The following is a 144,179-nucleotide window of genomic DNA, read 5'->3' as shown; positions in this document are numbered from 1 at the left end:
AGGAGATACCGGCTAAGTGGAGTGAGAAGATAGCCAGGTCTACTGAAGCTCCGGCGTGGGCAAGGTCACCTGCTAGGGGAGGGTAGACAGTTCAGCCTGTGCCGGCGCCAGCTTCTACAGTGGATGAGGCTAGTAGGAGGAGGAATGATGGGGGGAGGAGTCAAAAGCTTATGTTGTTTATTCGCGGGAATGCTATGTCGGGGGCACCGATTATGAGGGGGACTAATCAGTTGCCGAATCCTCCGATCATGATGGGTATGACTATAAAGAAGATTATTACAAAGGCGTGAGCGGTAACGATTACATTGTAAATTTGGTCGTCGCCTAGGAGAGTTCCTGGTTGTCCTAGTTCTGCGCGGATTAATAGGCTGAGTGCGGTGCCGACTATTCCTGCTCATGCCCCGAAGATGAGGTACAGGGTGCCAATATCCTTATGGTTAGTGGAAAATAGTCATCGGTTGATGAAGGTGACGGGTAAGATGGCTGAGTGTTGAAGCGTTAGGCTGTAGTCCTTTTTACAGAGGTTTAATTCCTCTTCTTATCGGCTCTGTAGTGAAATTCATGTTGAGTTGCAAGCTCATCGATGCGCACTAGGGTGCGTCAGGGTCTTTGTAGGCAGAAGCCAATTGGTTTAGGCATTTAGCTGTTAACTAGAGTTTTGTGGGATCGAAGCCCATCTGTCTAGGGAGGCTTTAGCTTAATTAAAGCGTCTGACTTGCATTCAGAAGATACAGGTTAATATTCTGTAAGTCTTAATGTGCAGAAACTAAGAGGGTTTAACTCTTATTTAAGGCTTTGAAGGCCTTCGGTTTGGGGTGTTATCCTAAGTTTCTAGACAATGGCATGTATTATTGGGGACAGGGGAAGTAAGAGGATTGATAGTGAGGCAAGGACCGCAGTAGGTGTGCTTGGGGCTTTGCTAGTGTATCATTGTTTTATGTGGTTAGAGGAGTTGGGGGGAAGGGTAATTGTTGAGTGGTATGCGAGGCGTAGGTAGAAGAAGAGGCTGAGCAGTGATAGCATGGCAATTGCCATGGCTGCTGGTGTTATTTCCTGTTTAGTTAGTTCTTGGATGATAAGTCACTTTGGTATAAAGCCTGTTAATGGGGGGAGGCCTGCTAGGGATAAAAGTACTAGTATTAGGGTGGCGTTTAGCACTGGGGTTTTTGTTCATGAGGTTGTGATCATGGATAGGTTAAGGGCTTTGATTTTGTTAAGGGCTAGGAATACGGCTGATGTTATGATTGTGTATAGGTAGAAGGTAAGTAAGGCCAATTTGGGGCTGTAAACTAGGATGATGGCGATTCAGCCTAAGTGGGAGATGGACGAGAAGGCTAGGATTTTGCGTGTTTGTGTTTGGTTCAGTCCTATTCAGCCTCCTAGTGCTGTTGAGGCTAGGGCCATGGCGGTGAGTAGAGCTGGGTCGAGGGATTTGGATGTTAGTAGGAGCAGGGTTAGTGGGGGGAATTTTATGAGGGTCGAGAGTAGCAGGGCTGTTATTAGTGGCGATCCTTGTAGTACTTCTGGGAATCAGAAGTGAAATGGCACTAGGCCCAGTTTAATAGCGATTGCTGCTGTCAGTAGTAGACAGGAGGTTGGGTGGTTTATTTGTGTGATGTCTCATTGGCCGGTGACTCAGGCATTGGTTATGCTAGAGAATAGGACCAGGGCGGAAGCAGCTGCTTGGGTTAGGAAGTATTTCGTTGCGGCTTCTACTGCTCGTGGGTGGTGGGATTTGGCAATTAGGGGAATGATGGCTACTGCGTTGATCTCCAGTCCTGTCCAGGCCAGAACTCAGTGGTTGCTGGAAATTGTGATGGTGGTGCCCAAGATGAGGCTGAAGGTTATGATTGGGGTCGCGTAAGGGTTCATTAGTAGAGGAGGGGGTTAAACCATCATTTTCGGGGTATGGGCCCGATAGCTTGATTAGCTGACTCTACTAGAAAATAATATAAGGGAAGTATGGAGAATTTTGATTTCTCTTGTGTGGGTTCAATTCCTACTTTTCTAAGGTCAACAGGAAATGAGAGGGCTGTTATACCTCTATGTTCACTTTATCATAGTGACCCTTTGTAGTTCAGGCACATTTCCTTATGTAAGGAGGTAGGCCTGCATAGCAGATAGGTATGCTGATGTGTCAGAGGCACAGAGCTAGTGTGAGGGGTAGGAAGTTTTTTCATAGTAGGTGCATTAGTTGGTCATATCGGAATCGTGGGTATGAAGCTCGGACCCATAAGAAACCAGAAGATAGTAGGAGGACTTTTGTGGCTAGGATGACGGGGAATAGTTCTGTGGGTGGCCCTAGGGCGCTTGGGTTTAGGAATATGATGGCTGTAAGTGTATTTATTAGCATAATGTTTGCATATTCAGCTAGGAAGAATAAGGCGAAGGGTCCTGCGGCGTATTCAACGTTAAACCCTGAGACTAGCTCAGATTCACCCTCTGTGCGGTCAAAAGGAGCTCGGTTTGTCTCTGCTAGGGTGGATACGTATCATATTATTGCTAGGGGTCATGAGGAGAAAATGAAGTATAGAGGCTCCTGTGCGATGGCAAAGGAGCTGAGTGTGTAGCTTCCGCTTAGTATGATTATTGATAGCAGGATTATGGCCAGTGTCACTTCGTATGAAATGGTCTGTGCTACTGCCCGTAGGGCTCCGATTAGTGCGTATTTTGAGTTCGAGGCTCAGCCTGATCATAGGACTGAGTAGACGGCTAGGCTTGACATGGCTATTAGGAAGAGAACTCCGAGGTTTAGATCTGCTAGGGGAAATGGGAGTGGTAGTGGTGCTCAAGTGGTGAGGGCTAGGACAAGGGCTAGTATTGGTATCAGAATGAATAGAAGTGGGGAAGAGGTAGAGGGTCGGATGGGCTCTTTGGTAAATAGTTTCAGTCCGTCCGCAAATGGTTGAAGTAGGCCAAAAGGCCCGACAACGTTAGGGCCTTTGCGGGATTGTATGTAGCTTAGGATTTTCCGTTCTACTAGGGTTAGGAAGGCTACGGCAATCAGGATTGGGATGATGTATAGGAGGGATATAACGAGGCAGCTTAGTGTTGTTATTTGAATCATGGGTGAAGCTAGGGAGAGGATTTGAACCTCTGGGGAAAGGGCTTAAGCCTTCTGCACTTGCCGGGCTCTGCCACTCTAGCTGGTCCTTTTCTAGGATTGAAAGTGGTGGGGGAAGGCCCTCTTCACGGTTTAGTTGGTTTCACTGCTTAGAGCGGGGGGGGGGGCGTGCTTGTGGTATTGGCCCCACTTTCTCGGTCCTTTCGTACTGGGGAGAGTGTGTCATAGATAGAAACCGACCTGGATTGCTCCGGTCTGAACTCAGATCACGTAGGACTGTTAATCGTTGAACAAACGAACCCTTAATAGCGGCTGCACCATTAGGATGTCCTGATCCAACATCGAGGTCGTAAACCCCCCTGTCGATATGGGCTCTTGAGGGGGATTGCGCTGTTATCCCTGGGGTAGCTTGGTCCATTAATCAATTATATTGGGTCTGGTCACTGTTAGCACTTTGAGGGGTAGCTCTAGGTAAAGAGGTATGGTCTTGTTTTTGGAGGATTTGTTCTCCTCCAAGGTCGCCCCAACCGAAAAATATCGACCAGGCTCTGCGATGGTAGTGGCCCCAGTGGGGTTGATTGAGGATTCGCGGTGGTCGTTGATTTTTAAGTTCCACAGGGTCTTCTCGTCTTATGTTCACATCCCCGCTTTTGCCCTGGGGATGCACTGCAGTGAGTCCAGAGAGTGCACTGGCACCACTGGGGATGAACTGCAGTGAGTCCAGAGAGTGCACTGGCACCACTCAGGGTGCAGTGCAGTAAGTCCAGAGACTTCACTGGCACCACTGGGAATGCAGTGCAGTGAGTGCAGAGAGTGCACTGGCACCACTGGGGATGCAGTGCAGTGAGTCCAGAGAGTGCTTTGGCACCACTGGGGATGCAGTGCAGTGAGTCCAGAGAGTGCACTGGCACCACCGGGGATGCAGTGCAGTGAGTCCAGAGAGTGCACTGGCACCACTGGGGATGCAGTGCAGTGAGTCCAGAGAGTGCACTGGCACCACCGGGGATGCACTGCAGTGAGTCCAGAGAGTGCACTGGCATCACTGGGGATGCACTACAGTGAGTCCAGAGATTGTACCATCACCACTGGGGATGCAGTGCAGTGAGTCCAGAGAGTGCACTGGCACCACTGGGGATGCACTGCAGTGAGTCCAGAGAGTGCACTGGCACCACTGGGGATGCACTTCAGTGAGTCCAGAGAGTGCACTGACACCACTGGGGATGCAGTGCAGTGAGTCCAGAGAGTGCACTGGCACCACTGGGGATGCAGTCCAGTGAGTCCAGTGAGTGCACTTGCACCACTGGGGATGCTGTGCAGTGAGTCCAGAGAGTGCACTGGCACCACCGGGGATTCACTGTAGTGAGTCCAGAGAGTGCTCTGGCACCACCTGTGATGCAGTACAGTGAGTCCAGTGAGTGCACTGGCACCACTGGGGATGCAGTGCTGTGACTCCGGAGAGCGCACTGGCACCACTGGGGATTCAGTGCAGTCAGTCCAGTGAGTGCACTGACACCACTGGGGATGCACTTCAGTGAGTCCAGAGAGTGCACTGGCACCACTGGCGATGCACTGCAGTGAGTCCAGAGACTGCACTGTAACCACTGGGGATGCACTGCAGTGAGTCCAGAGAGTGCACTGGCACCACTGGGGATGCAGTGCAGTGAGTCCAGAGACTGCACTGGCACCACTGGGGATGCAGTGCAGTGAGTCCAGAGAGTGCACTGGCACCACTGGGGATGCACTGCAGTGAGTCCAGAGAGTGCACTGGCACCACTGGGGATGCAGTGCAGTGAGTCCAGAGAGTGCACTGGCACCACTGGGGATGCAGTCCAGTGAGTCCAGAGAGTGCACTGGCACCACTGGGGATGCACTTCAGTGAGTTCAGAGAGTGCACTTGCACCACTGGGGATGGGTTTCAAGCCAACTGCATTAACCGCTCATGCTTCTTTCTTATGAGACGTTAGTAAACCAATTACATAGCCTTGTCAAGACTAAATCACAGGTAAAAATCCTGTACATCTCATGTGGCCAACCACTCCCAACTAGGATTCCAAGAACCAGGAGGTTCGGTGAAAATAGGGCTAGTTCTATTAGAGGGGTGATTATTAGGGTAAGCCCTAAGCTGTCTTTAATGGAGAAGTATGGGTGGAATGGGATTTTGTCGCAGTCTGATACGATTCCTAGTGGGTTATTTGAGCCTGATTCGTGTAGGAAGGTTAGGTGGACTAGGGTGATTCCTGCAATTAGGAAGGGCAGTAGGAAGTGGATGGCGAAGAATCGGGTTAAGGTTGGATTGTCTACTGAGAATCCTCCTCAGGCTCATTCTACTAGAGTTTGCCCAATGTACGGGATGGCTGAGAATAGGTTGGTGATTACGGTGGCCCCTCAGAATGACATTTGTCCTCATGGTAGGACATACCCTACGAAGGCAGTTGCTATTAGGGTGAGTAGGAGGATTACTCCTGTGTTTCAGGTTTCTTTGTATAGGTAGGAGCCGTAGTAGAGGCCTCGTCCGATGTGTAAGTAGATGCAGATAAAGAAGAGCGAAGCACCATTGGCGTGGAGGTTGCGGATGAGCCATCCGTACTGGACGTCTCGGCATGTGTGAGCTACTGAGGAGAAGGCGAGTGAAGTGTCTGCGGTGTAGTGTATGGCTAGTAGCAGGCCTGTTAGGATTTGTGTGGCTAAGCAGATGGCTAGAAGGGAGCCGAAGTTTCATCAGGCAGAGATGTTGGAGGGGGCAGGTAGGTCGATTAGGGAGTTGTTGATTATTTTTAGTAGGGGATGGGATTTGCGGATGTTAGGGGCCATTAGTGAGTCTGTGTGTTATTAGGATTATTACCAGGATGGAGAGGGCGAAGGATCCTAGGTAGGCCTTAATTAGCCCTGTGTGTATTGAGGTTGCGGCTTTGCTTGCGGCTACTTGTAGTTCAGCAAGGCCCTCTGGCCCTATTTTTTTGAGTCAGGAGAGGTCGATCAAGTGTAGGGCAATGTTTTGTCCCTTTTCTAGTAGGTTTTTGGAGAAGAATCGGTGTACTAGGGGGTTGAAGTACCCTAATGCAGAGGAGAAGTTTATGAGGGGGGTTGGTTTGGGGTGAGTGAGGGTGTGTGTTATGTTCGATAGTTCTAGGGCTAGGATGATTCCTAGGATTGTTATGAGGATGGCAGCAGTTTTGGTGATAAGGGGTATGGTTATTGGGGGGGTTTTGGTTGGTGTGATGAAAGAGGTAATGATTATTCCTGCTGTAATGCTGCCTAGGGCGAGTCGGGTTAGGGGGGCGGTGATTAGTGGGTTGTTTTCGTTTATTGATACTATTGGGGGGATTCGGGTTTGTCCAGCTTGGACTAGGATGGTTATGCGGATGCTGTAGGTTGCGGTGAATGCTGTGGCTATAAGGGTTAGGAGTAGGGCTCAAGTATTTAGGTATGATGTGTTTAAGCTTTCGATGATGAGGTCTTTTGAGTAGAATCCGGCTAGGAATGGGGTTCCTATCAGCGCCAGGTTTCCGATGGTTAGGCAGGAAGTAGTGACTGGGAGTATTTTCTGTAGGCCTCCTATCTTTCGGATATCTTGTTCTCCGTTTAGGTTGTGGATGATAGACCCTGAGCATAGGAATAGTATGGCTTTAAAGAAGGCATGGGTTGAGATGTGTAGGAAGGCTAGTTGTGGGAGGTTTAGTCCGATAGTGACTATTATTAGTCCTAGTTGGCTGGATGTTGAGAAAGCAATGATTTTTTTGATGTCATTTTGGGTTAGGGCGCATGTGGCAGCGAATAGGGTTGATAGAGCACCTAGGCATAGGCAGGCAGTTAGGGCTGTCTGGTTGGTGGCTAGCAGGGGGTGCATGCGGATGAGCAGGAAGATTCCGGCTACTACTATGGTACTGGAGTGCAGTAGGGCTGATACTGGGGTGGGGCCTTCTATTGCTGCGGGCAGTCATGGGTGGAGTCCAAATTGGGCGGATTTTCCTGCGGCTGCGAGGATTAATCCTATGAGGGGGAGGATTGGGGTTTGGTGGGGGTGTACGGCTTGTTGGATCTCTCAGGTGTTGAATGTTGAAGCTAGTCATGCTATGCTCAGGATCAGTCCGATGTCTCCGATTCGGTTGTAGATTACGGCTCGTAGGGCGGCGGTGTTGGCATCTGCTCGGCCTTGTCATCAGCCGATGAGAAGGAAGGACATGATTCGTACTCCTTCCCAGCCTACGAATAGGAGGAATATGTTGTTTGCGGTTGTTAGGAGGAGTATGGCGACTAGGAATGTCAGTAGGTAGGTGAAAAATTTTGTTACGTATGGCTCTGAGGCCATGTATCATATGGCGAATTGTAGGATTGATCATGTTACAAATAGGGCGATTGGAAGAAATGTTATTGAGTATTGGTCTATTTTTAGGCTCAGGGGGATTTTAAAGTTTATAATGAATTTTCACTCCCAGTGGCAGGTGACAGATTCTACTCCCGAGTAGATGAATGCGGTTGTAGGGGCTAGGCTAATTAGGAATGCGGTTTTAACAGCGCGGGTGGTGGCTTGTGGGGTGTTTTTAAAGTTTTTAAATAGAAATGGCAGGATGATTGGGGTTAGGAGGATTGTCAGCGTGAGTAGTGTGAGGGAGTTGATTAGTAGTGTGGGGTTCACTACTTTTACTTGGATTTGCACCAAGATGGGTGGTTCCTAAGACCAGTGGATTGCTGTTATCCTTTAAAAGTAAGGGGGCTGAGGTTTTAGGCTCAGATGTAAGAGTTAGCAGCTCTTGTTGGTTAAACCCTCCCCTCGGCAGGTAAGAAGGTTTGAACTTCTATTCTTAGAATCACAGTCTAATGTTTGGTTTAAACTATACTTGCATGAGGGGATTCCGGAGATCAGTTCGGGTTTGAGGATTAGGAGGAATATTGGGATAATGTGGAGTGTTATGAGCAGGTGTTCTCGCGTGGTTGAGTTTTGCATAGATGTGATGTGGGAGGGGATTGAGCCTCGTTGGGTCATTAGTAGTATGAATAAGGTGTAGGAGGCGGTTAGTAGGGTTGCGATTCCTGTTAGGATGATCGTGAAGGCAGATCAGTTGAATAAGGTGATTATAATGGTTAGCTCTGCTATGAGGTTTGTTGTTGGGGGTAAGGCTATGTTTGTTAGATTGGCCAGCAATCATCAGGTAGCTATGAGTGGTAGGAGAGGTTGTAGGCCTCGTGTGAGTAGTAGAATTTGGCTGTGCGTACGTTCATAGTTTGTGTTGGCTAGGCAGAATAGTATGGAGGAAGTTAGTCCATGGGAAATTATTAGGATCATTGCCCCTGAGAATGATCAGTGGGTTTGGATTATTCCTGCGGCGATAACTAGGCCTATGTGGCTAACGGATGAATAAGCGATTAGTGATTTTAGGTCTGTCTGTCGTAGGCAGATTGAGCTAGTCATTAGGGCGCCTCATAGGGCCAGGGTTAGGAAGGGGTAGTGCAGGAGGTTGGACAGTGGGCCCATAAATAGAGTGACTCGTATAATTCCGTATCCTCCTAGCTTTAGTAGTAGGGCGGCGAGGAGTATTGAGCCTGCGATGGGTGCTTCTACGTGGGCTTTTGGCAGTCAGAGGTGTAGGCCGTATAGTGGGGCTTTTACTATGAATGCTATGAGCAGTGCTAGACCTGATAGTATTCCTGTCCATGAGGTGGATAGGGTTGGGTGGGTTAGTTGTAGGGTTGGCAGGTGCAGGGTGCCAATTTTCACGTATAGGTGTATGATTGTGATTAGCAGGGGTAGAGAGCTTACTGGCGTGTAGAATAGCAGGTAGATGCCAGCGCTTAGGCGTTCTGGTTGGTTCCCCCATCGGGTGATTAAGATTAGGGTGGGAATGAGGGTTGCTTCAAATGAGATGTAAAATAGTGCTAGTTCTGTGGTGGAAAAGGCTAGTAGGATGAATGGCTGGACTGCGACTAAGGTTGAGATAAAGATTCGTTTGCGTTGTAGGGGTTCTTGTTGCAGGTGGTTTTGGCTTGCTATGATTATGAGTGGGAGTAGTCAGCAGGATAGTACTAGGAGGGGGGATGAGATTTGGTCAATTCCTGTTCAGTTGGATAAAAATTTGTAGGGGTAGTAGGTTGGGATTAATCACTGTAGGCTTAGGGCAGCGATTAGGAGGCTGTATAAGGTGGTGTTAGTCCATAGAAATTTTGGTGGAGACAGCAGGGCTGTTGGAAGAAGTATGATTGTGGGTAGGATGATTTTTAGCATTGCAGGAGGTTTAGGTTGTGTAGATGGTCGGAGCCATGTGTGCGGGTGGAGGCTACTAGGATGGCCAGGCCTGTGCCCGCCTCACACGCTGAGAAGGTTAGCATGAGAATTGGTACCATGGTGAATGAGGAGACTTGGTTTTCGATGGATCATATTGATAGGCCTACGAATATCGATAATATTATGCTTTCAAGGCATAGTAGGGCGGATACTAGGTGGGTTCGGTGGAAGGCTAGTCCTAGTCCGCTGAAAATGAAGGCTGAGTAGAAGCTTAAATGTAGGGGCGACATAAAAAAGTTACAGGGTTGGCTGTAATCTGCTGGGTCGAAACCAGCTATCTTTTTGGTTAGACTAACTTTCTGTTATTCTGCTCATTCTAGGCCCCCTTGAATTCACTCGTAGGCCAGTCCGAGTGTTAGGAGAAGGAGGATCACTACAGTTCAGGTGAGGGTCATTAGGGGGGATTGGAGTTGGACGGCTCATGGCAGGGGGAGTAGGAGGGCGATTTCTAGGTCGAATAGGACGAACAGGATGGCTACTGAGGAAGAATCGGACTGAGAATGGTAATCGAGCAGATCCAAGTGGGTCGAATCCACATTCGTACGGTGAGAGTTTCTCTGAGTCGGGGTTTATTTGGGCGAGTCAGAAGTTTAATGCGGTTAGGGCGGCGCTTAGGATTGATGATAGGGCGAATATGAACATGAGTGCGTTCATTGCTCTCCTCTGGGTTTATACCAGATTCTAGAGATTGGAAGTCAATTGTAATTAATATACTAGAAGAGCAAGATCCTCATCAGTAGATGGTTATGTAGAGGAATAGTCAGATGACGTCTACGAAGTGTCAGTATCAGGCTGCTGCCTCGAATCCGAAGTGGTGGTCTGATGTAAAGTGGAACTTGATCAGTCGGAAGAGGCAGACGGTCAGGAAGGAGGATCCGATGATTACGTGGAGTCCGTGGAATCCAGTGGCAACGAAGAAGGTAGATCCGTAGACGCTATCGGCGATTGAGAATGGGGCTTCGTGGTATTCTATTGCTTGTAGGGCTGTGAAGTAGAATCCCAGGAGGATCGTTAGGGTTAGGGCGTGGATGGCGTGTTTTCGGTTTCCTTCTGTGATGCTGTGATGGGCTCACGTTACGGTAACGCCTGAGGCTAGTAGGATGGCTGTGTTTAGTAGGGGGACTTCTATCGGGTTGAGTGGTTTAATTCCTGTTGGGGGTCATTGGCCTCCTAGTTCTGGGGTTGGGGCCAGGCTTGAGTGGAAGAACGCTCAGAAGAACCCTAAGAAGAAGAATGCTTCGGATGTGATGAAAAGGATTATGCCGTATCGTAGGCCTTTTTGGACTGTGGGAGTGTGATGGCCTTGGAAGGTGCTTTCTCGTACAATGTCTCGTCATCATTGGAGTATTACTAGGAGTATTGAGATGAGGCCTAGGGTTAGTAGTATGGATGAGTTGTAGTGGAATCACATGATTAATCCTGAGGTTGTGAGTAGGGCGGCGGCTGCCCCGAAGATTGGTCAAGGGCTTGGGTCAACTATGTGGTATGAGTGTGCTTGGTGTGCCATTAGATGTTTTCTTGTAAGTATAGGCTTAGAAGGAGCACGAAGACGTAGGCCTGGATTATGGCTACTGCTACTTCTAGGATGGTTAGGAGTAGTAGGATGATTATTGTTAGGATGGATACTGCAGGAAGGGTGGGTATTAATGCAATGGAGGCTGTAGAGATGAGTTGGATGAGTAAGTGTCCTGCTGTAAGGTTGGCTGTAAGGCGGACTCCGAGGGCTAGGGGGCGGATTAGTAGGCTAGTTGTTTCGATCAGGATTAGTGCGGGGATTAGGGGTGTAGGGGTACCTTCGGGTAATAGGTGGGCTAAAGAGGCTGATGGTTGGTTTCGTAGGCCTGTTAGTAGTGTGGCGAGCCATAGTGGGAAGGCTAGGGCTATGTTCATAGATAGTTGGGTGGTTGGGGTGAATGTATATGGAAGGAGGCCTAGAAGGTTGATTGTAAGAAGTATGATTATTAGGGATGTAAATATTATGGCTCATTTGTGGCCATTTTTGTTGAGTGGGACTATTAGTTGTTTTGTGATTAGGTGAAGGAGTCATGTTTGGATAGTAGAAAGGCGGTTGTTGATTCATCGGTTGTTTGGGGACGGGAATAGTAGGGCTGGGAAGAGTAGGGATAGTAGGATTAAGGGGATGCCAAATAGATTGGGGCTGGAAAATTGGTCAAAGAAGCTTAGGTTCATGGTCAGGATCATGGTGTGGGTTTGGTAGTGAGGGAGGTCTTATTTGATGGGGGGTTGGTTGTGGTGAAGGCTAGTAGTTTTGGTTGGATGAGGAGTGCTAGGGTTAATCAGGTTATAATTATGATTGAAAATCATGGTGCGGGGTTAAGCTGTGGCATATCATTAAGGAGGGGGAAGTCCCTCTTTGGCTAGCTTAAAAGGCTAGTGCTGTTGCATAGCTTCTTAATGATTAGGATGATGATAGAAGGGACGATCAGGCCTCGAAATGTGGGAGTGGGGTTGATTCTACTACAATGGGTATGTAGCTGTGATTAGCCCCGCAAATTTCTGAGCATTGTCCGTAAAAAATCCCAGGCCGGGTGGTAATGAATGAAGTTTGGTTTAGTCGGCCTGGGATTGCGTCTGTTTTAACTCCGAGCGTTGGGACTGCTCAGGAGTGGAGTACGTCTCCTGCAGTAATGATCACGCGGATGGGGGATTCTATTGGGATAACTACGCGGTGGTCAACTTCTAGCAGTCGGAAGTGGCCGTTGGGTAAGTCTGGGGTGGGCACTATGTAGGAGTCGAAGGATAGGTCTTTGAAGTCTGTGTATTCGTAGCTTCAGTATCATTGGTGGCCGATGGCTTTTAGGGTGAGGTCTGGTTCATCGATTTTGTCCATTATGTAGAGGATTTGTAGGGATGGGAGGGCGAGGAGTACCAGGACGATAGCAGGTAGGATTGTCCAGATCAGCTCTACTTCTTGGGCGTCTACAGCATTGGACGAGAGTTTTTCTGTTAGTATGTGGGCTAAAAGGTAGAGAACTAGGCTGCAGATAGCTAGGGCAACGATTAGGGCGTGGTCGTGGAATTCAACGAGTTCTTCTATGATGGGTGATGAGGCGTCTTGGAATCCTAGTTGGGAGTGGTTGGCCACATGAGATGTACAGGATTTTTACCTGTGATTTAGTCTTGACAAGGCTATGTAATTGGTTTACTAACGTCTCATAAGAAAGAAGCATGAGCGGTGAATGCAGTTGGCTTGAAACCAGCATGTGAGGGTTCGATTCCTTCCTTTCTTGTACTTGGACGAAGGCCGGTTCCTCGAAAGTATGGTATGGGGGAGGGCAGCCGTGGATTCATTCAACGTTTGTGGTAGTTAGTTCTGGTTGTAGGACTTTTCGTTTGGCCGAAAAGGCTTCTCAGATGATGAATATTAGTATGATTACGGCTACTATTGAGATTAGGGAGCCGATGGAGGAAATGGTGTTTCATAGTGTGTAGGCGTCGGGATAGTCCGAGTATCGTCGGGGTATTCCTGCTAGGCCTAGGAAGTGCTGGGGGAAGAACGTTAGGTTTACTCCTGTAAATATTACCCCGAAGTGGGCTTTTGCTCATGTTTGGTGTAGGGTAAACCCAGTGAGTAGTGGGAATCAGTGAGTAAATCCTGCTAGAATGGCAAAGACGGCGCCTATGGATAGGACGTAGTGGAAGTGGGCAACTACGTAGTACGTGTCGTGCAGGGCGATGTCTAGGGAAGAGTTTGCAAGAACGATTCCTGTTAATCCTCCGATGGTAAATAGGAAGATAAATCCTAGAGCTCATAGTATTGGGGGGGGTCTCATTTGATTGTTCCTCCGTGCAGGGTGGCTAGTCAGCTAAATACTTTGATTCCGGTAGGGATGGCAATGATTATAGTGGCTGATGTAAAGTAGGCTCGGGTATCAACGTCTATTCCTACTGTAAACATGTGGTGAGCTCAGACGATGAATCCTAGGAAGCCGATGGATAGTATGGCTCAGACTATTCCCATGTAGCCGAAGGGCTCCTTTTTGCCTGAGTAGTACGTGACTACGTGTGAGATGATTCCGAACCCCGGTAGGATCAGAATATAGACTTCTGGGTGTCCGAAGAATCAGAATAGGTGTTGGTACAGGATTGGGTCTCCTCCTCCAGCGGGGTCGAAGAATGTGGTGTTTAGGTTTCGATCAGTTAGTAATATTGTAATACCGGCGGCGAGTACGGGGAGTGATAGAAGGAGTAGGATGGCGGTAATTAGTACGGATCAGACAAATAGTGGGGTTTGGTATTGTGAGAGTGCGGGGGGTTTTATGTTGATGGCTGTGGTGATAAAGTTGATGGCCCCAAGGATGGAGGAGATACCGGCTAAGTGGAGTGAGAAGATAGCCAGGTCTACTGAAGCTCCGGCGTGGGCAAGGTCACCTGCTAGGGGAGGGTAGACAGTTCAGCCTGTGCCGGCGCCAGCTTCTACAGTGGATGAGGCTAGTAGGAGGAGGAATGATGGGGGGAGGAGTCAAAAGCTTATGTTGTTTATTCGCGGGAATGCTATGTCGGGGGCACCGATTATGAGGGGGACTAATCAGTTGCCGAATCCTCCGATCATGATGGGTATGACTATAAAGAAGATTATTACAAAGGCGTGAGCGGTAACGATTACATTGTAAATTTGGTCGTCGCCTAGGAGAGTTCCTGGTTGTCCTAGTTCTGCGCGGATTAATAGGCTGAGTGCGGTGCCGACTATTCCTGCTCATGCCCCGAAGATGAGGTACAGGGTGCCAATATCCTTATGGTTAGTGGAAAATAGTCATCGGTTGATGAAGGTGACGGGTAAGATGGCTGAGTGTTGAAGCGTTAGGCTGTAGTCCTTTTTACAGAGGTTTAATTCCTCTTCTTATCGGCTCTGTAGTGAAATTCATGTTGAGTTGCAAGCTCATCGATGCGCACTAGGGTGCGTCAGGGTCTTTGTAGGCAGAAGCCAATTGGTTTAGGCATTTAGCTGTTAACTAGAGTTTTGTGGGATCGAAGCCCATCTGTCTAGGGAGGCTTTAGCTTAATTAAAGCGTCTGACTTGCATTCAGAAGATACAGGTTAATATTCTGTAAGTCTTAATGTGCAGAAACTAAGAGGGTTTAACTCTTATTTAAGGCTTTGAAGGCCTTCGGTTTGGGGTGTTATCCTAAGTTTCTAGACAATGGCATGTATTATTGGGGACAGGGGAAGTAAGAGGATTGATAGTGAGGCAAGGACCGCAGTAGGTGTGCTTGGGGCTTTGCTAGTGCATCATTGTTTTATGTGGTTAGAGGAGTTGGGGGGAAGGGTAATTGTTGAGTGGTATGCGAGGCGTAGGTAGAAGAAGAGGCTGAGCAGTGATAGCATGGCAATTGCCATGGCTGCTGGTGTTATTTCCTGTTTAGTTAGTTCTTGGATGATAAGTCACTTTGGTATAAAGCCTGTTAATGGGGGGAGGCCTGCTAGGGATAAAAGTACTAGTATTAGGGTGGCGTTTAGCACTGGGGTTTTTGTTCATGAGGTTGTGATCATGGATAGGTTAAGGGCTTTGATTTTGTTAAGGGCTAGGAATACGGCTGATGTTATGATTGTGTATAGGTAGAAGGTAAGTAAGGCCAATTTGGGGCTGTAAACTAGGATGATGGCGATTCAGCCTAAGTGGGAGATGGACGAGAAGGCTAGGATTTTGCGTGTTTGTGTTTGGTTCAGTCCTATTCAGCCTCCTAGTGCTGTTGAGGCTAGGGCCATGGCGGTGAGTAGAGCTGGGTCGAGGGATTTGGATGTTAGTAGGAGCAGGGTTAGTGGGGGGAATTTTATGAGGGTCGAGAGTAGCAGGGCTGTTATTAGTGGCGATCCTTGTAGTACTTCTGGGAATCAGAAGTGAAATGGCACTAGGCCCAGTTTAATAGCGATTGCTGCTGTCAGTAGTAGACAGGAGGTTGGGTGGTTTATTTGTGTGATGTCTCATTGGCCGGTGACTCAGGCATTGGTTATGCTAGAGAATAGGACCAGGGCGGAAGCAGCTGCTTGGGTTAGGAAGTATTTCGTTGCGGCTTCTACTGCTCGTGGGTGGTGGGATTTGGCAATTAGGGGAATGATGGCTAGTGTGTTGATCTCCAGTCCTGTCCAGGCCAGAACTCAGTGGTTGCTGGAAATTGTGATTGTGGTGCCCAAGATGAGGCTGAAGGTTATGATTGGGGTCGCGTAAGGGTTCATTAGTAGAGGAGGGGGTTAAACCATCATTTTCGGGGTATGGGCCCGATAGCTTGATTAGCTGACTCTACTAGAAAATAATATAAGGGAAGTATGGAGAATTTTGATTTCTCTTGTGTGGGTTCAATTCCTACTTTTCTAAGGTCAACAGGAAATGAGAGGGCTGTTATACCTCTATGTTCACTTTATCATAGTGACCCTTTGTAGTTCAGGCACATTTCCTTATGTAAGGAGGTAGGCCTGCATAGCAGATAGGTATGCTGATGTGTCAGAGGCACAGAGCTAGTGTGAGGGGTAGGAAGTTTTTTCATAGTAGGTGCATTAGTTGGTCATATCGGAATCGTGGGTATGAAGCTCGGACCCATAAGAAACCAGAAGATAGTAGGAGGACTTTTGTGGCTAGGATGACGGGGAATAGTTCTGTGGGTGGCCCTAGGGCGCTTGGGTTTAGGAATATGATGGCTGTAAGTGTATTTATTAGCATAATGTTCGCATATTCAGCTAGGAAGAATAAGGCGAAGGGTCCTGTGGCGTATTCAACGTTAAACCCTGAGACTAGCTCAGATTCACCCTCTGTGAGATCAAAAGGAGCTCGGTTTGTCTCTGCTAGGGTGGATACGTATCATATTATTGCTAGGGGTCATGAGGAGAAAATGAAGTATAGAGGCTCCTGTGCGATGGCAAAGGAGCTGAGTGTGTAGCTTCCGCTTAGTATGATTATTGATAGCAGGATTATGGCCAGTGTCACTTCGTATGAAATGGTCTGTGCTACTGCCCGTAGGGCTCCGATTAGTGCGTATTTTGAGTTCGAGGCTCAGCCTGATCATAGGACTGAGTAGACGGCTAGGCTTGACATGGCTATTAGGAAGAGAACTCCGAGGTTTAGATCTGCTAGGGGAAATGGGAGTGGTAGTGGTGCTCAAGTGGTGAGGGCTAGGACAAGGGCTAGTATTGGTATCAGAATGAATAGAAGTGGGGAAGAGGTAGAGGGTCGGATGGGCTCTTTGGTAAATAGTTTCAGTCCGTCCGCAAATGGTTGAAGTAGGCCAAAAGGCCCGACAACGTTAGGGCCTTTGCGGGATTGTATGTAGCTTAGGATTTTCCGTTCTACTAGGGTTAGGAAGGCTACGGCAATCAGGATTGGGATGATGTATAGGAGGGATATAACGAGGCAGCTTAGTGTTGTTATTTGAATCATGGGTGAAGCTAGGGAGAGGATTTGAACCTCTGGGGAAAGGGCTTAAGCCTTCTGCACTTGCCGGGCTCTGCCACTCTAGCTGGTCCTTTTCTAGGATTGAAAGTGGTGGGGGAAGGCCCTCTTCACGGTTTAGTTGGTTTCACTGCTTAGAGGGGGGGGGCGTGCTTGTGGTATTGGCCCCACTTTCCCGGTCCTTTCGTACTGGGGAGAGTGTGTCATAGATAGAAACCGACCTGGATTGCTCCGGTCTGAACTCAGATCACGTAGGACTGTTAATCGTTGAACAAACGAACCCTTAATAGCGGCTGCACCATTAGGATGTCCTGATCCAACATCGAGGTCGTAAACCCCCCTGTCGATATGGGCTCTTGAGGGGGATTGCGCTGTTATCCCTGGGGTAGCTTGGTCCATTAATCAATTATATTGGGTCTGGTCACTGTTAGCACTTTGAGGGGTAGCTCTAGGTAAAGAGGTATGGTCTTGTTTTTGGAGGATTTGTTCTCCTCCAAGGTCGCCCCAACCGAAAAATATCGACCAGGCTCTGCGATGGTAGTGGCCCCAGTGGGGTTGATTGAGGATTCGCGGTGGTCGTTGATTTTTAAGTTCCACAGGGTCTTCTCGTCTTATGTTCACATCCCCGCTTTTGCACGGGGAGATCAATTTCACTGATTATCTGTGAGAGACAGTTAAGACCTCGTTTAGCCATTCATACAAGTCTCGATTTATGGGACAATTGATTGCGCTACCTTTGCACGGTTAGGATACCGCGGCCGTTAAACCTAAGTCACCGGGCAGGCATCACCTTCAATACTTGTTTAATTTGCTGAAGGCTATGTTTTTGGTAAACAGTCGGGCCTTATTAATTTGCCGAGTTCCTTTCACAGATTTTAATCGCTCTTATAGGCGCTCCTGAGTCGGGTTAACAGGGTTAGTTAATACGTGGTCTTGTAGGGGTTTTTGTATCTGTCTAGGTCTGTTAATAATGTTTCTATGTAAGCTTGCGCCGTTAGAGGGGTGTGGCCCTGAGTTACTTATTTTAGCATTAATTCTCCTATATTCATAGGTTGACCTGTTTGTGATAAGGGAATCATCTTATTTTGGTATTTTTAGGTGGTGGAGCTTTGACGCACTCTTTTTTGATGGCTGCTTTAGGGCCCACGGTAGGATCAGTAGTAAGAATTATCCGCTAGTCGAGGTTGTGTCCTTTTTTAATGGAGCTGTCCCTCCATTAAATAGCTCTTAATCATCTCATTAGGGTTCAGGATGTCCGGTAGGGAGGATTAAGGGGGAACTTAGATTCGTTTCACAGGTAACCAGCTATCACCCAGCTCGGTTGGCTTTTCACCTCTACTGACAAGTCATCCCACTCTTTTGCAACAGAGACGGGTTCGCTCTCTTTAACTGCTTGAAAGTAGCTCGCTTGGGTTTCGGGGGGGCAAACTTTAGTTCACTTTGCTTGGTTGTTCTCGCTAAACCATGATGCAAAAGGTACAAGGGTTGATCTTTGCTGTCTGTCGCTTTGATTGTTTCACTGCTATTTCATCTTTCCCTTACGGTACTGGGGTCTCTATCGCGTCTAAGTGTCTTTTCTATCGCCTATACTAAGACTGTAAAATGCTTTAGTTTAATTAGTTTAGTAAATTCTTTAGTTTTGGTGTACTATTTGTGTGGTTGAGCTAGAGGGGGGGCTTCAAGACGATCCGGTCTAGTAGATATCTTTCAGGTGTAAGCTGAGTGCTTTGGTGTTATAGCTACGTCTTGATATTCTAAGTACACCTTCCGGTACACTTACCTTGTTACGACTTACCTCATCTTCAGCGTATTTATGGTATTAGTTATGTGGGATGTGGCTTTTGAGGAGGGTGACGGGCGGTATGTACGTGCCCCAGGGCCGGCTTAAAGTAGGCTCTATTGTCCCACTTTACTGCTAAATCCGCCTTCCAGAAGTGGTTTCACGCTTCTTTCCGTGTGCCCTATGAATAGGGAATGTAGCCCATTTCTTCCACTCCATAGGCTATACCTTGACCTGTCTTATTAGCGGGGTGCTATTGTGTCCACTGTTGTGCTCTCATTCGAGGTGGGCTGGCGACGGCGGTATGTAGGCTGTGTTGGCAAGGGGTGGTTGGGTTAATCGGGGATTATCGATTGTAGAACAGGCTCCTCTAGGTGGGTTTGGGGCACCGCCAAGTCCTTAGAGTTTTAAGCGTTTGTGCTCGTAGTTCTCTGGCGGATACTTCGGTAAAGTAAGTATCAAGATTTAGGGCCAGGCATAGTGGGGTATCTAATCCCAGTTTGGGCCCTGGCTTTCGTGGGTTTAAATCAGTCGTTAGTTCCTAAGATCATCTTAATGGTGTGTTTAGGTGCATCTTGGGCTTATGACAGCTCAGTTGCATTTTGATCTTAGTTAGCTAGGATAGGCATTTTACCACTCTTTACGCCGTGTCAATAGGACGGTTGATTTGGGTTTCTTGTATGACCGCGGTGGCTGGCACAAGATTTACCAACCCTTGAAGTTAGGCTGTTGCTATAACTAAGTCAAGTTTGCACTCATTGCTTAATGTTAATTACTGCTGAATACCCGTGGGGGCGTGGCTTAGCGAGGCGTCTTGGGCTACTACTTGGGTGTGCCTGATACCCGCTCCTCAAGGCCTGTATGGGGGTAGGTGGTCGAGGGCGTTTACACTGGGGCGCGGATACTTGCATGTATATATTTAGCAAAAACCAACCGTAAGGTTAGGACTAAGTCTTTTGTCCGCAGGCATGTTTTATGCCATCTTGGCAACTTCAGTGCCATGCTTTGTGTTAAGCTATGTGGACGGGGGTGTGGTTAGCTGATAGTTGAGTGGTGAGTGAGAGTGAAGTATATGAAATTATTGCTTGTGTTTACTATTTTTAGTACTGGAGTTTCTCTAATAAGTTTAAGTTATTTTGTATGTGTTTGTGTGTATATGTACATCGTTCCGATGATGTCATGGAAGGGATGATTAATGGAGTTTTAGAGGTAGTTTGCTGGGATTGGGCGATGAAGGTTTATGCTACATGGTGGTTAGCGAAAGTTTACTGGTTTAGTTTGTGAAGCGCAGGGGTTGCGCTTAATGATTTGTTGTTTTGTGCTATGTCCAACGAGCATTCATCCAATAGCCCCATTTAACCCGGAGGGTGGAGGTAACATTAACTGAATGTGGTCAAAGTGCATCAGTGTCAGGATGATTCCCCATATACGCCAACCGTCTCATCGAGGGACCCTTGAAATATAGGATAGGCCGTGAGGCAGGTGTGTCCAGGCTTAGATTGTGGGACCCCCGAGATCACTGGGAATAGCCACCTGTGAGGTAACCCCGGAAAAAATAAGAGGAACCAGAGGCGCCAAAAAGCTGGAACATGCCGCGATTACGCATTGAGAAGGTGAAAGTACTCACAGATGCCACTTTGAAGGGCAAGGAGGGGTGAGTGAACCCAATGGATGGCCCTGACCGAGGAACCAGAGGCGCAAAAATGTGAGGAGGGCGAGGGGTTTAGGGGGAACGTATGGGCCTGAAGCTAGTCATACCGGACATTATGTGCAACGGGTTGCTGATTTCACGTGAGGAGTACGATTAATAAATCCGTCTGATACGAACTGCATGAGATATGTGGTGGAGAGTTGTTGTTGGAGCATGTCCTGTGAGCATTCATTAAAATGGGGTCTTGTTATGCGCTTGAGTGGAGTTGTATTGGGTGTTGTGCGGTATGGTCCTAGAACATTCATGCCGGGTGGTTTGGTAGGAGTGTGTTTAAGGGTTTAATGGCCGTGTACATGTATGGGTTTAGCACCTGCTTATAAGATAGTCCGTATATAATGTATATTACTGGTACTATAGTATGTATGTATATGGGGTATATAAATTTATGCACGAATATGCATAACCAAATACCCCCGCCTCGGGGGGGGAGGGGGGGGGGTTAAGCATAATGGCATAGATGGGGTAGAATTATTGGGGGCTTGCGGTTAGTTCCTGTAGTTGAGAACAATGGCGGCTTTTCGAGCCGCAGGCCTCGGGTAGTGTCCGGGCAGGAATAATGACTTATTTTATGTTTTTTTTAGGGATTTGCTTTGCGGTGGGTGTTTTGGGTGTGGCGTCGAATCCTTCGCCGTATTATGGGGTTGTTGGTTTGGTGTTAGCGTCTGTGGCGGGGTGCGGGTGGTTGCTGGGCCTTGGGGTTTCGTTCGTGGCTTTAGTGCTGTTTATGGTGTATTTGGGGGGTATGCTGGTGGTGTTTGTTTATTCAGTAGCTTTAGCAGCGGAGCCTTTCCCTGGGGCTTGGGGGGATTGACAGGTGATTGGATGTGCAGTAGCGTTTGTGGCAATTGTTTTTGGGGGGTTGGTGTTTGGGGGGTTTATGGGGGCTTGGAAGTTCGGGGTTTCTACTGTGAATAATGTTGGGGTGTTTGTTGTTCGGTCGGATTTTAGTGGAGTTTCCATGTTTTATTCACATGGGGCAGGGATGTTTTTAGTGGCGGGTTGGGGGCTGTTGTTGACTTTGTTTGTTGTATTGGAGCTTGTGCGGGGGTTGTCGCGGGGTGCTATTCGGGCGGTTTAGGGGTTAGGGTCAGAGAATAGTTTATTGAAAATGCCAGCTTTGGGAGCTGGAGATAAAGGTTTGAGTCCTTTTTTTCTGAGTTTGGGGTACTCTAAGAAGTGGTAAGTCTTCAATCTTTGGTTTACAAGACCAATGTTTTTATAAACTATTAGAGTATTTAGCAGTTGAGTATTTTGTTTTCTAGGGCGCTTGCGGCGGGGAGGAGAAATAGGAGGATAGTGAAGTAGGCGATTGAAGCGAGTTGGCCGATGATGATGAATGGGTGTTCGACGGGTTGGCTTCCTACTCATGTTAGGACGAGGAGGTCGGCGACTAGTACTCAGAATAGGAGCTGGGAGAGTGGTCGGAATGTTATTGCTCGTTGTTTTGATTTGTGCAGGAATGGGATTAGGAATAGGATCAGTACGGAGGCGGCCAGTGCTAATACGCCTCCTAGTTTATTTGGGATTGAACGTAGGATGGCGTAGGCGAATAGGAAGTATCATTCTGGCTTGATGTGTGGTGGGGTTACTAGTGGGTTTGCTGGGGTGAAGTTTTCTGGGTCTCCCAGGAGGTTAACCGCTCATGCTTCTTTCTTATGAGACGTTAGTAAACCAATTACATAGCCTTGTCAAGACTAAATCACAGGTAAAAATCCTGTACATCTCATGTGGCCAACCACTCCCAACTAGGATTCCAAGACGCCTCATCACCCATCATAGAAGAACTCGTTGAATTCCACGACCACGCCCTAATCGTTGCCCTAGCTATCTGCAGCCTAGTTCTCTACCTTTTAGCCCACATACTAACAGAAAAACTCTCGTCCAATGCTGTAGACGCCCAAGAAGTAGAGCTGATCTGGACAATCCTACCTGCTATCGTCCTGGTACTCCTCGCCCTCCCATCCCTACAAATCCTCTACATAATGGACGAAATCGATGAACCAGACCTCACCCTAAAAGCCATCGGCCACCAATGATACTGAAGCTACGAATACACAGACTTCAAAGACCTATCCTTCGACTCCTACATAGTGCCCACCCCAGACTTACCCAACGGCCACTTCCGACTGCTAGAAGTTGACCACCGCGTAGTTATCCCAATAGAATCCCCCATCCGCGTGATCATTACTGCAGGAGACGTACTCCACTCCTGAGCAGTCCCAACGCTCGGAGTTAAAACAGACGCAATCCCAGGCCGACTAAACCAAACTTCATTCATTACCACCCGGCCTGGGAATTTTACGGACAATGCTCAGAAATTTGCGGGGCTAATCACAGCTACATACCCATTGTAGTAGAATCAACCCCACTCCCACATTTCGAGGCCTGATCGTCCCTTCTATCATCATCCTAATCATTAAGAAGCTATGCAACAGCACTAGCCTTTTAAGCTAGCCAAAGAGGGACTTCCCCCTCCTTAATGATATGCCACAGCTTAACCCCGCACCATGATTTTCAATCATAATTATAACCTGATTAACCCTAGCACTCCTCATCCAACCAAAACTACTAGCCTTCACCACAACCAACCCCCCATCAAATAAGACCTCCCTCACTACCAAACCCACACCATGATCCTGACCATGAACCTAAGCTTCTGTGACCAATTTTCCAGCCCCAATCTATTTGGCATCCCCTTAATCCTACTATCCCTACTCTTCCCAGCCCTACTATTCCCGTCCCCAAACAACCGATGAATCAACAACCGCCTTTCTACTATCCAAACATGACTCCTTCACCTAATCACAAAACAACTAATAGTCCCACTCAACAAAAATGGCCACAAATGAGCCATAATATTTACATCCCTAATAATCATACTTCTTACAATCAACCTTCTAGGCCTCCTTCCATATACATTCACCCCAACCACCCAACTATCTATGAACATAGCCCTAGCCTTCCCACTATGGCTCGCCACACTACTAACAGGCCTACGAAACCAACCATCAGCCTCTTTAGCCCACCTATTACCCGAAGGTACCCCTACACCCCTAATCCCCACACTAATCCTGATCGAAACAACCAGCCTACTAATCCGCCCCCTAGCCCTCGGAGTCCGCCTTACAGCCAACCTTACAGCAGGACACTTACTCATCCAACTCGTCTCTACAGCCTCCATTGCATTAATACCCACCCTTCCTGCAGTATCCATCCTAACAATAATCATCCTACTACTCCTAACCATCCTAGAAGTAGCAGTAGCCATAATCCAGGCCTACGTCTTCGTGCTCCTTCTAAGCCTATACTTACAAGAAAACATCTAATGGCACACCAAGCACACTCATACCACATAGTTGACCCAAGCCCTTGACCAATCTTCGGGGCAGCCGCCGCCCTACTCACAACCTCAGGATTAATCATGTGATTCCACTACAACTCATCCATACTACTAACCCTAGGCCTCATCTCAATACTCCTAGTAATACTCCAATGATGACGAGACATTGTACGAGAAAGCACCTTCCAAGGCCATCACACTCCCACAGTCCAAAAAGGCCTACGATACGGCATAATCCTTTTCATCACATCCGAAGCATTCTTCTTCTTAGGGTTCTTCTGAGCGTTCTTCCACTCGAGCCTGGCCCCAACCCCAGAACTAGGAGGCCAATGACCCCCAACAGGAATTAAACCACTCAACCCGATAGAAGTCCCCCTACTAAACACAGCCATCCTACTAGCCTCAGGCGTTACCGTAACGTGAGCCCATCACAGCATCACAGAAGGAAACCGAAAACACGCCATCCACGCCCTAACCCTAACGATCCTCCTGGGATTCTACTTCACAGCCCTACAAGCAATAGAATACCACGAAGCCCCATTCTCAATCGCCGATAGCGTCTACGGATCTACCTTCTTCGTTGCCACTGGATTCCACGGACTCCACGTAATCATCGGATCCTCCTTCCTGACCGTCTGCCTCTTCCGACTGATCAAGTTCCACTTTACATCAGACCACCACTTCGGATTCGAGGCAGCAGCCTGATACTGACACTTCGTAGACGTCATCTGACTATTCCTCTACATAACCATCTACTGATGAGGATCTTGCTCTTCTAGTATATTAATTACAATTGACTTCCAATCTCTAGAATCTGGTATAAACCCAGAGGAGAGCAATGAACGCACTCATGTTCATATTCGCCCTATCATCAATCCTAAGCGCCGCCCTAACCGCATTAAACTTCTGACTCGCCCAAATAAACCCCGACTCAGAGAAACTCTCACCGTACGAATGTGGATTCGACCCACTTGGATCTGCTCGATTACCATTCTCAGTCCGATTCTTCCTCAGTAGCCATCCTGTTCGTCCTATTCGACCTAGAAATCGCCCTCCTACTCCCCCTGCCATGAGCCGTCCAACTCCAATCCCCCCTAATGACCCTCACCTGAACTGTAGTGATCCTCCTTCTCCTAACACTCGGACTGGCCTACGAGTGAATTCAAGGGGGCCTAGAATGAGCAGAATAACAGAAAGTTAGTCTAACCAAAAAGATAGCTGGTTTCGACCCAGCAGATTACAGCCAACCCTGTAACTTTTTTATGTCGCCCCTACATTTAAGCTTCTACTCAGCCTTCATTTTCAGCGGACTAGGACTAGCCTTCCACCGAACCCACCTAGTATCCGCCCTACTATGCCTTGAAAGCATAATATTATCGATATTCGTAGGCCTATCAATATGATCCATCGAAAACCAAGTCTCCTCATTCACCATGGTACCAATTCTCATGCTAACCTTCTCAGCGTGTGAGGCGGGCACAGGCCTGGCCATCCTAGTAGCCTCCACCCGCACACATGGCTCCGACCATCTACACAACCTAAACCTCCTGCAATGCTAAAAATCATCCTACCCACAATCATACTTCTTCCAACAGCCCTGCTGTCTCCACCAAAATTTCTATGGACTAACACCACCTTATACAGCCTCCTAATCGCTGCCCTAAGCCTACAGTGATTAATCCCAACCTACTACCCCTACAAATTTTTATCCAACTGAACAGGAATTGACCAAATCTCATCCCCCCTCCTAGTACTATCCTGCTGACTACTCCCACTCATAATCATAGCAAGCCAAAACCACCTGCAACAAGAACCCCTACAACGCAAACGAATCTTTATCTCAACCTTAGTCGCAGTCCAGCCATTCATCCTACTAGCCTTTTCCACCACAGAACTAGCACTATTTTACATCTCATTTGAAGCAACCCTCATTCCCACCCTAATCTTAATCACCCGATGGGGGAACCAACCAGAACGCCTAAGCGCTGGCATCTACCTGCTATTCTACACGCCAGTAAGCTCTCTACCCCTGCTAATCACAATCATACACCTATACGTGAAAATTGGCACCCTGCACCTGCCAACCCTACAACTAACCCACCCAACCCTATCCACCTCATGGACAGGAATACTATCAGGTCTAGCACTGCTCATAGCATTCATAGTAAAAGCCCCACTATACGGCCTACACCTCTGACTGCCAAAAGCCCACGTAGAAGCACCCATCGCAGGCTCAATACTCCTCGCCGCCCTACTACTAAAGCTAGGAGGATACGGAATTATACGAGTCACTCTATTTATGGGCCCACTGTCCAACCTCCTGCACTACCCCTTCCTAACCCTGGCCCTATGAGGCGCCCTAATGACTAGCTCAATCTGCCTACGACAGACAGACCTAAAATCACTAATCGCTTATTCATCCGTTAGCCACATAGGCCTAGTTATCGCCGCAGGAATAATCCAAACCCACTGATCATTCTCAGGGGCAATGATGCTAATAATTTCCCATGGACTAACTTCCTCCATACTATTCTGCCTAGCCAACACAAACTATGAACGTACGCACAGCCGAATTCTACTACTCACACGAGGCCTACAACCTCTCCTACCACTCATAGCTACCTGATGATTGCTGGCCAATCTAACAAACATAGCCTTACCCCCAACAACAAACCTCATAGCAGAGCTAACCATTATAATCACCTTATTCAACTGATCTGCCTTCACGATCATCCTAACAGGAATCGCAACCCTACTAACCGCCTCCTACACCTTATTCATACTACTAATGACCCAACGAGGCTCAATCCCCTCCCACATCGCATCTATGCAAAACTCAACCACGCGAGAACACCTGCTCATAACACTCCACATTATCCCAATATTCCTCCTAATCCTCAAACCCGAACTGATCTCCGGAATCCCCTCATGCAAGTATAGTTTAAACCAAACATTAGACTGTGATTCTAAGAATAGAAGTTCAAACCTTCTTACCTGCCGAGGGGAGGGTTTAACCAACAAGAGCTGCTAACTCTTACATCTGAGCCTAAAACCTCAGCCCCCTTACTTTTAAAGGATAACAGCAATCCACTGGTCTTAGGAACCACCCATCTTGGTGCAAATCCAAGTAAAAGTAGTGAACCCCACACTACTAATCAACTCCCTCACACTACTCACGCTGACAATCCTCCTAACCCCAATCATCCTGCCATTTCTATTTAAAAACTTTAAAAACACCCCACAAGCCACCACCCGCGCTGTTAAAACCGCATTCCTAATTAGCCTAGCCCCTACAACCGCATTCATCTACTCGGGAGTAGAATCTGTCACCTGCCACTGGGAGTGAAAATTCATTATAAACTTTAAAATCCCCCTGAGCCTAAAAATAGACCAATACTCAATAACATTTCTTCCAATCGCCCTATTTGTAACATGATCAATCCTACAATTCGCCATATGATACATGGCCTCAGAGCCATACGTAACAAAATTTTTCACCTACCTACTGACATTCCTAGTCGCCATACTCCTCCTAACAACCGCAAACAACATATTCCTCCTATTCGTAGGCTGGGAAGGAGTACGAATCATGTCCTTCCTTCTCATCGGCTGATGACAAGGCCGAGCAGATGCCAACACCGCCGCCCTACGAGCCGTAATCTACAACCGAATCGGAGACATCGGACTGATCCTGAGCATAGCATGACTAGCTTCAACATTCAACACCTGAGAGATCCAACAAGCCGTACACCCCCACCAAACCCCAATCCTCCCCCTCATAGGATTAATCCTCGCAGCCGCAGGAAAATCCGCCCAATTTGGACTCCACCCATGACTGCCCGCAGCAATAGAAGGCCCCACCCCAGTATCAGCCCTACTGCACTCCAGTACCATAGTAGTAGCCGGAATCTTCCTGCTCATCCGCATGCACCCCCTGCTAGCCACCAACCAGACAGCCCTAACTGCCTGCCTATGCCTAGGTGCTCTATCAACCCTATTCGCTGCCACATGCGCCCTAACCCAAAATGACATCAAAAAAATCATTGCTTTCTCAACATCCAGCCAACTAGGACTAATAATAGTCACTATCGGACTAAACCTCCCACAACTAGCCTTCCTACACATCTCAACCCATGCCTTCTTTAAAGCCATACTATTCCTATGCTCAGGGTCTATCATCCACAACCTAAACGGAGAACAAGATATCCGAAAGATAGGAGGCCTACAGAAAATACTCCCAGTCACTACTTCCTGCCTAACCATCGGAAACCTGGCGCTGATAGGAACCCCATTCCTAGCCGGATTCTACTCAAAAGACCTCATCATCGAAAGCTTAAACACATCATACCTAAATACTTGAGCCCTACTCCTAACCCTTATAGCCACAGCATTCACCGCAACCTACAGCATCCGCATAACCATCCTAGTCCAAGCTGGACAAACCCGAATCCCCCCAATAGTATCAATAAACGAAAACAACCCACTAATCACCGCCCCCCTAACCCGACTCGCCCTAGGCAGCATTACAGCAGGAATAATCATTACCTCTTTCATCACACCAACCAAAACCCCCCCAATAACCATACCCCTTATCACCAAAACTGCTGCCATCCTCATAACAATCCTAGGAATCATCCTAGCCCTAGAACTATCGAACATAACACACACCCTCACTCACCCCAAACCAACCCCCCTCATAAACTTCTCCTCTGCATTAGGGTACTTCAACCCCCTAGTACACCGATTCTTCTCCAAAAACCTACTAGAAAAGGGACAAAACATTGCCCTACACTTGATCGACCTCTCCTGACTCAAAAAAATAGGGCCAGAGGGCCTTGCTGAACTACAAGTAGCCGCAAGCAAAGCCGCAACCTCAATACACACAGGGCTAATTAAGGCCTACCTAGGATCCTTCGCCCTCTCCATCCTGGTAATAATCCTAATAACACACAGACTCACTAATGGCCCCTAACATCCGCAAATCCCATCCCCTACTAAAAATAATCAACAACTCCCTAATCGACCTACCTGCCCCCTCCAACATCTCTGCCTGATGAAACTTCGGCTCCCTTCTAGCCATCTGCTTAGCCACACAAATCCTAACAGGCCTGCTACTAGCCATACACTACACCGCAGACACTTCACTCGCCTTCTCCTCAGTAGCTCACACATGCCGAGACGTCCAGTACGGATGGCTCATCCGCAACCTCCACGCCAATGGTGCTTCGCTCTTCTTTATCTGCATCTACTTACACATCGGACGAGGCCTCTACTACGGCTCCTACCTATACAAAGAAACCTGAAACACAGGAGTAATCCTCCTACTCACCCTAATAGCAACTGCCTTCGTAGGGTATGTCCTACCATGAGGACAAATGTCATTCTGAGGGGCCACCGTAATCACCAACCTATTCTCAGCCATCCCGTACATTGGGCAAACTCTAGTAGAATGAGCCTGAGGAGGATTCTCAGTAGACAATCCAACCTTAACCCGATTCTTCGCCATCCACTTCCTACTGCCCTTCCTAATTGCAGGAATCACCCTAGTCCACCTAACCTTCCTACACGAATCAGGCTCAAATAACCCACTAGGAATCGTATCAGACTGCGACAAAATCCCATTCCACCCATACTTCTCCATTAAAGACAGCTTAGGGCTTACCCTAATAATCACCCCTCTAATAGAACTAGCCCTATTTTCACCGAACCTCCTGGTTCTTGGAATCCTAGTTGGGAGTGGTTGGCCACATGAGATGTACAGGATTTTTACCTGTGATTTAGTCTTGACAAGGCTATGTAATTGGTTTACTAACGTCTCATAAGAAAGAAGCATGAGCGGTTAATGCAGTTGGCTTGAAACCCATCCCCAGTGGTGCAAGTGCACTCTCTGAACTCACTGAAGTGCATCCCCAGTGGTGCCAGTGCACTCTCTGGACTCACTGGACTGCATCCCCAGTGGTGCCAGTGCACTCTCTGGACTCACTGCACTGCATCCCCAGTGGTGCCAGTGCACTCTCTGGACTCACTGCAGTGCATCCCCAGTGGTGCCAGTGCACTCTCTGGACTCACTGCAGTGCATTCCCAGTGGTGCCAGTGCAGTCTCTGGACTCACTGCACGGCATCCCCAGTGGTGCCAGTGCACTCTCTGGACTCACTGCAGTGCATCCCCAGTGGTTACAGTGCAGTCTCTGGACTCACTGCAGTGCATCGCCAGTGGTGCCAGTGCACTCTCTGGACTCACTGAAGTGCATCCCCAGTGGTGTCAGTGCACTCACTGGACTGACTGCACTGAATCCCCAGTGGTGCCAGTGCGCTCTCCGGAGTCACAGCACTGCATCCCCAGTGGTGCCAGTGCACTCACTGGACTCACTGTACTGCATCACAGGTGGTGCCAGAGCACTCTCTGGACTCACTACAGTGAATCCCCGGTGGTGCCAGTGCACTCTCTGGACTCACTGCACAGCATCCCCAGTGGTGCAAGTGCACTCACTGGACTCACTGGACTGCATCCCCAGTGGTGCCAGTGCACTCTCTGGACTCACTGCACTGCATCCCCAGTGGTTTCAGTGCACTCTCTGGACTCACTGAAGTGCATCCCCAGTGGTGCCAGTGCACTCTCTGGACTCACTGAAGTGCATCCCCAGTGGTGCCAGTGCACTCTCTGGACTCACTGCACTGCATCCCCAGTGGTGATGGTACAATCTCTGGACTCACTGTAGTGCATCCCCAGTGATGCCAGTGCACTCTCTGGACTCACTGCAGGGCATCCCCGGTGGTGCCAGTGCACTCTCTGGACTCACTGCACTGCATCCCCAGTGGTGCCAGTGCACTCTCTGGACTCACTGCACTGCATCCCCAGTGGTGCCAGTGCACTCTCTGGACTCACTGCACTGCATCCCCAGTGGTGCCAGTGCACTCTCTGGACTCACTGCACTGCATCCCCAGTGGTGCCAGTGCACTCTCTGCACTCACTGCACTGCATTCCCAGTGGTGCCAGTGAAGTCTCTGGACTTACTGCACTGCACCCTGAGTGGTGCCAGTGCACTCTCTGGACTCACTGCAGTTCATCCCCAGTGGTGCCAGTGCACTCTCTGGACTCACTGCAGTGCATCCCCAGGGCAAAAGCGGGGATGTGAACATAAGACGAGAAGACCCTGTGGAACTTAAAAATCAACGACCACCGCGAATCCTCAATCAACCCCACTGGGGCCACTACCATCGCAGAGCCTGGTCGATATTTTTCGGTTGGGGTGACCTTGGAGGAGAACAAATCCTCCAAAAACAAGACCATACCTCTTTACCTAGAGCTACCCCTCAAAGTGCTAACAGTGACCAGACCCAATATAATTGATTAATGGACCAAGCTACCCCAGGGATAACAGCGCAATCCCCCTCAAGAGCCCATATCGACAGGGGGGTTTACGACCTCGATGTTGGATCAGGACATCCTAATGGTGCAGCCGCTATTAAGGGTTCGTTTGTTCAACGATTAACAGTCCTACGTGATCTGAGTTCAGACCGGAGCAATCCAGGTCGGTTTCTATCTATGACAGTACGACAGTTCTATCTCCCCAGTACGAAAGGACCGGGAAAGTGGGGCCAATACCACAAGCACGCCCCCCCCCTCTAAGCAGTGAAACCAACTAAACCGTGAAGAGGGCCTTCCCCCACCACTTTCAATCCTAGAAAAGGACCAGCTAGAGTGGCAGAGCCCGGCAAGTGCAGAAGGCTTAAGCCCTTTCCCCAGAGGTTCAAATCCTCTCCCTAGCTTCACCCATGATTCAAATAACAACACTAAGCTGCCTCATTATATCCCTCCTATACATCATCCCAATCCTGATTGCCGTAGCCTTCCTAACCCTAGTAGAACGGAAAATCCTAAGCTACATACAATCCCGCAAAGGCCCTAACGTTGTCGGGCCTTTTGGCCTACTTCAACCATTTGCGGACGGACTGAAACTATTTACCAAAGAGCCCATCCGACCCTCTACCTCTTCCCCACTTCTATTCATTCTGATACCAATACTAGCCCTTGTCCTAGCCCTCACCACTTGAGCACCACTACCACTCCCATTTCCCCTAGCAGATCTAAACCTCGGAGTTCTCTTCCTAATAGCCATGTCAAGCCTAGCCGTCTACTCAGTCCTATGATCAGGCTGAGCCTCGAACTCAAAATACGCACTAATCGGAGCCCTACGGGCAGTAGCACAGACCATTTCATACGAAGTGACACTGGCCATAATCCTGCTATCAATAATCATACTAAGCGGAAGCTACACACTCAGCTCCTTTGCCATCGCACAGGAGCCTCTATACTTCATTTTCTCCTCATGACCCCTAGCAATAATATGATACGTATCCACCCTAGCAGAGACAAACCGAGCTCCTTTTGACCTCACAGAGGGTGAATCTGAGCTAGTCTCAGGGTTTAACGTTGAATACGCCGCAGGACCCTTCGCCTTATTCTTCCTAGCTGAATATGCGAACATTATGCTAATAAATACACTTACAGCCATCATATTCCTAAACCCAAGCGCCCTAGGGCCACCCACAGAACTATTCCCCGTCATCCTAGCCACAAAAGTCCTCCTACTATCTTCTGGTTTCTTATGGGTCCGAGCTTCATACCCACGATTCCGATATGACCAACTAATGCACCTACTATGAAAAAACTTCCTACCCCTCACACTAGCTCTGTGCCTCTGACACATCAGCATACCTATCTGCTATGCAGGCCTACCTCCTTACATAAGGAAATGTGCCTGAACTACAAAGGGTCACTATGATAAAGTGAACATAGAGGTATAACAGCCCTCTCATTTCCTGTTGACCTTAGAAAAGTAGGAATTGGACCCACACAAGAGAAATCAAAATTCTCCATACTTCCCTTATATTATTTTCTAGTAGAGTCAGCTAATCAAGCTATCGGGCCCATACCCCGAAAATGATGGTTTAACCCCCTCCTCTACTAATGAACCCTTACGCGACCCCAATCATAACCTTCAGCCTCATCTTGGGCACCACAATCACAATTTCCAGCAACCACTGAGTTCTGGCCTGGACAGGACTGGAGATCAACACACTAGCCATCATTCCCCTAATTGCCAAATCCCACCACCCACGAGCAGTAGAAGCCGCAACGAAATACTTCCTAACCCAAGCAGCTGCTTCCGCCCTGGTCCTATTCTCTAGCATAACCAATGCCTGAGTCACCGGCCAATGAGACATCACACAAATAAACCACCCAACCTCCTGTCTACTACTGACAGCAGCAATCGCTATTAAACTGGGCCTAGTGCCATTTCACTTCTGATTCCCAGAAGTACTACAAGGATCGCCACTAATAACAGCCCTGCTACTCTCGACCCTCATAAAATTCCCCCCACTAACCCTGCTCCTACTAACATCCAAATCCCTCGACCCAGCTCTACTCACCGCCATGGCCCTAGCCTCAACAGCACTAGGAGGCTGAATAGGACTGAACCAAACACAAACACGCAAAATCCTAGCCTTCTCGTCCATCTCCCACTTAGGCTGAATCGCCATCATCCTAGTTTACAGCCCCAAATTGGCCTTACTTACCTTCTACCTATACACAATCATAACATCAGCCGTATTCCTAGCCCTTAACAAAATCAAAGCCCTTAACCTATCCATGATCACAACCTCATGAACAAAAACCCCAGTGCTAAACGCCACCCTAATACTAGTACTTTTATCCCTAGCAGGCCTCCCCCCATTAACAGGCTTTATACCAAAGTGACTTATCATCCAAGAACTAACTAAACAGGAAATAACACCAGCAGCCATGGCAATTGCCATGCTATCACTGCTCAGCCTCTTCTTCTACCTACGCCTCGCATACCACTCAACAATTACCCTTCCCCCCAACTCCTCTAACCACATAAAACAATGATACACTAGCAAAGCCCCAAGCACGCCTACTGCGGTCCTTGCCTCACTATCAATCCTCTTACTTCCCCTGTCCCCAATAATACATGCCATTGTCTAGAAACTTAGGATAACACCCCAAACCGAAGGCCTTCAAAGCCTTAAATAAGAGTTAAACCCTCTTAGTTTCTGCACATTAAGACTTACAGAATATTAACCTGTATCTTCTGAATGCAAGTCAGACGCTTTAATTAAGCTAAAGCCTCCCTAGACAGATGGGCTTCGATCCCACAAAACTCTAGTTAACAGCTAAATGCCTAAACCAATTGGCTTCTGCCTACAAAGACCCTGACGCACCCTAGTGCGCATCGATGAGCTTGCAACTCAACATGAATTTCACTACAGAGCCGATAAGAAGAGGAATTAAACCTCTGTAAAAAGGACTACAGCCTAACGCTTCAACACTCAGCCATCTTACCCGTCACCTTCATCAACCGATGACTATTTTCCACTAACCATAAGGATATTGGCACCCTGTACCTCATCTTCGGGGCATGAGCAGGAATAGTCGGCACCGCACTCAGCCTATTAATCCGCGCAGAACTAGGACAACCAGGAACTCTCCTAGGCGACGACCAAATTTACAATGTAATCGTTACCGCTCACGCCTTTGTAATAATCTTCTTTATAGTCATACCCATCATGATCGGAGGATTCGGCAACTGATTAGTCCCCCTCATAATCGGTGCCCCCGACATAGCATTCCCGCGAATAAACAACATAAGCTTTTGACTCCTCCCCCCATCATTCCTCCTCCTACTAGCCTCATCCACTGTAGAAGCTGGCGCCGGCACAGGCTGAACTGTCTACCCTCCCCTAGCAGGTGACCTTGCCCACGCCGGAGCTTCAGTAGACCTGGCTATCTTCTCACTCCACTTAGCCGGTATCTCCTCCATCCTTGGGGCCATCAACTTTATCACCACAGCCATCAACATAAAACCCCCCGCACTCTCACAATACCAAACCCCACTATTTGTCTGATCCGTACTAATTACCGCCATCCTACTCCTTCTATCACTCCCCGTACTCGCCGCCGGTATTACAATATTACTAACTGATCGAAACCTAAACACCACATTCTTCGACCCCGCTGGAGGAGGAGACCCAATCCTGTACCAACACCTATTCTGATTCTTCGGACACCCAGAAGTCTATATTCTGATCCTACCGGGGTTCGGAATCATCTCACACGTAGTCACGTACTACTCAGGCAAAAAGGAGCCCTTCGGCTACATGGGAATAGTCTGAGCCATACTATCCATCGGCTTCCTAGGATTCATCGTCTGAGCTCACCACATGTTTACAGTAGGAATAGACGTTGATACCCGAGCCTACTTTACATCAGCCACTATAATCATTGCCATCCCTACCGGAATCAAAGTATTTAGCTGACTAGCCACCCTGCACGGAGGAACAATCAAATGAGACCCCCCCCAATACTATGAGCTCTAGGATTTATCTTCCTATTTACCATCGGAGGATTAACAGGAATCGTTCTTGCAAACTCTTCCCTAGACATCGCCCTGCACGACACGTACTACGTAGTTGCCCACTTCCACTACGTCCTATCTATAGGCGCCGTCTTTGCCATTCTAGCAGGATTTACTCACTGATTCCCACTACTCACTGGGTTTACCCTACACCAAACATGAGCAAAAGCCCACTTCGGGGTAATATTTACAGGAGTAAACCTAACGTTCTTCCCCCAGCACTTCCTAGGCCTAGCAGGAATACCCCGACGATACTCGGACTATCCCGACGCCTACACACTATGAAACACCATTTCCTCCTAGTCCTAGGACTTAGAGAAACTCCAGTACTAAAAATAGTAAACACAAGCAATAATTTCATATACTTCACTCTCACTCACCACTCAACTATCAGCTAACCACACCCCCGTCCACATAGCTTAACACAAAGCATGGCACTGAAGTTGCCAAGATGGCATAAAACATGCCTGCGGACAAAAGACTTAGTCCTAACCTTACGGTTGGTTTTTGCTAAATATATACATGCAAGTATCCGCGCCCCAGTGTAAACGCCCTCGACCACCTACCCCCATACAGGCCTTGAGGAGCGGGTATCAGGCACACCCAAGTAGTAGCCCAAGACGCCTCGCTAAGCCACGCCCCCACGGGTATTCAGCAGTAATTAACATTAAGCAATGAGTGCAAACTTGACTTAGTTATAGCAACAGCCTAACTTCAAGGGTTGGTAAATCTTGTGCCAGCCACCGCGGTCATACAAGAAACCCAAATCAACCGTCCTATTGACACGGCGTAAAGAGTGGTAAAATGCCTATCCTAGCTAACTAAGATCAAAATGCAACTAAGCTGTCATAAGCCCAAGATGCACCTAAACACACCATTAAGATGATCTTAGGAACCAACGACTGATTTAAACCCACGAAAGCCAGGGCCCAAACTGGGATTAGATACCCCACTATGCCTGGCCCTAAATCTTGATACTTACTTTACCGAAGTATCCGCCAGAGAACTACGAGCACAAACGCTTAAAACTCTAAGGACTTGGCGGTGCCCCAAACCCACCTAGAGGAGCCTGTTCTACAATCGATAATCCCCGATTAACCCAACCACCCCTTGCCAACACAGCCTACATACCGCCGTCGCCAGCCCACCTCGAATGAGAGCACAACAGTGGACACAATAGCACCCCGCTAATAAGACAGGTCAAGGTATAGCCTATGGAGTGGAAGAAATGGGCTACATTCCCTATTCATAGGGCACACGGAAAGAAGCGTGAAACCACTTCTGGAAGGCGGATTTAGCAGTAAAGTGGGACAATAGAGCCTACTTTAAGCCGGCCCTGGGGCACGTACATGGTTAAACATGCCTGTTAGTAGTGTGGCGAGCCATAGTGGGAAGGCTAGGGCTATGTTCATAGATAGTTGGGTGGTTGGGGTGAATGTATATGGAAGGAGGCCTAGAAGGTTGATTGTAAGAAGTATGATTATTAGGGATGTAAATATTATGGCTCATTTGTGGCCATTTTTGTTGAGTGGGACTATTAGTTGTTTTGTGATTAGGTGAAGGAGTCATGTTTGGATAGTAGAAAGGCGGTTGTTGATTCATCGGTTGTTTGGGGACGGGAATAGTAGGGCTGGGAAGAGTAGGGATAGTAGGATTAAGGGGATGCCGAATAGATTGGGGCTGGAAAATTGGTCAAAGAAGCTTAGGTTCATGGTCAGGATCATGGTGTGGGTTTGGTAGTGAGGGAGGTCTTATTTGATGGGGGGTTGGTTGTGGTGAAGGCTAGTAGTTTTGGTTGGATGAGGAGTGCTAGGGTTAATCAGGTTATAATTATGATTGAAAATCATGGTGCGGGGTTAAGCTGTGGCATATCATTAAGGAGGGGGAAGTCCCTCTTTGGCTAGCTTAAAAGGCTAGTGCTGTTGCATAGCTTCTTAATGATTAGGATGATGATAGAAGGGACGATCAGGCCTCGAAATGTGGGAGTGGGGTTGATTCTACTACAATGGGTATGTAGCTGTGATTAGCCCCGCAAATTTCTGAGCATTGTCCGTAAAAAATCCCAGGCCGGGTGGTAATGAATGAAGTTTGGTTTAGTCGGCCTGGGATTGCGTCTGTTTTAACTCCGAGCGTTGGGACTGCTCAGGAGTGGAGTACGTCTCCTGCAGTAATGATCACGCGGATGGGGGATTCTATTGGGATAACTACGCGGTGGTCAACTTCTAGCAGTCGGAAGTGGCCGTTGGGTAAGTCTGGGGTGGGCACTATGTAGGAGTCGAATGATAGGTCTTTGAAGTCTGTGTATTCGTAGCTTCAGTATCATTGGTGGCCGATGGCTTTTAGGGTGAGGTCTGGTTCGTCGATTTCGTCCATTATGTAGAGGATTTGTAGGGATGGGAGGGCGAGGAGTACCAGGACGATAGCAGGTAGGATTGTCCAGATCAGCTCTACTTCTTGGGCGTCTACAGCATTGGACGAGAGTTTTTCTGTTAGTATGTGGGCTAAAAGGTAGAGAACTAGGCTGCAGATAGCTAGGGCAACGATTAGGGTGTGGTCGTGGAATTCAACGAGTTCTTCTATGATGGGTGATGAGGCGTCTTGGAATCCTAGTTGGGAGTGGTTGGCCACATGAGATGTACAGGATTTTTACCTGTGATTTAGTCTTGACAAGGCTATGTAATTGGTTTACTAACATCTCATAAGAAAGAAGCATGAGCGGTGAATGCAGTTGGCTTGAAACCAGCATGTGAGGGTTCGATTCCTTCCTTTCTTGTACTTGGACGAAGGCCGGTTCCTCGAAAGTATGGTATGGGGGAGGGCAGCCGTGGATTCATTCAACGTTTGTGGTAGTTAGTTCTGGTTGTAGGACTTTTCGTTTGGCCGGAAAGGCTTCTCAGATGATGAATATTAGTATGATTACGGCTACTATTGAGATTAGGGAGCCGATGGAGGAAATGGTGTTTCATAGTGTGTAGGCGTCGGGATAGTCCGAGTATCGTCGGGGTATTCCTGCTAGGCCTAGGAAGTGCTGGGGGAAGAACGTTAGGTTTACTCCTGTAAATATTACCCCGAAGTGGGCTTTTGCTCATGTTTGGTGTAGGGTAAACCCAGTGAGTAGTGGGAATCAGTGAGTAAATCCTGCTAGAATGGCAAAGACGGCGCCTATGGATAGGACGTAGTGGAAGTGGGCAACTACGTAGTACGTGTCGTGCAGGGCGATGTCTAGGGAAGAGTTTGCAAGAACGATTCCTGTTAATCCTCCGATGGTAAATAGGAAGATAAATCCTAGAGCTCATAGTATTGGGGGGGGTCTCATTTGATTGTTCCTCCGTGCAAGGTGGCTAGTCAGCTAAATACTTTGATTCCGGTAGGGATGGCAATGATTATAGTGGCTGATGTAAAGTAGGCTCGGGTATCAACGTCTATTCCTACTGTAAACATGTGGTGAGCTCAGACGATGAATCCTAGGAAGCCGATGGATAGTATGGCTCAGACTATTCCCATGTAGCCGAAGGGCTCCTTTTTGCCTGAGTAGTACGTGACTACGTGTGAGATGATTCCGAACCCCGGTAGGATCAGAATATAGACTTCTGGGTGTCCGAAGAATCAGAATAGGTGTTGGTACAGGATTGGGTCTCCTCCTCCAGCGGGGTCGAAGAATGTGGTGTTTAGGTTTCGATCAGTTAGTAATATTGTAATACCGGCGGCGAGTACGGGGAGTGATAGAAGGAGTAGGATGGCGGTAATTAGTACGGATCAGACAAATAGTGGGGTTTGGTATTGTGAGAGTGCGGGGGGTTTTATGTTGATGGCTGTGGTGATAAAGTTGATGGCCCCAAGGATGGAGGAGATACCGGCTAAGTGGAGTGAGAAGATAGCCAGGTCTACTGAAGCTCCGGCGTGGGCAAGGTCACCTGCTAGGGGAGGGTAGACAGTTCAGCCTGTGCCGGCGCCAGCTTCTACAGTGGATGAGGCTAGTAGGAGGAGGAATGATGGGGGGAGGAGTCAAAAGCTTATGTTGTTTATTCGCGGGAATGCTATGTCGGGGGCACCGATTATGAGGGGGACTAATCAGTTGCCGAATCCTCCGATCATGATGGGTATGACTATAAAGAAGATTATTACAAAGGCGTGAGCGGTAACGATTACATTGTAAATTTGGTCGTCGCCTAGGAGAGTTCCTGGTTGTCCTAGTTCTGCGCGGATTAATAGGCTGAGTGCGGTGCCGACTATTCCTGCTCATGCCCCGAAGATGAGGTACAGGGTGCCAATATCCTTATGGTTAGTGGAAAATAGTCATCGGTTGATGAAGGTGACGGGTAAGATGGCTGAGTGTTGAAGCGTTAGGCTGTAGTCCTTTTTGCAGAGGTTTAATTCCTCTTCTTATCGGCTCTGTAGTGAAATTCATGTTGAGTTGCAAGCTCATCGATGCGCACTAGGGTGCGTCAGGGTCTTTGTAGGCAGAAGCCAATTGGTTTAGGCATTTAGCTGTTAACTAGAGTTTTGTGGGATCGAAGCCCATCTGTCTAGGGAGGCTTTAGCTTAATTAAAGCGTCTGACTTGCATTCAGAAGATACAGGTTAATATTCTGTAAGTCTTAATGTGCAGAAACTAAGAGGGTTTAACTCTTATTTAAGGCTTTGAAGGCCTTCGGTTTGGGGTGTTATCCTAAGTTTCTAGACAATGGCATGTATTATTGGGGACAGGGGAAGTAAGAGGATTGATAGTGAGGCAAGGACCGCAGTAGGTGTGCTTGGGGCTTTGCTAGTGTATCATTGTTTTATGTGGTTAGAGGAGTTGGGGGGAAGGGTAATTGTTGAGTGGTATGCGAGGCGTAGGTAGAAGAAGAGGCTGAGCAGTGATAGCATGGCAATTGCCATGGCTGCTGGTGTTATTTCCTGTTTAGTTAGTTCTTGGATGATAAGTCACTTTGGTATAAAGCCTGTTAATGGGGGGAGGCCTGCTAGGGATAAAAGTACTAGTATTAGGGTGGCGTTTAGCACTGGGGTTTTTGTTCATGAGGTTGTGATCATGGATAGGTTAAGGGCTTTGATTTTGTTAAGGGCTAGGAATACGGCTGATGTTATGATTGTGTATAGGTAGAAGGTAAGTAAGGCCAATTTGGGGCTGTAAACTAGGATGATGGCGATTCAGCCTAAGTGGGAGATGGACGAGAAGGCTAGGATTTTGCGTGTTTGTGTTTGGTTCAGTCCTATTCAGCCTCCTAGTGCTGTTGAGGCTAGGGCCATGGCGGTGAGTAGAGCTGGGTCGAGGGATTTGGATGTTAGTAGGAGCAGGGTTAGTGGGGGGAATTTTATGAGGGTCGAGAGTAGCAGGGCTGTTATTAGTGGCGATCCTTGTAGTACTTCTGGGAATCAGAAGTGAAATGGCACTAGGCCCAGTTTAATAGCGATTGCTGCTGTCAGTAGTAGACAGGAGGTTGGGTGGTTTATTTGTGTGATGTCTCATTGGCCGGTGACTCAGGCATTGGTTATGCTAGAGAATAGGACCAGGGCGGAAGCAGCTGCTTGGGTTAGGAAGTATTTCGTTGCGGCTTCTACTGCTCGTGGGTGGTGGGATTTGGCAATTAGGGGAATGATGGCTACTGCGTTGATCTCCAGTCCTGTCCAGGCCAGAACTCAGTGGTTGCTGGAAATTGTGATGGTGGTGCCCAAGATGAGGCTGAAGGTTATGATTGGGGTCGCGTAAGGGTTCATTAGTAGAGGAGGGGGTTAAACCATCATTTTCGGGGTATGGGCCCGATAGCTTGATTAGCTGACTCTACTAGAAAATAATATAAGGGAAGTATGGAGAGTTTTGATTTCTCTTGTGTGGGTCCAATTCCTACTTTTCTAAGGTCAACAGGAAATGAGAGGGCTGTTATACCTCTATGTTCACTTTATCATAGTGACCCTTTGTAGTTCAGGCACATTTCCTTATGTAAGGAGGTAGGCCTGCATAGCAGATAGGTATGCTGATGTGTCAGAGGCACAGAGCTAGTGTGAGGGGTAGGAAGTTTTTTCATAGTAGGTGCATTAGTTGGTCATATCGGAATCGTGGGTATGAAGCTCGGACCCATAAGAAACCAGAAGATAGTAGGAGGACTTTTGTGGCTAGGATGACGGGGAATAGTTCTGTGGGTGGCCCTAGGGCGCTTGGGTTTAGGAATATGATGGCTGTAAGTGTATTTATTAGCATAATGTTCGCATATTCAGCTAGGAAGAATAAGGCGAAGGGTCCTGCGGCGTATTCAACGTTAAACCCTGAGACTAGCTCAGATTCACCCTCTGTGAGGTCAAAAGGAGCTCGGTTTGTCTCTGCTAGGGTGGATACGTATCATATTATTGCTAGGGGTCATGAGGAGAAAATGAAGTATAGAGGCTCCTGTGCGACGGCAAAGGAGCTGAGTGTGTAGCTTCCGCTTAGTATGATTATTGATAGCAGGATTATGGCCAGTGTCACTTCGTATGAAATGGTCTGTGCTACTGCCCGTAGGGCTCCGATTAGTGCGTATTTTGAGTTCGAGGCTCAGCCTGATCATAGGACTGAGTAGACGGCTAGGCTTGACATGGCTATTAGGAAGAGAACTCCGAGGTTTAGATCTGCTAGGGGAAATGGGAGTGGTAGTGGTGCTCAAGTGGTGAGGGCTAGGACAAGGGCTAGTATTGGTATCAGAATGAATAGAAGTGGGGAAGAGGTAGAGGGTCGGATGGGCTCTTTGGTAAATAGTTTCAGTCCGTCCGCAAATGGTTGAAGTAGGCCAAAAGGCCCGACAACGTTAGGGCCTTTGTGGGATTGTATGTAGCTTAGGATTTTCCGTTCTACTAGGGTTAGGAAGGCTACGGCAATCAGGATTGGGATGATGTATAGGAGGGATATAACGAGGCAGCTTAGTGTTGTTATTTGAATCATGGGTGAAGCTAGGGAGAGGATTTGAACCTCTGGGGAAAGGGCTTAAGCCTTCTGCACTTGCCGGGCTCTGCCACTCTAGCTGGTCCTTTTCTAGGATTGAAAGTGGTGGGGGAAGGCCCTCTTCACGGTTTAGTTGGTTTCACTGCTTAGAGGGGGGGGGGCGTGCTTGTGGTATTGGCCCCACTTTCCCGGTCCTTTCGTACTGGGGAGAGTGTGTCATAGATAGAAACCGACCTGGATTGCTCCGGTCTGAACTCAGATCACGTAGGACTGTTAATCGTTGAACAAACGAACCCTTAATAGCGGCTGCACCATTAGGATGTCCTGATCCAACATCGAGGTCGTAAACCCCCCTGTCGATATGGGCTCTTGAGGGGGATTGCGCTGTTATCCCTGGGGTAGCTTGGTCCATTAATCAATTATATTGGGTCTGGTCACTGTTAGCACTTTGAGGGGTAGCTCTAGGTAAAGAGGTATGGTCTTGTTTTTGGAGGATTTGTTCTCCTCCAAGGTCGCCCCAACCGAAAAATATCGACCAGGCTCTGCGATGGTAGTGGCCCCAGTGGGGTTGATTGAGGATTCGCGGTGGTCGTTGATTTTTAAGTTCCACAGGGTCTTCTCGTCTTATGTTCACATCCCCGCTTTTGCACGGGGAGATCAATTTCACTGATTATCTGTGAGAGACAGTTAAGACCTCGTTTAGCCATTCATACAAGTCTCGATTTATGGGACAATTGATTGCGCTATCTTTGCACGGTTAGGATACCGCGGCCGTTAAACCTAAGTCACCGGGCAGGCATCACCTTCAATACTTGTTTAATTTGCTGAAGGCTATGTTTTTGGTAAACAGTTGGGCCTTATTAATTTGCCGAGTTCCTTTCACAGATTTTAATCGCTCTTATAGGCGCTCCTGAGTCGGGTTAACAGGGTTAGTTAATACGTGGTCTTGTAGGGGTTTTTGTATCTGTCTAGGTCTGTTAATAATGTTTCTATGTAAGCTTGCGCCGTTAGAGGGGTGTGGCCCTGTACATGAGGGGCCTAGGATGATTCCTAGGATTGTTATGAGGATGGCAGCGGTTTTGGTGATAAGGGGTATGGTTATTGGGGGGGGTTTGGTTGGTGTGATGAAAGAGGTAATGATTATTCCTGCTGTAATGCTGCCTAGGGCGAGTCGGGTTAGGGGGGCGGTGATTAGTGGGTTGTTTTCGTTTATTGATACTATTGGGGGGATTCGGGTTTGTCCAGCTTGGACTAGGATGGTTATGCGGATGCTGTAGGTTGCGGTGAATGCTGTGGCTATAAGGGTTAGGAGTAGGGCTCAAGTATTTAGGTATGATGTGTTTAAGCTTTCGATGATGAGGTCTTTTGAGTAGAATCCGGCTAGGAATGGGGTTCCTATCAGCGCCAGGTTTCCGATGGTTAGGCAGGAAGTAGTGACTGGGAGTATTTTCTGTAGGCCTCCTATCTTTCGGATATCTTGTTCTCCGTTTAGGTTGTGGATGATAGACCCTGAGCATAGGAATAGTATGGCTTTAAAGAAGGCATGGGTTGAGATGTGTAGGAAGGCTAGTTGTGGGAGGTTTAGTCCGATAGTGACTATTATTAGTCCTAGTTGGCTGGATGTTGAGAAAGCAATGATTTTTTTGATGTCATTTTGGGTTAGGGCGCATGTGGCAGCGAATAGGGTTGATAGAGCACCTAGGCATAGGCAGGCAGTTAGGGCTGTCTGGTTGGTGGCTAGCAGGGGGTGCATGCGGATGAGCAGGAAGATTCCGGCTACTACTATGGTACTGGAGTGCAGTAGGGCTGATACTGGGGTGGGGCCTTCTATTGCTGCGGGCAGTCATGGGTGGAGTCCAAATTGGGCGGATTTTCCTGCGGCTGCGAGGATTAATCCTATGAGGGGGAGGATTGGGGTTTGGTGGGGGTGTACGGCTTGTTGGATCTCTCAGGTGTTGAATGTTGAAGCTAGTCATGCTATGCTCAGGATCAGTCCGATGTCTCCGATTCGGTTGTAGATTACGGCTCGTAGGGCGGCGGTGTTGGCATCTGCTCGGCCTTGTCATCAGCCGATGAGAAGGAAGGACATGATTCGTACTCCTTCCCAGCCTACGAATAGGAGGAATATGTTGTTTGCGGTTGTTAGGAGGAGTATGGCGACTAGGAATGTCAGTAGGTAGGTGAAAAATTTTGTTACGTATGGCTCTGAGGCCATGTATCATATGGCGAATTGTAGGATTGATCATGTTACAAATAGGGCGATTGGAAGAAATGTTATTGAGTATTGGTCTATTTTTAGGCTCAGGGGGATTTTAAAGTTTATAATGAATTTTCACTCCCAGTGGCAGGTGACAGATTCTACTCCCGAGTAGATGAATGCGGTTGTAGGGGCTAGGCTAATTAGGAATGCGGTTTTAACAGCGCGGGTGGTGGCTTGTGGGGTGTTTTTAAAGTTTTTAAATAGAAATGGCAGGATGATTGGGGTTAGGAGGATTGTCAGCGTGAGTAGTGTGAGGGAGTTGATTAGTAGTGTGGGGTTCACTACTTTTACTTGGATTTGCACCAAGATGGGTGGTTCCTAAGACCAGTGGATTGCTGTTATCCTTTAAAAGTAAGGGGGCTGAGGTTTTAGGCTCAGATGTAAGAGTTAGCAGCTCTTGTTGGTTAAACCCTCCCCTCGGCAGGTAAGAAGGTTTGAACTTCTATTCTTAGAATCACAGTCTAATGTTTGGTTTAAACTATACTTGCATGAGGGGATTCCGGAGATCAGTTCGGGTTTGAGGATTAGGAGGAATATTGGGATAATGTGGAGTGTTATGAGCAGGTGTTCTCGCGTGGTTGAGTTTTGCATAGATGCGATGTGGGAGGGGATTGAGCCTCGTTGGGTCATTAGTAGTATGAATAAGGTGTAGGAGGCGGTTAGTAGGGTTGCGATTCCTGTTAGGATGATCGTGAAGGCAGATCAGTTGAATAAGGTGATTATAATGGTTAGCTCTGCTATGAGGTTTGTTGTTGGGGGTAAGGCTATGTTTGTTAGATTGGCCAGCAATCATCAGGTAGCTATGAGTGGTAGGAGAGGTTGTAGGCCTCGTGTGAGTAGTAGAATTCGGCTGTGCGTACGTTCATAGTTTGTGTTGGCTAGGCAGAATAGTATGGAGGAAGTTAGTCCATGGGAAATTATTAGCATCATTGCCCCTGAGAATGATCAGTGGGTTTGGATTATTCCTGCGGCGATAACTAGGCCTATGTGGCTAACGGATGAATAAGCGATTAGTGATTTTAGGTCTGTCTGTCGTAGGCAGATTGAGCTAGTCATTAGGGCGCCTCATAGGGCCAGGGTTAGGAAGGGGTAGTGCAGGAGGTTGGACAGTGGGCCCATAAATAGAGTGACTCGTATAATTCCGTATCCTCCTAGCTTTAGTAGTAGGGCGGCGAGGAGTATTGAGCCTGCGATGGGTGCTTCTACGTGGGCTTTTGGCAGTCAGAGGTGTAGGCCGTATAGTGGGGCTTTTACTATGAATGCTATGAGCAGTGCTAGACCTGATAGTATTCCTGTCCATGAGGTGGATAGGGTTGGGTGGGTTAGTTGTAGGGTTGGCAGGTGCAGGGTGCCAATTTTCACGTATAGGTGTATGATTGTGATTAGCAGGGGTAGAGAGCTTACTGGCGTGTAGAATAGCAGGTAGATGCCAGCGCTTAGGCGTTCTGGTTGGTTCCCCCATCGGGTGATTAAGATTAGGGTGGGAATGAGGGTTGCTTCAAATGAGATGTAAAATAGTGCTAGTTCTGTGGTGGAAAAGGCTAGTAGGATGAATGGCTGGACTGCGACTAAGGTTGAGATAAAGATTCGTTTGCGTTGTAGGGGTTCTTGTTGCAGGTGGTTTTGGCTTGCTATGATTATGAGTGGGAGTAGTCAGCAGGATAGTACTAGGAGGGGGGATGAGATTTGGTCAATTCCTGTTCAGTTGGATAAAAATTTGTAGGGGTAGTAGGTTGGGATTAATCACTGTAGGCTTAGGGCAGCGATTAGGAGGCTGTATAAGGTGGTGTTAGTCCATAGAAATTTTGGTGGAGACAGCAGGGCTGTTGGAAGAAGTATGATTGTGGGTAGGATGATTTTTAGCATTGCAGGAGGTTTAGGTTGTGTAGATGGTCGGAGCCATGTGTGCGGGTGGAGGCTACTAGGATGGCCAGGCCTGTGCCCGCCTCACACGCTGAGAAGGTTAGCATGAGAATTGGTACCATGGTGAATGAGGAGACTTGGTTTTCGATGGATCATATTGATAGGCCTACGAATATCGATAATATTATGCTTTCAAGGCATAGTAGGGCGGATACTAGGTGGGTTCGGTGGAAGGCTAGTCCTAGTCCGCTGAAAATGAAGGCTGAGTAGAAGCTTAAATGTAGGGGCGACATAAGAAAGTTACAGGGTTGGCTGTAATCTGCTGGGTCGAAACCAGCTATCTTTTTGGTTAGACTAACTTTCTGTTATTCTGCTCATTCTAGGCCCCCTTGAATTCACTCGTAGGCCAGTCCGAGTGTTAGGAGAAGGAGGATCACTACAGTTCAGGTGAGGGTCATTAGGGGGGATTGGAGTTGGACGGCTCATGGCAGGGGGAGTAGGAGGGCGATTTCTAGGTCGAATAGGACGAACAGGATGGCTACTGAGGAAGAATCGGACTGAGAATGGTAATCGAGCAGATCCAAGTGGGTCGAATCCACATTCGTACGGTGAGAGTTTCTCTGAGTCGGGGTTTATTTGGGCGAGTCAGAAGTTTAATGCGGTTAGGGCGGCGCTTAGGATTGATGATAGGGCGAATATGAACATGAGTGCGTTCATTGCTCTCCTCTGGGTTTATACCAGATTCTAGAGATTGGAAGTCAATTGTAATTAATATACTAGAAGAGCAAGATCCTCATCAGTAGATGGTTATGTAGAGGAATAGTCAGATGACGTCTACGAAGTGTCAGTATCAGGCTGCTGCCTCGAATCCGAAGTGGTGGTCTGATGTAAAGTGGAACTTGATCAGTCGGAAGAGGCAGACGGTCAGGAAGGAGGATCCGATGATTACGTGGAGTCCGTGGAATCCAGTGGCAACGAAGAAGGTAGATCCGTAGACGCTATCGGCGATTGAGAATGGGGCTTCGTGGTATTCTATTGCTTGTAGGGCTGTGAAGTAGAATCCCAGGAGGATCGTTAGGGTTAGGGCGTGGATGGCGTGTTTTCGGTTTCCTTCTGTGATGCTGTGATGGGCTCACGTTACGGTAACGCCTGAGGCTAGTAGGATGGCTGTGTTTAGTAGGGGGACTTCTATCGGGTTGAGTGGTTTAATTCCTGTTGGGGGTCATTGGCCTCCTAGTTCTGGGGTTGGGGCCAGGCTCGAGTGGAAGAACGCTCAGAAGAACCCTAAGAAGAAGAATGCTTCGGATGTGATGAAAAGGATTATGCCGTATCGTAGGCCTTTTTGGACTGTGGGAGTGTGATGGCCTTGGAAGGTGCTTTCTCGTACAATGTCTCGTCATCATTGGAGTATTACTAGGAGTATTGAGATGAGGCCTAGGGTTAGTAGTATGGATGAGTTGTAGTGGAATCACATGATTAATCCTGAGGTTGTGAGTAGGGCGGCGGCTGCCCCGAAGATTGGTCAAGGGCTTGGGTCAACTATGTGGTATGAGTGTGCTTGGTGTGCCATTAGATGTTTTCTTGTAAGTATAGGCTTAGAAGGAGCACGAAGACGTAGGCCTGGATTATGGCTACTGCTACTTCTAGGATGGTTAGGAGTAGTAGGATGATTATTGTTAGGATGGATACTGCAGGAAGGGTGGGTATTAATGCAATGGAGGCTGTAGAGATGAGTTGGATGAGTAAGTGTCCTGCTGTAAGGTTGGCTGTAAGGCGGACTCCGAGGGCTAGGGGGCGGATTAGTAGGCTGGTTGTTTCGATCAGGATTAGTGCGGGGATTAGGGGTGTAGGGGTACCTTCGGGTAATAGGTGGGCTAAAGAGGCTGATGGTTGGTTTCGTAGGCCTGTTAGTAGTGTGGCGAGCCATAGTGGGAAGGCTAGGGCTATGTTCATAGATAGTTGGGTGGTTGGGGTGAATGTATATGGAAGGAGGCCTAGAAGGTTGATTGTAAGAAGTATGATTATTAGGGATGTAAATATTATGGCTCATTTGTGGCCATTTTTGTTGAGTGGGACTATTAGTTGTTTTGTGATTAGGTGAAGGAGTCATGTTTGGATAGTAGAAAGGCGGTTGTTGATTCATCGGTTGTTTGGGGACGGGAATAGTAGGGCTGGGAAGAGTAGGGATAGTAGGATTAAGGGGATGCCAAATAGATTGGGGCTGGAAAATTGGTCACAGAAGCTTAGGTTCATGGTCAGGATCATGGTGTGGGTTTGGTAGTGAGGGAGGTCTTATTTGATGGGGGGTTGGTTGTGGTGAAGGCTAGTAGTTTTGGTTGGATGAGGAGTGCTAGGGTTAATCAGGTTATAATTATGATTGAAAATCATGGTGCGGGGTTAAGCTGTGGCATATCATTAAGGAGGGGGAAGTCCCTCTTTGGCTAGCTTAAAAGGCTAGTGCTGTTGCATAGCTTCTTAATGATTAGGATGATGATAGAAGGGACGATCAGGCCTCGAAATGTGGGAGTGGGGTTGATTCTACTACAATGGGTATGTAGCTGTGATTAGCCCCGCAAATTTCTGAGCATTGTCCGTAAAAAATCCCAGGCCGGGTGGTAATGAATGAAGTTTGGTTTAGTCGGCCTGGGATTGCGTCTGTTTTAACTCCGAGCGTTGGGACTGCTCAGGAGTGGAGTACGTCTCCTGCAGTAATGATCACGCGGATGGGGGATTCTATTGGGATAACTACGCGGTGGTCAACTTCTAGCAGTCGGAAGTGGCCGTTGGGTAAGTCTGGGGTGGGCACTATGTAGGAGTCGAAGGATAGGTCTTTGAAGTCTGTGTATTCGTAGCTTCAGTATCATTGGTGGCCGATGGCTTTTAGGGTGAGGTCTGGTTCATCGATTTTGTCCATTATGTAGAGGATTTGTAGGGATGGGAGGGCGAGGAGTACCAGGACGATAGCAGGTAGGATTGTCCAGATCAGCTCTACTTCTTGGGCGTCTACAGCATTGGACGAGAGTTTTTCTGTTAGTATGTGGGCTAAAAGGTAGAGAACTAGGCTGCAGATAGCTAGGGCAACGATTAGGGCGTGGTCGTGGAATTCAACGAGTTCTTCTATGATGGGTGATGAGGCGTCTTGGAATCCTAGTTGGGAGTGGTTGGCCACATGAGATGTACAGGATTTTTACCTGTGATTTAGTCTTGACAAGGCTATGTAATTGGTTTACTAACGTCTCATAAGAAAGAAGCATGAGCGGTGAATGCAGTTGGCTTGAAACCAGCATGTGAGGGTTCGATTCCTTCCTTTCTTGTACTTGGACGAAGGCCGGTTCCTCGAAAGTATGGTATGGGGGAGGGCAGCCGTGGATTCATTCAACGTTTGTGGTAGTTAGTTCTGGTTGTAGGACTTTTCGTTTGGCCGAAAAGGCTTCTCAGATGATGAATATTAGTATGATTACGGCTACTATTGAGATTAGGGAGCCGATGGAGGAAATGGTGTTTCATAGTGTGTAGGCGTCGGGATAGTCCAAGTATCGTCGGGGTATTCCTGCTAGGCCTAGGAAGTGCTGGGGGAAGAACGTTAGGTTTACTCCTGTAAATATTACCCCGAAGTGGGCTTTTGCTCATGTTTGGTGTAGGGTAAACCCAGTGAGTAGTGGGAATCAGTGAGTAAATCCTGCTAGAATGGCAAAGACGGCGCCTATGGATAGGACGTAGTGGAAGTGGGCAACTACGTAGTACGTGTCGTGCAGGGCGATGTCTAGGGAAGAGTTTGCAAGAACGATTCCTGTTAATCCTCCGATGGTAAATAGGAAGATAAATCCTAGAGCTCATAGTATTGGGGGGGTCTCATTTGATTGTTCCTCCGTGCAGGGTGGCTAGTCAGCTAAATACTTTGATTCCGGTAGGGATGGCAATGATTATAGTGGCTGATGTAAAGTAGGCTCGGGTATCAACGTCTATTCCTACTGTAAACATGTGGTGAGCTCAGACGATGAATCCTAGGAAGCCGATGGATAGTATGGCTCAGACTATTCCCATGTAGCCGAAGGGCTCCTTTTTGCCTGAGTAGTACGTGACTACGTGTGAGATGATTCCGAACCCCGGTAGGATCAGAATATAGACTTCTGGGTGTCCGAAGAATCAGAATAGGTGTTGGTACAGGATTGGGTCTCCTCCTCCAGCGGGGTCGAAGAATGTGGTGTTTAGGTTTCGATCAGTTAGTAATATTGTAATACCGGCGGCGAGTACGGGGAGTGATAGAAGGAGTAGGATGGCGGTAATTAGTACGGATCAGACAAATAGTGGGGTTTGGTATTGTGAGAGTGCGGGGGGTTTTATGTTGATGGCTGTGGTGATAAAGTTGATGGCCCCAAGGATGGAGGAGATACCGGCTAAGTGGAGTGAGAAGATAGCCAGGTCTACTGAAGCTCCGGCGTGGGCAAGGTCACCTGCTAGGGGAGGGTAGACAGTTCAGCCTGTGCCGGCGCCAGCTTCTACAGTGGATGAGGCTAGTAGGAGGAGGAATGATGGGGGGAGGAGTCAAAAGCTTATGTTGTTTATTCGCGGGAATGCTATGTCGGGGGCACCGATTATGAGGGGGACTAATCAGTTGCCGAATCCTCCGATCATGATGGGTATGACTATAAAGAAGATTATTACAAAGGCGTGAGCGGTAACGATTACATTGTAAATTTGGTCGTCGCCTAGGAGAGTTCCTGGTTGTCCTAGTTCTGCGCGGATTAATAGGCTGAGTGCGGTGCCGACTATTCCTGCTCATGCCCCGAAGATGAGGTACAGGGTGCCAATATCCTTATGGTTAGTGGAAAATAGTCATCGGTTGATGAAGGTGACGGGTAAGATGGCTGAGTGTTGAAGCGTTAGGCTGTAGTCCTTTTTACAGAGGTTTAATTCCTCTTCTTATCGGCTCTGTAGTGAAATTCATGTTGAGTTGCAAGCTCATCGATGCGCACTAGGGTGCGTCAGGGTCTTTGTAGGCAGAAGCCAATTGGTTTAGGCATTTAGCTGTTAACTAGAGTTTTGTGGGATCGAAGCCCATCTGTCTAGGGAGGCTTTAGCTTAATTAAAGCGTCTGACTTGCATTCAGAAGATACAGGTTAATATTCTGTAAGTCTTAATGTGCAGAAACTAAGAGGGTTTAACTCTTATTTAAGGCTTTGAAGGCCTTCGGTTTGGGGTGTTATCCTAAGTTTCTAGACAATGGCATGTATTATTGGGGACAGGGGAAGTAAGAGGATTGATAGTGAGGCAAGGACCGCAGTAGGTGTGCTTGGGGCTTTGCTAGTGTATCATTGTTTTATGTGGTTAGAGGAGTTGGGGGGAAGGGTAATTGTTGAGTGGTATGCGAGGCGTAGGTAGAAGAAGAGGCTGAGCAGTGATAGCATGGCAATTGCCATGGCTGCTGGTGTTATTTCCTGTTTAGTTAGTTCTTGGATGATAAGTCACTTTGGTATAAAGCCTGTTAATGGGGGGAGGCCTGCTAGGGATAAAAGTACTAGTATTAGGGTGGCGTTTAGCACTGGGGTTTTTGTTCATGAGGTTGTGATCATGGATAGGTTAAGGGCTTTGATTTTGTTAAGGGCTAGGAATACGGCTGATGTTATGATTGTGTATAGGTAGAAGGTAAGTAAGGCCAATTTGGGGCTGTAAACTAGGATGATGGCGATTCAGCCTAAGTGGGAGATGGACGAGAAGGCTAGGATTTTGCGTGTTTGTGTTTGGTTCAGTCCTATTCAGCCTCCTAGTGCTGTTGAGGCTAGGGCCATGGCGGTGAGTAGAGCTGGGTCGAGGGATTTGGATGTTAGTAGGAGCAGGGTTAGTGGGGGGGAATTTTATGAGGGTCGAGAGTAGCAGGGCTGTTATTAGTGGCGATCCTTGTAGTACTTCTGGGAATCAGAAGTGAAATGGCACTAGGCCCAGTTTAATAGCGATTGCTGCTGTCAGTAGTAGACAGGAGGTTGGGTGGTTTATTTGTGTGATGTCTCATTGGCCGGTGACTCAGGCATTGGTTATGCTAGAGAATAGGACCAGGGCGGAAGCAGCTGCTTGGGTTAGGAAGTATTTCGTTGCGGCTTCTACTGCTCGTGGGTGGTGGGATTTGGCAATTAGGGGAATGATGGCTAGTGTGTTGATCTCCAGTCCTGTCCAGGCCAGAACTCAGTGGTTGCTGGAAATTGTGATTGTGGTGCCCAAGATGAGGCTGAAGGTTATGATTGGGGTCGCGTAAGGGTTCATTAGTAGAGGAGGGGGTTAAACCATCATTTTCGGGGTATGGGCCCGATAGCTTGATTAGCTGACTCTACTAGAAAATAATATAAGGGAAGTATGGAGAATTTTGATTTCTCTTGTGTGGGTTCAATTCCTACTTTTCTAAGGTCAACAGGAAATGAGAGGGCTGTTATACCTCTATGTTCACTTTATCATAGTGACCCTTTGTAGTTCAGGCACATTTCCTTATGTAAGGAGGTAGGCCTGCATAGCAGATAGGTATGCTGATGTGTCAGAGGCACAGAGCTAGTGTGAGGGGTAGGAAGTTTTTTCATAGTAGGTGCATTAGTTGGTCATATCGGAATCGTGGGTATGAAGCTCGGACCCATAAGAAACCAGAAGATAGTAGGAGGACTTTTGTGGCTAGGATGACGGGGAATAGTTCTGTGGGTGGCCCTAGGGCGCTTGGGTTTAGGAATATGATGGCTGTAAGTGTATTTATTAGCATAATGTTCGCATATTCAGCTAGGAAGAATAAGGCGAAGGGTCCTGCGGCGTATTCAACGTTAAACCCTGAGACTAGCTCAGATTCACCCTCTGTGAGGTCAAAAGGAGCTCGGTTTGTCTCTGCTAGGGTGGATACGTATCATATTATTGCTAGGGGTCATGAGGAGAAAATGAAGTATAGAGGCTCCTGTGCGACGGCAAAGGAGCTGAGTGTGTAGCTTCCGCTTAGTATGATTATTGATAGCAGGATTATGGCCAGTGTCACTTCGTATGAAATGGTCTGTGCTACTGCCCGTAGGGCTCCGATTAGTGCGTATTTTGAGTTCGAGGCTCAGCCTGATCATAGGACTGAGTAGACGGCTAGGCTTGACATGGCTATTAGGAAGAGAACTCCGAGGTTTAGATCTGCTAGGGGAAATGGGAGTGGTAGTGGTGCTCAAGTGGTGAGGGCTAGGACAAGGGCTAGTATTGGTATCAGAATGAATAGAAGTGGGGAAGAGGTAGAGGGTCGGATGGGCTCTTTGGTAAATAGTTTCAGTCCGTCCGCAAATGGTTGAAGTAGGCCAAAAGGCCCGACAACGTTAGGGCCTTTGCGGGATTGTATGTAGCTTAGGATTTTCCGTTCTACTAGGGTTAGGAAGGCTACGGCAATCAGGATTGGGATGATGTATAGGAGGGATATAACGAGGCAGCTTAGTGTTGTTATTTGAATCATGGGTGAAGCTAGGGAGAGGATTTGAACCTCTGGGGAAAGGGCTTAAGCCTTCTGCACTTGCCGGGCTCTGCCACTCTAGCTGGTCCTTTTCTAGGATTGAAAGTGGTGGGGGAAGGCCCTCTTCACGGTTTAGTTGGTTTCACTGCTTAGAGCAGGGGGGGGGCGTGCTTGTGGTATTGGCCCCACTTTCCCGGTCCTTTCGTACTGGGGAGAGTGTGTCATAGATAGAAACCGACCTGGATTGCTCCGGTCTGAACTCAGATCACGTAGGACTGTTAATCGTTGAACAAACGAACCCTTAATAGCGGCTGCACCATTAGGATGTCCTGATCCAACATCGAGGTCGTAAACCCCCCTGTCGATATGGGCTCTTGAGGGGGATTGCGCTGTTATCCCTGGGGTAGCTTGGTCCATTAATCAATTATATTGGGTCTGGTCACTGTTAGCACTTTGAGGGGTAGCTCTAGGTAAAGAGGTATGGTCTTGTTTTTGGAGGATTTGTTCTCCTCCAAGGTCGCCCCAACCGAAAAATATCGACCAGGCTCTGCGATGGTAGTGGCCCCAGTGGGGTTGATTGAGGATTCGCGGTGGTCGTTGATTTTTAAGTTCCACAGGGTCTTCTCGTCTTATGTTCACATCCCCGCTTTTGCACGGGGAGATCAATTTCACTGATTATCTGTGAGAGACAGTTAAGACCTCGTTTAGCCATTCATACAAGTCTCGATTTATGGGACAATTGATTGCGCTACCTTTGCACGGTTAGGATACCGAGGCTACTAGGATGGCCAGGCCTGTGCCCGCCTCACACGCTGAGAAGGTTAGCATGAGAATTGGTACCATGGTGAATGAGGAGACTTGGTTTTCGATGGATCATATTGATAGGCCTACGAATATCGATAATATTATGCTTTCAAGGCATAGTAGGGCGGATACTAGGTGGGTTCGGTGGAAGGCTCGTCCTAGTCCGCTGAAAATGAAGGCTGAGTAGAAGCTTAAATGTAGGGGCGACATAAGAAAGTTACAGGGTTGGCTGTAATCTGCTGGGTCGAAACCAGCTATCTTTTTGGTTAGACTAACTTTCTGTTATTCTGCTCATTCTAGGCCCCCTTGAATTCACTCGTAGGCCAGTCCGAGTGTTAGGAGAAGGAGGATCACTACAGTTCAGGTGAGGGTCATTAGGGGGGATTGGAGTTGGACGGCTCATGGCAGGGGGAGTAGGAGGGCGATTTCTAGGTCGAATAGGACGAACAGGATGGCTACTGAGGAAGAATCGGACTGAGAATGGTAATCGAGCAGATCCAAGTGGGTCGAATCCACATTCGTACGGTGAGAGTTTCTCTGAGTCGGGGTTTATTTGGGCGAGTCAGAAGTTTAATGCGGTTAGGGCGGCGCTTAGGATTGATGATAGGGCGAATATGAACATGAGTGCGTTCATTGCTCTCCTCTGGGTTTATACCAGATTCTAGAGATTGGAAGTCAATTGTAATTAATATACTAGAAGAGCAAGATCCTCATCAGTAGATGGTTATGTAGAGGAATAGTCAGATGACGTCTACGAAGTGTCAGTATCAGGCTGCTGCCTCGAATCCGAAGTGGTGGTCTGATGTAAAGTGGAACTTGATCAGTCGGAAGAGGCAGACGGTCAGGAAGGAGGATCTGATGATTACGTGGAGTCCGTGGAATCCAGTGGCAACGAAGAAGGTAGATCCGTAGACGCTATCGGCGATTGAGAATGGGGCTTCGTGGTATTCTATTGCTTGTAGGGCTGTGAAGTAGAATCCCAGGAGGATCGTTAGGGTTAGGGCGTGGATGGCGTGTTTTCGGTTTCCTTCTGTGATGCTGTGATGGGCTCACGTTACGGTAACGCCTGAGGCTAGTAGGATGGCTGTGTTTAGTAGGGGGACTTCTATCGGGTTGAGTGGTTTAATTCCTGTTGGGGGTCATTGGCCTCCTAGTTCTGGGGTTGGGGCCAGGCTCGAGTGGAAGAACGCTCAGAAGAACCCTAAGAAGAAGAATGCTTCGGATGTGATGAAAAGGATTATGCCGTATCGTAGGCCTTTTTGGACTGTGGGAGTGTGATGGCCTTGGAAGGTGCTTTCTCGTACAATGTCTCGTCATCATTGGAGTATTACTAGGAGTATTGAGATGAGGCCTAGGGTTAGTAGTATGGATGAGTTGTAGTGGAATCACATGATTAATCCTGAGGTTGTGAGTAGGGCGGCGGCTGCCCCGAAGATTGGTCAAGGGCTTGGGTCAACTATGTGGTATGAGTGTGCTTGGTGTGCCATTAGATGTTTTCTTGTAAGTATAGGCTTAGAAGGAGCACGAAGACGTAGGCCTGGATTATGGCTACTGCTACTTCTAGGATGGTTAGGAGTAGTAGGATGATTATTGTTAGGATGGATACTGCAGGAAGGGTGGGTATTAATGCAATGGAGGCTGTAGAGACGAGTTGGATGAGTAAGTGTCCTGCTGTAAGGTTGGCTGTAAGGCGGACTCCGAGGGCTAGGGGGCGGATTAGTAGGCTGGTTGTTTCGATCAGGATTAGTGCGGGGATTAGGGGTGTAGGGGTACCTTCGGGTAATAGGTGGGCTAAAGAGGCTGATGGTTGGTTTCGTAGGCCTGTTAGTAGTGTGGCGAGCCATAGTGGGAAGGCTAGGGCTATGTTCATAGATAGTTGGGTGGTTGGGGTGAATGTATATGGAAGGAGGCCTAGAAGGTTGATTGTAAGAAGTATGATTATTAGGGATGTAAATATTATGGCTCATTTGTGGCCATTTTTGTTGAGTGGGACTATTAGTTGTTTTGTGATTAGGTGAAGGAGTCATGTTTGGATAGTAGAAAGGCGGTTGTTGATTCATCGGTTGTTTGGGGACGGGAATAGTAGGGCTGGGAAGAGTAGGGATAGTAGGATTAAGGGGATGCCGAATAGATTGGGGCTGGAAAATTGGTCAAAGAAGCTTAGGTTCATGGTCAGGATCATGGTGTGGGTTTGGTAGTGAGGGAGGTCTTATTTGATGGGGGGTTGGTTGTGGTGAAGGCTAGTAGTTTTGGTTGGATGAGGAGTGCTAGGGTTAATCAGGTTATAATTATGATTGAAAATCATGGTGCGGGGTTAAGCTGTGGCATATCATTAAGGAGGGGGAAGTCCCTCTTTGGCTAGCTTAAAAGGCGAGTGCTGTTGCATAGCTTCTTAATGATTAGGATGATGATAGAAGGGACGATCAGGCCTCGAAATGTGGGAGTGGGGTTGATTCTACTACAATGGGTATGTAGCTGTGATTAGCCCCGCAAATTTCTGAGCATTGTCCGTAAAAAATCCCAGGCCGGGTGGTAATGAATGAAGTTTGGTTTAGTCGGCCTGGGATTGCGTCTGTTTTAACTCCGAGCGTTGGGACTGCTCAGGAGTGGAGTACGTCTCCTGCAGTAATGATCACGCGGATGGGGGATTCTATTGGGATAACTACGCGGTGGTCAACTTCTAGCAGTCGGAAGTGGCCGTTGGGTAAGTCTGGGGTGGGCACTATGTAGGAGTCGAATGATAGGTCTTTGAGGTCTGTGTATTCGTAGCTTCAGTATCATTGGTGGCCGATGGCTTTTAGGGTGAGGTCTGGTTCATCGATTTTGTCCATTATGTAGAGGATTTGTAGGGATGGGAGGGCGAGGAGTACCAGGACGATAGCAGGTAGGATTGTCCAGATCAGCTCTACTTCTTGGGCGTCTACAGCATTGGACGAGAGTTTTTCTGTTAGTATGTGGGCTAAAAGGTAGAGAACTAGGCTGCAGATAGCTAGGGCAACGATTAGGGCGTGGTCGTGGAATTCAACGAGTTCTTCTATGATGGGTGATGAGGCGTCTTGGAATCCTAGTTGGGAGTGGTTGGCCACATGAGATGTACAGGATTTTTACCTGTGATTTAGTCTTGACAAGGCTATGTAATTGGTTTACTAACGTCTCATAAGAAAGAAGCATGAGCGGTGAATGCAGTTGGCTTGAAACCAGCATGTGAGGGTTCGATTCCTTCCTTTCTTGTACTTGGACGAAGGCCGGTTCCTCGAAAGTATGGTATGGGGGAGGGCAGCCGTGGATTCATTCAACGTTTGTGGTAGTTAGTTCTGGTTGTAGGACTTTTCGTTTGGCCGAAAAGGCTTCTCAGATGATGAATATTAGTATGATTACGGCTACTATTGAGATTAGGGAGCCGATGGAGGAAATGGTGTTTCATAGTGTGTAGGCGTCGGGATAGTCCGAGTATCGTCGGGGTATTCCTGCTAGGCCTAGGAAGTGCTGGGGGAAGAACGTTAGGTTTACTCCTGTAAATATTACCCCGAAGTGGGCTTTTGCTCATGTTTGGTGTAGGGTAAACCCAGTGAGTAGTGGGAATCAGTGAGTAAATCCTGCTAGAATGGCAAAGACGGCGCCTATGGATAGGACGTAGTGGAAGTGGGCAACTACGTAGTACGTGTCGTGCAGGGCGATGTCTAGGGAAGAGTTTGCAAGAACGATTCCTGTTAATCCTCCGATGGTAAATAGGAAGATAAATCCTAGAGCTCATAGTATTGGGGGGGTCTCATTTGATTGTTCCTCCGTGCAGGGTGGCTAGTCAGCTAAATACTTTGATTCCGGTAGGGATGGCAATGATTATAGTGGCTGATGTAAAGTAGGCTCGGGTATCAACGTCTATTCCTACTGTAAACATGTGGTGAGCTCAGACGATGAATCCTAGGAAGCCGATGGATAGTATGGCTCAGACTATTCCCATGTAGCCGAAGGGCTCCTTTTTGCCTGAGTAGTACGTGACTACGTGTGAGATGATTCCAAACCCCGGTAGGATCAGAATATAGACTTCTGGGTGTCCGAAGAATCAGAATAGGTGTTGGTACAGGATTGGGTCTCCTCCTCCAGCGGGGTCGAAGAATGTGGTGTTTAGGTTTCGATCAGTTAGTAATATTGTAATACCGGCGGCGAGTACAGGGAGTGATAGAAGGAGTAGGATGGCGGTAATTAGTACGGATCAGACAAATAGTGGGGTTTGGTATTGTGAGAGTGCGGGGGGTTTTATGTTGATGGCTGTGGTGATAAAGTTGATGGCCCCAAGGATGGAGGAGATACCGGCTAAGTGGAGTGAGAAGATAGCCAGGTCTACTGAAGCTCCGGCGTGGGCAAGGTCACCTGCTAGGGGAGGGTAGACAGTTCAGCCTGTGCCGGCGCCAGCTTCTACAGTGGATGAGGCTAGTAGGAGGAGGAATGATGGGGGGAGGAGTCAAAAGCTTATGTTGTTTATTCGCGGGAATGCTATGTCGGGGGCACCGATTATGAGGGGGACTAATCAGTTGCCGAATCCTCCGATCATGATGGGTATGACTATAAAGAAGATTATTACAAAGGCGTGAGCGGTAACGATTACATTGTAAATTTGGTCGTCGCCTAGGAGAGTTCCTGGTTGTCCTAGTTCTGCGCGGATTAATAGGCTGAGTGCGGTGCCGACTATTCCTGCTCATGCCCCGAAGATGAGGTACAGGGTGCCAATATCCTTATGGTTAGTGGAAAATAGTCATCGGTTGATGAAGGTGACGGGTAAGATGGCTGAGTGTTGAAGCGTTAGGCTGTAGTCCTTTTTACAGAGGTTTAATTCCTCTTCTTATCGGCTCTGTAGTGAAATTCATGTTGAGTTGCAAGCTCATCGATGCGCACTAGGGTGCGTCAGGGTCTTTGTAGGCAGAAGCCAATTGGTTTAGGCATTTAGCTGTTAACTAGAGTTTTGTGGGATCGAAGCCCATCTGTCTAGGGAGGCTTTAGCTTAATTAAAGCGTCTGACTTGCATTCAGAAGATACAGGTTAATATTCTGTAAGTCTTAATGTGCAGAAACTAAGAGGGTTTAACTCTTATTTAAGGCTTTGAAGGCCTTCGGTTTGGGGTGTTATCCTAAGTTTCTAGACAATGGCATGTATTATTGGGGACAGGGGAAGTAAGAGGATTGATAGTGAGGCAAGGACCGCAGTAGGTGTGCTTGGGGCTTTGCTAGTGTATCATTGTTTTATGTGGTTAGAGGAGTTGGGGGGAAGGGTAATTGTTGAGTGGTATGCGAGGCGTAGGTAGAAGAAGAGGCTGAGCAGTGATAGCATGGCAATTGCCATGGCTGCTGGTGTTATTTCCTGTTTAGTTAGTTCTTGGATGATAAGTCACTTTGGTATAAAGCCTGTTAATGGGGGGAGGCCTGCTAGGGATAAAAGTACTAGTATTAGGGTGGCGTTTAGCACTGGGGTTTTTGTTCATGAGGTTGTGATCATGGATAGGTTAAGGGCTTTGATTTTGTTAAGGGCTAGGAATACGGCTGATGTTATGATTGTGTATAGGTAGAAGGTAAGTAAGGCCAATTTGGGGCTGTAAACTAGGATGATGGCGATTCAGCCTAAGTGGGAGATGGACGAGAAGGCTAGGATTTTGCGTGTTTGTGTTTGGTTCAGTCCTATTCAGCCTCCTAGTGCTGTTGAGGCTAGGGCCATGGCGGTGAGTAGAGCTGGGTCGAGGGATTTGGATGTTAGTAGGAGCAGGGTTAGTGGGGGGAATTTTATGAGGGTCGAGAGTAGCAGGGCTGTTATTAGTGGCGATCCTTGTAGTACTTCTGGGAATCAGAAGTGAAATGGCACTAGGCCCAGTTTAATAGCGATTGCTGCTGTCAGTAGTAGACAGGAGGTTGGGTGGTTTATTTGTGTGATGTCTCATTGGCCAGTGACTCAGGCATTGGTTATGCTAGAGAATAGGACCAGGGCGGAAGCAGCTGCTTGGGTTAGGAAGTATTTCGTTGCGGCTTCTACTGCTCGTGGGTGGTGGGATTTGGCAATTAGGGGAATGATGGCTAGTGCGTTGATCTCCAGTCCTGTCCAGGCCAGAACTCAGTGGTTGCTGGAAATTGTGATGGTGGTGCCCAAGATGAGGCTGAAGGTTATGATTGGGGTCGCGTAAGGGTTCATTAGTAGAGGAGGGGGTTAAACCATCATTTTCGGGGTATGGGCCCGATAGCTTGATTAGCTGACTCTACTAGAAAATAATATAAGGGAAGTATGGAGAATTTTGATTTCTCTTGTGTGGGTTCAATTCCTACTTTTCTAAGGTCAACAGGAAATGAGAGGGCTGTTATACCTCTATGTTCACTTTATCATAGTGACCCTTTGTAGTTCAGGCACATTTCCTTATGTAAGGAGGTAGGCCTGCATAGCAGATAGGTATGCTGATGTGTCAGAGGCACAGAGCTAGTGTGAGGGGTAGGAAGTTTTTTCATAGTAGGTGCATTAGTTGGTCATATCGGAATCGTGGGTATGAAGCTCGGACCCATAAGAAACCAGAAGATAGTAGGAGGACTTTTGTGGCTAGGATGACGGGGAATAGTTCTGTGGGTGGCCCTAGGGCGCTTGGGTTTAGGAATATGATGGCTGTAAGTGTATTTATTAGCATAATGTTCGCATATTCAGCTAGGAAGAATAAGGCGAAGGGTCCTGCGGCGTATTCAACGTTAAACCCTGAGACTAGCTCAGATTCACCCTCTGTGAGGTCAAAAGGAGCTCGGTTTGTCTCTGCTAGGGTGGATACGTATCATATTATTGCTAGGGGTCATGAGGAGAAAATGAAGTATAGAGGCTCCTGTGCGACGGCAAAGGAGCTGAGTGTGTAGCTTCCGCTTAGTATGATTATTGATAGCAGGATTATGGCCAGTGTCACTTCGTATGAAATGGTCTGTGCTACTGCCCGTAGGGCTCCGATTAGTGCGTATTTTGAGTTCGAGGCTCAGCCTGATCATAGGACTGAGTAGACGGCTAGGCTTGACATGGCTATTAGGAAGAGAACTCCGAGGTTTAGATCTGCTAGGGGAAATGGGAGTGGTAGTGGTGCTCAAGTGGTGAGGGCTAGGACAAGGGCTAGTATTGGTATCAGAATGAATAGAAGTGGGGAAGAGGTAGAGGGTCGGATGGGCTCTTTGGTAAATAGTTTCAGTCCGTCCGCAAATGGTTGAAGTAGGCCAAAAGGCCCGACAACATTAGGGCCTTTGCGGGATTGTATGTAGCTTAGGATTTTCCGTTCTACTAGGGTTAGGAAGGCTACGGCAATCAGGATTGGGATGATGTATAGGAGGGATATAACGAGGCAGCTTAGTGTTGTTATTTGAATCATGGGTGAAGCTAGGGAGAGGATTTGAACCTCTGGGGAAAGGGCTTAAGCCTTCTGCACTTGCCGGGCTCTGCCACTCTAGCTGGTCCTTTTCTAGGATTGAAAGTGGTGGGGGAAGGCCCTCTTCACGGTTTAGTTGGTTTCACTGCTTAGAGCGGGGGGGGGGGCGTGCTTGTGGTATTGGCCCCACTTTCCCGGTCCTTTCGTACTGGGGAGAGTGTGTCATAGATAGAAACCGACCTGGATTGCTCCGGTCTGAACTCAGATCACGTAGGACTGTTAATCGTTGAACAAACGAACCCTTAATAGCGGCTGCACCATTAGGATGTCCTGATCCAACATCGAGGTCGTAAACCCCCCTGTCGATATGGGCTCTTGAGGGGGATTGCGCTGTTATCCCTGGGGTAGCTTGGTCCATTAATCAATTATATTGGGTCTGGTCACTGTTAGCACTTTGAGGGGTAGCTCTAGGTAAAGAGGTATGGTCTTGTTTTTGGAGGATTTGTTCTCCTCCAAGGTCGCCCCAACCGAAAAATATCGACCAGGCTCTGCGATGGTAGTGGCCCCAGTGGGGTTGATTGAGGATTCGCGGTGGTCGTTGATTTTTAAGTTCCACAGGGTCTTCTCGTCTTATGTTCACATCCCCGCTTTTGCACGGGGAGATCAATTTCACTGATTATCTGTGAGAGACAGTTAAGACCTCGTTTAGCCATTCATACAAGTCTCGATTTATGGGACAATTGATTGCGCTACCTTTGCACGGTTAGGATACCGCGGCCGTTAAAACTAAGTCACCGGGCAGGCATCACCTTCAATTGTAAATTTGGTCGTCGCCTAGGAGAGTTCCTGGTTGTCCTAGTTCTGCGCGGATTAATAGGCTGAGTGCGGTGCCGACTATTCCTGCTCATGCCCCGAAGATGAGGTACAGGGTGCCAATATCCTTATGGTTAGTGGAAAATAGTCATCGGTTGATGAAGGTGACGGGTAAGATGGCTGAGTGTTGAAGCGTTAGGCTGTAGTCCTTTTTACAGAGGTTTAATTCCTCTTCTTATCGGCTCTGTAGTGAAATTCATGTTGAGTTGCAAGCTCATCGATGCGCACTAGGGTGCGTCAGGGTCTTTGTAGGCAGAAGCCAATTGGTTTAGGCATTTAGCTGTTAACTAGAGTTTTGTGGGATCGAAGCCCATCTGTCTAGGGAGGCTTTAGCTTAATTAAAGCGTCTGACTTGCATTCAGAAGATACAGGTTAATATTCTGTAAGTCTTAATGTGCAGAAACTAAGAGGGTTTAACTCTTATTTAAGGCTTTGAAGGCCTTCGGTTTGGGGTGTTATCCTAAGTTTCTAGACAATGGCATGTATTATTGGGGACAGGGGAAGTAAGAGGATTGATAGTGAGGCAAGGACCGCAGTAGGTGTGCTTGGGGCTTTGCTAGTGTATCATTGTTTTATGTGGTTAGAGGAGTTGGGGGGAAGGGTAATTGTTGAGTGGTATGCGAGGCGTAGGTAGAAGAAGAGGCTGAGCAGTGATAGCATGGCAATTGCCATGGCTGCTGGTGTTATTTCCTGTTTAGTTAGTTCTTGGATGATAAGTCACTTTGGTATAAAGCCTGTTAATGGGGGGAGGCCTGCTAGGGATAAAAGTACTAGTATTAGGGTGGCGTTTAGCACTGGGGTTTTTGTTCATGAGGTTGTGATCATGGATAGGTTAAGGGCTTTGATTTTGTTAAGGGCTAGGAATACGGCTGATGTTATGATTGTGTATAGGTAGAAGGTAAGTAAGGCCAATTTGGGGCTGTAAACTAGGATGATGGCGATTCAGCCTAAGTGGGAGATGGACGAGAAGGCTAGGATTTTGCGTGTTTGTGTTTGGTTCAGTCCTATTCAGCCTCCTAGTGCTGTTGAGGCTAGGGCCATGGCGGTGAGTAGAGCTGGGTCGAGGGATTTGGATGTTAGTAGGAGCAGGGTTAGTGGGGGGAATTTTATGAGGGTCGAGAGTAGCAGGGCTGTTATTAGTGGCGATCCTTGTAGTACTTCTGGGAATCAGAAGTGAAATGGCACTAGGCCCAGTTTAATAGCGATTGCTGCTGTCAGTAGTAGACAGGAGGTTGGGTGGTTTATTTGTGTGATGTCTCATTGGCCGGTGACTCAGGCATTGGTTATGCTAGAGAATAGGACCAGGGCGGAAGCAGCTGCTTGGGTTAGGAAGTATTTCGTTGCGGCTTCTACTGCTCGTGGGTGGTGGGATTTGGCAATTAGGGGAATGATGGCTAGTGCGTTGATCTCCAGTCCTGTCCAGGCCAGAACTCAGTGGTTGCTGGAAATTGTGATGGTGGTGCCCAAGATGAGGCTGAAGGTTATGATTGGGGTCGCGTAAGGGTTCATTAGTAGAGGAGGGGGTTAAACCATCATTTTCGGGGTATGGGCCCGATAGCTTGATTAGCTGACTCTACTAGAAAATAATATAAGGGAAGTATGGAGAATTTTGATTTCTCTTGTGTGGGTTCAATTCCTACTTTTCTAAGGTCAACAGGAAATGAGAGGGCTGTTATACCTCTATGTTCACTTTATCATAGTGACCCTTTGTAGTTCAGGCACATTTCCTTATGTAAGGAGGTAGGCCTGCATAGCAGATAGGTATGCTGATGTGTCAGAGGCACAGAGCTAGTGTGAGGGGTAGGAAGTTTTTTCATAGTAGGTGCATTAGTTGGTCATATCGGAATCGTGGGTATGAAGCTCGGACCCATAAGAAACCAGAAGATAGTAGGAGGACTTTTGTGGCTAGGATGACGGGGAATAGTTCTGTGGGTGGCCCTAGGGCGCTTGGGTTTAGGAATATGATGGCTGTAAGTGTATTTATTAGCATAATGTTCGCATATTCAGCTAGGAAGAATAAGGCGAAGGGTCCTGCGGCGTATTCAACGTTAAACCCTGAGACTAGCTCAGATTCACCCTCTGTGAGGTCAAAAGGAGCTCGGTTTGTCTCTGCTAGGGTGGATACGTATCATATTATTGCTAGGGGTCATGAGGAGAAAATGAAGTATAGAGGCTCCTGTGCGACGGCAAAGGAGCTGAGTGTGTAGCTTCCGCTTAGTATGATTATTGATAGCAGGATTATGGCCAGTGTCACTTCGTATGAAATGGTCTGTGCTACTGCCCGTAGGGCTCCGATTAGTGCGTATTTTGAGTTCGAGGCTCAGCCTGATCATAGGACTGAGTAGACGGCTAGGCTTGACATGGCTATTAGGAAGAGAACTCCGAGGTTTAGATCTGCTAGGGGAAATGGGAGTGGTAGTGGTGCTCAAGTGGTGAGGGCTAGGACAAGGGCTAGTATTGGTATCAGAATGAATAGAAGTGGGGAAGAGGTAGAGGGTCGGATGGGCTCTTTGGTAAATAGTTTCAGTCCGTCCGCAAATGGTTGAAGTAGGCCAAAAGGCCCGACAACGTTAGGGCCTTTGTGGGATTGTATGTAGCTTAGGATTTTCCGTTCTACTAGGGTTAGGAAGGCTACGGCAATCAGGATTGGGATGATGTATAGGAGGGATATAACGAGGCAGCTTAGTGTTGTTATTTGAATCATGGGTGAAGCTAGGGAGAGGATTTGAACCTCTGGGGAAAGGGCTTAAGCCTTCTGCACTTGCCGGGCTCTGCCACTCTAGCTGGTCCTTTTCTAGGATTGAAAGTGGTGGGGGAAGGCCCTCTTCACGGTTTAGTTGGTTTCACTGCTTAGAGCGGGGGGGGGGCGTGCTTGTGGTATTGGCCCCACTTTCCCGGTCCTTTCGTACTGGGGAGAGTGTGTCATAGATAGAAACCGACCTGGATTGCTCCGGTCTGAACTCAGATCACGTAGGACTGTTAATCGTTGAACAAACGAACCCTTAATAGCGGCTGCACCATTAGGATGTCCTGATCCAACATCGAGGTCGTAAACCCCCCTGTCGATATGGGCTCTTGAGGGGGATTGCGCTGTTATCCCTGGGGTAGCTTGGTCCATTAATCAATTATATTGGGTCTGGTCACTGTTAGCACTTTGAGGGGTAGCTCTAGGTAAAGAGGTATGGTCTTGTTTTTGGAGGATTTGTTCTCCTCCAAGGTCGCCCCAACCGAAAAATATCGACCAGGCTCTGCGATGGTAGTGGCCCCAGTGGGGTTGATTGAGGATTCGCGGTGGTCGTTGATTTTTAAGTTCCACAGGGTCTTCTCGTCTTATGTTCACATCCCCGCTTTTGCACGGGGAGATCAATTTCACTGATTATCTGTGAGAGACAGTTAAGACCTCGTTTAGCCATTCATACAAGTCTCGATTTATGGGACAATTGATTGCGCTATCTTTGCACGGTTAGGATACCGCGGCCGTTAAACCTAAGTCACCGGGCAGGCATCACCTTCAATATTTGTTTAATTTGCTGAAGGCTATGTTTTTGGTAAACAGTCGGGCCTTATTAATTTGCCGAGTTCCTTTCACAGATTTTAATCGCTCTTATAGGCGCTCCTGAGTCGGGTTAACAGGGTTAGTTAATACGTGGTCTTGTAGGGGTTTTTGTATCTGTCTAGGTCTGTTAATAATGTTTCTATGTAAGCTTGCGCCGTTAGAGGGGTGTGGCCCTGTACATGAGGGGCCTAGGATGATTCCTAGGATTGTTATGAGGGTGGCAGCGGTTTTGGTGATAAGGGGTATGGTTATTGGGGGGGTTTTGGTTGGTGTGATGAAAGAGGTAATGATTATTCCTGCTGTAATGCTGCCTAGGGCGAGTCGGGTTAGGGGGGCGGTGATTAGTGGGTTGTTTTCGTTTATTGATACTATTGGGGGGATTCGGGTTTGTCCAGCTTGGACTAGGATGGTTATGCGGATGCTGTAGGTTGCGGTGAATGCTGTGGCTATAAGGGTTAGGAGTAGGGCTCAAGTATTTAGGTATGATGTGTTTAAGCTTTCGATGATGAGGTCTTTTGAGTAGAATCCGGCTAGGAATGGGGTTCCTATCAGCGCCAGGTTTCCGATGGTTAGGCAGGAAGTAGTGACTGGGAGTATTTTCTGTAGGCCTCCTATCTTTCGGATATCTTGTTCTCCGTTTAGGTTGTGGATGATAGACCCTGAGCATAGGAATAGTATGGCTTTAAAGAAGGCATGGGTTGAGATGTGTAGGAAGGCTAGTTGTGGGAGGTTTAGTCCGATAGTGACTATTATTAGTCCTAGTTGGCTGGATGTTGAGAAAGCAATGATTTTTTTGATGTCATTTTGGGTTAGGGCGCATGTGGCAGCGAATAGGGTTGATAGAGCACCTAGGCATAGGCAGGCAGTTAGGGCTGTCTGGTTGGTGGCTAGCAGGGGGTGCATGCGGATGAGCAGGAAGATTCCGGCTACTACTATGGTACTGGAGTGCAGTAGGGCTGATACTGGGGTGGGGCCTTCTATTGCTGCGGGCAGTCATGGGTGGAGTCCAAATTGGGCGGATTTTCCTGCGGCTGCGAGGATTAATCCTATGAGGGGGAGGATTGGGGTTTGGTGGGGGTGTACGGCTTGTTGGATCTCTCAGGTGTTGAATGTTGAAGCTAGTCATGCTATGCTCAGGATCAGTCCGATGTCTCCGATTCGGTTGTAGATTACGGCTCGTAGGGCGGCGGTGTTGGCATCTGCTCGGCCTTGTCATCAGCCGATGAGAAGGAAGGACATGATTCGTACTCCTTCCCAGCCTACGAATAGGAGGAATATGTTGTTTGCGGTTGTTAGGAGGAGTATGGCGACTAGGAATGTCAGTAGGTAGGTGAAAAATTTTGTTACGTATGGCTCTGAGGCCATGTATCATATGGCGAATTGTAGGATTGATCATGTTACAAATAGGGCGATTGGAAGAAATGTTATTGAGTATTGGTCTATTTTTAGGCTCAGGGGGATTTTAAAGTTTATAATGAATTTTCACTCCCAGTGGCAGGTGACAGATTCTACTCCCGAGTAGATGAATGCGGTTGTAGGGGCTAGGCTAATTAGGAATGCGGTTTTAACAGCGCGGGTGGTGGCTTGTGGGGTGTTTTTAAAGTTTTTAAATAGAAATGGCAGGATGGTTGGGGTTAGGAGGATTGTCAGCGTGAGTAGTGTGAGGGAGTTGATTAGTAGTGTGGGGTTCACTACTTTTACTTGGATTTGCACCAAGATGGGTGGTTCCTAAGACCAGTGGATTGCTGTTATCCTTTAAAAGTAAGGGGGCTGAGGTTTTAGGCTCAGATGTAAGAGTTAGCAGCTCTTGTTGGTTAAACCCTCCCCTCGGCAGGTAAGAAGGTTTGAACTTCTATTCTTAGAATCACAGTCTAATGTTTGGTTTAAACTATACTTGCATGAGGGGATTCCGGAGATCAGTTCGGGTTTGAGGATTAGGAGGAATATTGGGATAATGTGGAGTGTTATGAGCAGGTGTTCTCGCGTGGTTGAGTTTTGCATAGATGTGATGTGGGAGGGGATTGAGCCTCGTTGGGTCATTAGTAGTATGAATAAGGTGTAGGAGGCGGTTAGTAGGGTTGCGATTCCTGTTAGGATGATCGTGAAGGCAGATCAGTTGAATAAGGTGATTATAATGGTTAGCTCTGCTATGAGGTTTGTTGTTGGGGGTAAGGCTATGTTTGTTAGATTGGCCAGCAATCATCAGGTAGCTATGAGTGGTAGGAGAGGTTGTAGGCCTCGTGTGAGTAGTAGAATTTGGCTGTGCGTACGTTCATAGTTTGTGTTGGCTAGGCAGAATAGTATGGAGGAAGTTAGTCCATGGGAAATTATTAGGATCATTGCCCCTGAGAATGATCAGTGGGTTTGGATTATTCCTGCGGCGATAACTAGGCCTATGTGGCTAACGGATGAATAAGCGATTAGTGATTTTAGGTCTGTCTGTCGTAGGCAGATTGAGCTAGTCATTAGGGCGCCTCATAGGGCCAGGGTTAGGAAGGGGTAGTGCAGGAGGTTGGACAGTGGGCCCATAAATAGAGTGACTCGTATAATTCCGTATCCTCCTAGCTTTAGTAGTAGGGCGGCGAGGAGTATTGAGCCTGCGATGGGTGCTTCTACGTGGGCTTTTGGCAGTCAGAGGTGTAGGCCGTATAGTGGGGCTTTTACTATGAATGCTATGAGCAGTGCTAGACCTGATAGTATTCCTGTCCATGAGGTGGATAGGGTTGGGTGGGTTAGTTGTAGGGTTGGCAGGTGCAGGGTGCCAATTTTCACGTATAGGTGTATGATTGTGATTAGCAGGGGTAGAGAGCTTACTGGCGTGTAGAATAGCAGGTAGATGCCAGCGCTTAGGCGTTCTGGTTGGTTCCCCCATCGGGTGATTAAGATTAGGGTGGGAATGAGGGTTGCTTCAAATGAGATGTAAAATAGTGCTAGTTCTGTGGTGGAAAAGGCTAGTAGGATGAATGGCTGGACTGCGACTAAGGTTGAGATAAAGATTCGTTTGCGTTGTAGGGGTTCTTGTTGCAGGTGGTTTTGGCTTGCTATGATTATGAGTGGGAGTAGTCAGCAGGATAGTACTAGGAGGGGGGATGAGATTTGGTCAATTCCTGTTCAGTTGGATAAAAATTTGTAGGGGTAGTAGGTTGGGATTAATCACTGTAGGCTTAGGGCAGCGATTAGGAGGCTGTATAAGGTGGTGTTACTAGTATTAGGGTGGCGTTTAGCACTGGGGTTTTTGTTCATGAGGTTGTGATCATGGATAGGTTAAGGGCTTTGATTTTGTTAAGGGCTAGGAATACGGCTGATGTTATGATTGTGTATAGGTAGAAGGTAAGTAAGGCCAATTTGGGGCTGTAAACTAGGATGATGGCGATTCAGCCTAAGTGGGAGATGGACGAGAAGGCTAGGATTTTGCGTGTTTGTGTTTGGTTCAGTCCTATTCAGCCTCCTAGTGCTGTTGAGGCTAGGGCCATGGCGGTGAGTAGAGCTGGGTCGAGGGATTTGGATGTTAGTAGGAGCAGGGTTAGTGGGGGGAATTTTATGAGGGTCGAGAGTAGCAGGGCTGTTATTAGTGGCGATCCTTGTAGTACTTCTGGGAATCAGAAGTGAAATGGCACTAGGCCCAGTTTAATAGCGATTGCTGCTGTCAGTAGTAGACAGGAGGTTGGGTGGTTTATTTGTGTGATGTCTCATTGGCCAGTGACTCAGGCATTGGTTATGCTAGAGAATAGGACCAGGGCGGAAGCAGCTGCTTGGGTTAGGAAGTATTTCGTTGCGGCTTCTACTGCTCGTGGGTGGTGGGATTTGGCAATTAGGGGAATGATGGCTAGTGCGTTGATCTCCAGTCCTGTCCAGGCCAGAACTCAGTGGTTGCTGGAAATTGTGATGGTGGTGCCCAAGATGAGGCTGAAGGTTATGATTGGGGTCGCGTAAGGGTTCATTGGGATTAATCACTGTAGGCTTAGGGCAGCGATTAGGAGGCTGTATAAGGTGGTGTTAGTCCATAGAAATTTTGGTGGAGACAGCAGGGCTGTTGGAAGAAGTATGATTGTGGGTAGGATGATTTTTAGCATTGCAGGAGGTTTAGGTTGTGTAGATGGTCGGAGCCATGTGTGCGGGTGGAGGCTACTAGGATGGCCAGGCCTGTGCCCGCCTCACACGCTGAGAAGGTTAGCATGAGAATTGGTACCATGGTGAATGAGGAGACTTGGTTTTCGATGGATCATATTGATAGGCCTACGAATATCGATAATATTATGCTTTCAAGGCATAGTAGGGCGGATACTAGGTGGGTTCGGTGGAAGGCTAGTCCTAGTCCGCTGAAAATGAAGGCTGAGTAGAAGCTTAAATGTAGGGGCGACATAAGAAAGTTACAGGGTTGGCTGTAATCTGCTGGGTCGAAACCAGCTATCTTTTTGGTTAGACTAACTTTCTGTTATTCTGCTCATTCTAGGCCCCCTTGAATTCACTCGTAGGCCAGTCCGAGTGTTAGGAGAAGGAGGATCACTACAGTTCAGGTGAGGGTCATTAGGGGGGATTGGAGTTGGACGGCTCATGGCAGGGGGAGTAGGAGGGCGATTTCTAGGTCGAATAGGACAAACAGGATGGCTACTGAGGAAGAATCGGACTGAGAATGGTAATCGAGCAGATCCAAGTGGGTCGAATCCACATTCGTACGGTGAGAGTTTCTCTGAGTCGGGGTTTATTTGGGCGAGTCAGAAGTTTAATGCGGTTAGGGCGGCGCTTAGGATTGATGATAGGGTGAATATGAACATGAGTGCGTTCATTGCTCTCCTCTGGGTTTATACCAGATTCTAGAGATTGGAAGTCAATTGTAATTAATATACTAGAAGAGCAAGATCCTCATCAGTAGATGGTTATGTAGAGGAATAGTCAGATGACGTCTACGAAGTGTCAGTATCAGGCTGCTGCCTCGAATCCGAAGTGGTGGTCTGATGTAAAGTGGAACTTGATCAGTCGGAAGAGGCAGACGGTCAGGAAGGAGGATCCGATGATTACGTGGAGTCCGTGGAATCCAGTGGCAACGAAGAAGGTAGATCCGTAGACGCTATCGGCGATTGAGAATGGGGCTTCGTGGTATTCTATTGCTTGTAGGGCTGTGAAGTAGAATCCCAGGAGGATTGTTAGGGTTAGGGCGTGGATGGCGTGTTTTCGGTTTCCTTCTGTGATGCTGTGATGGGCTCACGTTACGGTAACGCCTGAGGCTAGTAGGATGGCTGTGTTTAGTAGGGGGACTTCTATCGGGTTGAGTGGTTTAATTCCTGTTGGGGGTCATTGGCCTCCTAGTTCTGGGGTTGGGGCCAGGCTCGAGTGGAAGAACGCTCAGAAGAACCCTAAGAAGAAGAATGCTTCGGATGTGATGAAAAGGATTATGCCGTATCGTAGGCCTTTTTGGACTGTGGGAGTGTGATGGCCTTGGAAGGTGCTTTCTCGTACAATGTCTCGTCATCATTGGAGTATTACTAGGAGTATTGAGATGAGGCCTAGGGTTAGTAGTATGGATGAGTTGTAGTGGAATCACATGATTAATCCTGAGGTTGTGAGTAGGGCGGCGGCTGCCCCGAAGATTGGTCAAGGGCTTGGGTCAACTATGTGGTATGAGTGTGCTTGGTGTGCCATTAGATGTTTTCTTGTAAGTATAGGCTTAGAAGGAGCACGAAGACGTAGGCCTGGATTATGGCTACTGCTACTTCTAGGATGGTTAGGAGTAGTAGGATGATTATTGTTAGGATGGATACTGCAGGAAGGGTGGGTATTAATGCAATGGAGGCTGTAGAGATGAGTTGGATGAGTAAGTGTCCTGCTGTAAGGTTGGCTGTAAGGCGGACTCCGAGGGCTAGGGGGCGGATTAGTAGGCTGGTTGTTTCGATCAGGATTAGTGCGGGGATTAGGGGTGTAGGGGTACCTTCGGGTAATAGGTGGGCTAAAGAGGCTGATGGTTGGTTTCGTAGGCCTGTTAGTAGTGTGGCGAGCCATAGTGGGAAGGCTAGGGCTATGTTCATAGATAGTTGGGTGGTTGGGGTGAATGTATATGGAAGGAGGCCTAGAAGGTTGATTGTAAGAAGTATGATTATTAGGGATGTAAATATTATGGCTCATTTGTGGCCATTTTTGTTGAGTGGGACTATTAGTTGTTTTGTGATTAGGTGAAGGAGTCATGTTTGGATAGTAGAAAGGCGGTTGTTGATTCATCGGTTGTTTGGGGACGGGAATAGTAGGGCTGGGAAGAGTAGGGATAGTAGGATTAAGGGGATGCCGAATAGATTGGGGCTGGAAAATTGGTCAAAGAAGCTTAGGTTCATGGTCAGGATCATGGTGTGGGTTTGGTAGTGAGGGAGGTCTTATTTGATGGGGGGTTGGTTGTGGTGAAGGCTAGTAGTTTTGGTTGGATGAGGAGTGCTAGGGTTAATCAGGTTATAATTATGATTGAAAATCATGGTGCGGGGTTAAGCTGTGGCATATCATTAAGGAGGGGGAAGTCCCTCTTTGGCTAGCTTAAAAGGCTAGTGCTGTTGCATAGCTTCTTAATGATTAGGATGATGATAGAAGGGACGATCAGGCCTCGAAATGTGGGAGTGGGGTTGATTCTACTACAATGGGTATGTAGCTGTGATTAGCCCCGCAAATTTCTGAGCATTGTCCGTAAAAAATCCCAGGCCGGGTGGTAATGAATGAAGTTTGGTTTAGTCGGCCTGGGATTGCGTCTGTTTTAACTCCGAGCGTTGGGACTGCTCAGGAGTGGAGTACGTCTCCTGCAGTAATGATCACGCGGATGGGGGATTCTATTGGGATAACTACGCGGTGGTCAACTTCTAGCAGTCGGAAGTGGCCGTTGGGTAAGTCTGGGGTGGGCACTATGTAGGAGTCGAAGGATAGGTCTTTGAAGTCTGTGTATTCGTAGCTTCAGTATCATTGGTGGCCGATGGCTTTTAGGGTGAGGTCTGGTTCATCGATTTTGTCCATTATGTAGAGGATTTGTAGGGATGGGAGGGCGAGGAGTACCAGGACGATAGCAGGTAGGATTGTCCAGATCAGCTCTACTTCTTGGGCGTCTACAGCATTGGACGAGAGTTTTTCTGTTAGTATGTGGGCTAAAAGGTAGAGAACTAGGCTGCAGATAGCTAGGGCAACGATTAGGGCGTGGTCGTGGAATTCAACGAGTTCTTCTATGATGGGTGATGAGGCGTCTTGGAATCCTAGTTGGGAGTGGTTGGCCACATGAGATGTACAGGATTTTTACCTGTGATTTAGTCTTGACAAGGCTATGTAATTGGTTTACTAACGTCTCATAAGAAAGAAGCATGAGCGGTGAATGCAGTTGGCTTGAAACCAGCATGTGAGGGTTCGATTCCTTCCTTTCTTGTACTTGGACGAAGGCCGGTTCCTCGAAAGTATGGTATGGGGGAGGGCAGCCGTGGATTCATTCAACGTTTGTGGTAGTTAGTTCTGGTTGTAGGACTTTTCGTTTGGCCGAAAAGGCTTCTCAGATGATGAATATTAGTATGATTACGGCTACTATTGAGATTAGGGAGCCGATGGAGGAAATGGTGTTTCATAGTGTGTAGGCGTCGGGATAGTCCGAGTATCGTCGGGGTATTCCTGCTAGGCCTAGGAAGTGCTGGGGGAAGAACGTTAGGTTTACTCCTGTAAATATTACCCCGAAGTGGGCTTTTGCTCATGTTTGGTGTAGGGTAAACCCAGTGAGTAGTGGGAATCAGTGAGTAAATCCTGCTAGAATGGCAAAGACGGCGCCTATGGATAGGACGTAGTGGAAGTGGGCAACTACGTAGTACGTGTCGTGCAGGGCGATGTCTAGGGAAGAGTTTGCAAGAACGATTCCTGTTAATCCTCCGATGGTAAATAGGAAGATAAATCCTAGAGCTCATAGTATTGGGGGGGGTCTCATTTGATTGTTCCTCCGTGCAGGGTGGCTAGTCAGCTAAATACTTTGATTCCGGTAGGGATGGCAATGATTATAGTGGCTGATGTAAAGTAGGCTCGGGTATCAACGTCTATTCCTACTGTAAACATGTGGTGAGCTCAGACGATGAATCCTAGGAAGCCGATGGATAGTATGGCTCAGACTATTCCCATGTAGCCGAAGGGCTCCTTTTTGCCTGAGTAGTACGTGACTACGTGTGAGATGATTCCGAACCCCGGTAGGATCAGAATATAGACTTCTGGGTGTCCGAAGAATCAGAATAGGTGTTGGTACAGGATTGGGTCTCCTCCTCCAGCGGGGTCGAAGAATGTGGTGTTTAGGTTTCAATCAGTTAGTAATATTGTAATACCGGCGGCGAGTACGGGGAGTGATAGAAGGAGTAGGATGGCGGTAATTAGTACGGATCAGACAAATAGTGGGGTTTGGTATTGTGAGAGTGCGGGGGGTTTTATGTTGATGGCTGTGGTGATAAAGTTGATGGCCCCAAGGATGGAGGAGATACCGGCTAAGTGGAGTGAGAAGATAGCCAGGTCTACTGAAGCTCCGGCGTGGGCAAGGTTACCTGCTAGGGGAGGGTAGACAGTTCAGCCTGTGCCGGCGCCAGCTTCTACAGTGGATGAGGCTAGTAGGAGGAGGAATGATGGGGGGAGGAGTCAAAAGCTTATGTTGTTTATTCGCGGGAATGCTATGTCGGGGGCACCGATTATGAGGGGGACTAATCAGTTGCCGAATCCTCCGATCATGATGGGTATGACTATAAAGAAGCTTATTACAAAGGCGTGAGCGGTAACGATTACATTGTAAATTTGGTCGTCGCCTAGGAGAGTTCCTGGTTGTCCTAGTTCTGCGCGGATTAATAGGCTGAGTGCGGTGCCGACTATTCCTGCTCATGCCCCGAAGATGAGGTACAGGGTGCCAATATCCTTATGGTTAGTGGAAAATAGTCATCGGTTGATGAAGGTGACGGGTAAGATGGCTGAGTGTTGAAGCGTTAGGCTGTAGTCCTTTTTACAGAGGTTTAATTCCTCTTCTTATCGGCTCTGTAGTGAAATTCATGTTGAGTTGCAAGCTCATCGATGCGCACTAGGGTGCGTCAGGGTCTTTGTAGGCAGAAGCCAATTGGTTTAGGCATTTAGCTGTTAACTAGAGTTTTGTGGGATCGAAGCCCATCTGTCTAGGGAGGCTTTAGCTTAATTAAAGCGTCTGACTTGCATTCAGAAGATACAGGTTAATATTCTGTAAGTCTTAATGTGCAGAAACTAAGAGGGTTTAACTCTTATTTAAGGCTTTGAAGGCCTTCGGTTTGGGGTGTTATCCTAAGTTTCTAGACAATGGCATGTATTATTGGGGACAGGGGAAGTAAGAGGATTGATAGTGAGGCAAGGACCGCAGTAGGTGTGCTTGGGGCTTTGCTAGTGTATCATTGTTTTATGTGGTTAGAGGAGTTGGGGGGAAGGGTAATTGTTGAGTGGTATGCGAGGCGTAGGTAGAAGAAGAGGCTGAGCAGTGATAGCATGGCAATTGCCATGGCTGCTGGTGTTATTTCCTGTTTAGTTAGTTCTTGGATGATAAGTCACTTTGGTATAAAGCCTGTTAATGGGGGGAGGCCTGCTAGGGATAAAAGTACTAGTATTAGGGTGGCGTTTAGCACTGGGGTTTTTGTTCATGAGGTTGTGATCATGGATAGGTTAAGGGCTTTGATTTTGTTAAGGGCTAGGAATACGGCTGATGTTATGATTGTGTATAGGTAGAAGGTAAGTAAGGCCAATTTGGGGCTGTAAACTAGGATGATGGCGATTCAGCCTAAGTGGGAGATGGACGAGAAGGCTAGGATTTTGCGTGTTTGTGTTTGGTTCAGTCCTATTCAGCCTCCTAGTGCTGTTGAGGCTAGGGCCATGGCGGTGAGTAGAGCTGGGTCGAGGGATTTGGATGTTAGTAGGAGCAGGGTTAGTGGGGGGAATTTTATGAGGGTCGAGAGTAGCAGGGCTGTTATTAGTGGCGATCCTTGTAGTACTTCTGGGAATCAGAAGTGAAATGGCACTAGGCCCAGTTTAATAGCGATTGCTGCTGTCAGTAGTAGACAGGAGGTTGGGTGGTTTATTTGTGTGATGTCTCATTGGCCGGTGACTCAGGCATTGGTTATGCTAGAGAATAGGACCAGGGCGGAAGCAGCTGCTTGGGTTAGGAAGTATTTCGTTGCGGCTTCTACTGCTCGTGGGTTGTGGGATTTGGCTAAATGGGGCTATTGGATGAATGCTCGTTGGACATAGCACAAAACAACAAATCATTAAGCGCAACCCCTGCGCTTCACAAACTAAACCAGTAAACTTTCGCTAACCACCATGTAGCATAAACCTTCATCGCCCAATCCCAGCAAACTACCTCTAAAACTCCATTAATCATCCCTTCCATGACATCATCGGAACGATGTACATATACACACAAACACATACAAAATAACTTAAACTTATTAGAGAAACTCCAGTACTAAAAATAGTAAACACAAGCAATAATTTCATATACTTCACTCTCACTCACCACTCAACTATCAGCTAACCACACCCCTGTCCACATAGCTTAACACAAAGCATGGCACTGAAGTTGCCAAGATGGCATAAAACATGCCTGCGGACAAAAGACTTAGTCCTAACCTTACGGTTGGTTTTTGCTAAATATATACATGCAAGTATCCGCGCCCCAGTGTAAACGCCCTCGACCACCTACCCCCATACAGGCCTTGAGGAGCGGGTATCAGGCACACCCAAGTAGTAGCCCAAGACGCCTCGCTAAGCCACGCCCCCACGGGTATTCAGCAGTAATTAACATTAAGCAATGAGTGCAAACTTGACTTAGTTATAGCAACAGCCTAACTTCAAGGGTTGGTAAATCTTGTGCCAGCCACCGCGGTCATACAAGAAACCCAAATCAACCGTCCTATTGACACGGCGTAAAGAGTGGTAAAATGCCTATCCTAGCTAACTAAGATCAAAATGCAACTGAGCTGTCATAAGCCCAAGATGCACCTAAACACACCATTAAGATGATCTTAGGAACTAACGACTGATTTAAACCCACGAAAGCCAGGGCCCAAACTGGGATTAGATACCCCACTATGCCTGGCCCTAAATCTTGATACTTACTTTACCGAAGTATCCGCCAGAGAACTACGAGCACAAACGCTTAAAACTCTAAGGACTTGGCGGTGCCCCAAACCCACCTAGAGGAGCCTGTTCTACAATCGATAATCCCCGATTAACCCAACCACCCCTTGCCAACACAGCCTACATACCGCCGTCGCCAGCCCACCTCGAATGAGAGCACAACAGTGGACACAATAGCACCCCGCTAATAAGACAGGTCAAGGTATAGCCTATGGAGTGGAAGAAATGGGCTACATTCCCTATTCATAGGGCACACGGAAAGAAGCGTGAAACCACTTCTGGAAGGCGGATTTAGCAGTAAAGTGGGACAATAGAGCCTACTTTAAGCCGGCCCTGGGGCACGTACATACCGCCCGTCACCCTCCTCAAAAGCCACATCCCACATAACTAATACCATAAATACGCTGAAGATGAGGTAAGTCGTAACAAGGTAAGTGTACCAGAAGGTGTACTTAGAATATCAAGACGTAGCTATAACACCAAAGCACTCAGCTTACACCTGAAAGATATCTACTAGACCGGATCGTCTTGAAGCCCCCCCTCTAGCTCAACCACACAAATAGTACACCAAAACTAAAGAATTTACTAAACTAATTAAACTAAAGCATTTTACAGTCTTAGTATAGGCGATAGAAAAGACACTTAGACGCGATAGAGACCCCAGTACCGTAAGGGAAAGATGAAATAGCAGTGAAACAATCAAAGCGACAGACAGCAAAGATCAACCCTTGTACCTTTTGCATCATGGTTTAGCGAGAACAACCAAGCAAAGTGAACTAAAGTTTGCCCCCCCGAAACCCAAGCGAGCTACTTTCAAGCAGTTAAAGAGAGCGAACCCGTCTCTGTTGCAAAAGAGTGGGATGACTTGTCAGTAGAGGTGAAAAGCCAACCGAGCTGGGTGATAGCTGGTTACCTGTGAAACGAATCTAAGTTCCCCCTTAATCCTCCCTACCGGACATCCTGAACCCTAATGAGATGATTAAGAGCTATTTAATGGAGGGACAGCTCCATTAAAAAAGGACACAACCTCGACTAGCGGATAATTCTTACTACTGATCCTACCGTGGGCCCTAAAGCAGCCATCAAAAAAGAGTGCGTCAAAGCTCCACCACCTAAAAATACCAAAATAAGATGATTCCCTTATCACAAACAGGTCAACCTATGAATATAGGAGAATTAATGCTAAAATAAGTAACTCAGGGCCACACCCCTCTAACGGCGCAAGCTTACATAGAAACATTATTAACAGACCTAGACAGATACAAAAACCCCTACAAGACCACGTATTAACTAACCCTGTTAACCCGACTCAGGAGCGCCTATAAGAGCGATTAAAATCTGTGAAAGGAACTCGGCAAATTAATAAGGCCCGACTGTTTACCAAAAACATAGCCTTCAGCAAATTAAACAAGTATTGAAGGTGATGCCTGCCCGGTGACTTAGGTTTAACGGCCGCGGTATCCTAACCGTGCAAAGGTAGCGCAATCAATTGTCCCATAAATCGAGACTTGTATGAATGGCTAAACGAGGTCTTAACTGTCTCTCACAGATAATCAGTGAAATTGATCTCCCCGTGCAAAAGCGGGGATGTGAACATAAGACGAGAAGACCCTGTGGAACTTAAAAATCAACGACCACCGCGAATCCTCAATCAACCCCACTGGGGCCACTACCATCGCAGAGCCTGGTCGATATTTTTCGGTTGGGGCGACCTTGGAGGAGAACAAATCCTCCAAAAACAAGACCATACCTCTTTACCTAGAGCTACCCCTCAAAGTGCTAACAGTGACCAGACCCAATATAATTGATTAATGGACCAAGCTACCCCAGGGATAACAGCGCAATCCCCCTCAAGAGCCCATATCGACAGGGGGGTTTACGACCTCGATGTTGGATCAGGACATCCTAATGGTGCAGCCGCTATTAAGGGTTCGTTTGTTCAACGATTAACAGTCCTACGTGATCTGAGTTCAGACCGGAGCAATCCAGGTCGGTTTCTATCTATGACACACTCTCCCCAGTACGAAAGGACCGGGAAAGTGGGGCCAATACCACAAGCACGCCCCCCCCCTCTAAGCAGTGAAACCAACTAAACCGTGAAGAGGGCCTTCCCCCACCACTTTCAATCCTAGAAAAGGACCAGCTAGAGTGGCAGAGCCCGGCAAGTGCAGAAGGCTTAAGCCCTTTCCCCAGAGGTTCAAATCCTCTCCCTAGCTTCACCCATGATTCAAATAACAACACTAAGCTGCCTCGTTATATCCCTCCTATACATCATCCCAATCCTGATTGCCGTAGCCTTCCTAACCCTAGTAGAACGGAAAATCCTAAGCTACATACAATCCCGCAAAGGCCCTAACGTTGTCGGGCCTTTTGGCCTACTTCAACCATTTGCGGACGGACTGAAACTATTTACCAAAGAGCCCATCCGACCCTCTACCTCTTCCCCACTTCTATTCATTCTGATACCAATACTAGCCCTTGTCCTAGCCCTCACCACTTGAGCACCACTACCACTCCCATTTCCCCTAGCAGATCTAAACCTCGGAGTTCTCTTCCTAATAGCCATGTCAAGCCTAGCCGTCTACTCAGTCCTATGATCAGGCTGAGCCTCGAACTCAAAATACGCACTAATCGGAGCCCTACGGGCAGTAGCACAGACCATTTCATACGAAGTGACACTGGCCATAATCCTGCTATCAATAATCATACTAAGCGGAAGCTACACACTCAGCTCCTTTGCCGTCGCACAGGAGCCTCTATACTTCATTTTCTCCTCATGACCCCTAGCAATAATATGATACGTATCCACCCTAGCAGAGACAAACCGAGCTCCTTTTGACCTCACAGAGGGTGAATCTGAGCTAGTCTCAGGGTTTAACGTTGAATACGCCGCAGGACCCTTCGCCTTATTCTTCCTAGCTGAATATGCGAACATTATGCTAATAAATACACTTACAGCCATCATATTCCTAAACCCAAGCGCCCTAGGGCCACCCACAGAACTATTCCCCGTCATCCTAGCCACAAAAGTCCTCCTACTATCTTCTGGTTTCTTATGGGTCCGAGCTTCATACCCACGATTCCGATATGACCAACTAATGCACCTACTATGAAAAAACTTCCTACCCCTCACACTAGCTCTGTGCCTCTGACACATCAGCATACCTATCTGCTATGCAGGCCTACCTCCTTACATAAGGAAATGTGCCTGAACTACAAAGGGTCACTATGATAAAGTGAACATAGAGGTATAACAGCCCTCTCATTTCCTGTTGACCTTAGAAAAGTAGGAATTGAACCCACACAAGAGAAATCAAAATTCTCCATACTTCCCTTATATTATTTTCTAGTAGAGTCAGCTAATCAAGCTATCGGGCCCATACCCCGAAAATGATGGTTTAACCCCCTCCTCTACTAATGAACCCTTACGCGACCCCAATCATAACCTTCAGCCTCATCTTGGGCACCACAATCACAATTTCCAGCAACCACTGAATTCTGGCCTGGACAGGACTGGAGATCAACACACTAGCCATCATTCCCCTAATTGCCAAATCCCACCACCCACGAGCAGTAGAAGCCGCAACGAAATACTTCCTAACCCAAGCAGCTGCTTCCGCCCTGGTCCTATTCTCTAGCATAACCAATGCCTGAGTCACCGGCCAATGAGACATCACACAAATAAACCACCCAACCTCCTGTCTACTACTGACAGCAGCAATCGCTATTAAACTGGGCCTAGTGCCATTTCACTTCTGATTCCCAGAAGTACTACAAGGATCGCCACTAATAACAGCCCTGCTACTCTCGACCCTCATAAAATTCCCCCCACTAACCCTGCTCCTACTAACATCCAAATCCCTCGACCCAGCTCTACTCACCACCATGGCCCTAGCCTCAACAGCACTAGGAGGCTGAATAGGACTGAACCAAACACAAACACGCAAAATCCTAGCCTTCTCGTCCATCTCCCACTTAGGCTGAATCGCCATCATCCTAGTTTACAGCCCCAAATTGGCCTTACTTACCTTCTACCTATACACAATCATAACATCAGCCGTATTCCTAGCCCTTAACAAAATCAAAGCCCTTAACCTATCCATGATCACAACCTCATGAACAAAAACCCCAGTGCTAAACGCCACCCTAATACTAGTACTTTTATCCCTAGCAGGCCTCCCCCCATTAACAGGCTTTATACCAAAGTGACTTATCATCCAAGAACTAACTAAACAGGAAATAACACCAGCAGCCATGGCAATTGCCATGCTATCACTGCTCAGCCTCTTCTTCTACCTACGCCTCGCATACCACTCAACAATTACCCTTCCCCCCAACTCCTCTAACCACATAAAACAATGATACACTAGCAAAGCCCCAAGCACACCTACTGCGGTCCTTGCCTCACTATCAATCCTCTTACTTCCCCTGTCCCCAATAATACATGCCATTGTCTAGAAACTTAGGATAACACCCCAAACCGAAGGCCTTCAAAGCCTTAAATAAGAGTTAAACCCTCTTAGTTTCTGCACATTAAGACTTACAGAATATTAACCTGTATCTTCTGAATGCAAGTCAGACGCTTTAATTAAGCTAAAGCCTCCCTAGACAGATGGGCTTCGATCCCACAAAACTCTAGTTAACAGCTAAATGCCTAAACCAATTGGCTTCTGCCTACAAAGACCCTGACGCACCCTAGTGCGCATCGATGAGCTTGCAACTCAACATGAATTTCACTACAGAGCCGATAAGAAGAGGAATTAAACCTCTGTAAAAAGGACTACAGCCTAACGCTTCAACACTCAGCCATCTTACCCGTCACCTTCATCAACCGATGACTATTTTCCACTAACCATAAGGATATTGGCACCCTGTACCTCATCTTCGGGGCATGAGCAGGAATAGTCGGCACCGCACTCAGCCTATTAATCCGCGCAGAACTAGGACAACCAGGAACTCTCCTAGGCGACGACCAAATTTACAATGTAATCGTTACCGCTCACGCCTTTGTAATAAGCTTCTTTATAGTCATACCCATCATGATCGGAGGATTCGGCAACTGATTAGTCCCCCTCATAATCGGTGCCCCCGACATAGCATTCCCGCGAATAAACAACATAAGCTTTTGACTCCTCCCCCCATCATTCCTCCTCCTACTAGCCTCATCCACTGTAGAAGCTGGCGCCGGCACAGGCTGAACTGTCTACCCTCCCCTAGCAGGTGACCTTGCCCACGCCGGAGCTTCAGTAGACCTGGCTATCTTCTCACTCCACTTAGCCGGTATCTCCTCCATCCTTGGGGCCATCAACTTTATCACCACAGCCATCAACATAAAACCCCCCGCACTCTCACAATACCAAACCCCACTATTTGTCTGATCCGTACTAATTACCGCCATCCTACTCCTTCTATCACTCCCCGTACTCGCCGCCGGTATTACAATATTACTAACTGATCGAAACCTAAACACCACATTCTTCGACCCCGCTGGAGGAGGAGACCCAATCCTGTACCAACACCTATTCTGATTCTTCGGACACCCAGAAGTCTATATTCTGATCCTACCGGGGTTCGGAATCATCTCACACGTAGTCACGTACTACTCAGGCAAAAAGGAGCCCTTCGGCTACATGGGAATAGTCTGAGCCATACTATCCATCGGCTTCCTAGGATTCATCGTCTGAGCTCACCACATGTTTACAGTAGGAATAGACGTTGATACCCGAGCCTACTTTACATCAGCCACTATAATCATTGCCATCCCTACCGGAATCAAAGTATTTAGCTGACTAGCCACCCTGCACGGAGGAACAATCAAATGAGACCCCCCCCAATACTATGAGCTCTAGGATTTATCTTCCTATTTACCATCGGAGGATTAACAGGAATCGTTCTTGCAAACTCTTCCCTAGACATCGCCCTGCACGACACGTACTACGTAGTTGCCCACTTCCACTACGTCCTATCCATAGGCGCCGTCTTTGCCATTCTAGCAGGATTTACTCACTGATTCCCACTACTCACTGGGTTTACCCTACACCAAACATGAGCAAAAGCCCACTTCGGGGTAATATTTACAGGAGTAAACCTAACGTTCTTCCCCCAGCACTTCCTAGGCCTAGCAGGAATACCCCGACGATACTCGGACTATCCCGACGCCTACACACTATGAAACACCATTTCCTCCATCGGCTCCCTAATCTCAATAGTAGCCGTAATCATACTAATATTCATCATCTGAGAAGCCTTTTCGGCCAAACGAAAAGTCCTACAACCAGAACTAACTACCACAAACGTTGAATGAATCCACGGCTGCCCTCCCCCATACCGTACTTTCGAGGAACCGGCCTTCGTCCAAGTACAAGAAAGGAAGGAATCGAACCCTCACATGCTGGTTTCAAGCCAACTGCATTCACCGCTCATGCTTCTTTCTTATGAGACGTTAGTAAACCAATTACATAGCCTTGTCAAGACTAAATCACAGGTAAAAATCCTGTACATCTCATGTGGCCAACCACTCCCAACTAGGATTCCAAGACGCCTCATCACCCATCATAGAAGAACTCGTTGAATTCCACGACCACGCCCTAATCGTTGCCCTAGCTATCTGCAGCCTAGTTCTCTACCTTTTAGCCCACATACTAACAGAAAAACTCTCGTCCAATGCTGTAGACGCCCAAGAAGTAGAGCTGATCTGGACAATCCTACCTGCTATCGTCCTGGTACTCCTCGCCCTCCCATCCCTACAAATCCTCTACATAATGGACAAAATCGATGAACCAGACCTCACCCTAAAAGCCATCGGCCACCAATGATACTGAAGCTACGAATACACAGACTTCAAAGACCTATCATTCGACTCCTACATAGTGCCCACCCCAGACTTACCCAACGGCCACTTCCGACTGCTAGAAGTTGACCACCGCGTAGTTATCCCAATAGAATCCCCCATCCGCGTGATCATTACTGCAGGAGACGTACTCCACTCCTGAGCAGTCCCAACGCTCGGAGTTAAAACAGACGCAATCCCAGGCCGACTAAACCAAACTTCATTCATTACCACCCGGCCTGGGATTTTTTACGGACAATGCTCAGAAATTTGCGGGGCTAATCACAGCTACATACCCATTGTAGTAGAATCAACCCCACTCCCACATTTCGAGGCCTGATCGTCCCTTCTATCATCATCCTAATCATTAAGAAGCTATGCAACAGCACTAGCCTTTTAAGCTAGCCAAAGAGGGACTTCCCCCTCCTTAATGATATGCCACAGCTTAACCCCGCACCATGATTTTCAATCATAATTATAACCTGATTAACCCTAGCACTCCTCATCCAACCAAAACTACTAGCCTTCACCACAACCAACCCCCCATCAAATAAGACCTCCCTCACTACCAAACCCACACCATGATCCTGACCATGAACCTAAGCTTCTTTGACCAATTTTCCAGCCCCAATCTATTTGGCATCCCCTTAATCCTACTATCCCTACTCTTCCCAGCCCTACTATTCCCGTCCCCAAACAACCGATGAATCAACAACCGCCTTTCTACTATCCAAATATGACTCCTTCACCTAATCACAAAACAACTAATAGTCCCACTCAACAAAAATGGCCACAAATGAGCCATAATATTTACATCCCTAATAATCATACTTCTTACAATCAACCTTCTAGGCCTCCTTCCATATACATTCACCCCAACCACCCAACTATCTATGAACATAGCCCTAGCCTTCCCACTATGGCTCGCCACACTACTAACAGGCCTACGAAACCAACCATCAGCCTCTTTAGCCCACCTATTACCCGAAGGTACCCCTACACCCCTAATCCCCGCACTAATCCTGATCGAAACAACCAGCCTACTAATCCGCCCCCTAGCCCTCGGAGTCCGCCTTACAGCCAACCTTACAGCAGGACACTTACTCATCCAACTCATCTCTACAGCCTCCATTGCATTAATACCCACCCTTCCTGCAGTATCCATCCTAACAATAATCATCCTACTACTCCTAACCATCCTAGAAGTAGCAGTAGCCATAATCCAGGCCTACGTCTTCGTGCTCCTTCTAAGCCTATACTTACAAGAAAACATCTAATGGCACACCAAGCACACTCATACCACATAGTTGACCCAAGCCCTTGACCAATCTTCGGGGCAGCCGCCGCCCTACTCACAACCTCAGGATTAATCATGTGATTCCACTACAACTCATCCATACTACTAACCCTAGGCCTCATCTCAATACTCCTAGTAATACTCCAATGATGACGAGACATTGTACGAGAAAGCACCTTCCAAGGCCATCACACTCCCACAGTCCAAAAAGGCCTACGATACGGCATAATCCTTTTCATCACATCCGAAGCATTCTTCTTCTTAGGGTTCTTCTGAGCGTTCTTCCACTCGAGCCTGGCCCCAACCCCAGAACTAGGAGGCCAATGACCCCCAACAGGAATTAAACCACTCAACCCGATAGAAGTCCCCCTACTAAACACAGCCATCCTACTAGCCTCAGGCGTTACCGTAACGTGAGCCCATCACAGCATCACAGAAGGAAACCGAAAACACGCCATCCACGCCCTAACCCTAACGATCCTCCTGGGATTCTACTTCACAGCCCTACAAGCAATAGAATACCACGAAGCCCCATTCTCAATCGCCGATAGCGTCTACGGATCTACCTTCTTCGTTGCCACTGGATTCCACGGACTCCACGTAATCATCGGATCCTCCTTCCTGACCGTCTGCCTCTTCCGACTGATCAAGTTCCACTTTACATCAGACCACCACTTCGGATTCGAGGCAGCAGCCTGATACTGACACTTCGTAGACGTCATCTGACTATTCCTCTACATAACCATCTACTGATGAGGATCTTGCTCTTCTAGTATATTAATTACAATTGACTTCCAATCTCTAGAATCTGGTATAAACCCAGAGGAGAGCAATGAACGCACTCATGTTCATATTCGCCCTATCATCAATCCTAAGCGCCGCCCTAACCGCATTAAACTTCTGACTCGCCCAAATAAACCCCGACTCAGAGAAACTCTCACCGTACGAATGTGGATTCGACCCACTTGGATCTGCTCGATTACCATTCTCAGTCCGATTCTTCCTCAGTAGCCATCCTGTTCGTCCTATTCGACCTAGAAATCGCCCTCCTACTCCCCCTGCCATGAGCCGTCCAACTCCAATCCCCCCTAATGACCCTCACCTGAACTGTAGTGATCCTCCTTCTCCTAACACTCGGACTGGCCTACGAGTGAATTCAAGGGGGCCTAGAATGAGCAGAATAACAGAAAGTTAGTCTAACCAAAAAGATAGCTGGTTTCGACCCAGCAGATTACAGCCAACCCTGTAACTTTCTTATGTCGCCCCTACATTTAAGCTTCTACTCAGCCTTCATTTTCAGCGGACTAGGACTAGCCTTCCACCGAACCCACCTAGTATCCGCCCTACTATGCCTTGAAAGCATAATATTATCGATATTCGTAGGCCTATCAATATGATCCATCGAAAACCAAGTCTCCTCATTCACCATGGTACCAATTCTCATGCTAACCTTCTCAGCGTGTGAGGCGGGCACAGGCCTGGCCATCCTAGTAGCCTCCACCCGCACACATGGCTCCGACCATCTACACAACCTAAACCTCCTGCAATGCTAAAAATCATCCTACCCACAATCATACTTCTTCCAACAGCCCTGCTGTCTCCACCAAAATTTCTATGGACTAACACCACCTTATACAGCCTCCTAATCGCTGCCCTAAGCCTACAGTGATTAATCCCAACCTACTACCCCTACAAATTTTTATCCAACTGAACAGGAATTGACCAAATCTCATCCCCCCTCCTAGTACTATCCTGCTGACTACTCCCACTCATAATCATAGCAAGCCAAAACCACCTGCAACAAGAACCCCTACAACGCAAACGAATCTTTATCTCAACCTTAGTCGCAGTCCAGCCATTCATCCTACTAGCCTTTTCCACCACAGAACTAGCACTATTTTACATCTCATTTGAAGCAACCCTCATTCCCACCCTAATCTTAATCACCCGATGGGGGAACCAACCAGAACGCCTAAGCGCTGGCATCTACCTGCTATTCTACACGCCAGTAAGCTCTCTACCCCTGCTAATCACAATCATACACCTATACGTGAAAATTGGCACCCTGCACCTGCCAACCCTACAACTAACCCACCCAACCCTATCCACCTCATGGACAGGAATACTATCAGGTCTAGCACTGCTCATAGCATTCATAGTAAAAGCCCCACTATACGGCCTACACCTCTGACTGCCAAAAGCCCACGTAGAAGCACCCATCGCAGGCTCAATACTCCTCGCCGCCCTACTACTAAAGCTAGGAGGATACGGAATTATACGAGTCACTCTATTTATGGGCCCACTGTCCAACCTCCTGCACTACCCCTTCCTAACCCTGGCCCTATGAGGCGCCCTAATGACTAGCTCAATCTGCCTACGACAGACAGACCTAAAATCACTAATCGCTTATTCATCCGTTAGCCACATAGGCCTAGTTATCGCCGCAGGAATAATCCAAACCCACTGATCATTCTCAGGGGCAATGATGCTAATAATTTCCCATGGACTAACTTCCTCCATACTATTCTGCCTAGCCAACACAAACTATGAACGTACGCACAGCCGAATTCTACTACTCACACGAGGCCTACAACCTCTCCTACCACTCATAGCTACCTGATGATTGCTGGCCAATCTAACAAACATAGCCTTACCCCCAACAACAAACCTCATAGCAGAGCTAACCATTATAATCACCTTATTCAACTGATCTGCCTTCACGATCATCCTAACAGGAATCGCAACCCTACTAACCGCCTCCTACACCTTATTCATACTACTAATGACCCAACGAGGCTCAATCCCCTCCCACATCGCATCTATGCAAAACTCAACCACGCGAGAACACCTGCTCATAACACTCCACATTATCCCAATATTCCTCCTAATCCTCAAACCCGAACTGATCTCCGGAATCCCCTCATGCAAGTATAGTTTAAACCAAACATTAGACTGTGATTCTAAGAATAGAAGTTCAAACCTTCTTACCTGCCGAGGGGAGGGTTTAACCAACAAGAGCTGCTAACTCTTACATCTGAGCCTAAAACCTCAGCCCCCTTACTTTTAAAGGATAACAGCAATCCACTGGTCTTAGGAACCACCCATCTTGGTGCAAATCCAAGTAAAAGTAGTGAACCCCACACTACTAATCAACTCCCTCACACTACTCACGCTGACAATCCTCCTAACCCCAATCATCCTGCCATTTCTATTTAAAAACTTTAAAAACACCCCACAAGCCACCACCCGCGCTGTTAAAACCGCATTCCTAATTAGCCTAGCCCCTACAACCGCATTCATCTACTCGGGAGTAGAATCTGTCACCTGCCACTGGGAGTGAAAATTCATTATAAACTTTAAAATCCCCCTGAGCCTAAAAATAGACCAATACTCAATAACATTTCTTCCAATCGCCCTATTTGTAACATGATCAATCCTACAATTCGCCATATGATACATGGCCTCAGAGCCATACGTTGATGGCCCCAAGGATGGAGGAGATACCGGCTAAGTGGAGTGAGAAGATAGCCAGGTCTACTGAAGCTCCGGCGTGGGCAAGGTCACCTGCTAGGGGAGGGTAGACAGTTCAGCCTGTGCCGGCGCCAGCTTCTACAGTGGATGAGGCTAGTAGGAGGAGGAATGATGGGGGGAGGAGTCAAAAGCTTATGTTGTTTATTCGCGGGAATGCTATGTCGGGGGCACCGATTATGAGGGGGACTAATCAGTTGCCGAATCCTCCGATCATGATGGGTATGACTATAAAGAAGATTATTACAAAGGCGTGAGCGGTAACGATTACATTGTAAATTTGGTCGTCGCCTAGGAGAGTTCCTGGTTGTCCTAGTTCTGCGCGGATTAATAGGCTGAGTGCGGTGCCGACTATTCCTGCTCATGCCCCGAAGATGAGGTACAGGGTGCCAATATCCTTATGGTTAGTGGAAAATAGTCATCGGTTGATGAAGGTGACGGGTAAGATGGCTGAGTGTTGAAGCGTTAGGCTGTAGTCCTTTTTACAGAGGTTTAATTCCTCTTCTTATCGGCTCTGTAGTGAAATTCATGTTGAGTTGCAAGCTCATCGATGCGCACTAGGGTGCGTCAGGGTCTTTGTAGGCAGAAGCCAATTGGTTTAGGCATTTAGCTGTTAACTAGAGTTTTGTGGGATCGAAGCCCATCTGTCTAGGGAGGCTTTAGCTTAATTAAAGCGTCTGACTTGCATTCAGAAGATACAGGTTAATATTCTGTAAGTCTTAATGTGCAGAAACTAAGAGGGTTTAACTCTTATTTAAGGCTTTGAAGGCCTTCGGTTTGGGGTGTTATCCTAAGTTTCTAGACAATGGCATGTATTATTGGGGACAGGGGAAGTAAGAGGATTGATAGTGAGGCAAGGACCGCAGTAGGTGTGCTTGGGGCTTTGCTAGTGTATCATTGTTTTATGTGGTTAGAGGAGTTGGGGGGAAGGGTAATTGTTGAGTGGTATGCGAGGCGTAGGTAGAAGAAGAGGCTGAGCAGTGATAGCATGGCAATTGCCATGGCTGCTGGTGTTATTTCCTGTTTAGTTAGTTCTTGGATGATAAGTCACTTTGGTATAAAGCCTGTTAATGGGGGGAGGCCTGCTAGGGATAAAAGTACTAGTATTAGGGTGGCGTTTAGCACTGGGGTTTTTGTTCATGAGGTTGTGATCATGGATAGGTTAAGGGCTTTGATTTTGTTAAGGGCTAGGAATACGGCTGATGTTATGATTGTGTATAGGTAGAAGGTAAGTAAGGCCAATTTGGGGCTGTAAACTAGGATGATGGCGATTCAGCCTAAGTGGGAGATGGACGAGAAGGCTAGGATTTTGCGTGTTTGTGTTTGGTTCAGTCCTATTCAGCCTCCTAGTGCTGTTGAGGCTAGGGCCATGGCGGTGAGTAGAGCTGGGTCGAGGGATTTGGATGTTAGTAGGAGCAGGGTTAGTGGGGGGAATTTTATGAGGGTCGAGAGTAGCAGGGCTGTTATTAGTGGCGATCCTTGTAGTACTTCTGGGAATCAGAAGTGAAATGGCACTAGGCCCAGTTTAATAGCGATTGCTGCTGTCAGTAGTAGACAGGAGGTTGGGTGGTTTATTTGTGTGATGTCTCATTGGCCGGTGACTCAGGCATTGGTTATGCTAGAGAATAGGACCAGGGCGGAAGCAGCTGCTTGGGTTAGGAAGTATTTCGTTGCGGCTTCTACTGCTCGTGGGTTGTGGGATTTGGCTAAATGGGGCTATTGGATGAATGCTCGTTGGACATAGCACAAAACAACAAATCATTAAGCGCAACCCCTGCGCTTCACAAACTAAACCAGTAAACTTTCGCTAACCACCATGTAGCATAAACCTTCATCGCCCAATCCCAGCAAACTACCTCTAAAACTCCATTAATCATCCCTTCCATGACATCATCGGAACGATGTACATATACACACAAACACATACAAAATAACTTAAACTTATTAGAGAAACTCCAGTACTAAAAATAGTAAACACAAGCAATAATTTCATATACTTCACTCTCACTCACCACTCAACTATCAGCTAACCACACCCCTGTCCACATAGCTTAACACAAAGCATGGCACTGAAGTTGCCAAGATGGCATAAAACATGCCTGCGGACAAAAGACTTAGTCCTAACCTTACGGTTGGTTTTTGCTAAATATATACATGCAAGTATCCGCGCCCCAGTGTAAACGCCCTCGACCACCTACCCCCATACAGGCCTTGAGGAGCGGGTATCAGGCACACCCAAGTAGTAGCCCAAGACGCCTCGCTAAGCCACGCCCCCACGGGTATTCAGCAGTAATTAACATTAAGCAATGAGTGCAAACTTGACTTAGTTATAGCAACAGCCTAACTTCAAGGGTTGGTAAATCTTGTGCCAGCCACCGCGGTCATACAAGAAACCCAAATCAACCGTCCTATTGACACGGCGTAAAGAGTGGTAAAATGCCTATCCTAGCTAACTAAGATCAAAATGCAACTGAGCTGTCATAAGCCCAAGATGCACCTAAACACACCATTAAGATGATCTTAGGAACTAACGACTGATTTAAACCCACGAAAGCCAGGGCCCAAACTGGGATTAGATACCCCACTATGCCTGGCCCTAAATCTTGATACTTACTTTACCGAAGTATCCGCCAGAGAACTACGAGCACAAACGCTTAAAACTCTAAGGACTTGGCGGTGCCCCAAACCCACCTAGAGGAGCCTGTTCTACAATCGATAATCCCCGATTAACCCAACCACCCCTTGCCAACACAGCCTACATACCGCCGTCGCCAGCCCACCTCGAATGAGAGCACAACAGTGGACACAATAGCACCCCGCTAATAAGACAGGTCAAGGTATAGCCTATGGAGTGGAAGAAATGGGCTACATTCCCTATTCATAGGGCACACGGAAAGAAGCGTGAAACCACTTCTGGAAGGCGGATTTAGCAGTAAAGTGGGACAATAGAGCCTACTTTAAGCCGGCCCTGGGGCACGTACATACCGCCCGTCACCCTCCTCAAAAGCCACATCCCACATAACTAATACCATAAATACGCTGAAGATGAGGTAAGTCGTAACAAGGTAAGTGTACCAGAAGGTGTACTTAGAATATCAAGACGTAGCTATAACACCAAAGCACTCAGCTTACACCTGAAAGATATCTACTAGACCGGATCGTCTTGAAGCCCCCCCTCTAGCTCAACCACACAAATAGTACACCAAAACTAAAGAATTTACTAAACTAATTAAACTAAAGCATTTTACAGTCTTAGTATAGGCGATAGAAAAGACACTTAGACGCGATAGAGACCCCAGTACCGTAAGGGAAAGATGAAATAGCAGTGAAACAATCAAAGCGACAGACAGCAAAGATCAACCCTTGTACCTTTTGCATCATGGTTTAGCGAGAACAACCAAGCAAAGTGAACTAAAGTTTGCCCCCCCGAAACCCAAGCGAGCTACTTTCAAGCAGTTAAAGAGAGCGAACCCGTCTCTGTTGCAAAAGAGTGGGATGACTTGTCAGTAGAGGTGAAAAGCCAACCGAGCTGGGTGATAGCTGGTTACCTGTGAAACGAATCTAAGTTCCCCCTTAATCCTCCCTACCGGACATCCTGAACCCTAATGAGATGATTAAGAGCTATTTAATGGAGGGACAGCTCCATTAAAAAAGGACACAACCTCGACTAGCGGATAATTCTTACTACTGATCCTACCGTGGGCCCTAAAGCAGCCATCAAAAAAGAGTGCGTCAAAGCTCCACCACCTAAAAATACCAAAATAAGATGATTCCCTTATCACAAACAGGTCAACCTATGAATATAGGAGAATTAATGCTAAAATAAGTAACTCAGGGCCACACCCCTCTAACGGCGCAAGCTTACATAGAAACATTATTAACAGACCTAGACAGATACAAAAACCCCTACAAGACCACGTATTAACTAACCCTGTTAACCCGACTCAGGAGCGCCTATAAGAGCGATTAAAATCTGTGAAAGGAACTCGGCAAATTAATAAGGCCCGACTGTTTACCAAAAACATAGCCTTCAGCAAATTAAACAAGTATTGAAGGTGATGCCTGCCCGGTGACTTAGGTTTAACGGCCGCGGTATCCTAACCGTGCAAAGGTAGCGCAATCAATTGTCCCATAAATCGAGACTTGTATGAATGGCTAAACGAGGTCTTAACTGTCTCTCACAGATAATCAGTGAAATTGATCTCCCCGTGCAAAAGCGGGGATGTGAACATAAGACGAGAAGACCCTGTGGAACTTAAAAATCAACGACCACCGCGAATCCTCAATCAACCCCACTGGGGCCACTACCATCGCAGAGCCTGGTCGATATTTTTCGGTTGGGGCGACCTTGGAGGAGAACAAATCCTCCAAAAACAAGACCATACCTCTTTACCTAGAGCTACCCCTCAAAGTGCTAACAGTGACCAGACCCAATATAATTGATTAATGGACCAAGCTACCCCAGGGATAACAGCGCAATCCCCCTCAAGAGCCCATATCGACAGGGGGGTTTACGACCTCGATGTTGGATCAGGACATCCTAATGGTGCAGCCGCTATTAAGGGTTCGTTTGTTCAACGATTAACAGTCCTACGTGATCTGAGTTCAGACCGGAGCAATCCAGGTCGGTTTCTATCTATGACACACTCTCCCCAGTACGAAAGGACCGGGAAAGTGGGGCCAATACCACAAGCACGCCCCCCCCCTCTAAGCAGTGAAACCAACTAAACCGTGAAGAGGGCCTTCCCCCACCACTTTCAATCCTAGAAAAGGACCAGCTAGAGTGGCAGAGCCCGGCAAGTGCAGAAGGCTTAAGCCCTTTCCCCAGAGGTTCAAATCCTCTCCCTAGCTTCACCCATGATTCAAATAACAACACTAAGCTGCCTCGTTATATCCCTCCTATACATCATCCCAATCCTGATTGCCGTAGCCTTCCTAACCCTAGTAGAACGGAAAATCCTAAGCTACATACAATCCCGCAAAGGCCCTAACGTTGTCGGGCCTTTTGGCCTACTTCAACCATTTGCGGACGGACTGAAACTATTTACCAAAGAGCCCATCCGACCCTCTACCTCTTCCCCACTTCTATTCATTCTGATACCAATACTAGCCCTTGTCCTAGCCCTCACCACTTGAGCACCACTACCACTCCCATTTCCCCTAGCAGATCTAAACCTCGGAGTTCTCTTCCTAATAGCCATGTCAAGCCTAGCCGTCTACTCAGTCCTATGATCAGGCTGAGCCTCGAACTCAAAATACGCACTAATCGGAGCCCTACGGGCAGTAGCACAGACCATTTCATACGAAGTGACACTGGCCATAATCCTGCTATCAATAATCATACTAAGCGGAAGCTACACACTCAGCTCCTTTGCCGTCGCACAGGAGCCTCTATACTTCATTTTCTCCTCATGACCCCTAGCAATAATATGATACGTATCCACCCTAGCAGAGACAAACCGAGCTCCTTTTGACCTCACAGAGGGTGAATCTGAGCTAGTCTCAGGGTTTAACGTTGAATACGCCGCAGGACCCTTCGCCTTATTCTTCCTAGCTGAATATGCGAACATTATGCTAATAAATACACTTACAGCCATCATATTCCTAAACCCAAGCGCCCTAGGGCCACCCACAGAACTATTCCCCGTCATCCTAGCCACAAAAGTCCTCCTACTATCTTCTGGTTTCTTATGGGTCCGAGCTTCATACCCACGATTCCGATATGACCAACTAATGCACCTACTATGAAAAAACTTCCTACCCCTCACACTAGCTCTGTGCCTCTGACACATCAGCATACCTATCTGCTATGCAGGCCTACCTCCTTACATAAGGAAATGTGCCTGAACTACAAAGGGTCACTATGATAAAGTGAACATAGAGGTATAACAGCCCTCTCATTTCCTGTTGACCTTAGAAAAGTAGGAATTGAACCCACACAAGAGAAATCAAAATTCTCCATACTTCCCTTATATTATTTTCTAGTAGAGTCAGCTAATCAAGCTATCGGGCCCATACCCCGAAAATGATGGTTTAACCCCCTCCTCTACTAATGAACCCTTACGCGACCCCAATCATAACCTTCAGCCTCATCTTGGGCACCACAATCACAATTTCCAGCAACCACTGAATTCTGGCCTGGACAGGACTGGAGATCAACACACTAGCCATCATTCCCCTAATTGCCAAATCCCACCACCCACGAGCAGTAGAAGCCGCAACGAAATACTTCCTAACCCAAGCAGCTGCTTCCGCCCTGGTCCTATTCTCTAGCATAACCAATGCCTGAGTCACCGGCCAATGAGACATCACACAAATAAACCACCCAACCTCCTGTCTACTACTGACAGCAGCAATCGCTATTAAACTGGGCCTAGTGCCATTTCACTTCTGATTCCCAGAAGTACTACAAGGATCGCCACTAATAACAGCCCTGCTACTCTCGACCCTCATAAAATTCCCCCCACTAACCCTGCTCCTACTAACATCCAAATCCCTCGACCCAGCTCTACTCACCACCATGGCCCTAGCCTCAACAGCACTAGGAGGCTGAATAGGACTGAACCAAACACAAACACGCAAAATCCTAGCCTTCTCGTCCATCTCCCACTTAGGCTGAATCGCCATCATCCTAGTTTACAGCCCCAAATTGGCCTTACTTACCTTCTACCTATACACAATCATAACATCAGCCGTATTCCTAGCCCTTAACAAAATCAAAGCCCTTAACCTATCCATGATCACAACCTCATGAACAAAAACCCCAGTGCTAAACGCCACCCTAATACTAGTACTTTTATCCCTAGCAGGCCTCCCCCCATTAACAGGCTTTATACCAAAGTGACTTATCATCCAAGAACTAACTAAACAGGAAATAACACCAGCAGCCATGGCAATTGCCATGCTATCACTGCTCAGCCTCTTCTTCTACCTACGCCTCGCATACCACTCAACAATTACCCTTCCCCCCAACTCCTCTAACCACATAAAACAATGATACACTAGCAAAGCCCCAAGCACACCTACTGCGGTCCTTGCCTCACTATCAATCCTCTTACTTCCCCTGTCCCCAATAATACATGCCATTGTCTAGAAACTTAGGATAACACCCCAAACCGAAGGCCTTCAAAGCCTTAAATAAGAGTTAAACCCTCTTAGTTTCTGCACATTAAGACTTACAGAATATTAACCTGTATCTTCTGAATGCAAGTCAGACGCTTTAATTAAGCTAAAGCCTCCCTAGACAGATGGGCTTCGATCCCACAAAACTCTAGTTAACAGCTAAATGCCTAAACCAATTGGCTTCTGCCTACAAAGACCCTGACGCACCCTAGTGCGCATCGATGAGCTTGCAACTCAACATGAATTTCACTACAGAGCCGATAAGAAGAGGAATTAAACCTCTGTAAAAAGGACTACAGCCTAACGCTTCAACACTCAGCCATCTTACCCGTCACCTTCATCAACCGATGACTATTTTCCACTAACCATAAGGATATTGGCACCCTGTACCTCATCTTCGGGGCATGAGCAGGAATAGTCGGCACCGCACTCAGCCTATTAATCCGCGCAGAACTAGGACAACCAGGAACTCTCCTAGGCGACGACCAAATTTACAATGTAATCGTTACCGCTCACGCCTTTGTAATAAGCTTCTTTATAGTCATACCCATCATGATCGGAGGATTCGGCAACTGATTAGTCCCCCTCATAATCGGTGCCCCCGACATAGCATTCCCGCGAATAAACAACATAAGCTTTTGACTCCTCCCCCCATCATTCCTCCTCCTACTAGCCTCATCCACTGTAGAAGCTGGCGCCGGCACAGGCTGAACTGTCTACCCTCCCCTAGCAGGTGACCTTGCCCACGCCGGAGCTTCAGTAGACCTGGCTATCTTCTCACTCCACTTAGCCGGTATCTCCTCCATCCTTGGGGCCATCAACGTATGGCTCTGAGGCCATGTATCATATGGCGAATTGTAGGATTGATCATGTTACAAATAGGGCGATTGGAAGAAATGTTATTGAGTATTGGTCTATTTTTAGGCTCAGGGGGATTTTAAAGTTTATAATGAATTTTCACTCCCAGTGGCAGGTGACAGATTCTACTCCCGAGTAGATGAATGCGGTTGTAGGGGCTAGGCTAATTAGGAATGCGGTTTTAACAGCGCGGGTGGTGGCTTGTGGGGTGTTTTTAAAGTTTTTAAATAGAAATGGCAGGATGATTGGGGTTAGGAGGATTGTCAGCGTGAGTAGTGTGAGGGAGTTGATTAGTAGTGTGGGGTTCACTACTTTTACTTGGATTTGCACCAAGATGGGTGGTTCCTAAGACCAGTGGATTGCTGTTATCCTTTAAAAGTAAGGGGGCTGAGGTTTTAGGCTCAGATGTAAGAGTTAGCAGCTCTTGTTGGTTAAACCCTCCCCTCGGCAGGTAAGAAGGTTTGAACTTCTATTCTTAGAATCACAGTCTAATGTTTGGTTTAAACTATACTTGCATGAGGGGATTCCGGAGATCAGTTCGGGTTTGAGGATTAGGAGGAATATTGGGATAATGTGGAGTGTTATGAGCAGGTGTTCTCGCGTGGTTGAGTTTTGCATAGATGCGATGTGGGAGGGGATTGAGCCTCGTTGGGTCATTAGTAGTATGAATAAGGTGTAGGAGGCGGTTAGTAGGGTTGCGATTCCTGTTAGGATGATCGTGAAGGCAGATCAGTTGAATAAGGTGATTATAATGGTTAGCTCTGCTATGAGGTTTGTTGTTGGGGGTAAGGCTATGTTTGTTAGATTGGCCAGCAATCATCAGGTAGCTATGAGTGGTAGGAGAGGTTGTAGGCCTCGTGTGAGTAGTAGAATTCGGCTGTGCGTACGTTCATAGTTTGTGTTGGCTAGGCAGAATAGTATGGAGGAAGTTAGTCCATGGGAAATTATTAGCATCATTGCCCCTGAGAATGATCAGTGGGTTTGGATTATTCCTGCGGCGATAACTAGGCCTATGTGGCTAACGGATGAATAAGCGATTAGTGATTTTAGGTCTGTCTGTCGTAGGCAGATTGAGCTAGTCATTAGGGCGCCTCATAGGGCCAGGGTTAGGAAGGGGTAGTGCAGGAGGTTGGACAGTGGGCCCATAAATAGAGTGACTCGTATAATTCCGTATCCTCCTAGCTTTAGTAGTAGGGCGGCGAGGAGTATTGAGCCTGCGATGGGTGCTTCTACGTGGGCTTTTGGCAGTCAGAGGTGTAGGCCGTATAGTGGGGCTTTTACTATGAATGCTATGAGCAGTGCTAGACCTGATAGTATTCCTGTCCATGAGGTGGATAGGGTTGGGTGGGTTAGTTGTAGGGTTGGCAGGTGCAGGGTGCCAATTTTCACGTATAGGTGTATGATTGTGATTAGCAGGGGTAGAGAGCTTACTGGCGTGTAGAATAGCAGGTAGATGCCAGCGCTTAGGCGTTCTGGTTGGTTCCCCCATCGGGTGATTAAGATTAGGGTGGGAATGAGGGTTGCTTCAAATGAGATGTAAAATAGTGCTAGTTCTGTGGTGGAAAAGGCTAGTAGGATGAATGGCTGGACTGCGACTAAGGTTGAGATAAAGATTCGTTTGCGTTGTAGGGGTTCTTGTTGCAGGTGGTTTTGGCTTGCTATGATTATGAGTGGGAGTAGTCAGCAGGATAGTACTAGGAGGGGGGATGAGATTTGGTCAATTCCTGTTCAGTTGGATAAAAATTTGTAGGGGTAGTAGGTTGGGATTAATCACTGTAGGCTTAGGGCAGCGATTAGGAGGCTGTATAAGGTGGTGTTAGTCCATAGAAATTTTGGTGGAGACAGCAGGGCTGTTGGAAGAAGTATGATTGTGGGTAGGATGATTTTTAGCATTGCAGGAGGTTTAGGTTGTGTAGATGGTCGGAGCCATGTGTGCGGGTGGAGGCTACTAGGATGGCCAGGCCTGTGCCCGCCTCACACGCTGAGAAGGTTAGCATGAGAATTGGTACCATGGTGAATGAGGAGACTTGGTTTTCGATGGATCATATTGATAGGCCTACGAATATCGATAATATTATGCTTTCAAGGCATAGTAGGGCGGATACTAGGTGGGTTCGGTGGAAGGCTAGTCCTAGTCCGCTGAAAATGAAGGCTGAGTAGAAGCTTAAATGTAGGGGCGACATAAGAAAGTTACAGGGTTGGCTGTAATCTGCTGGGTCGAAACCAGCTATCTTTTTGGTTAGACTAACTTTCTGTTATTCTGCTCATTCTAGGCCCCCTTGAATTCACTCGTAGGCCAGTCCGAGTGTTAGGAGAAGGAGGATCACTACAGTTCAGGTGAGGGTCATTAGGGGGGATTGGAGTTGGACGGCTCATGGCAGGGGGAGTAGGAGGGCGATTTCTAGGTCGAATAGGACGAACAGGATGGCTACTGAGGAAGAATCGGACTGAGAATGGTAATCGAGCAGATCCAAGTGGGTCGAATCCACATTCGTACGGTGAGAGTTTCTCTGAGTCGGGGTTTATTTGGGCGAGTCAGAAGTTTAATGCGGTTAGGGCGGCGCTTAGGATTGATGATAGGGCGAATATGAACATGAGTGCGTTCATTGCTCTCCTCTGGGTTTATACCAGATTCTAGAGATTGGAAGTCAATTGTAATTAATATACTAGAAGAGCAAGATCCTCATCAGTAGATGGTTATGTAGAGGAATAGTCAGATGACGTCTACGAAGTGTCAGTATCAGGCTGCTGCCTCGAATCCGAAGTGGTGGTCTGATGTAAAGTGGAACTTGATCAGTCGGAAGAGGCAGACGGTCAGGAAGGAGGATCCGATGATTACGTGGAGTCCGTGGAATCCAGTGGCAACGAAGAAGGTAGATCCGTAGACGCTATCGGCGATTGAGAATGGGGCTTCGTGGTATTCTATTGCTTGTAGGGCTGTGAAGTAGAATCCCAGGAGGATCGTTAGGGTTAGGGCGTGGATGGCGTGTTTTCGGTTTCCTTCTGTGATGCTGTGATGGGCTCACGTTACGGTAACGCCTGAGGCTAGTAGGATGGCTGTGTTTAGTAGGGGGACTTCTATCGGGTTGAGTGGTTTAATTCCTGTTGGGGGTCATTGGCCTCCTAGTTCTGGGGTTGGGGCCAGGCTCGAGTGGAAGAACGCTCAGAAGAACCCTAAGAAGAAGAATGCTTCGAATGTGATGAAAAGGATTATGCCGTATCGTAGGCCTTTTTGGACTGTGGGAGTGTGATGGCCTTGGAAGGTGCTTTCTCGTACAATGTCTCGTCATCATTGGAGTATTACTAGGAGTATTGAGATGAGGCCTAGGGTTAGTAGTATGGATGAGTTGTAGTGGAATCACATGATTAATCCTGAGGTTGTGAGTAGGGCGGCGGCTGCCCCGAAGATTGGTCAAGGGCTTGGGTCAACTATGTGGTATGAGTGTGCTTGGTGTGCCATTAGATGTTTTCTTGTAAGTATAGGCTTAGAAGGAGCACGAAGACGTAGGCCTGGATTATGGCTACTGCTACTTCTAGGATGGTTAGGAGTAGTAGGATGATTATTGTTAGGATGGATACTGCAGGAAGGGTGGGTATTAATGCAATGGAGGCTGTAGAGATGAGTTGGATGAGTAAGTGTCCTGCTGTAAGGTTGGCTGTAAGGCGGACTCCGAGGGCTAGGGGGCGGATTAGTAGGCTGGTTGTTTCGATCAGGATTAGTGCGGGGATTAGGGGTGTAGGGGTACCTTCGGGTAATAGGTGGGCTAAAGAGGCTGATGGTTGGTTTCGTAGGCCTGTTAGTAGTGTGGCGAGCCATAGTGGGAAGGCTAGGGCTATGTTCATAGATAGTTGGGTGGTTGGGGTGAATGTATATGGAAGGAGGCCTAGAAGGTTGATTGTAAGAAGTATGATTATTAGGGATGTAAATATTATGGCTCATTTGTGGCCATTTTTGTTGAGTGGGACTATTAGTTGTTTTGTGATTAGGTGAAGGAGTCATATTTGGATAGTAGAAAGGCGGTTGTTGATTCATCGGTTGTTTGGGGACGGGAATAGTAGGGCTGGGAAGAGTAGGGATAGTAGGATTAAGGGGATGCCAAATAGATTGGGGCTGGAAAATTGGTCAAAGAAGCTTAGGTTCATGGTCAGGATCATGGTGTGGGTTTGGTAGTGAGGGAGGTCTTATTTGATGGGGGGTTGGTTGTGGTGAAGGCTAGTAGTTTTGGTTGGATGAGGAGTGCTAGGGTTAATCAGGTTATAATTATGATTGAAAATCATGGTGCGGGGTTAAGCTGTGGCATATCATTAAGGAGGGGGAAGTCCCTCTTTGGCTAGCTTAAAAGGCTAGTGCTGTTGCATAGCTTCTTAATGATTAGGATGATGATAGAAGGGACGATCAGGCCTCGAAATGTGGGAGTGGGGTTGATTCTACTACAATGGGTATGTAGCTGTGATTAGCCCCGCAAATTTCTGAGCATTGTCCGTAAAAAATCCCAGGCCGGGTGGTAATGAATGAAGTTTGGTTTAGTCGGCCTGGGATTGCGTCTGTTTTAACTCCGAGCGTTGGGACTGCTCAGGAGTGGAGTACGTCTCCTGCAGTAATGATCACGCGGATGGGGGATTCTATTGGGATAACTACGCGGTGGTCAACTTCTAGCAGTCGGAAGTGGCCGTTGGGTAAGTCTGGGGTGGGCACTATGTAGGAGTCGAATGATAGGTCTTTGAAGTCTGTGTATTCGTAGCTTCAGTATCATTGGTGGCCGATGGCTTTTAGGGTGAGGTCTGGTTCATCGATTTTGTCCATTATGTAGAGGATTTGTAGGGATGGGAGGGCGAGGAGTACCAGGACGATAGCAGGTAGGATTGTCCAGATCAGCTCTACTTCTTGGGCGTCTACAGCATTGGACGAGAGTTTTTCTGTTAGTATGTGGGCTAAAAGGTAGAGAACTAGGCTGCAGATAGCTAGGGCAACGATTAGGGCGTGGTCGTGGAATTCAACGAGTTCTTCTATGATGGGTGATGAGGCGTCTTGGAATCCTAGTTGGGAGTGGTTGGCCACATGAGATGTACAGGATTTTTACCTGTGATTTAGTCTTGACAAGGCTATGTAATTGGTTTACTAACGTCTCATAAGAAAGAAGCATGAGCGGTGAATGCAGTTGGCTTGAAACCAGCATGTGAGGGTTCGATTCCTTCCTTTCTTGTACTTGGACGAAGGCCGGTTCCTCGAAAGTACGGTATGGGGGAGGGCAGCCGTGGATTCATTCAACGTTTGTGGTAGTTAGTTCTGGTTGTAGGACTTTTCGTTTGGCCGAAAAGGCTTCTCAGATGATGAATATTAGTATGATTACGGCTACTATTGAGATTAGGGAGCCGATGGAGGAAATGGTGTTTCATAGTGTGTAGGCGTCGGGATAGTCCGAGTATCGTCGGGGTATTCCTGCTAGGCCTAGGAAGTGCTGGGGGAAGAACGTTAGGTTTACTCCTGTAAATATTACCCCGAAGTGGGCTTTTGCTCATGTTTGGTGTAGGGTAAACCCAGTGAGTAGTGGGAATCAGTGAGTAAATCCTGCTAGAATGGCAAAGACGGCGCCTATGGATAGGACGTAGTGGAAGTGGGCAACTACGTAGTACGTGTCGTGCAGGGCGATGTCTAGGGAAGAGTTTGCAAGAACGATTCCTGTTAATCCTCCGATGGTAAATAGGAAGATAAATCCTAGAGCTCATAGTATTGGGGGGGGTCTCATTTGATTGTTCCTCCGTGCAGGGTGGCTAGTCAGCTAAATACTTTGATTCCGGTAGGGATGGCAATGATTATAGTGGCTGATGTAAAGTAGGCTCGGGTATCAACGTCTATTCCTACTGTAAACATGTGGTGAGCTCAGACGATGAATCCTAGGAAGCCGATGGATAGTATGGCTCAGACTATTCCCATGTAGCCGAAGGGCTCCTTTTTGCCTGAGTAGTACGTGACTACGTGTGAGATGATTCCGAACCCCGGTAGGATCAGAATATAGACTTCTGGGTGTCCGAAGAATCAGAATAGGTGTTGGTACAGGATTGGGTCTCCTCCTCCAGCGGGGTCGAAGAATGTGGTGTTTAGGTTTCGATCAGTTAGTAATATTGTAATACCGGCGGCGAGTACGGGGAGTGATAGAAGGAGTAGGATGGCGGTAATTAGTACGGATCAGACAAATAGTGGGGTTTGGTATTGTGAGAGTGCGGGGGGTTTTATGTTGATGGCTGTGGTGATAAAGTTGATGGCCCCAAGGATGGAGGAGATACCGGCTAAGTGGAGTGAGAAGATAGCCAGGTCTACTGAAGCTCCGGCGTGGGCAAGGTCACCTGCTAGGGGAGGGTAGACAGTTCAGCCTGTGCCGGCGCCAGCTTCTACAGTGGATGAGGCTAGTAGGAGGAGGAATGATGGGGGGAGGAGTCAAAAGCTTATGTTGTTTATTCGCGGGAATGCTATGTCGGGGGCACCGATTATGAGGGGGACTAATCAGTTGCCGAATCCTCCGATCATGATGGGTATGACTATAAAGAAGATTATTACAAAGGCGTGAGCGGTAACGATTACATTGTAAATTTGGTCGTCGCCTAGGAGAGTTCCTGGTTGTCCTAGTTCTGCGCGGATTAATAGGCTGAGTGCGGTGCCGACTATTCCTGCTCATGCCCCGAAGATGAGGTACAGGGTGCCAATATCCTTATGGTTAGTGGAAAATAGTCATCGGTTGATGAAGGTGACGGGTAAGATGGCTGAGTGTTGAAGCGTTAGGCTGTAGTCCTTTTTACAGAGGTTTAATTCCTCTTCTTATCGGCTCTGTAGTGAAATTCATGTTGAGTTGCAAGCTCATCGATGCGCACTAGGGTGCGTCAGGGTCTTTGTAGGCAGAAGCCAATTGGTTTAGGCATTTAGCTGTTAACTAGAGTTTTGTGGGATCGAAGCCCATCTGTCTAGGGAGGCTTTAGCTTAATTAAAGCGTCTGACTTGCATTCAGAAGATACAGGTTAATATTCTGTAAGTCTTAATGTGCAGAAACTAAGAGGGTTTAACTCTTATTTAAGGCTTTGAAGGCCTTCGGTTTGGGGTGTTATCCTAAGTTTCTAGACAATGGCATGTATTATTGGGGACAGGGGAAGTAAGAGGATTGATAGTGAGGCAAGGACCGCAGTAGGTGTGCTTGGGGCTTTGCTAGTGTATCATTGTTTTATGTGGTTAGAGGAGTTGGGGGGAAGGGTAATTGTTGAGTGGTATGCGAGGCGTAGGTAGAAGAAGAGGCTGAGCAGTGATAGCATGGCAATTGCCATGGCTGCTGGTGTTATTTCCTGTTTAGTTAGTTCTTGGATGATAAGTCACTTTGGTATAAAGCCTGTTAATGGGGGGAGGCCTGCTAGGGATAAAAGTACTAGTATTAGGGTGGCGTTTAGCACTGGGGTTTTTGTTCATGAGGTTGTGATCATGGATAGGTTAAGGGCTTTGATTTTGTTAAGGGCTAGGAATACGGCTGATGTTATGATTGTGTATAGGTAGAAGGTAAGTAAGGCCAATTTGGGGCTGTAAACTAGGATGATGGCGATTCAGCCTAAGTGGGAGATGGACGAGAAGGCTAGGATTTTGCGTGTTTGTGTTTGGTTCAGTCCTATTCAGCCTCCTAGTGCTGTTGAGGCTAGGGCCATGGCGGTGAGTAGAGCTGGGTCGAGGGATTTGGATGTTAGTAGGAGCAGGGTTAGTGGGGGGGAATTTTATGAGGGTCGAGAGTAGCAGGGCTGTTATTAGTGGCGATCCTTGTAGTACTTCTGGGAATCAGAAGTGAAATGGCACTAGGCCCAGTTTAATAGCGATTGCTGCTGTCAGTAGTAGACAGGAGGTTGGGTGGTTTATTTGTGTGATGTCTCATTGGCCGGTGACTCAGGCATTGGTTATGCTAGAGAATAGGACCAGGGCGGAAGCAGCTGCTTGGGTTAGGAAGTATTTCGTTGCGGCTTCTACTGCTCGTGGGTGGTGGGATTTGGCAATTAGGGGAATGATGGCTAGTGTGTTGATCTCCAGTCCTGTCCAGGCCAGAACTCAGTGGTTGCTGGAAATTGTGATGGTGGTGCCCAAGATGAGGCTGAAGGTTATGATTGGGGTCGCGTAAGGGTTCATTAGTAGAGGAGGGGGTTAAACCATCATTTTCGGGGTATGGGCCCGATAGCTTGATTAGCTGACTCTACTAGAAAATAATATAAGGGAAGTATGGAGAATTTTGATTTCTCTTGTGTGGGTTCAATTCCTACTTTTCTAAGGTCAACAGGAAATGAGAGGGCTGTTATACCTCTATGTTCACTTTATCATAGTGACCCTTTGTAGTTCAGGCACATTTCCTTATGTAAGGAGGTAGGCCTGCATAGCAGATAGGTATGCTGATGTGTCAGAGGCACAGAGCTAGTGTGAGGGGTAGGAAGTTTTTTCATAGTAGGTGCATTAGTTGGTCATATCGGAATCGTGGGTATGAAGCTCGGACCCATAAGAAACCAGAAGATAGTAGGAGGACTTTTGTGGCTAGGATGACGGGGAATAGTTCTGTGGGTGGCCCTAGGGCGCTTGGGTTTAGGAATATGATGGCTGTAAGTGTATTTATTAGCATAATGTTCGCATATTCAGCTAGGAAGAATAAGGCGAAGGGTCCTGCGGCGTATTCAACGTTAAACCCTGAGACTAGCTCAGATTCACCCTCTGTGAGGTCAAAAGGAGCTCGGTTTGTCTCTGCTAGGGTGGATACGTATCATATTATTGCTAGGGGTCATGAGGAGAAAATGAAGTATAGAGGCTCCTGTGCGACGGCAAAGGAGCTGAGTGTGTAGCTTCCGCTTAGTATGATTATTGATAGCAGGATTATGGCCAGTGTCACTTCGTATGAAATGGTCTGTGCTACTGCCCGTAGGGCTCCGATTAGTGCGTATTTTGAGTTCGAGGCTCAGCCTGATCATAGGACTGAGTAGACGGCTAGGCTTGACATGGCTATTAGGAAGAGAACTCCGAGGTTTAGATCTGCTAGGGGAAATGGGAGTGGTAGTGGTGCTCAAGTGGTGAGGGCTAGGACAAGGGCTAGTATTGGTATCAGAATGAATAGAAGTGGGGAAGAGGTAGAGGGTCGGATGGGCTCTTTGGTAAATAGTTTCAGTCCGTCCGCAAATGGTTGAAGTAGGCCAAAAGGCCCGACAACGTTAGGGCCTTTGCGGGATTGTATGTAGCTTAGGATTTTCCGTTCTACTAGGGTTAGGAAGGCTACGGCAATCAGGATTGGGATGATGTATAGGAGGGATATAACGAGGCAGCTTAGTGTTGTTATTTGAATCATGGGTGAAGCTAGGGAGAGGATTTGAACCTCTGGGGAAAGGGCTTAAGCCTTCTGCACTTGCCGGGCTCTGCCACTCTAGCTGGTCCTTTTCTAGGATTGAAAGTGGTGGGGGAAGGCCCTCTTCACGGTTTAGTTGGTTTCACTGCTTAGAGCAGGGGGGGGGCGTGCTTGTGGTATTGGCCCCACTTTCCCGGTCCTTTCGTACTGGGGAGAGTGTGTCATAGATAGAAACCGACCTGGATTGCTCCGGTCTGAACTCAGATCACGTAGGACTGTTAATCGTTGAACAAACGAACCCTTAATAGCGGCTGCACCATTAGGATGTCCTGATCCAACATCGAGGTCGTAAACCCCCCTGTCGATATGGGCTCTTGAGGGGGATTGCGCTGTTATCCCTGGGGTAGCTTGGTCCATTAATCAATTATATTGGGTCTGGTCACTGTTAGCACTTTGAGGGGTAGCTCTAGGTAAAGAGGTATGGTCTTGTTTTTGGAGGATTTGTTCTCCTCCAAGGTCGCCCCAACCGAAAAATATCGACCAGGCTCTGCGATGGTAGTGGCCCCAGTGGGGTTGATTGAGGATTCGCGGTGGTCGTTGATTTTTAAGTTCCACAGGGTCTTCTCGTCTTATGTTCACATCCCCGCTTTTGCACGGGGAGATCAATTTCACTGATTATCTGTGAGAGACAGTTAAGACCTCGTTTAGCCATTCATACAAGTCTCGATTTATGGGACAATTGATTGCGCTACCTTTGCACGGTTAGGATACCGAGGCTACTAGGATGGCCAGGCCTGTGCCCGCCTCACACGCTGAGAAGGTTAGCATGAGAATTGGTACCATGGTGAATGAGGAGACTTGGTTTTCGATGGATCATATTGATAGGCCTACGAATATCGATAATATTATGCTTTCAAGGCATAGTAGGGCGGATACTAGGTGGGTTCGGTGGAAGGCTCGTCCTAGTCCGCTGAAAATGAAGGCTGAGTAGAAGCTTAAATGTAGGGGCGACATAAGAAAGTTACAGGGTTGGCTGTAATCTGCTGGGTCGAAACCAGCTATCTTTTTGGTTAGACTAACTTTCTGTTATTCTGCTCATTCTAGGCCCCCTTGAATTCACTCGTAGGCCAGTCCGAGTGTTAGGAGAAGGAGGATCACTACAGTTCAGGTGAGGGTCATTAGGGGGGATTGGAGTTGGACGGCTCATGGCAGGGGGAGTAGGAGGGCGATTTCTAGGTCGAATAGGACGAACAGGATGGCTACTGAGGAAGAATCGGACTGAGAATGGTAATCGAGCAGATCCAAGTGGGTCGAATCCACATTCGTACGGTGAGAGTTTCTCTGAGTCGGGGTTTATTTGGGCGAGTCAGAAGTTTAATGCGGTTAGGGCGGCGCTTAGGATTGATGATAGGGCGAATATGAACATGAGTGCGTTCATTGCTCTCCTCTGGGTTTATACCAGATTCTAGAGATTGGAAGTCAATTGTAATTAATATACTAGAAGAGCAAGATCCTCATCAGTAGATGGTTATGTAGAGGAATAGTCAGATGACGTCTACGAAGTGTCAGTATCAGGCTGCTGCCTCGAATCCGAAGTGGTGGTCTGATGTAAAGTGGAACTTGATCAGTCGGAAGAGGCAGACGGTCAGGAAGGAGGATCTGATGATTACGTGGAGTCCGTGGAATCCAGTGGCAACGAAGAAGGTAGATCCGTAGACGCTATCGGCGATTGAGAATGGGGCTTCGTGGTATTCTATTGCTTGTAGGGCTGTGAAGTAGAATCCCAGGAGGATCGTTAGGGTTAGGGCGTGGATGGCGTGTTTTCGGTTTCCTTCTGTGATGCTGTGATGGGCTCACGTTACGGTAACGCCTGAGGCTAGTAGGATGGCTGTGTTTAGTAGGGGGACTTCTATCGGGTTGAGTGGTTTAATTCCTGTTGGGGGTCATTGGCCTCCTAGTTCTGGGGTTGGGGCCAGGCTCGAGTGGAAGAACGCTCAGAAGAACCCTAAGAAGAAGAATGCTTCGGATGTGATGAAAAGGATTATGCCGTATCGTAGGCCTTTTTGGACTGTGGGAGTGTGATGGCCTTGGAAGGTGCTTTCTCGTACAATGTCTCGTCATCATTGGAGTATTACTAGGAGTATTGAGATGAGGCCTAGGGTTAGTAGTATGGATGAGTTGTAGTGGAATCACATGATTAATCCTGAGGTTGTGAGTAGGGCGGCGGCTGCCCCGAAGATTGGTCAAGGGCTTGGGTCAACTATGTGGTATGAGTGTGCTTGGTGTGCCATTAGATGTTTTCTTGTAAGTATAGGCTTAGAAGGAGCACGAAGACGTAGGCCTGGATTATGGCTACTGCTACTTCTAGGATGGTTAGGAGTAGTAGGATGATTATTGTTAGGATGGATACTGCAGGAAGGGTGGGTATTAATGCAATGGAGGCTGTAGAGACGAGTTGGATGAGTAAGTGTCCTGCTGTAAGGTTGGCTGTAAGGCGGACTCCGAGGGCTAGGGGGCGGATTAGTAGGCTGGTTGTTTCGATCAGGATTAGTGCGGGGATTAGGGGTGTAGGGGTACCTTCGGGTAATAGGTGGGCTAAAGAGGCTGATGGTTGGTTTCGTAGGCCTGTTAGTAGTGTGGCGAGCCATAGTGGGAAGGCTAGGGCTATGTTCATAGATAGTTGGGTGGTTGGGGTGAATGTATATGGAAGGAGGCCTAGAAGGTTGATTGTAAGAAGTATGATTATTAGGGATGTAAATATTATGGCTCATTTGTGGCCATTTTTGTTGAGTGGGACTATTAGTTGTTTTGTGATTAGGTGAAGGAGTCATGTTTGGATAGTAGAAAGGCGGTTGTTGATTCATCGGTTGTTTGGGGACGGGAATAGTAGGGCTGGGAAGAGTAGGGATAGTAGGATTAAGGGGATGCCGAATAGATTGGGGCTGGAAAATTGGTCAAAGAAGCTTAGGTTCATGGTCAGGATCATGGTGTGGGTTTGGTAGTGAGGGAGGTCTTATTTGATGGGGGGTTGGTTGTGGTGAAGGCTAGTAGTTTTGGTTGGATGAGGAGTGCTAGGGTTAATCAGGTTATAATTATGATTGAAAATCATGGTGCGGGGTTAAGCTGTGGCATATCATTAAGGAGGGGGAAGTCCCTCTTTGGCTAGCTTAAAAGGCGAGTGCTGTTGCATAGCTTCTTAATGATTAGGATGATGATAGAAGGGACGATCAGGCCTCGAAATGTGGGAGTGGGGTTGATTCTACTACAATGGGTATGTAGCTGTGATTAGCCCCGCAAATTTCTGAGCATTGTCCGTAAAAAATCCCAGGCCGGGTGGTAATGAATGAAGTTTGGTTTAGTCGGCCTGGGATTGCGTCTGTTTTAACTCCGAGCGTTGGGACTGCTCAGGAGTGGAGTACGTCTCCTGCAGTAATGATCACGCGGATGGGGGATTCTATTGGGATAACTACGCGGTGGTCAACTTCTAGCAGTCGGAAGTGGCCGTTGGGTAAGTCTGGGGTGGGCACTATGTAGGAGTCGAATGATAGGTCTTTGAGGTCTGTGTATTCGTAGCTTCAGTATCATTGGTGGCCGATGGCTTTTAGGGTGAGGTCTGGTTCATCGATTTTGTCCATTATGTAGAGGATTTGTAGGGATGGGAGGGCGAGGAGTACCAGGACGATAGCAGGTAGGATTGTCCAGATCAGCTCTACTTCTTGGGCGTCTACAGCATTGGACGAGAGTTTTTCTGTTAGTATGTGGGCTAAAAGGTAGAGAACTAGGCTGCAGATAGCTAGGGCAACGATTAGGGCGTGGTCGTGGAATTCAACGAGTTCTTCTATGATGGGTGATGAGGCGTCTTGGAATCCTAGTTGGGAGTGGTTGGCCACATGAGATGTACAGGATTTTTACCTGTGATTTAGTCTTGACAAGGCTATGTAATTGGTTTACTAACGTCTCATAAGAAAGAAGCATGAGCGGTGAATGCAGTTGGCTTGAAACCAGCATGTGAGGGTTCGATTCCTTCCTTTCTTGTACTTGGACGAAGGCCGGTTCCTCGAAAGTATGGTATGGGGGAGGGCAGCCGTGGATTCATTCAACGTTTGTGGTAGTTAGTTCTGGTTGTAGGACTTTTCGTTTGGCCGAAAAGGCTTCTCAGATGATGAATATTAGTATGATTACGGCTACTATTGAGATTAGGGAGCCGATGGAGGAAATGGTGTTTCATAGTGTGTAGGCGTCGGGATAGTCCGAGTATCGTCGGGGTATTCCTGCTAGGCCTAGGAAGTGCTGGGGGAAGAACGTTAGGTTTACTCCTGTAAATATTACCCCGAAGTGGGCTTTTGCTCATGTTTGGTGTAGGGTAAACCCAGTGAGTAGTGGGAATCAGTGAGTAAATCCTGCTAGAATGGCAAAGACGGCGCCTATGGATAGGACGTAGTGGAAGTGGGCAACTACGTAGTACGTGTCGTGCAGGGCGATGTCTAGGGAAGAGTTTGCAAGAACGATTCCTGTTAATCCTCCGATGGTAAATAGGAAGATAAATCCTAGAGCTCATAGTATTGGGGGGGTCTCATTTGATTGTTCCTCCGTGCAGGGTGGCTAGTCAGCTAAATACTTTGATTCCGGTAGGGATGGCAATGATTATAGTGGCTGATGTAAAGTAGGCTCGGGTATCAACGTCTATTCCTACTGTAAACATGTGGTGAGCTCAGACGATGAATCCTAGGAAGCCGATGGATAGTATGGCTCAGACTATTCCCATGTAGCCGAAGGGCTCCTTTTTGCCTGAGTAGTACGTGACTACGTGTGAGATGATTCCAAACCCCGGTAGGATCAGAATATAGACTTCTGGGTGTCCGAAGAATCAGAATAGGTGTTGGTACAGGATTGGGTCTCCTCCTCCAGCGGGGTCGAAGAATGTGGTGTTTAGGTTTCGATCAGTTAGTAATATTGTAATACCGGCGGCGAGTACAGGGAGTGATAGAAGGAGTAGGATGGCGGTAATTAGTACGGATCAGACAAATAGTGGGGTTTGGTATTGTGAGAGTGCGGGGGGTTTTATGTTGATGGCTGTGGTGATAAAGTTGATGGCCCCAAGGATGGAGGAGATACCGGCTAAGTGGAGTGAGAAGATAGCCAGGTCTACTGAAGCTCCGGCGTGGGCAAGGTCACCTGCTAGGGGAGGGTAGACAGTTCAGCCTGTGCCGGCGCCAGCTTCTACAGTGGATGAGGCTAGTAGGAGGAGGAATGATGGGGGGAGGAGTCAAAAGCTTATGTTGTTTATTCGCGGGAATGCTATGTCGGGGGCACCGATTATGAGGGGGACTAATCAGTTGCCGAATCCTCCGATCATGATGGGTATGACTATAAAGAAGATTATTACAAAGGCGTGAGCGGTAACGATTACATTGTAAATTTGGTCGTCGCCTAGGAGAGTTCCTGGTTGTCCTAGTTCTGCGCGGATTAATAGGCTGAGTGCGGTGCCGACTATTCCTGCTCATGCCCCGAAGATGAGGTACAGGGTGCCAATATCCTTATGGTTAGTGGAAAATAGTCATCGGTTGATGAAGGTGACGGGTAAGATGGCTGAGTGTTGAAGCGTTAGGCTGTAGTCCTTTTTACAGAGGTTTAATTCCTCTTCTTATCGGCTCTGTAGTGAAATTCATGTTGAGTTGCAAGCTCATCGATGCGCACTAGGGTGCGTCAGGGTCTTTGTAGGCAGAAGCCAATTGGTTTAGGCATTTAGCTGTTAACTAGAGTTTTGTGGGATCGAAGCCCATCTGTCTAGGGAGGCTTTAGCTTAATTAAAGCGTCTGACTTGCATTCAGAAGATACAGGTTAATATTCTGTAAGTCTTAATGTGCAGAAACTAAGAGGGTTTAACTCTTATTTAAGGCTTTGAAGGCCTTCGGTTTGGGGTGTTATCCTAAGTTTCTAGACAATGGCATGTATTATTGGGGACAGGGGAAGTAAGAGGATTGATAGTGAGGCAAGGACCGCAGTAGGTGTGCTTGGGGCTTTGCTAGTGTATCATTGTTTTATGTGGTTAGAGGAGTTGGGGGGAAGGGTAATTGTTGAGTGGTATGCGAGGCGTAGGTAGAAGAAGAGGCTGAGCAGTGATAGCATGGCAATTGCCATGGCTGCTGGTGTTATTTCCTGTTTAGTTAGTTCTTGGATGATAAGTCACTTTGGTATAAAGCCTGTTAATGGGGGGAGGCCTGCTAGGGATAAAAGTACTAGTATTAGGGTGGCGTTTAGCACTGGGGTTTTTGTTCATGAGGTTGTGATCATGGATAGGTTAAGGGCTTTGATTTTGTTAAGGGCTAGGAATACGGCTGATGTTATGATTGTGTATAGGTAGAAGGTAAGTAAGGCCAATTTGGGGCTGTAAACTAGGATGATGGCGATTCAGCCTAAGTGGGAGATGGACGAGAAGGCTAGGATTTTGCGTGTTTGTGTTTGGTTCAGTCCTATTCAGCCTCCTAGTGCTGTTGAGGCTAGGGCCATGGCGGTGAGTAGAGCTGGGTCGAGGGATTTGGATGTTAGTAGGAGCAGGGTTAGTGGGGGGAATTTTATGAGGGTCGAGAGTAGCAGGGCTGTTATTAGTGGCGATCCTTGTAGTACTTCTGGGAATCAGAAGTGAAATGGCACTAGGCCCAGTTTAATAGCGATTGCTGCTGTCAGTAGTAGACAGGAGGTTGGGTGGTTTATTTGTGTGATGTCTCATTGGCCAGTGACTCAGGCATTGGTTATGCTAGAGAATAGGACCAGGGCGGAAGCAGCTGCTTGGGTTAGGAAGTATTTCGTTGCGGCTTCTACTGCTCGTGGGTGGTGGGATTTGGCAATTAGGGGAATGATGGCTAGTGCGTTGATCTCCAGTCCTGTCCAGGCCAGAACTCAGTGGTTGCTGGAAATTGTGATGGTGGTGCCCAAGATGAGGCTGAAGGTTATGATTGGGGTCGCGTAAGGGTTCATTAGTAGAGGAGGGGGTTAAACCATCATTTTCGGGGTATGGGCCCGATAGCTTGATTAGCTGACTCTACTAGAAAATAATATAAGGGAAGTATGGAGAATTTTGATTTCTCTTGTGTGGGTTCAATTCCTACTTTTCTAAGGTCAACAGGAAATGAGAGGGCTGTTATACCTCTATGTTCACTTTATCATAGTGACCCTTTGTAGTTCAGGCACATTTCCTTATGTAAGGAGGTAGGCCTGCATAGCAGATAGGTATGCTGATGTGTCAGAGGCACAGAGCTAGTGTGAGGGGTAGGAAGTTTTTTCATAGTAGGTGCATTAGTTGGTCATATCGGAATCGTGGGTATGAAGCTCGGACCCATAAGAAACCAGAAGATAGTAGGAGGACTTTTGTGGCTAGGATGACGGGGAATAGTTCTGTGGGTGGCCCTAGGGCGCTTGGGTTTAGGAATATGATGGCTGTAAGTGTATTTATTAGCATAATGTTCGCATATTCAGCTAGGAAGAATAAGGCGAAGGGTCCTGCGGCGTATTCAACGTTAAACCCTGAGACTAGCTCAGATTCACCCTCTGTGAGGTCAAAAGGAGCTCGGTTTGTCTCTGCTAGGGTGGATACGTATCATATTATTGCTAGGGGTCATGAGGAGAAAATGAAGTATAGAGGCTCCTGTGCGACGGCAAAGGAGCTGAGTGTGTAGCTTCCGCTTAGTATGATTATTGATAGCAGGATTATGGCCAGTGTCACTTCGTATGAAATGGTCTGTGCTACTGCCCGTAGGGCTCCGATTAGTGCGTATTTTGAGTTCGAGGCTCAGCCTGATCATAGGACTGAGTAGACGGCTAGGCTTGACATGGCTATTAGGAAGAGAACTCCGAGGTTTAGATCTGCTAGGGGAAATGGGAGTGGTAGTGGTGCTCAAGTGGTGAGGGCTAGGACAAGGGCTAGTATTGGTATCAGAATGAATAGAAGTGGGGAAGAGGTAGAGGGTCGGATGGGCTCTTTGGTAAATAGTTTCAGTCCGTCCGCAAATGGTTGAAGTAGGCCAAAAGGCCCGACAACGTTAGGGCCTTTGTGGGATTGTATGTAGCTTAGGATTTTCCGTTCTACTAGGGTTAGGAAGGCTACGGCAATCAGGATTGGGATGATGTATAGGAGGGATATAACGAGGCAGCTTAGTGTTGTTATTTGAATCATGGGTGAAGCTAGGGAGAGGATTTGAACCTCTGGGGAAAGGGCTTAAGCCTTCTGCACTTGCCGGGCTCTGCCACTCTAGCTGGTCCTTTTCTAGGATTGAAAGTGGTGGGGGAAGGCCCTCTTCACGGTTTAGTTGGTTTCACTGCTTAGAGCGGGGGGGGGGCGTGCTTGTGGTATTGGCCCCACTTTCCCGGTCCTTTCGTACTGGGGAGAGTGTGTCATAGATAGAAACCGACCTGGATTGCTCCGGTCTGAACTCAGATCACGTAGGACTGTTAATCGTTGAACAAACGAACCCTTAATAGCGGCTGCACCATTAGGATGTCCTGATCCAACATCGAGGTCGTAAACCCCCCTGTCGATATGGGCTCTTGAGGGGGATTGCGCTGTTATCCCTGGGGTAGCTTGGTCCATTAATCAATTATATTGGGTCTGGTCACTGTTAGCACTTTGAGGGGTAGCTCTAGGTAAAGAGGTATGGTCTTGTTTTTGGAGGATTTGTTCTCCTCCAAGGTCGCCCCAACCGAAAAATATCGACCAGGCTCTGCGATGGTAGTGGCCCCAGTGGGGTTGATTGAGGATTCGCGGTGGTCGTTGATTTTTAAGTTCCACAGGGTCTTCTCGTCTTATGTTCACATCCCCGCTTTTGCACGGGGAGATCAATTTCACTGATTATCTGTGAGAGACAGTTAAGACCTCGTTTAGCCATTCATACAAGTCTCGATTTATGGGACAATTGATTGCGCTACCTTTGCACGGTTAGGATACCGCGGCCGTTAAAACTAAGTCACCGGGCAGGCATCACCTTCAATTGTAAATTTGGTCGTCGCCTAGGAGAGTTCCTGGTTGTCCTAGTTCTGCGCGGATTAATAGGCTGAGTGCGGTGCCGACTATTCCTGCTCATGCCCCGAAGATGAGGTACAGGGTGCCAATATCCTTATGGTTAGTGGAAAATAGTCATCGGTTGATGAAGGTGACGGGTAAGATGGCTGAGTGTTGAAGCGTTAGGCTGTAGTCCTTTTTACAGAGGTTTAATTCCTCTTCTTATCGGCTCTGTAGTGAAATTCATGTTGAGTTGCAAGCTCATCGATGCGCACTAGGGTGCGTCAGGGTCTTTGTAGGCAGAAGCCAATTGGTTTAGGCATTTAGCTGTTAACTAGAGTTTTGTGGGATCGAAGCCCATCTGTCTAGGGAGGCTTTAGCTTAATTAAAGCGTCTGACTTGCATTCAGAAGATACAGGTTAATATTCTGTAAGTCTTAATGTGCAGAAACTAAGAGGGTTTAACTCTTATTTAAGGCTTTGAAGGCCTTCGGTTTGGGGTGTTATCCTAAGTTTCTAGACAATGGCATGTATTATTGGGGACAGGGGAAGTAAGAGGATTGATAGTGAGGCAAGGACCGCAGTAGGTGTGCTTGGGGCTTTGCTAGTGTATCATTGTTTTATGTGGTTAGAGGAGTTGGGGGGAAGGGTAATTGTTGAGTGGTATGCGAGGCGTAGGTAGAAGAAGAGGCTGAGCAGTGATAGCATGGCAATTGCCATGGCTGCTGGTGTTATTTCCTGTTTAGTTAGTTCTTGGATGATAAGTCACTTTGGTATAAAGCCTGTTAATGGGGGGAGGCCTGCTAGGGATAAAAGTACTAGTATTAGGGTGGCGTTTAGCACTGGGGTTTTTGTTCATGAGGTTGTGATCATGGATAGGTTAAGGGCTTTGATTTTGTTAAGGGCTAGGAATACGGCTGATGTTATGATTGTGTATAGGTAGAAGGTAAGTAAGGCCAATTTGGGGCTGTAAACTAGGATGATGGCGATTCAGCCTAAGTGGGAGATGGACGAGAAGGCTAGGATTTTGCGTGTTTGTGTTTGGTTCAGTCCTATTCAGCCTCCTAGTGCTGTTGAGGCTAGGGCCATGGCGGTGAGTAGAGCTGGGTCGAGGGATTTGGATGTTAGTAGGAGCAGGGTTAGTGGGGGGAATTTTATGAGGGTCGAGAGTAGCAGGGCTGTTATTAGTGGCGATCCTTGTAGTACTTCTGGGAATCAGAAGTGAAATGGCACTAGGCCCAGTTTAATAGCGATTGCTGCTGTCAGTAGTAGACAGGAGGTTGGGTGGTTTATTTGTGTGATGTCTCATTGGCCGGTGACTCAGGCATTGGTTATGCTAGAGAATAGGACCAGGGCGGAAGCAGCTGCTTGGGTTAGGAAGTATTTCGTTGCGGCTTCTACTGCTCGTGGGTGGTGGGATTTGGCAATTAGGGGAATGATGGCTAGTGCGTTGATCTCCAGTCCTGTCCAGGCCAGAACTCAGTGGTTGCTGGAAATTGTGATGGTGGTGCCCAAGATGAGGCTGAAGGTTATGATTGGGGTCGCGTAAGGGTTCATTAGTAGAGGAGGGGGTTAAACCATCATTTTCGGGGTATGGGCCCGATAGCTTGATTAGCTGACTCTACTAGAAAATAATATAAGGGAAGTATGGAGAATTTTGATTTCTCTTGTGTGGGTTCAATTCCTACTTTTCTAAGGTCAACAGGAAATGAGAGGGCTGTTATACCTCTATGTTCACTTTATCATAGTGACCCTTTGTAGTTCAGGCACATTTCCTTATGTAAGGAGGTAGGCCTGCATAGCAGATAGGTATGCTGATGTGTCAGAGGCACAGAGCTAGTGTGAGGGGTAGGAAGTTTTTTCATAGTAGGTGCATTAGTTGGTCATATCGGAATCGTGGGTATGAAGCTCGGACCCATAAGAAACCAGAAGATAGTAGGAGGACTTTTGTGGCTAGGATGACGGGGAATAGTTCTGTGGGTGGCCCTAGGGCGCTTGGGTTTAGGAATATGATGGCTGTAAGTGTATTTATTAGCATAATGTTCGCATATTCAGCTAGGAAGAATAAGGCGAAGGGTCCTGCGGCGTATTCAACGTTAAACCCTGAGACTAGCTCAGATTCACCCTCTGTGAGGTCAAAAGGAGCTCGGTTTGTCTCTGCTAGGGTGGATACGTATCATATTATTGCTAGGGGTCATGAGGAGAAAATGAAGTATAGAGGCTCCTGTGCGACGGCAAAGGAGCTGAGTGTGTAGCTTCCGCTTAGTATGATTATTGATAGCAGGATTATGGCCAGTGTCACTTCGTATGAAATGGTCTGTGCTACTGCCCGTAGGGCTCCGATTAGTGCGTATTTTGAGTTCGAGGCTCAGCCTGATCATAGGACTGAGTAGACGGCTAGGCTTGACATGGCTATTAGGAAGAGAACTCCGAGGTTTAGATCTGCTAGGGGAAATGGGAGTGGTAGTGGTGCTCAAGTGGTGAGGGCTAGGACAAGGGCTAGTATTGGTATCAGAATGAATAGAAGTGGGGAAGAGGTAGAGGGTCGGATGGGCTCTTTGGTAAATAGTTTCAGTCCGTCCGCAAATGGTTGAAGTAGGCCAAAAGGCCCGACAACGTTAGGGCCTTTGTGGGATTGTATGTAGCTTAGGATTTTCCGTTCTACTAGGGTTAGGAAGGCTACGGCAATCAGGATTGGGATGATGTATAGGAGGGATATAACGAGGCAGCTTAGTGTTGTTATTTGAATCATGGGTGAAGCTAGGGAGAGGATTTGAACCTCTGGGGAAAGGGCTTAAGCCTTCTGCACTTGCCGGGCTCTGCCACTCTAGCTGGTCCTTTTCTAGGATTGAAAGTGGTGGGGGAAGGCCCTCTTCACGGTTTAGTTGGTTTCACTGCTTAGAGCGGGGGGGGGGCGTGCTTGTGGTATTGGCCCCACTTTCCCGGTCCTTTCGTACTGGGGAGAGTGTGTCATAGATAGAAACCGACCTGGATTGCTCCGGTCTGAACTCAGATCACGTAGGACTGTTAATCGTTGAACAAACGAACCCTTAATAGCGGCTGCACCATTAGGATGTCCTGATCCAACATCGAGGTCGTAAACCCCCCTGTCGATATGGGCTCTTGAGGGGGATTGCGCTGTTATCCCTGGGGTAGCTTGGTCCATTAATCAATTATATTGGGTCTGGTCACTGTTAGCACTTTGAGGGGTAGCTCTAGGTAAAGAGGTATGGTCTTGTTTTTGGAGGATTTGTTCTCCTCCAAGGTCGCCCCAACCGAAAAATATCGACCAGGCTCTGCGATGGTAGTGGCCCCAGTGGGGTTGATTGAGGATTCGCGGTGGTCGTTGATTTTTAAGTTCCACAGGGTCTTCTCGTCTTATGTTCACATCCCCGCTTTTGCACGGGGAGATCAATTTCACTGATTATCTGTGAGAGACAGTTAAGACCTCGTTTAGCCATTCATACAAGTCTCGATTTATGGGACAATTGATTGCGCTACCTTTGCACGGTTAGGATACCGCGGCCGTTAAAACTAAGTCACCGGGCAGGCATCACCTTCAATTGTAAATTTGGTCGTCGCCTAGGAGAGTTCCTGGTTGTCCTAGTTCTGCGCGGATTAATAGGCTGAGTGCGGTGCCGACTATTCCTGCTCATGCCCCGAAGATGAGGTACAGGGTGCCAATATCCTTATGGTTAGTGGAAAATAGTCATCGGTTGATGAAGGTGACGGGTAAGATGGCTGAGTGTTGAAGCGTTAGGCTGTAGTCCTTTTTACAGAGGTTTAATTCCTCTTCTTATCGGCTCTGTAGTGAAATTCATGTTGAGTTGCAAGCTCATCGATGCGCACTAGGGTGCGTCAGGGTCTTTGTAGGCAGAAGCCAATTGGTTTAGGCATTTAGCTGTTAACTAGAGTTTTGTGGGATCGAAGCCCATCTGTCTAGGGAGGCTTTAGCTTAATTAAAGCGTCTGACTTGCATTCAGAAGATACAGGTTAATATTCTGTAAGTCTTAATGTGCAGAAACTAAGAGGGTTTAACTCTTATTTAAGGCTTTGAAGGCCTTCGGTTTGGGGTGTTATCCTAAGTTTCTAGACAATGGCATGTATTATTGGGGACAGGGGAAGTAAGAGGATTGATAGTGAGGCAAGGACCGCAGTAGGTGTGCTTGGGGCTTTGCTAGTGTATCATTGTTTTATGTGGTTAGAGGAGTTGGGGGGAAGGGTAATTGTTGAGTGGTATGCGAGGCGTAGGTAGAAGAAGAGGCTGAGCAGTGATAGCATGGCAATTGCCATGGCTGCTGGTGTTATTTCCTGTTTAGTTAGTTCTTGGATGATAAGTCACTTTGGTATAAAGCCTGTTAATGGGGGGAGGCCTGCTAGGGATAAAAGTACTAGTATTAGGGTGGCGTTTAGCACTGGGGTTTTTGTTCATGAGGTTGTGATCATGGATAGGTTAAGGGCTTTGATTTTGTTAAGGGCTAGGAATACGGCTGATGTTATGATTGTGTATAGGTAGAAGGTAAGTAAGGCCAATTTGGGGCTGTAAACTAGGATGATGGCGATTCAGCCTAAGTGGGAGATGGACGAGAAGGCTAGGATTTTGCGTGTTTGTGTTTGGTTCAGTCCTATTCAGCCTCCTAGTGCTGTTGAGGCTAGGGCCATGGCGGTGAGTAGAGCTGGGTCGAGGGATTTGGATGTTAGTAGGAGCAGGGTTAGTGGGGGGAATTTTATGAGGGTCGAGAGTAGCAGGGCTGTTATTAGTGGCGATCCTTGTAGTACTTCTGGGAATCAGAAGTGAAATGGCACTAGGCCCAGTTTAATAGCGATTGCTGCTGTCAGTAGTAGACAGGAGGTTGGGTGGTTTATTTGTGTGATGTCTCATTGGCCGGTGACTCAGGCATTGGTTATGCTAGAGAATAGGACCAGGGCGGAAGCAGCTGCTTGGGTTAGGAAGTATTTCGTTGCGGCTTCTACTGCTCGTGGGTGGTGGGATTTGGCAATTAGGGGAATGATGGCTAGTGCGTTGATCTCCAGTCCTGTCCAGGCCAGAACTCAGTGGTTGCTGGAAATTGTGATGGTGGTGCCCAAGATGAGGCTGAAGGTTATGATTGGGGTCGCGTAAGGGTTCATTAGTAGAGGAGGGGGTTAAACCATCATTTTCGGGGTATGGGCCCGATAGCTTGATTAGCTGACTCTACTAGAAAATAATATAAGGGAAGTATGGAGAATTTTGATTTCTCTTGTGTGGGTTCAATTCCTACTTTTCTAAGGTCAACAGGAAATGAGAGGGCTGTTATACCTCTATGTTCACTTTATCATAGTGACCCTTTGTAGTTCAGGCACATTTCCTTATGTAAGGAGGTAGGCCTGCATAGCAGATAGGTATGCTGATGTGTCAGAGGCACAGAGCTAGTGTGAGGGGTAGGAAGTTTTTTCATAGTAGGTGCATTAGTTGGTCATATCGGAATCGTGGGTATGAAGCTCGGACCCATAAGAAACCAGAAGATAGTAGGAGGACTTTTGTGGCTAGGATGACGGGGAATAGTTCTGTGGGTGGCCCTAGGGCGCTTGGGTTTAGGAATATGATGGCTGTAAGTGTATTTATTAGCATAATGTTCGCATATTCAGCTAGGAAGAATAAGGCGAAGGGTCCTGCGGCGTATTCAACGTTAAACCCTGAGACTAGCTCAGATTCACCCTCTGTGAGGTCAAAAGGAGCTCGGTTTGTCTCTGCTAGGGTGGATACGTATCATATTATTGCTAGGGGTCATGAGGAGAAAATGAAGTATAGAGGCTCCTGTGCGACGGCAAAGGAGCTGAGTGTGTAGCTTCCGCTTAGTATGATTATTGATAGCAGGATTATGGCCAGTGTCACTTCGTATGAAATGGTCTGTGCTACTGCCCGTAGGGCTCCGATTAGTGCGTATTTTGAGTTCGAGGCTCAGCCTGATCATAGGACTGAGTAGACGGCTAGGCTTGACATGGCTATTAGGAAGAGAACTCCGAGGTTTAGATCTGCTAGGGGAAATGGGAGTGGTAGTGGTGCTCAAGTGGTGAGGGCTAGGACAAGGGCTAGTATTGGTATCAGAATGAATAGAAGTGGGGAAGAGGTAGAGGGTCGGATGGGCTCTTTGGTAAATAGTTTCAGTCCGTCCGCAAATGGTTGAAGTAGGCCAAAAGGCCCGACAACGTTAGGGCCTTTGTGGGATTGTATGTAGCTTAGGATTTTCCGTTCTACTAGGGTTAGGAAGGCTACGGCAATCAGGATTGGGATGATGTATAGGAGGGATATAACGAGGCAGCTTAGTGTTGTTATTTGAATCATGGGTGAAGCTAGGGAGAGGATTTGAACCTCTGGGGAAAGGGCTTAAGCCTTCTGCACTTGCCGGGCTCTGCCACTCTAGCTGGTCCTTTTCTAGGATTGAAAGTGGTGGGGGAAGGCCCTCTTCACGGTTTAGTTGGTTTCACTGCTTAGAGCGGGGGGGGGGCGTGCTTGTGGTATTGGCCCCACTTTCCCGGTCCTTTCGTACTGGGGAGAGTGTGTCATAGATAGAAACCGACCTGGATTGCTCCGGTCTGAACTCAGATCACGTAGGACTGTTAATCGTTGAACAAACGAACCCTTAATAGCGGCTGCACCATTAGGATGTCCTGATCCAACATCGAGGTCGTAAACCCCCCTGTCGATATGGGCTCTTGAGGGGGATTGCGCTGTTATCCCTGGGGTAGCTTGGTCCATTAATCAATTATATTGGGTCTGGTCACTGTTAGCACTTTGAGGGGTAGCTCTAGGTAAAGAGGTATGGTCTTGTTTTTGGAGGATTTGTTCTCCTCCAAGGTCGCCCCAACCGAAAAATATCGACCAGGCTCTGCGATGGTAGTGGCCCCAGTGGGGTTGATTGAGGATTCGCGGTGGTCGTTGATTTTTAAGTTCCACAGGGTCTTCTCGTCTTATGTTCACATCCCCGCTTTTGCACGGGGAGATCAATTTCACTGATTATCTGTGAGAGACAGTTAAGACCTCGTTTAGCCATTCATACAAGTCTCGATTTATGGGACAATTGATTGCGCTATCTTTGCACGGTTAGGATACCGCGGCCGTTAAACCTAAGTCACCGGGCAGGCATCACCTTCAATATTTGTTTAATTTGCTGAAGGCTATGTTTTTGGTAAACAGTCGGGCCTTATTAATTTGCCGAGTTCCTTTCACAGATTTTAATCGCTCTTATAGGCGCTCCTGAGTCGGGTTAACAGGGTTAGTTAATACGTGGTCTTGTAGGGGTTTTTGTATCTGTCTAGGTCTGTTAATAATGTTTCTATGTAAGCTTGCGCCGTTAGAGGGGTGTGGCCCTGTACATGAGGGGCCTAGGATGATTCCTAGGATTGTTATGAGGGTGGCAGCGGTTTTGGTGATAAGGGGTATGGTTATTGGGGGGGGTTTGGTTGGTGTGATGAAAGAGGTAATGATTATTCCTGCTGTAATGCTGCCTAGGGCGAGTCGGGTTAGGGGGGCGGTGATTAGTGGGTTGTTTTCGTTTATTGATACTATTGGGGGGATTCGGGTTTGTCCAGCTTGGACTAGGATGGTTATGCGGATGCTGTAGGTTGCGGTGAATGCTGTGGCTATAAGGGTTAGGAGTAGGGCTCAAGTATTTAGGTATGATGTGTTTAAGCTTTCGATGATGAGGTCTTTTGAGTAGAATCCGGCTAGGAATGGGGTTCCTATCAGCGCCAGGTTTCCGATGGTTAGGCAGGAAGTAGTGACTGGGAGTATTTTCTGTAGGCCTCCTATCTTTCGGATATCTTGTTCTCCGTTTAGGTTGTGGATGATAGACCCTGAGCATAGGAATAGTATGGCTTTAAAGAAGGCATGGGTTGAGATGTGTAGGAAGGCTAGTTGTGGGAGGTTTAGTCCGATAGTGACTATTATTAGTCCTAGTTGGCTGGATGTTGAGAAAGCAATGATTTTTTTGATGTCATTTTGGGTTAGGGCGCATGTGGCAGCGAATAGGGTTGATAGAGCACCTAGGCATAGGCAGGCAGTTAGGGCTGTCTGGTTGGTGGCTAGCAGGGGGTGCATGCGGATGAGCAGGAAGATTCCGGCTACTACTATGGTACTGGAGTGCAGTAGGGCTGATACTGGGGTGGGGCCTTCTATTGCTGCGGGCAGTCATGGGTGGAGTCCAAATTGGGCGGATTTTCCTGCGGCTGCGAGGATTAATCCTATGAGGGGGAGGATTGGGGTTTGGTGGGGGTGTACGGCTTGTTGGATCTCTCAGGTGTTGAATGTTGAAGCTAGTCATGCTATGCTCAGGATCAGTCCGATGTCTCCGATTCGGTTGTAGATTACGGCTCGTAGGGCGGCGGTGTTGGCATCTGCTCGGCCTTGTCATCAGCCGATGAGAAGGAAGGACATGATTCGTACTCCTTCCCAGCCTACGAATAGGAGGAATATGTTGTTTGCGGTTGTTAGGAGGAGTATGGCGACTAGGAATGTCAGTAGGTAGGTGAAAAATTTTGTTACGTATGGCTCTGAGGCCATGTATCATATGGCGAATTGTAGGATTGATCATGTTACAAATAGGGCGATTGGAAGAAATGTTATTGAGTATTGGTCTATTTTTAGGCTCAGGGGGATTTTAAAGTTTATAATGAATTTTCACTCCCAGTGGCAGGTGACAGATTCTACTCCCGAGTAGATGAATGCGGTTGTAGGGGCTAGGCTAATTAGGAATGCGGTTTTAACAGCGCGGGTGGTGGCTTGTGGGGTGTTTTTAAAGTTTTTAAATAGAAATGGCAGGATGGTTGGGGTTAGGAGGATTGTCAGCGTGAGTAGTGTGAGGGAGTTGATTAGTAGTGTGGGGTTCACTACTTTTACTTGGATTTGCACCAAGATGGGTGGTTCCTAAGACCAGTGGATTGCTGTTATCCTTTAAAAGTAAGGGGGCTGAGGTTTTAGGCTCAGATGTAAGAGTTAGCAGCTCTTGTTGGTTAAACCCTCCCCTCGGCAGGTAAGAAGGTTTGAACTTCTATTCTTAGAATCACAGTCTAATGTTTGGTTTAAACTATACTTGCATGAGGGGATTCCGGAGATCAGTTCGGGTTTGAGGATTAGGAGGAATATTGGGATAATGTGGAGTGTTATGAGCAGGTGTTCTCGCGTGGTTGAGTTTTGCATAGATGTGATGTGGGAGGGGATTGAGCCTCGTTGGGTCATTAGTAGTATGAATAAGGTGTAGGAGGCGGTTAGTAGGGTTGCGATTCCTGTTAGGATGATCGTGAAGGCAGATCAGTTGAATAAGGTGATTATAATGGTTAGCTCTGCTATGAGGTTTGTTGTTGGGGGTAAGGCTATGTTTGTTAGATTGGCCAGCAATCATCAGGTAGCTATGAGTGGTAGGAGAGGTTGTAGGCCTCGTGTGAGTAGTAGAATTTGGCTGTGCGTACGTTCATAGTTTGTGTTGGCTAGGCAGAATAGTATGGAGGAAGTTAGTCCATGGGAAATTATTAGGATCATTGCCCCTGAGAATGATCAGTGGGTTTGGATTATTCCTGCGGCGATAACTAGGCCTATGTGGCTAACGGATGAATAAGCGATTAGTGATTTTAGGTCTGTCTGTCGTAGGCAGATTGAGCTAGTCATTAGGGCGCCTCATAGGGCCAGGGTTAGGAAGGGGTAGTGCAGGAGGTTGGACAGTGGGCCCATAAATAGAGTGACTCGTATAATTCCGTATCCTCCTAGCTTTAGTAGTAGGGCGGCGAGGAGTATTGAGCCTGCGATGGGTGCTTCTACGTGGGCTTTTGGCAGTCAGAGGTGTAGGCCGTATAGTGGGGCTTTTACTATGAATGCTATGAGCAGTGCTAGACCTGATAGTATTCCTGTCCATGAGGTGGATAGGGTTGGGTGGGTTAGTTGTAGGGTTGGCAGGTGCAGGGTGCCAATTTTCACGTATAGGTGTATGATTGTGATTAGCAGGGGTAGAGAGCTTACTGGCGTGTAGAATAGCAGGTAGATGCCAGCGCTTAGGCGTTCTGGTTGGTTCCCCCATCGGGTGATTAAGATTAGGGTGGGAATGAGGGTTGCTTCAAATGAGATGTAAAATAGTGCTAGTTCTGTGGTGGAAAAGGCTAGTAGGATGAATGGCTGGACTGCGACTAAGGTTGAGATAAAGATTCGTTTGCGTTGTAGGGGTTCTTGTTGCAGGTGGTTTTGGCTTGCTATGATTATGAGTGGGAGTAGTCAGCAGGATAGTACTAGGAGGGGGGATGAGATTTGGTCAATTCCTGTTCAGTTGGATAAAAATTTGTAGGGGTAGTAGGTTGGGATTAATCACTGTAGGCTTAGGGCAGCGATTAGGAGGCTGTATAAGGTGGTGTTACTAGTATTAGGGTGGCGTTTAGCACTGGGGTTTTTGTTCATGAGGTTGTGATCATGGATAGGTTAAGGGCTTTGATTTTGTTAAGGGCTAGGAATACGGCTGATGTTATGATTGTGTATAGGTAGAAGGTAAGTAAGGCCAATTTGGGGCTGTAAACTAGGATGATGGCGATTCAGCCTAAGTGGGAGATGGACGAGAAGGCTAGGATTTTGCGTGTTTGTGTTTGGTTCAGTCCTATTCAGCCTCCTAGTGCTGTTGAGGCTAGGGCCATGGCGGTGAGTAGAGCTGGGTCGAGGGATTTGGATGTTAGTAGGAGCAGGGTTAGTGGGGGGAATTTTATGAGGGTCGAGAGTAGCAGGGCTGTTATTAGTGGCGATCCTTGTAGTACTTCTGGGAATCAGAAGTGAAATGGCACTAGGCCCAGTTTAATAGCGATTGCTGCTGTCAGTAGTAGACAGGAGGTTGGGTGGTTTATTTGTGTGATGTCTCATTGGCCAGTGACTCAGGCATTGGTTATGCTAGAGAATAGGACCAGGGCGGAAGCAGCTGCTTGGGTTAGGAAGTATTTCGTTGCGGCTTCTACTGCTCGTGGGTGGTGGGATTTGGCAATTAGGGGAATGATGGCTAGTGCGTTGATCTCCAGTCCTGTCCAGGCCAGAACTCAGTGGTTGCTGGAAATTGTGATGGTGGTGCCCAAGATGAGGCTGAAGGTTATGATTGGGGTCGCGTAAGGGTTCATTGGGATTAATCACTGTAGGCTTAGGGCAGCGATTAGGAGGCTGTATAAGGTGGTGTTAGTCCATAGAAATTTTGGTGGAGACAGCAGGGCTGTTGGAAGAAGTATGATTGTGGGTAGGATGATTTTTAGCATTGCAGGAGGTTTAGGTTGTGTAGATGGTCGGAGCCATGTGTGCGGGTGGAGGCTACTAGGATGGCCAGGCCTGTGCCCGCCTCACACGCTGAGAAGGTTAGCATGAGAATTGGTACCATGGTGAATGAGGAGACTTGGTTTTCGATGGATCATATTGATAGGCCTACGAATATCGATAATATTATGCTTTCAAGGCATAGTAGGGCGGATACTAGGTGGGTTCGGTGGAAGGCTAGTCCTAGTCCGCTGAAAATGAAGGCTGAGTAGAAGCTTAAATGTAGGGGCGACATAAGAAAGTTACAGGGTTGGCTGTAATCTGCTGGGTCGAAACCAGCTATCTTTTTGGTTAGACTAACTTTCTGTTATTCTGCTCATTCTAGGCCCCCTTGAATTCACTCGTAGGCCAGTCCGAGTGTTAGGAGAAGGAGGATCACTACAGTTCAGGTGAGGGTCATTAGGGGGGATTGGAGTTGGACGGCTCATGGCAGGGGGAGTAGGAGGGCGATTTCTAGGTCGAATAGGACAAACAGGATGGCTACTGAGGAAGAATCGGACTGAGAATGGTAATCGAGCAGATCCAAGTGGGTCGAATCCACATTCGTACGGTGAGAGTTTCTCTGAGTCGGGGTTTATTTGGGCGAGTCAGAAGTTTAATGCGGTTAGGGCGGCGCTTAGGATTGATGATAGGGCGAATATGAACATGAGTGCGTTCATTGCTCTCCTCTGGGTTTATACCAGATTCTAGAGATTGGAAGTCAATTGTAATTAATATACTAGAAGAGCAAGATCCTCATCAGTAGATGGTTATGTAGAGGAATAGTCAGATGACGTCTACGAAGTGTCAGTATCAGGCTGCTGCCTCGAATCCGAAGTGGTGGTCTGATGTAAAGTGGAACTTGATCAGTCGGAAGAGGCAGACGGTCAGGAAGGAGGATCCGATGATTACGTGGAGTCCGTGGAATCCAGTGGCAACGAAGAAGGTAGATCCGTAGACGCTATCGGCGATTGAGAATGGGGCTTCGTGGTATTCTATTGCTTGTAGGGCTGTGAAGTAGAATCCCAGGAGGATTGTTAGGGTTAGGGCGTGGATGGCGTGTTTTCGGTTTCCTTCTGTGATGCTGTGATGGGCTCACGTTACGGTAACGCCTGAGGCTAGTAGGATGGCTGTGTTTAGTAGGGGGACTTCTATCGGGTTGAGTGGTTTAATTCCTGTTGGGGGTCATTGGCCTCCTAGTTCTGGGGTTGGGGCCAGGCTCGAGTGGAAGAACGCTCAGAAGAACCCTAAGAAGAAGAATGCTTCGGATGTGATGAAAAGGATTATGCCGTATCGTAGGCCTTTTTGGACTGTGGGAGTGTGATGGCCTTGGAAGGTGCTTTCTCGTACAATGTCTCGTCATCATTGGAGTATTACTAGGAGTATTGAGATGAGGCCTAGGGTTAGTAGTATGGATGAGTTGTAGTGGAATCACATGATTAATCCTGAGGTTGTGAGTAGGGCGGCGGCTGCCCCGAAGATTGGTCAAGGGCTTGGGTCAACTATGTGGTATGAGTGTGCTTGGTGTGCCATTAGATGTTTTCTTGTAAGTATAGGCTTAGAAGGAGCACGAAGACGTAGGCCTGGATTATGGCTACTGCTACTTCTAGGATGGTTAGGAGTAGTAGGATGATTATTGTTAGGATGGATACTGCAGGAAGGGTGGGTATTAATGCAATGGAGGCTGTAGAGATGAGTTGGATGAGTAAGTGTCCTGCTGTAAGGTTGGCTGTAAGGCGGACTCCGAGGGCTAGGGGGCGGATTAGTAGGCTGGTTGTTTCGATCAGGATTAGTGCGGGGATTAGGGGTGTAGGGGTACCTTCGGGTAATAGGTGGGCTAAAGAGGCTGATGGTTGGTTTCGTAGGCCTGTTAGTAGTGTGGCGAGCCATAGTGGGAAGGCTAGGGCTATGTTCATAGATAGTTGGGTGGTTGGGGTGAATGTATATGGAAGGAGGCCTAGAAGGTTGATTGTAAGAAGTATGATTATTAGGGATGTAAATATTATGGCTCATTTGTGGCCATTTTTGTTGAGTGGGACTATTAGTTGTTTTGTGATTAGGTGAAGGAGTCATGTTTGGATAGTAGAAAGGCGGTTGTTGATTCATCGGTTGTTTGGGGACGGGAATAGTAGGGCTGGGAAGAGTAGGGATAGTAGGATTAAGGGGATGCCGAATAGATTGGGGCTGGAAAATTGGTCAAAGAAGCTTAGGTTCATGGTCAGGATCATGGTGTGGGTTTGGTAGTGAGGGAGGTCTTATTTGATGGGGGGTTGGTTGTGGTGAAGGCTAGTAGTTTTGGTTGGATGAGGAGTGCTAGGGTTAATCAGGTTATAATTATGATTGAAAATCATGGTGCGGGGTTAAGCTGTGGCATATCATTAAGGAGGGGGAAGTCCCTCTTTGGCTAGCTTAAAAGGCTAGTGCTGTTGCATAGCTTCTTAATGATTAGGATGATGATAGAAGGGACGATCAGGCCTCGAAATGTGGGAGTGGGGTTGATTCTACTACAATGGGTATGTAGCTGTGATTAGCCCCGCAAATTTCTGAGCATTGTCCGTAAAAAATCCCAGGCCGGGTGGTAATGAATGAAGTTTGGTTTAGTCGGCCTGGGATTGCGTCTGTTTTAACTCCGAGCGTTGGGACTGCTCAGGAGTGGAGTACGTCTCCTGCAGTAATGATCACGCGGATGGGGGATTCTATTGGGATAACTACGCGGTGGTCAACTTCTAGCAGTCGGAAGTGGCCGTTGGGTAAGTCTGGGGTGGGCACTATGTAGGAGTCGAAGGATAGGTCTTTGAAGTCTGTGTATTCGTAGCTTCAGTATCATTGGTGGCCGATGGCTTTTAGGGTGAGGTCTGGTTCATCGATTTTGTCCATTATGTAGAGGATTTGTAGGGATGGGAGGGCGAGGAGTACCAGGACGATAGCAGGTAGGATTGTCCAGATCAGCTCTACTTCTTGGGCGTCTACAGCATTGGACGAGAGTTTTTCTGTTAGTATGTGGGCTAAAAGGTAGAGAACTAGGCTGCAGATAGCTAGGGCAACGATTAGGGCGTGGTCGTGGAATTCAACGAGTTCTTCTATGATGGGTGATGAGGCGTCTTGGAATCCTAGTTGGGAGTGGTTGGCCACATGAGATGTACAGGATTTTTACCTGTGATTTAGTCTTGACAAGGCTATGTAATTGGTTTACTAACGTCTCATAAGAAAGAAGCATGAGCGGTGAATGCAGTTGGCTTGAAACCAGCATGTGAGGGTTCGATTCCTTCCTTTCTTGTACTTGGACGAAGGCCGGTTCCTCGAAAGTATGGTATGGGGGAGGGCAGCCGTGGATTCATTCAACGTTTGTGGTAGTTAGTTCTGGTTGTAGGACTTTTCGTTTGGCCGAAAAGGCTTCTCAGATGATGAATATTAGTATGATTACGGCTACTATTGAGATTAGGGAGCCGATGGAGGAAATGGTGTTTCATAGTGTGTAGGCGTCGGGATAGTCCGAGTATCGTCGGGGTATTCCTGCTAGGCCTAGGAAGTGCTGGGGGAAGAACGTTAGGTTTACTCCTGTAAATATTACCCCGAAGTGGGCTTTTGCTCATGTTTGGTGTAGGGTAAACCCAGTGAGTAGTGGGAATCAGTGAGTAAATCCTGCTAGAATGGCAAAGACGGCGCCTATGGATAGGACGTAGTGGAAGTGGGCAACTACGTAGTACGTGTCGTGCAGGGCGATGTCTAGGGAAGAGTTTGCAAGAACGATTCCTGTTAATCCTCCGATGGTAAATAGGAAGATAAATCCTAGAGCTCATAGTATTGGGGGGGGTCTCATTTGATTGTTCCTCCGTGCAGGGTGGCTAGTCAGCTAAATACTTTGATTCCGGTAGGGATGGCAATGATTATAGTGGCTGATGTAAAGTAGGCTCGGGTATCAACGTCTATTCCTACTGTAAACATGTGGTGAGCTCAGACGATGAATCCTAGGAAGCCGATGGATAGTATGGCTCAGACTATTCCCATGTAGCCGAAGGGCTCCTTTTTGCCTGAGTAGTACGTGACTACGTGTGAGATGATTCCGAACCCCGGTAGGATCAGAATATAGACTTCTGGGTGTCCGAAGAATCAGAATAGGTGTTGGTACAGGATTGGGTCTCCTCCTCCAGCGGGGTCGAAGAATGTGGTGTTTAGGTTTCAATCAGTTAGTAATATTGTAATACCGGCGGCGAGTACGGGGAGTGATAGAAGGAGTAGGATGGCGGTAATTAGTACGGATCAGACAAATAGTGGGGTTTGGTATTGTGAGAGTGCGGGGGGTTTTATGTTGATGGCTGTGGTGATAAAGTTGATGGCCCCAAGGATGGAGGAGATACCGGCTAAGTGGAGTGAGAAGATAGCCAGGTCTACTGAAGCTCCGGCGTGGGCAAGGTTACCTGCTAGGGGAGGGTAGACAGTTCAGCCTGTGCCGGCGCCAGCTTCTACAGTGGATGAGGCTAGTAGGAGGAGGAATGATGGGGGGAGGAGTCAAAAGCTTATGTTGTTTATTCGCGGGAATGCTATGTCGGGGGCACCGATTATGAGGGGGACTAATCAGTTGCCGAATCCTCCGATCATGATGGGTATGACTATAAAGAAGATTATTACAAAGGCGTGAGCGGTAACGATTACATTGTAAATTTGGTCGTCGCCTAGGAGAGTTCCTGGTTGTCCTAGTTCTGCGCGGATTAATAGGCTGAGTGCGGTGCCGACTATTCCTGCTCATGCCCCGAAGATGAGGTACAGGGTGCCAATATCCTTATGGTTAGTGGAAAATAGTCATCGGTTGATGAAGGTGACGGGTAAGATGGCTGAGTGTTGAAGCGTTAGGCTGTAGTCCTTTTTACAGAGGTTTAATTCCTCTTCTTATCGGCTCTGTAGTGAAATTCATGTTGAGTTGCAAGCTCATCGATGCGCACTAGGGTGCGTCAGGGTCTTTGTAGGCAGAAGCCAATTGGTTTAGGCATTTAGCTGTTAACTAGAGTTTTGTGGGATCGAAGCCCATCTGTCTAGGGAGGCTTTAGCTTAATTAAAGCGTCTGACTTGCATTCAGAAGATACAGGTTAATATTCTGTAAGTCTTAATGTGCAGAAACTAAGAGGGTTTAACTCTTATTTAAGGCTTTGAAGGCCTTCGGTTTGGGGTGTTATCCTAAGTTTCTAGACAATGGCATGTATTATTGGGGACAGGGGAAGTAAGAGGATTGATAGTGAGGCAAGGACCGCAGTAGGTGTGCTTGGGGCTTTGCTAGTGTATCATTGTTTTATGTGGTTAGAGGAGTTGGGGGGAAGGGTAATTGTTGAGTGGTATGCGAGGCGTAGGTAGAAGAAGAGGCTGAGCAGTGATAGCATGGCAATTGCCATGGCTGCTGGTGTTATTTCCTGTTTAGTTAGTTCTTGGATGATAAGTCACTTTGGTATAAAGCCTGTTAATGGGGGGAGGCCTGCTAGGGATAAAAGTACTAGTATTAGGGTGGCGTTTAGCACTGGGGTTTTTGTTCATGAGGTTGTGATCATGGATAGGTTAAGGGCTTTGATTTTGTTAAGGGCTAGGAATACGGCTGATGTTATGATTGTGTATAGGTAGAAGGTAAGTAAGGCCAATTTGGGGCTGTAAACTAGGATGATGGCGATTCAGCCTAAGTGGGAGATGGACGAGAAGGCTAGGATTTTGCGTGTTTGTGTTTGGTTCAGTCCTATTCAGCCTCCTAGTGCTGTTGAGGCTAGGGCCATGGCGGTGAGTAGAGCTGGGTCGAGGGATTTGGATGTTAGTAGGAGCAGGGTTAGTGGGGGGAATTTTATGAGGGTCGAGAGTAGCAGGGCTGTTATTAGTGGCGATCCTTGTAGTACTTCTGGGAATCAGAAGTGAAATGGCACTAGGCCCAGTTTAATAGCGATTGCTGCTGTCAGTAGTAGACAGGAGGTTGGGTGGTTTATTTGTGTGATGTCTCATTGGCCGGTGACTCAGGCATTGGTTATGCTAGAGAATAGGACCAGGGCGGAAGCAGCTGCTTGGGTTAGGAAGTATTTCGTTGCGGCTTCTACTGCTCGTGGGTTGTGGGATTTGGCTAAATGGGGCTATTGGATGAATGCTCGTTGGACATAGCACAAAACAACAAATCATTAAGCGCAACCCCTGCGCTTCACAAACTAAACCAGTAAACTTTCGCTAACCACCATGTAGCATAAACCTTCATCGCCCAATCCCAGCAAACTACCTCTAAAACTCCATTAATCATCCCTTCCATGACATCATCGGAACGATGTACATATACACACAAACACATACAAAATAACTTAAACTTATTAGAGAAACTCCAGTACTAAAAATAGTAAACACAAGCAATAATTTCATATACTTCACTCTCACTCACCACTCAACTATCAGCTAACCACACCCCTGTCCACATAGCTTAACACAAAGCATGGCACTGAAGTTGCCAAGATGGCATAAAACATGCCTGCGGACAAAAGACTTAGTCCTAACCTTACGGTTGGTTTTTGCTAAATATATACATGCAAGTATCCGCGCCCCAGTGTAAACGCCCTCGACCACCTACCCCCATACAGGCCTTGAGGAGCGGGTATCAGGCACACCCAAGTAGTAGCCCAAGACGCCTCGCTAAGCCACGCCCCCACGGGTATTCAGCAGTAATTAACATTAAGCAATGAGTGCAAACTTGACTTAGTTATAGCAACAGCCTAACTTCAAGGGTTGGTAAATCTTGTGCCAGCCACCGCGGTCATACAAGAAACCCAAATCAACCGTCCTATTGACACGGCGTAAAGAGTGGTAAAATGCCTATCCTAGCTAACTAAGATCAAAATGCAACTGAGCTGTCATAAGCCCAAGATGCACCTAAACACACCATTAAGATGATCTTAGGAACTAACGACTGATTTAAACCCACGAAAGCCAGGGCCCAAACTGGGATTAGATACCCCACTATGCCTGGCCCTAAATCTTGATACTTACTTTACCGAAGTATCCGCCAGAGAACTACGAGCACAAACGCTTAAAACTCTAAGGACTTGGCGGTGCCCCAAACCCACCTAGAGGAGCCTGTTCTACAATCGATAATCCCCGATTAACCCAACCACCCCTTGCCAACACAGCCTACATACCGCCGTCGCCAGCCCACCTCGAATGAGAGCACAACAGTGGACACAATAGCACCCCGCTAATAAGACAGGTCAAGGTATAGCCTATGGAGTGGAAGAAATGGGCTACATTCCCTATTCATAGGGCACACGGAAAGAAGCGTGAAACCACTTCTGGAAGGCGGATTTAGCAGTAAAGTGGGACAATAGAGCCTACTTTAAGCCGGCCCTGGGGCACGTACATACCGCCCGTCACCCTCCTCAAAAGCCACATCCCACATAACTAATACCATAAATACGCTGAAGATGAGGTAAGTCGTAACAAGGTAAGTGTACCAGAAGGTGTACTTAGAATATCAAGACGTAGCTATAACACCAAAGCACTCAGCTTACACCTGAAAGATATCTACTAGACCGGATCGTCTTGAAGCCCCCCCTCTAGCTCAACCACACAAATAGTACACCAAAACTAAAGAATTTACTAAACTAATTAAACTAAAGCATTTTACAGTCTTAGTATAGGCGATAGAAAAGACACTTAGACGCGATAGAGACCCCAGTACCGTAAGGGAAAGATGAAATAGCAGTGAAACAATCAAAGCGACAGACAGCAAAGATCAACCCTTGTACCTTTTGCATCATGGTTTAGCGAGAACAACCAAGCAAAGTGAACTAAAGTTTGCCCCCCCGAAACCCAAGCGAGCTACTTTCAAGCAGTTAAAGAGAGCGAACCCGTCTCTGTTGCAAAAGAGTGGGATGACTTGTCAGTAGAGGTGAAAAGCCAACCGAGCTGGGTGATAGCTGGTTACCTGTGAAACGAATCTAAGTTCCCCCTTAATCCTCCCTACCGGACATCCTGAACCCTAATGAGATGATTAAGAGCTATTTAATGGAGGGACAGCTCCATTAAAAAAGGACACAACCTCGACTAGCGGATAATTCTTACTACTGATCCTACCGTGGGCCCTAAAGCAGCCATCAAAAAAGAGTGCGTCAAAGCTCCACCACCTAAAAATACCAAAATAAGATGATTCCCTTATCACAAACAGGTCAACCTATGAATATAGGAGAATTAATGCTAAAATAAGTAACTCAGGGCCACACCCCTCTAACGGCGCAAGCTTACATAGAAACATTATTAACAGACCTAGACAGATACAAAAACCCCTACAAGACCACGTATTAACTAACCCTGTTAACCCGACTCAGGAGCGCCTATAAGAGCGATTAAAATCTGTGAAAGGAACTCGGCAAATTAATAAGGCCCGACTGTTTACCAAAAACATAGCCTTCAGCAAATTAAACAAGTATTGAAGGTGATGCCTGCCCGGTGACTTAGGTTTAACGGCCGCGGTATCCTAACCGTGCAAAGGTAGCGCAATCAATTGTCCCATAAATCGAGACTTGTATGAATGGCTAAACGAGGTCTTAACTGTCTCTCACAGATAATCAGTGAAATTGATCTCCCCGTGCAAAAGCGGGGATGTGAACATAAGACGAGAAGACCCTGTGGAACTTAAAAATCAACGACCACCGCGAATCCTCAATCAACCCCACTGGGGCCACTACCATCGCAGAGCCTGGTCGATATTTTTCGGTTGGGGCGACCTTGGAGGAGAACAAATCCTCCAAAAACAAGACCATACCTCTTTACCTAGAGCTACCCCTCAAAGTGCTAACAGTGACCAGACCCAATATAATTGATTAATGGACCAAGCTACCCCAGGGATAACAGCGCAATCCCCCTCAAGAGCCCATATCGACAGGGGGGTTTACGACCTCGATGTTGGATCAGGACATCCTAATGGTGCAGCCGCTATTAAGGGTTCGTTTGTTCAACGATTAACAGTCCTACGTGATCTGAGTTCAGACCGGAGCAATCCAGGTCGGTTTCTATCTATGACACACTCTCCCCAGTACGAAAGGACCGGGAAAGTGGGGCCAATACCACAAGCACGCCCCCCCCCTCTAAGCAGTGAAACCAACTAAACCGTGAAGAGGGCCTTCCCCCACCACTTTCAATCCTAGAAAAGGACCAGCTAGAGTGGCAGAGCCCGGCAAGTGCAGAAGGCTTAAGCCCTTTCCCCAGAGGTTCAAATCCTCTCCCTAGCTTCACCCATGATTCAAATAACAACACTAAGCTGCCTCGTTATATCCCTCCTATACATCATCCCAATCCTGATTGCCGTAGCCTTCCTAACCCTAGTAGAACGGAAAATCCTAAGCTACATACAATCCCGCAAAGGCCCTAACGTTGTCGGGCCTTTTGGCCTACTTCAACCATTTGCGGACGGACTGAAACTATTTACCAAAGAGCCCATCCGACCCTCTACCTCTTCCCCACTTCTATTCATTCTGATACCAATACTAGCCCTTGTCCTAGCCCTCACCACTTGAGCACCACTACCACTCCCATTTCCCCTAGCAGATCTAAACCTCGGAGTTCTCTTCCTAATAGCCATGTCAAGCCTAGCCGTCTACTCAGTCCTATGATCAGGCTGAGCCTCGAACTCAAAATACGCACTAATCGGAGCCCTACGGGCAGTAGCACAGACCATTTCATACGAAGTGACACTGGCCATAATCCTGCTATCAATAATCATACTAAGCGGAAGCTACACACTCAGCTCCTTTGCCGTCGCACAGGAGCCTCTATACTTCATTTTCTCCTCATGACCCCTAGCAATAATATGATACGTATCCACCCTAGCAGAGACAAACCGAGCTCCTTTTGACCTCACAGAGGGTGAATCTGAGCTAGTCTCAGGGTTTAACGTTGAATACGCCGCAGGACCCTTCGCCTTATTCTTCCTAGCTGAATATGCGAACATTATGCTAATAAATACACTTACAGCCATCATATTCCTAAACCCAAGCGCCCTAGGGCCACCCACAGAACTATTCCCCGTCATCCTAGCCACAAAAGTCCTCCTACTATCTTCTGGTTTCTTATGGGTCCGAGCTTCATACCCACGATTCCGATATGACCAACTAATGCACCTACTATGAAAAAACTTCCTACCCCTCACACTAGCTCTGTGCCTCTGACACATCAGCATACCTATCTGCTATGCAGGCCTACCTCCTTACATAAGGAAATGTGCCTGAACTACAAAGGGTCACTATGATAAAGTGAACATAGAGGTATAACAGCCCTCTCATTTCCTGTTGACCTTAGAAAAGTAGGAATTGAACCCACACAAGAGAAATCAAAATTCTCCATACTTCCCTTATATTATTTTCTAGTAGAGTCAGCTAATCAAGCTATCGGGCCCATACCCCGAAAATGATGGTTTAACCCCCTCCTCTACTAATGAACCCTTACGCGACCCCAATCATAACCTTCAGCCTCATCTTGGGCACCACAATCACAATTTCCAGCAACCACTGAATTCTGGCCTGGACAGGACTGGAGATCAACACACTAGCCATCATTCCCCTAATTGCCAAATCCCACCACCCACGAGCAGTAGAAGCCGCAACGAAATACTTCCTAACCCAAGCAGCTGCTTCCGCCCTGGTCCTATTCTCTAGCATAACCAATGCCTGAGTCACCGGCCAATGAGACATCACACAAATAAACCACCCAACCTCCTGTCTACTACTGACAGCAGCAATCGCTATTAAACTGGGCCTAGTGCCATTTCACTTCTGATTCCCAGAAGTACTACAAGGATCGCCACTAATAACAGCCCTGCTACTCTCGACCCTCATAAAATTCCCCCCACTAACCCTGCTCCTACTAACATCCAAATCCCTCGACCCAGCTCTACTCACCACCATGGCCCTAGCCTCAACAGCACTAGGAGGCTGAATAGGACTGAACCAAACACAAACACGCAAAATCCTAGCCTTCTCGTCCATCTCCCACTTAGGCTGAATCGCCATCATCCTAGTTTACAGCCCCAAATTGGCCTTACTTACCTTCTACCTATACACAATCATAACATCAGCCGTATTCCTAGCCCTTAACAAAATCAAAGCCCTTAACCTATCCATGATCACAACCTCATGAACAAAAACCCCAGTGCTAAACGCCACCCTAATACTAGTACTTTTATCCCTAGCAGGCCTCCCCCCATTAACAGGCTTTATACCAAAGTGACTTATCATCCAAGAACTAACTAAACAGGAAATAACACCAGCAGCCATGGCAATTGCCATGCTATCACTGCTCAGCCTCTTCTTCTACCTACGCCTCGCATACCACTCAACAATTACCCTTCCCCCCAACTCCTCTAACCACATAAAACAATGATACACTAGCAAAGCCCCAAGCACACCTACTGCGGTCCTTGCCTCACTATCAATCCTCTTACTTCCCCTGTCCCCAATAATACATGCCATTGTCTAGAAACTTAGGATAACACCCCAAACCGAAGGCCTTCAAAGCCTTAAATAAGAGTTAAACCCTCTTAGTTTCTGCACATTAAGACTTACAGAATATTAACCTGTATCTTCTGAATGCAAGTCAGACGCTTTAATTAAGCTAAAGCCTCCCTAGACAGATGGGCTTCGATCCCACAAAACTCTAGTTAACAGCTAAATGCCTAAACCAATTGGCTTCTGCCTACAAAGACCCTGACGCACCCTAGTGCGCATCGATGAGCTTGCAACTCAACATGAATTTCACTACAGAGCCGATAAGAAGAGGAATTAAACCTCTGTAAAAAGGACTACAGCCTAACGCTTCAACACTCAGCCATCTTACCCGTCACCTTCATCAACCGATGACTATTTTCCACTAACCATAAGGATATTGGCACCCTGTACCTCATCTTCGGGGCATGAGCAGGAATAGTCGGCACCGCACTCAGCCTATTAATCCGCGCAGAACTAGGACAACCAGGAACTCTCCTAGGCGACGACCAAATTTACAATGTAATCGTTACCGCTCACGCCTTTGTAATAAGCTTCTTTATAGTCATACCCATCATGATCGGAGGATTCGGCAACTGATTAGTCCCCCTCATAATCGGTGCCCCCGACATAGCATTCCCGCGAATAAACAACATAAGCTTTTGACTCCTCCCCCCATCATTCCTCCTCCTACTAGCCTCATCCACTGTAGAAGCTGGCGCCGGCACAGGCTGAACTGTCTACCCTCCCCTAGCAGGTGACCTTGCCCACGCCGGAGCTTCAGTAGACCTGGCTATCTTCTCACTCCACTTAGCCGGTATCTCCTCCATCCTTGGGGCCATCAACTTTATCACCACAGCCATCAACATAAAACCCCCCGCACTCTCACAATACCAAACCCCACTATTTGTCTGATCCGTACTAATTACCGCCATCCTACTCCTTCTATCACTCCCCGTACTCGCCGCCGGTATTACAATATTACTAACTGATCGAAACCTAAACACCACATTCTTCGACCCCGCTGGAGGAGGAGACCCAATCCTGTACCAACACCTATTCTGATTCTTCGGACACCCAGAAGTCTATATTCTGATCCTACCGGGGTTCGGAATCATCTCACACGTAGTCACGTACTACTCAGGCAAAAAGGAGCCCTTCGGCTACATGGGAATAGTCTGAGCCATACTATCCATCGGCTTCCTAGGATTCATCGTCTGAGCTCACCACATGTTTACAGTAGGAATAGACGTTGATACCCGAGCCTACTTTACATCAGCCACTATAATCATTGCCATCCCTACCGGAATCAAAGTATTTAGCTGACTAGCCACCCTGCACGGAGGAACAATCAAATGAGACCCCCCCCAATACTATGAGCTCTAGGATTTATCTTCCTATTTACCATCGGAGGATTAACAGGAATCGTTCTTGCAAACTCTTCCCTAGACATCGCCCTGCACGACACGTACTACGTAGTTGCCCACTTCCACTACGTCCTATCCATAGGCGCCGTCTTTGCCATTCTAGCAGGATTTACTCACTGATTCCCACTACTCACTGGGTTTACCCTACACCAAACATGAGCAAAAGCCCACTTCGGGGTAATATTTACAGGAGTAAACCTAACGTTCTTCCCCCAGCACTTCCTAGGCCTAGCAGGAATACCCCGACGATACTCGGACTATCCCGACGCCTACACACTATGAAACACCATTTCCTCCATCGGCTCCCTAATCTCAATAGTAGCCGTAATCATACTAATATTCATCATCTGAGAAGCCTTTTCGGCCAAACGAAAAGTCCTACAACCAGAACTAACTACCACAAACGTTGAATGAATCCACGGCTGCCCTCCCCCATACCGTACTTTCGAGGAACCGGCCTTCGTCCAAGTACAAGAAAGGAAGGAATCGAACCCTCACATGCTGGTTTCAAGCCAACTGCATTCACCGCTCATGCTTCTTTCTTATGAGACGTTAGTAAACCAATTACATAGCCTTGTCAAGACTAAATCACAGGTAAAAATCCTGTACATCTCATGTGGCCAACCACTCCCAACTAGGATTCCAAGACGCCTCATCACCCATCATAGAAGAACTCGTTGAATTCCACGACCACGCCCTAATCGTTGCCCTAGCTATCTGCAGCCTAGTTCTCTACCTTTTAGCCCACATACTAACAGAAAAACTCTCGTCCAATGCTGTAGACGCCCAAGAAGTAGAGCTGATCTGGACAATCCTACCTGCTATCGTCCTGGTACTCCTCGCCCTCCCATCCCTACAAATCCTCTACATAATGGACAAAATCGATGAACCAGACCTCACCCTAAAAGCCATCGGCCACCAATGATACTGAAGCTACGAATACACAGACTTCAAAGACCTATCATTCGACTCCTACATAGTGCCCACCCCAGACTTACCCAACGGCCACTTCCGACTGCTAGAAGTTGACCACCGCGTAGTTATCCCAATAGAATCCCCCATCCGCGTGATCATTACTGCAGGAGACGTACTCCACTCCTGAGCAGTCCCAACGCTCGGAGTTAAAACAGACGCAATCCCAGGCCGACTAAACCAAACTTCATTCATTACCACCCGGCCTGGGATTTTTTACGGACAATGCTCAGAAATTTGCGGGGCTAATCACAGCTACATACCCATTGTAGTAGAATCAACCCCACTCCCACATTTCGAGGCCTGATCGTCCCTTCTATCATCATCCTAATCATTAAGAAGCTATGCAACAGCACTAGCCTTTTAAGCTAGCCAAAGAGGGACTTCCCCCTCCTTAATGATATGCCACAGCTTAACCCCGCACCATGATTTTCAATCATAATTATAACCTGATTAACCCTAGCACTCCTCATCCAACCAAAACTACTAGCCTTCACCACAACCAACCCCCCATCAAATAAGACCTCCCTCACTACCAAACCCACACCATGATCCTGACCATGAACCTAAGCTTCTTTGACCAATTTTCCAGCCCCAATCTATTTGGCATCCCCTTAATCCTACTATCCCTACTCTTCCCAGCCCTACTATTCCCGTCCCCAAACAACCGATGAATCAACAACCGCCTTTCTACTATCCAAATATGACTCCTTCACCTAATCACAAAACAACTAATAGTCCCACTCAACAAAAATGGCCACAAATGAGCCATAATATTTACATCCCTAATAATCATACTTCTTACAATCAACCTTCTAGGCCTCCTTCCATATACATTCACCCCAACCACCCAACTATCTATGAACATAGCCCTAGCCTTCCCACTATGGCTCGCCACACTACTAACAGGCCTACGAAACCAACCATCAGCCTCTTTAGCCCACCTATTACCCGAAGGTACCCCTACACCCCTAATCCCCGCACTAATCCTGATCGAAACAACCAGCCTACTAATCCGCCCCCTAGCCCTCGGAGTCCGCCTTACAGCCAACCTTACAGCAGGACACTTACTCATCCAACTCATCTCTACAGCCTCCATTGCATTAATACCCACCCTTCCTGCAGTATCCATCCTAACAATAATCATCCTACTACTCCTAACCATCCTAGAAGTAGCAGTAGCCATAATCCAGGCCTACGTCTTCGTGCTCCTTCTAAGCCTATACTTACAAGAAAACATCTAATGGCACACCAAGCACACTCATACCACATAGTTGACCCAAGCCCTTGACCAATCTTCGGGGCAGCCGCCGCCCTACTCACAACCTCAGGATTAATCATGTGATTCCACTACAACTCATCCATACTACTAACCCTAGGCCTCATCTCAATACTCCTAGTAATACTCCAATGATGACGAGACATTGTACGAGAAAGCACCTTCCAAGGCCATCACACTCCCACAGTCCAAAAAGGCCTACGATACGGCATAATCCTTTTCATCACATCCGAAGCATTCTTCTTCTTAGGGTTCTTCTGAGCGTTCTTCCACTCGAGCCTGGCCCCAACCCCAGAACTAGGAGGCCAATGACCCCCAACAGGAATTAAACCACTCAACCCGATAGAAGTCCCCCTACTAAACACAGCCATCCTACTAGCCTCAGGCGTTACCGTAACGTGAGCCCATCACAGCATCACAGAAGGAAACCGAAAACACGCCATCCACGCCCTAACCCTAACGATCCTCCTGGGATTCTACTTCACAGCCCTACAAGCAATAGAATACCACGAAGCCCCATTCTCAATCGCCGATAGCGTCTACGGATCTACCTTCTTCGTTGCCACTGGATTCCACGGACTCCACGTAATCATCAGATCCTCCTTCCTGACCGTCTGCCTCTTCCGACTGATCAAGTTCCACTTTACATCAGACCACCACTTCGGATTCGAGGCAGCAGCCTGATACTGACACTTCGTAGACGTCATCTGACTATTCCTCTACATAACCATCTACTGATGAGGATCTTGCTCTTCTAGTATATTAATTACAATTGACTTCCAATCTCTAGAATCTGGTATAAACCCAGAGGAGAGCAATGAACGCACTCATGTTCATATTCGCCCTATCATCAATCCTAAGCGCCGCCCTAACCGCATTAAACTTCTGACTCGCCCAAATAAACCCCGACTCAGAGAAACTCTCACCGTACGAATGTGGATTCGACCCACTTGGATCTGCTCGATTACCATTCTCAGTCCGATTCTTCCTCAGTAGCCATCCTGTTCGTCCTATTCGACCTAGAAATCGCCCTCCTACTCCCCCTGCCATGAGCCGTCCAACTCCAATCCCCCCTAATGACCCTCACCTGAACTGTAGTGATCCTCCTTCTCCTAACACTCGGACTGGCCTACGAGTGAATTCAAGGGGGCCTAGAATGAGCAGAATAACAGAAAGTTAGTCTAACCAAAAAGATAGCTGGTTTCGACCCAGCAGATTACAGCCAACCCTGTAACTTTCTTATGTCGCCCCTACATTTAAGCTTCTACTCAGCCTTCATTTTCAGCGGACTAGGACGAGCCTTCCACCGAACCCACCTAGTATCCGCCCTACTATGCCTTGAAAGCATAATATTATCGATATTCGTAGGCCTATCAATATGATCCATCGAAAACCAAGTCTCCTCATTCACCATGGTACCAATTCTCATGCTAACCTTCTCAGCGTGTGAGGCGGGCACAGGCCTGGCCATCCTAGTAGCCTCGGTATCCTAACCGTGCAAAGGTAGCGCAATCAATTGTCCCATAAATCGAGACTTGTATGAATGGCTAAACGAGGTCTTAACTGTCTCTCACAGATAATCAGTGAAATTGATCTCCCCGTGCAAAAGCGGGGATGTGAACATAAGACGAGAAGACCCTGTGGAACTTAAAAATCAACGACCACCGCGAATCCTCAATCAACCCCACTGGGGCCACTACCATCGCAGAGCCTGGTCGATATTTTTCGGTTGGGGCGACCTTGGAGGAGAACAAATCCTCCAAAAACAAGACCATACCTCTTTACCTAGAGCTACCCCTCAAAGTGCTAACAGTGACCAGACCCAATATAATTGATTAATGGACCAAGCTACCCCAGGGATAACAGCGCAATCCCCCTCAAGAGCCCATATCGACAGGGGGGTTTACGACCTCGATGTTGGATCAGGACATCCTAATGGTGCAGCCGCTATTAAGGGTTCGTTTGTTCAACGATTAACAGTCCTACGTGATCTGAGTTCAGACCGGAGCAATCCAGGTCGGTTTCTATCTATGACACACTCTCCCCAGTACGAAAGGACCGGGAAAGTGGGGCCAATACCACAAGCACGCCCCCCCCCTGCTCTAAGCAGTGAAACCAACTAAACCGTGAAGAGGGCCTTCCCCCACCACTTTCAATCCTAGAAAAGGACCAGCTAGAGTGGCAGAGCCCGGCAAGTGCAGAAGGCTTAAGCCCTTTCCCCAGAGGTTCAAATCCTCTCCCTAGCTTCACCCATGATTCAAATAACAACACTAAGCTGCCTCGTTATATCCCTCCTATACATCATCCCAATCCTGATTGCCGTAGCCTTCCTAACCCTAGTAGAACGGAAAATCCTAAGCTACATACAATCCCGCAAAGGCCCTAACGTTGTCGGGCCTTTTGGCCTACTTCAACCATTTGCGGACGGACTGAAACTATTTACCAAAGAGCCCATCCGACCCTCTACCTCTTCCCCACTTCTATTCATTCTGATACCAATACTAGCCCTTGTCCTAGCCCTCACCACTTGAGCACCACTACC

General features: G+C 47.5%; 1 long non-coding RNA gene across 1 annotated transcript; it reads right to left on the bottom strand.

Moving 5' to 3' along the window:
- Positions 1 to 22,689: 22,689 nt before the first annotated feature.
- Positions 22,690 to 141,372, bottom strand: LOC308186792. The gene is made up of 3 exons (XR_013944300.1): positions 141,053 to 141,372; positions 84,783 to 84,965; positions 22,690 to 23,196 (listed from the first exon to the last, which is right to left on the bottom strand). It is a non-coding gene; the product is annotated as an uncharacterized lncRNA (long non-coding RNA).
- Between the last annotated feature and the right edge of the window lie 2,807 nt (positions 141,373 to 144,179).

Source organism: Anser brachyrhynchus (genome assembly GCF_964034855.1).
Source record: "Anser brachyrhynchus genome assembly, contig: SCAFFOLD_185, whole genome shotgun sequence".
In the NCBI taxonomy this organism is placed as follows: Eukaryota; Metazoa; Chordata; class Aves; order Anseriformes; family Anatidae; genus Anser; species Anser brachyrhynchus.
Note: the sequence above shows the minus strand (reverse complement) of the source record. Positions and strands in the feature narration are given on the sequence as shown.